General features: G+C 39.9%; 1 protein-coding gene and 1 long non-coding RNA gene across 2 annotated transcripts; one reads left to right on the top strand and one right to left on the bottom strand.

The window, feature by feature from the left end:
* The first annotated feature begins 6930 nt into the window (after positions 1-6930).
* On the top strand, positions 6931-8521 carry LOC309476955. Its single transcript, XR_014198433.1, has 4 exons — positions 6931-6987; positions 7071-7119; positions 7240-7390; positions 8005-8521. It is a non-coding gene; the product is annotated as an uncharacterized lncRNA (long non-coding RNA).
* A 2334-nt stretch (positions 8522-10855) lies between these two features.
* gabrb4 (gamma-aminobutyric acid type A receptor subunit beta4) lies at positions 10856-112594 on the bottom strand. The gene is made up of 10 exons (XM_082141334.1): positions 111342-112594; positions 109011-109105; positions 62786-62853; positions 42673-42893; positions 31090-31172; positions 23338-23475; positions 20159-20311; positions 19288-19544; positions 18542-18631; positions 10856-18225 (listed from the first exon to the last, which is right to left on the bottom strand). The coding sequence occupies exons 1-10, from the start codon at positions 111419-111421 to the stop codon at positions 17872-17874; spliced, it is 1539 nt and encodes a 512-aa protein (XP_081997460.1). The 5' UTR covers positions 111422-112594; the 3' UTR covers positions 10856-17871.
* Between the last annotated feature and the right edge of the window lie 31585 nt (positions 112595-144179).

Here is a 144179-nt window from a genome sequence, read left to right on the forward strand (position 1 = left end):
TATACTGTACATGGTATTGGTTATAGCAGTTTGGAATCATACAAAAAAAAAATATTGTTGCAGTGTTTTGCTAGTATGTAGTAAATAGCGTAATTTTTTTTCCAACAATTAGTATTAATGATTTTAATACATGATTTTTTTCCATTATTTAATTACATGAATTATTGTTCATTAGTTACATTTACAGGTAAACAACTTAAAATATATAAAGATAACATCTTCATGATTTCTTAACATTTGCTTTTGGAAAATTGCATCCTTTGTTTTGACTTTACTTAAAGCCTACCTTTAAGAAACATTTTTAAAGTCAACATGAAAACAAAATGTATATGTTTTTTTTTGCAATGTTGCAGTGTTTATTATAAATTATTTATCCATGCACATCTTTTTTTTTATTTTATTTTTTATACATGTGCACTCGAAATCAACAATTAACTACTATCCAGTCAATTCCTGAGGACGAAATCCAGTCACGCCCTACATTCATTCCAGAAGCCATTTCACTTGGAAATACGCCACAATACGCCAGAAAAGACCATCACAACTTCCGTTTCATGCCGACTTCAACATATGTATTCAGAGAATATCTTTAAATCAACCCATGCTTATTAGGAAAAACTTGCATGTGGCAATATTTCTGCAAAATGTTGTTAACTGCACGTAAAGAAAAAAAAAAAACTGCATTCTGATTCATAAGATTTATACGTTTGCCAGAGCAATGGAAGATAGGAACAGTTTGGGGAAAATGTGTTTGAAAACTATTGCAATCTTTGCAATTCCGTTTCATGCTGGGAATAGTACATTCATTTTTAAGAAAACACAAAATTTGATTATTGTTCAAAATTTGATTATTTGAATAATTTATTGTTTATTTATCAAGCATCCATCTATATTAATGCTACCAATAAAAACAAATAAATTAAAATGAAACAGTATTTCTACTTATTTTGACATACCAAACCTGACAGACCTCTGCTTTTTAAGATGGAGAAAACTGTCCACAATTCACAGAAACCAGCAGTCGAGCGAATATGGCATCTTCCACCTCTTTTTACTGTTTTCATCTGACTTTTTACCCCTCACCGGAGCAGCCATCAATTTCTGGCCCATGTTAATGCACCTTCTCAATATTTGATGTTTTTTTATGGAGTGCTGACAATAGAACAAGGAAATGGCCAGCACATTTCGCTGATCTAGTTCAGTGCTCTGCTTCCATCTTCCCAACAGATCTCTGTACTTCCAGCCCCATAAGTGCCTCTCCTCCGCTGGGAACATTTTCAAAGTTTACTAAGGCAAGATGGAGCACAAAAAAACAACAACTCTGTATTTCCCTCAAGGTTCTATACAGTATCTTTCTTTTGCTCTGTCTTGCACCCCATCCCTCCCTCCCTTTAATGGTTAACTACATGGACATGAAAAGAAGATAGCTACATTTAAGAAACAAAGTCTCGAGAAAAAGTTGTGTATTCTTATGTGTGTATTCTTGTGTATTGGTATACATGACCGATGTGCAAAGCATAAGGCTATCCCTGAAGAACACCGCATTCAAGAAAGATGTATAACAAGATTGGGAGAAACCATGTTCTGCTCAGGGGCAGAATTGCAAATGTTTTATTTTATTTTATTTTATTTTATTTTATTTTATTTTATTTTATTTTATTTTATTTTATTTTATTTTATTTTATTTTATTTTATTTTATTTTATTTTATTTTATTTTATTTTATTTTATTTTATTTTATTTTATTTTATTATTTTATTTTACCAGGAAGTCCCACTGAGATAAATAAATAAATAAAATAAATAAAATAGACTCTTTTACAAGAGAGACCTGGCCAAGTGTGGGATTCCAAATCTCTGCATGTACAGTATTCAGTGTCTGTGAGGTGAAATCGTACTGACACGCATAACGTTTAAGAGATTCTCTAGTAATGTCAACTGCCCTGTCAATGAATAGGCTTTACAATAATGCCTCAAACAGCCCTTGAAAGGAGGTGCTTAACCTTGATGAGCTTTTGTATTGTTTTAATTTGTTTTAAATTAGGACCCTGTTACCAAAAATTGGATTCAAAAACACTTTTAAACAACTATTTTGTTTTGTTCTAGATATACATATAATTTGTGTAAACGAATGACAGAATGGAACATCAGTTTTAAGGATTTTTTTTTTTTCGTAACACTTTATAATAAGTATACAGAAATAAAGTATTTATAAATAATTAACAAATTATTAGTTTATAGTTTATTTATAGTTAATATATTGTAGTCACTACATTGTTATTGATAGGCCACATTGATGAAATTGATATACAAAAAGCGAGTTATTCATTCATTGTCACTGTAATTAACTAAATTATTATTGTTTAATTAGTTTATATTTAATCAGCTGTTTTTTAATGCTTGTTAACAACTCATTTACCATATAAATAATGTACAGAATTGTGGCAAGCAGGATGAGACCGAGTGCCGTGAAAGAATGGCGCAGATTTCTGATGAGCGACGCACCGGTCTCGTATCTCTCAGGGAGGAGCGGAAGCATAAAAGGAGGAGCGATGACAGTGAAGAGCGAGAGAGGCCAGTGCGTCGCGCAGGTGTCGCTCATCATCAATCACACCACCAGCCTCGTGCCGTTCTCTCACGGCCCTCGGCCTCGTCCTGTTCGCCACAAGTATTTTAAACCAGTAGTAAAGAAATTGTTAATTGGTTATCAGGAGTAAATAATTCTAGGTTTAGATTAGGTCACAGAAAATGGGAAAATGTCATTATGTGCTTTAAACCAACCTTTTTCGGAAATGAATTGCATTCATATTCAGTGTTCCTTAAAATGTTTACAAATACATTAAACACACTCGCACGCACAGGTTTCCATGTTTAATGGGGACTGATGTAATTATTCTACCACAGGTGCATTTACTTAAATTTGCATAGACACAAAAACATATAGTATTGGCATATTAATTGGTTAGGGTTAGGGTTAATTGGTTATAATAAAGGTTGGTTTAAAGCACTTGCAGTTTTTTTTTTTTTTAATTGCTTAAGCACAATTTTGAAAACAGGGCCCGGTTTTTCAAACCCCTTCACACAATTAGCACAACACTACACCAACGTATAGCAAAACACCTCAGATCCATTGCAAAATGGAACACTTTTGTCAAAACTATACAATGTCTTATATTGTATTCTGATTCTGTTTGAATCAGTTAAACACTCCTGTGCTCAACCTAAAACACTTAGCATTTACACAGAGAAAGTGTAAAAATAAATTCAAACACCACATGACACCATTTGTGCAGACTAATGAAAATATTTATTTCTTTTCATGTACTCAAGTCAGTCAATACTGAACATTTCAACAAAACATTTTCCAGTTTTAATACAGTATTACTGAACGTGCCATTGTACTGTAAGCTTACAGTAATACTGTCACATAAATTACATATCCAGTTCAGTACAGAATAAAAACTACCTAACAAAAACGAAACATCTCTCCGCCTAGCTGGATCTGGCCACAGGGCCTCGTCAACATCACAGGCTATATTTTCATTTGCAAGGCAACGTGGGAAGAATCTTTTGGAGTGACGAATCCACCCTTGTATGGATGCTGCTTCAATTTGATCACATGCTTCCTCCATAGCTTGAATGAGGGGCATCTGGACATAGGGCCAGAGATCACTGTCCCAGACGACAATGTATTGCATCTGGTCCCTTTGGTTTGCTGCTGTGATAATATTGTGTAATCTGTCTAAAAATGTAAGAATGAGGTCAGTGTTGTAAGGACCCAAGTTGGCATGGCGGTGGAGGACCCCATTCTGTGTAATGGCAGCACAAAGGGTAATGTTACCCCCACGTTGCCCTGGTACACTGACAATAGACTTGTGGCCAATGATGTTTCTTCCCCTTCTTCTCACTGTTGTCAGGTTAAATCCAGCCTCATCAATGTATATAAACTTATGTGGGACTTCCTCCGCATCCATTTGCAGAACTCTCTGAAATACAGCAAAAGATCACATTGTGTAGATCAATATACTGTAGGTCTGCTACACAGTAAAATTACATGTACAGTAAAAACGTTATGTGTGCAGTACACAATACTACAGTCAGTGAACAAAACGTACCACCACATATTCACGCCACAGGACTTTCACCCTGTCTGGATTTCTTTCAAATGGCACTTTATACAGTTGTTTCATCAGAACTTGATGTTTAAGGATACGGGTTATTGTTGACAGAGAGACCTGTTGGACATTATTGAAAATTGGGTGATCATTGACAATCGCCAAAACTGTCGATATAGTACATGCAGTAAGCTATGGATTTTCTGTTGACAGAAGATACTGTCGTGGAAATTTTTAACTGTATATTAAACTAACCATGTTTCTAACATCTAACCTTATTTAACATCTAACATTTGAACAGGATGTACTGTACGAAACCAATGGAAAACTTGTGACTTTGAGTGTGTGCGTGTGTGTGTTTACTGTTTTTTTTTCAATTGCTAAGAACCGTTTGCCAATTCTTAAACTAATTTGTCTAAACTCTTAACACAGCAACACACCTACATCACACAATTAGCCAAATAGTAAATTCTGGGCAAAACCACATTTTCTTAAATAAAAACAAACTCTACATTTCAAAATGCAAAAAAACTTTTTCAGTATAGGCTACTCTATCAAAACACTGCAAACCCGTTTCAAAATCGAATAATTCGGCCAAAACTCTAGCACTCGTTTTCTATGCAACATGAACACATAGTCAATCATAGCACAATGACTGTCAAAATACTAACAGTTGGTGGCATTACAAAAACTGCATTACTTGTCATGTTTCAGTTCTATCTGTATAGAACAGACAGTTTTTTTTTTATTCATTCAGCTGTCTGTGTGTGAATTCATGGTGCATTAGATACTATGTGTACAACATAATATCTGTGAAGGAGTCATCGATACTTTATAGTATTTACAAAAAAAAACAAAAAAAAAAACACAGTAAGTGACAGAATTGCTGCAGTAAAGGCTTTATTAGCAATATGAATTACAATACTTTGTTACTGTAATACAGTAAATAGCAACTGCATTGGTAGCCCTCATGAAATGCATGAATTACCTGTTGGTTTGTTGAAAAATCCGGATAATGGAAGCAACGGTTGACAATCTGAGATTAGGCTGGACTCTTTCACCAGCCTCTCTCAATGATATACCATGGTTTATCACATGCTCTATGAGGGTGGCTCTTATTTCATCCGTGACAACAGCTCTTACTCTCCTTTGAACAGCAGCACACATTCTTACTCCTCTCCCCCTACCTCTCCTTCTCCCTTGTCCTGGTCCAACTAGTCCTCTCCCTAGTCCCACTAGTCCTCTCCGTGGTCCAACTAGTCCTCTCCCTCAACCATCTAGTCCTCTCCCTCGTCCAGACATTTTCTTTCTTTTTCTGCTCCTCTGTGTTGTTCTGTGTTGCTTTGAACAAAATTAATCCAAAGAGTGCCTTTTTATTGTGTATGTCCATGTAATGGAAAGTCTGTTTGAATTTATATATATATATATATATATATATATATATATATATATAACAAATGAAGTCATCATTAAAACAGAGTTTGCTTGTGCCAGTGACAGAGGAAAAAGGTTGGGGCTTTTGAACCAATTGAACCAATCATATTGAAGGTGACATTGTTTTCTCGATTCTATAAAAACTGTTGTATCCGTGTTTTCTGGTGGGATTCTCAATGGAATTTGTCTGAGATCCTCCGGCCTTGCTTCTTGGGAGAGATTCCCTGAGAACTGCTCGGGAAGATCTCCTGGCCGTGATTAAAGCATTTAAAGGAAATTTGCTGAGTTATTACTGCACTCAAAAAACTCAACTAGCCACTTGCTTGATTTGCTAAATAAAAATATGTCTGATTAATAAGAATATAACGAGTTTACTTGTGTTAAATGATTCATTCTTGTTAGTTGGAACTAAATTAAGAAATAATTGAATGAATTAGATCTGCACTTGTTGATTCAATGAGATTGAGGCACTTCATATCAACAATTCTCTCTGGTGAGTCACACTGCGCATGCTCAGTACTGCGGCGGGAAGTTCGGGGACACGCGGGCTCAAATGTACTGTGGAGAAGGCTGAAATTCCTGACGTTTTGTGAGCGGTCTAATCGTTCTGCATCCTTGATATTGAGGGTAAGTACCTGATATATGTACCTATTTGTAATTATTACTGTGGGATAAAACTAAGTTATTAGACACTGTTGCGATGTTTCTAAGCAGGCTTATTTTCCCAGACTTGAAGCACATGTGTTGGGTTCAATTCTGTGTCTTTGTCGATACGAGTTTCACCTTAACGTTAAAGGGGAATATGGCAACTCTAGCCATTTTTTCGCTGATTTTCAGCAAATATACCCCAACAATGGGAGGGTAAAACAGGAGATAAATTGAATGCAGACGTCAGAGTCGAAAACGTCATACACCCGCTTTTTTCCCGTTTTTTTTTCTGTTTGTAAGTTAATGTAACGTTAGCTAACGTTAACGTTAGCGTAATGTGCCATTTTTTTGTTGGCCTGGCCTTCATGTATGTATATCAGCAAAATATTAATTTAAACGTTCTGTATCTAGCCATTTCTGTCTTTTCAAACATGTTACTTAATGCTACCCAGCTTATTGATTACAGTGTGCAAAAATTGTCAAGTAAAATCTATGATGCAGTCGACCATATTTGAAGTGTCCTAACAAATGGCAGTTAAAGTTATGATTGAATAGGTATACATGTTTTATTTATGGAATATACTTATTAATATAAGTAAAACTTTATATTTAGTAACAGCAGCCAGTAGTGGTATTTTCTTTGGCCCATTTTTTGAAGTCAGTCTTACTTTTTTTCTTTACTTTTTTTACAGCGAAAATTATTCTTTTCTTCATACAAAAGATGAAATAGCCTACATCACAATATAAAGCTGTCCCCATGCTCTTCTGGTGTGAACCTCACCTTTATTACATGTAAGTAGTTTTTCTTAACACTCACATATAATGTATAACTAACTATCCTTGATTACTGACCTTTCCTTTTCTTTCTCTTTCAGTGACGTGTATGTGGCAGTGCAGGCAGTGTGTTACAAAGGAGAGTTGTAGGTACAAATTGCTTAAGCATTATAAACTACACCATTGTTTTGGAAACGACAATCATTATGTTTGTGTATATTTAAATTGTGTATATTTAATAGTCATTCTCAATGCATTTTCTTCCCAAAGAGTACTCTTAAGCTGTGCCGCCACTGAAGTTTGAGTTAATCTTGTCCCCACCCCACAGAATGACACTATACATACCCGAAGAGCCTGTGTCATCAAGTCTCTGTGCACCTACTTGAATGAAGACCCTGAAAAACTAGTGAAGGCATATTTGGTGAGTTGATAAGAAAATACAGTTTTAAAAGCCCATTGAATCTGTACTTGGGCCGTGTTTTCCCCTATTTGCTACAACAAACATGTGACTTGAGAGAACACATAACTTTGTCAAATAACTGAGCTGGACAAATTGTTTATTTATAGGAAACTGATGGTACACAGTTCTTATGTGAATTGGTTGATGCACGAAAACAAATATTTTTTTATTCAAATCGGTTGAGCTCTCAAGGGGCCTAATTTGCATTAAAAAAAAATGGCATCAGAAACTGTACATGTATGCTTTTGTTTTATTGCAGTGCATTATATTCCAAAGTGGTTCTAATGTTTTAGCCACCTAATTTATTTTAAATATGGTGGCCAAATAAATTATTACAATCTTATAATATAATGCACCACATTATACTCCAGCACCCAATTATCACCTTTCTGACAGTTTCATCTTAAAAACTGAATAATTATAACCTTGTAAATGTAGGATTCACAGCAGAGCTCCTGTATTGGATTGAAGTTTCCTTTACAGGTTTACCTAATAAAGTGGCCAGTGAGTGTTTAAGTGTGCATTTCTTGTAATAAATATTTGAGCTAATTTTTGCTTGTGCTCTTATCCCACAGGATTCAGAATTTGAGTCACAAAGTACCATGGAGCAAACTGTGATAGGAGTGTATGTCATACTGAAGGAGGGAGCGCTGCCTAACGATGACCCAGCAGACATTGGTGTCCTTGAAGGTGTGGAAGTGCTCAGTGACTTGAATAGTCAGGCTTGTGCTCTGTTATTTGGACTGATATACTGTTTGAACCTGAGCTACCCACCAGAGCTCAAATGCACTTTTGAAGTCTTGCAGAAGATCTTTCTAAATCTAAATGGACAGATGTTGTCATCCAAGGCACAGTTCCTCAAAAACAAGCTTTTGGAGTAAGTGAGCTTGAAAAAGATGGACTGAGACTACGACAGTGTTTTACCAAAGGGACAACTGACTGGAGCAGTTGTTACACACTTGCTATAAATTCATGTTTGTTCAAATTTTACTTTTTTTGTGTGTGTGTGTCAAGGCCAAGGTTTACACTTACAAATTCCCAAAATGGGTATTATTAAAATGGCTTAATTTTTAAGATGTGAAGGAACATAAGCTACACTGGTAATTTGCTGTTTCATCACAGCAAGCTGCTGTAAGGTTTTTATTTATTTAAGGTATGTATTTATTTATTTTTATGTTTTATATATACACCAGTATTTCATCAGACATTCTTTTTTTATTATTATTTTACAGCTCATATTGTTACTCACAATTGTTTGTTAAATTCATGTTTATTTTCAAATGTAAAATGTTTCTGTATCAGGCCATGGTTTACCTGACAAATTCCCAAAAAGGAAAGTGTTAAAATTGCTTAATTTTTAGAAGTGTTAAGAAAAAAGGGGCGTTAAAGTCCTGCAAGCGTTTCTTGGGGATCAGTTTTCTCAAGAGCCAAGATTTTGTTAGCTAAATGTTTCTTATACATCCTGTTACTAACACTCAGATGAATGGGATACTTAAAGTGAAGAAAGCAGTTCAGACTTAACTGGTGCATGTTAAAGCCCAATTAAAAAAAAAAAAAATTTTTAATTGTTTGCATGTTTTCTGTGTTTTTTTTGTACACTCAAAGTAATCTCACTAAATTAACTAAGAATGAACATGTAACTCAAAAAATATTAAAATGAGTTTAATGGAAATGTTAATATCATGTTTAACGAACACATCTATTTTGTGTTCAAATAATATGATAAAGGTTGGTTGACTTAACTTGGTTTGTTTAGATGGAATATAGGTGGCATGATAAAATCATGTTCATCCAATGAATAATTTTTTTGAGTGATGCTGCGCTGCAGGTCAGTTTAGGGAAGCAAGTAAGTTAGAGTAAGAGACTCGGCCAGTTGTCGACGGAAGACGCAGAGAGCTAGAGTATAAAAGTTATTAAGTGTCGATTGGAAGACGCTATGGGTGTCGATTTGAAGACGCCAGATTTATTTATTAAGTGTCGATTTGCAGACGCTAGATAGTCAGGTTTAGGAAAAAATCCACTACAATACGTTTCTCACCTGTGCTCTTGACAAAATGTCCAAACTATTGATGCCACCGTGAACCTGCTTAGGTTAGGCTGTACCCTAAGTCCAGCCTCCCTCAGTCTTGGTCCGTGGTTTATTACATGGTCCACAATTGTAGCACGAATTTCGTTACACAGATTTGGTTGTCTTCTTCTTTGTGCATGTCCTACCCCTCTTTGAGGTCTTCCTCTCCCTCTTCCTCTCTCTCTTCCTCTACCTTGGCCTCTTCCTCCACCTTGTTCTCTCCGGATTCCCCCTCTCATCCACACTCTCCCTCTTCCTCTGACACCGTCCATTTTTGTTGAAGACAGGTGAACTTACCTGTTGCCTTTTTATAGTGCTTACACCTGATTGGTGTTGTCTACAATTAAGCACCAGTGTGTGTGGGCACCTGGTGGCTGTGTTTAACTAATTGGTTCATGCCAAGGCCTTTGCTTTGAAATTGCAATTAAATTACATCTTGATACATTTCTGTAAAATGCATACAAGTGTGTTTAGTGTTTTGCAAATTACTGTGTGTAATGTTTTGCAAAAAAGTGTGAAGCTGACCATGTGCTTACAGTTGTGCAAATCTAGGCCAGTGTTTTGCTCCTTGAGTGTAAGGTTTTGCTAATTGTGGAAAAGTTTTAATTTTAGTGTGTAAGCAATTGAAAATTAATGTCAATTTTACGATTCTCCGTGACCTAATCTAAAGTGAGAACTATTTAAGTTAACAAAGCATAAAAAAAACATTTTCTAACTCTTTACATATGAGCTAATTAAATAATAACAATTTAGTCAATTACAGTGATAATGAATTAAGAACTCACTATATAGACTATTAATATATTAACAATGTAGAGTGCTAAAATAGTAAAGAGGAACTTCAAAAATCAATGCAGATTTCACAAAGAATGGAGGAGTGAAATAAAAGGACAGTCTTTGTTCACTGCATTGCAGATGGCTACTTCCTGAATTTATGCTGTCTTTCATTGTGTTTTGTCTCCCAGTTTCTACAAAGTGATGCAACTGTTTTAGTTTCTCATCAATGCAAGTTAGACTGCTCTTTATGGCAGATGGGAGCCCTAATGTATTTCTTTTCTTTTGATTCTCTTACAGAATTTTGGTAAATATGAGAATCCAGACTAATGTTGTTATGGGGCAAAGATTACACTCTTCCAGCTGGGGTTCTGATGGTACTTTATTCAAGACCAAGTGTTTTGGCGCGAGGTGTATGTTTAGTAATGTAATCATGATTATAATCAAATTTAAAGTGATTATATAAGACATTACTATGGTCTTCACTATATATATATATATATATATATATATATATATATATATATATATATATATATATATATATATATATATATATTCTCCTCTGCAGCCCTTAAAAAAATAAAAAAATAGAAAGGAAAGAAAATGACAATGTGAAGACCTGCAATACTTTTGTTATAATACTTTGAATGTCTCTACTTACATCATGTTCTAAAAACATACATGATTTACCATTTGGGGACTAATTAGTTTAGACCAACAGCCAAAAGAAAATAAATGCAACCGTTAGTCCACAAATGGCAAATGAAAAAGACTTCTGCGTTGTCGTTCTTTACTGTATAAGCCTTTATTTGTAAAAAGTCAGTTGGTTACTTATAACCCTTTTTTGTACCACATACTGTAACATCTTGTATTAGTAAAAAACACATTTTGCTCAAACACCTAGAAAAGCTGACCGACACCATTACATTAATTGGCACTGACAAAAAGAAAATAAAGAAAAGGGGGGAAAAAAAAGAAGAAAATACAACCTTTTACTTTACAAATGTTGATTTCATGAAGACAAATCATACCCCCAAATGGATCGTCATAAATCATCACACCTCAATAGTTCAACAGAATCAAACCAAGAGCTTAATGAGAACAAAACCAGTACAACACAAAAACAGAATGCATTTTACTTTCAGGGCAGGATGTAAAGTAGAAATATATTTCCTTTCTATGAGAAAACATCAACAATAAGAGTTAACCATTCATTTAAATAATACAACAAATACAGGCAACTAGAAATGAAACAAAACAGTATAAATAGCGACTGAACTCTCAAATTAGGTATGAAGTGGTTGCCCTAGATATTTGCCAATTTGTATTTATTTAAATTTTTTGAGGATTTTCACTTTAGGTTAGTACTTAACTTGTGTGTGCTGTGTTTATGTGTTATAATTCGCTTTATCGGTAACGCTATCCTGGTGCAAAGAAAATCAGCACAGCAAAGTTACTGGCCTATACATTTTAACAAACTCTGAGAATTTGCTTTGCCAGTCGTGCATTCTCATGGCATGAGACTTTAACTTGCTGTTTTGTTCAACAAGATGTAAGCAGGTCTAGTCTACTTTGAACTAATGGCTTAATAGGTGTGTCTATCTACTCTCAATTCTATGTGATATATATATATTTTAAAAAAGCAAGAGAGGATGAAAATGTGCATATTCTTCGCATATGTTTTATGATGAATTCCATGAATCATTTTCTCCGTAATTCTCCTTTCCTAATATAGATAGTATTTGTCTTTTTTATTTTCTATATTTAATTTAAGATTTACAGTGTTTGGTTCGATCTCTGTGTACAAGAAGAAGCAAAAAGCTTCCTTCCCTTGTATGTGAGGGTGATATGAATCGCCAATTTTAGAATAGAAAAGAAATTATGAAAATAAACCTTTCTGAAAACGTAAGACATGCAAAACAAAACCGGTATCTTTTTGTGAGTTTTTCTCCTCTTCTTTTTCTTTTTCTTTTTTTTTCAGAGATAGGTTTTGTTTGCAGAAGTTATGCCGGTGCTGCAAAAGCTGTCCATGCCAGTAGCATTGAGGCTAGCTGTTATTACCAACTGCCCTGTTTTGTTCATGCATTAAGAAATATAAGTGAAAGATATCATATTTACAATACAATTCACATGTAATTACACATATACACAAGAGGCAAGAAAAATTCACATTAAAATCAGTTCAACAGTTTTTGTACTTCCTTTTCTCCTGCTTCATGGATGGATGTAGCAAAAGACAAAAACAATGTACTCGAGTAAAAGCTATTCGATGATTTGTTGAGTTATGTTAATGGAATGAAAATGTGGAAGTGAGCATATGGGGTGATTTGTGTGAAGTGCGTAGATAATTATGTCCTCCATTGTCATCAGAACACATTAGCACCCCCCCCCCCCCCCCCCCCTTTTTAAAAAAGAACAATAAACAATAACAGACAATATATTTGTCTAAAACTGAAGCAAAGTGCAAGGCAAAAGGAAAATGCGTCCCCTGTCCCTTAACCAGATATCAAATTACACTCAAGAAATCATTAGTATTACGATGAGTCACATTCTCCAAAAAAGGCCAACAATCCCATCCGTGCTCAAGAGTATGCTACCTTTACACAATTCTGATCAAAAATCTCTTGGTTGTCCTAAATTTCCATTATATAACGTCCATCTTAATAGATGGAGTCTTGTCGTTTTTGTGTGTCATAACAGTGTATCTATGTCTGAGCCACTATTCTTCAGAGAGTGTGTTACAAATATAGACATGAAGGGCCCATTTCTTTTCAAACACAGTTTTAAGGTGGCAAATAATGGCCAAATGCTATAAATTATGCATGCATCTTAAAATGGTCCCAACTGAACCCTGTTTCGCTCTTCACTCGCTAAAAGAGGTAATTAGCAGCAATTTCTGTCACAAATTTAAACCCATTCGACACATTCTTCGATAGACCAATTCATATCATACAAAACAAATACACAACAAAAAAACACAGCAAAAGTTGTATGAATAAAAAATAACTACCCATGCAGATTCAGTCTGCATGTGATTTTGATATTAAGTTTACAAAACCTAAATTATTTTAATAAGATAAAAAATAAGATAAAAAAAAATAAAAAAAAGCAAATTCAACATGGACGGCCATGAATACTATCACCATCTCTAACCTAGTGCTGCTACATTTATCTGAGTATTTTTGCCAAATGACCCTTGTAAACTGGCAAATTGGTTTTTAACAACAATTAATCTATCCTAGCACTATGATGAAACAGTAAACTTTCAAATAAAATCTAAAATGCTAGAATGATTTGTTGCATGCACCAACTACCTCAGATAGTGAAACATAAGTGAGAGTGTAGTTACCCAGCTAAGAATGCATTTTCAGAACAGCAACTTGTGCAATTATAAATATATATATATAAAAAAAATCCGATACAGCTGTTAGTGTGTTTATACAGCAGTAGGTTGCAGACTTAGCAAATTGGTCAAGCAGGCTAACTATAACTAAATTAGCAGTTAGGCTGTGTCCAGTTTCTAGGAAAATGTTGTTCTGCTACTTGCCATTCTGATGTGAACTACTACACTAGCCATGTTTCCACTCACAAAACACAGAACCACATTTCTTGGATAAAATGCTTAAATAACTTGCGTTGCATAAGTGTATGGGAGAGACATTGAGATGCAATTACAAGAAATAAAGCTGCAATTATGGAAATTAGTCTTTGATTGCCCAGTTAGGCTACAAGAAGTAATATCATAATTTTGAGACATAGTTGCAATTATGATAAATAAAGACAAAATTACAGAAAATAAAGTTGAAATGGTAAGATAAAAGTAGCAATTACTCTAAATTATAAATGATGTTAGATATACATGTGTAATTAAGAGAATAAAAAGATTTATATCTAGGTGTACATTTAAAAGTGAGAAAAAAAGATGCAATTACGAGGAATAAAGCCACAATTACCTTATTTTATTTTATTACTCTGAGGTCTGACAAATGAAAAGACAATGTAATCCTAAACCAGGAAATATTTGGTTCTACACTTTGTGGTTCTGAGGTTAAGCAGTGGAAACATAGCCAAAGTACCTGGGTGAGACATTTGAGGGAACTAATTTGTCACTAAATTATCCTTTAAGGTTCTAGAACTGATAACTGAATTGTACCCCAAATGTCCAATGATCAAATTATAATGATCTTTAACCATGTTTAAGGCTTGAATTGGGTTGAAAGAGAATCACTCTCTCATGAACTTTGTTGTAGTTGCATTCTATTGCTCATTAATATTTCATGAAAATGCTTAGTGATCTTGTTAAGGCAAATCTTGCAGGGACAAATGCCCACAAACCAGAATCTTTCCAAAAAGCTGTTTTAGCCGTAAGCTCACTGTGAATAAACAGAGTGCTGGTGCTACAAGAACATGTTGATGATCAACACAATATCCACTTGAACAAATTAAACATCCAGCATGTCTCAGTGGCACAGTATGGCTGCATTAGCATGTTGCTAATCCCCTCTCTATTGAAATATTCAACCCATGCCTATCGTGATTGGTCAGGACGCATGGACCAATAGTGATTCAGGTTACCCATGTGGAACAATAAACTGATCATTAGTAAGAAAGACTGCATAGTGCCAGCAAGTCTACTAGAAATGTATGAAGCTATGTAGTAAATGGGCGCTAACTTATGTGCATTGTACTAACTACTTCTAAGAATTTCTAATTATTCTCATGAATAAAATACCTAACCACAGGTTATGATTATGATATACTGTATGCATTTTTTTGCTCTATTATTAGTCGCTCAAAGGGAAAAATTAGAGCGCCTATTAACACCGATTGATAACTTAGAGCAGTAATATCTAATACAAAAATATATCAACATCATTTAAATTGTACAGTTCTACCAGTTAATAGTGGTTGGCGCTCAAATGAAACAATGTACTGTATATCCCACCTTTTCCAATGTGTCAAAGGCAGCGCAAAAATCTTCCTTCTAACTGATCTGGTTCCCTTGAATACAATAAGAGAAATGTTGGCTAATGGTGGAGCTGGCATTTTCAACTTATCGCTAAACTTGTCTACAACACTGCACTAGTAACGGTGGATTTATATTGTAGCTTAAATGGTCTGGTCTACATTGTAAATTCATATCTAAACAGTATAGATTAAATGAGTATACTAACGATACCAAATCAGTAACTAAATACTCTGCCTTTGAACCTTCATTTGGCAAAGCATTGCAGCATCTTGAATGCCAACTGAGAGTTGTAATTGGCCAAGGCACCCCCATAACACTCATGGTAACTAGAGTTACTCATGAAAAGCACTCTGACCTCCATCCTCTTTTAGTGCAGATTTGCGCTTAACTTAATTGCTACACTGTGCATGCATCTGTGCATGTCTCGCTTTGCACTTGAGAGTACTGGCTCCCTTGCACAGGTGTTATGGTCGTGCTCACAATAACAAATAATAACACAATAAGTTGAAATCCCTCAAACATGCTTCTATGTAACATAGGACTTTGCAAGTACATTGAGGTACAGCCTCCTATTTCCCCTTATTCCATTGTTTCTCCATGGAATGAGTGATCTTTTGGTGATCTGGTGGTTGGTTCACACCTATAAGACTGTTGAGAGGTCTGGTGTGGGATTGAGCCAAGGGACTTTGTTAAGCCCTGAGGTCTGAGGCCTGCTCAGAATATCCTCATCAAGAAACTCAAGCAAGTCTAGGGCTCTCGCGTTCCCAAGGCACCACCGGACCCTCCTCACTTTTAAATGTCCCCTTGCCCAGTTATTCAGCAGTTCAGTTCTCATCCACATCTTCAAGAACTGATCCAACATTGCTTTGAGAAGCATTTGTTGGGATGCTTCTACTCATCGATCTACTCTGAGACTAGAGACTACCAGAAATAAGATTTGAATGAATATGGATGGTAGATGAATTGACATATGAATCTGAGTTTGTGGTCACCTGGAGATGGAGAAAGATCAATGAAGCTGATGTGAATCATAATGAGGCAAAACCCAAAAGAACTGGTGGTGGGTGAATCAGAGGTAAATGGTAAAAAGAGAAATGGATTATAGGCCTTTTTGGTTGTCACTTCAGTTCATGGCTTTTATCGTACATGTCATTTTGCCCCGAAAAGACTCAGAAGCATTTTTTTTTCCTGATTATGCTGATGTCATTCATCTTTGAGATTCAATCCCAAGATGCAAAACGTCAGAGCTGTGGGTGGGTCTGCAGTGCTTAAAGTGAAAGGTCAAAGATCAAGGGTCATCTGGCCCTCTTTCACTGATTGATGAACTGAGGACACATCCTTCAGGTTTCAGACAGGCACATTTTAGAGAAACTAAAAACATCAGAGTATATCATTCTTGGGATGGTTCACTACAATGACTGAATATATACAATATCAGGTCACACTATGGTCAGAGTGGTTGACTTAAACATGAAACAGATAAAAACATGGTCACATCCCCTGTTGAATACACAATAATCTTTTCTTTTCTTTCCTTATTTTTTACATTTTTCACATAGTTGATGGACTAACTTCAAATCCAAGTTCTAAAGAAACGTCACAGCTCACTGAGGGTTTCCCTCCATTCCAAACAACACAAAGCTCTACAAGATGTTCATGAATACTGTATCAATAGAACAGATGAAACGCACTAGGAACAAGAGTAAAGAAAGAACACCAATACTACCTGACCATGGCAATAAGGCTACTGAATGAATGAATGTACTCTCTCTTTTTTTTCATTTTCTTAAATTCTTGATGAATGAAGCATACTAGTGGCTTATTATCTATTAATGAACTACCTCTAGAACATGTTTAGGTGTCGCCCTCCAAAAATATATGATTATAGCCCAAAAATGAAAGAAAAGATGATCTGCAAAAAAGAGAAGAGAGAAAATGAAATGTACTGACACTGGGCAGGATGCACTGGTTTAAACTCAAGATGGCCGTCCAGTGTAAACCATTGACCAGAGCTGAGGTCCGATAAAGAGAATGCTTGTCACTTGCAAAATCAAGGAATGACACATAATTGCAAAAGAGGTTGCTGTACAGTGTAGAAACGGACAATTCCGTGAGGATGGGGAAAGAAGTGGATCGGGTCTGGGGTCCTGCTCAGTTGACTCTCCCCGAAATGCTCAAGCCACTTCTGATTTCATGAGCTGCGGTTACGAGAGGCTGATTACAGTATCAATAAAAAGCCGATGAGACGTTCAGATGTGTCCTTTTTCTCTTGCGATCTTTTCTTTTAGGGAAAATATCATGCAGTCTTTAGTTCCGTACCCTCGAACAAGGGACTGATGCTTGTTATTTGTTTGTTTCAGAAGGAAAAGAAATTCAAATACTTGAAATGTTTCTCTTGTATTATTCTTAAACATTCAAGTCAATCTATATAATAGTTTTTTTTTTTTTTTTTTACACAAGAAAAGTCCTTTAGATTTTACACACGCATGTGTATATAGAAATATAATATATAGAAATATGCATATACATATGTATCAACTTTATATGTGTACACATATTTTCCAATTGTATCAAAGCCAATTCAATGTGCTCTCAAAATATGGCCCATGTTTCCTAGGGGAACGCATATCAATTCACATAATACAACCAATAGATAAGGTTGAAGAATCCAAAAGTGATAGGAAAAATGACCCGGGACCACTTGTCAATGGTGCTAACATCCGTCAAGTTGGGGATTTTGAGCTTCAGCTTGGACGAGCGCCTCCTTAGCCGGCAGTTGGCACGACTGCGCATGGCGCTGCGGTCCAACGAGTGGTGGCTGAACCCGTCCCGCGAAGCCATGGGCTTGCGGAACTGCACTCCGGAGCTGTCAAAAGACATGACGGAGTTCCGTGAGTCACTGACGCTGCTGCCTACGTCGGATGGCATCACTTCATTGTTCATCTCCAAAGTGGTGAGAAGAATGTTTCCGTAAGCATCCACCTTGAGGCAATAAAAGACAGAGAGGGGTGGTCATGAGCAGCCACAGGAACCGGATAGCCCTAAACTGTTTCAAATAGCATTTACTTCCATTCAACCTTTCATGCAGATGCAACGATGATGTGATGTGACAGTTATAACAAACTTCAATTGGGAAGATTACAAGACGTCATTCAAAAGGCGATGGCTGACACACACACACGCACACACGCACGCACATGAGCACACGCACACGCACAGTAGTTAATGACAATATTTCATCAACTCCTCATTCTAAATTTCCACTGTTTCAGCTGATATGATTTCTAAATGCATGTACCCCGACTTTTCTTTGTTCCTCGAGATACAGATTTCTTCGCTGTGTATATGACCTGAGGGTGTTGCTTTGAAACGGCGCTGAAATGGAGTCCTTGCAATGTGAAAGAAAAAAAAAATTAAGAGAACGTTAAAACGCTCATATAAACTCTGACAATCAAGCAACAATTTTTCGAAGAATACAAAAGTGCATAAATATAAGGGTGAAAAAGAAAGAGCCTGCATAAAAGACACAGACACAAATGCCTAAATTCAGTAAAACTATTTTAGTAACTGAGCTTAGAACACAGTTGTTAAGTATGAAAATGGCTGACACATTTTGAGGAGGGAAAAATGAATCTAAGTCTATCTCTTGATACATCACGGTACTTCTATTGAAAGAGAAGCCTGTGGCAATAAAGCAGACTAGAATCTGATAACATAATGACAATGTAATTTGTAACTTTCCAAGCAAGAGGAACCTCTCTTAATAATGAAATGCAACTTCAATCAAATTAAATACGTCACTGATTAAGTAAAGTGATGGTTAATGGGCTATTGAATGTTTGTTTTTAGCAGTGATGTGATTCATTCAGGCAATAGTTATTTTGATGAGTAAAGTTGTTCTGCTTACAAACTAGGTAAATCCGTATTGATTTAGACATGCATGAACATTGTCAATGCTTATTAAATTCAATTAAATTAGGTTTTAATTAGAACAAAAATTAACTGTGTAACCGTTAGAAATGGTTTACAAGAGATCCTGCATACCTGTTCCCTTAGACGCTTCTCCTCATAGCGGGGACGCTCGTTGTTGGCTTTGTTCAGCTTTTCGTTGATCTTTTTCTGCTGCTGGGGTCCCCGTCCAAAGAACACATAGTTTACAAAGGCATATTCGAGCAGGGCCAGGAAAACAAAGACGAAGCAGCCCATGAGGTAGACATCGATGGCTTTCACATAGGGGATCTTTGGGAGGGTCTCCCTCAAGTGGGTGTTGATGGTTGTCATAGTGAGCACCGTAGTTACACCTGCCAGGAAGATTGTTAGTCATGTGAATAAACAGTGTCACGTTCACACTTGCGTCATAGAAGAGTTCAATTCTCTCTCTCTCTCTCTCTATCTCTATCTCTATCTCTATCTCTATCTCTATCTCTATCTCTATCTCTATCTCTCTCTCTCTATATATATATATATATATATATATATATATCAAAAGGGTTCTTTGCCAGCTACGCAAATGTCAGTGAGATGAATTGGAATTGGACAGTTCTCTCATTTTAGAAATACTTGATCTGCATACATATAAGATCAGTCTATCCATCTTGTTTTAATTTCAGTACCTGCATCACCCATATAATGATACTTAATGCATTTTTGGGGGAAATGGAGTCAAAGTTGAACTTTGTACAAAGTGAATTTTGAGCATCACGCAAGCTTAAAGCTTTGCTCAAGTTTATTGCATTGGGGAACCCATATGAAAGGGTATCTCCTTTAATCATGGTCGACAGGAAGTTGTATATAAGTATATTTGGAGTAAACAAAATTCAAAATGATTGATATGGTTTTATACAGACAAGAAAAATTCTATGGGATTCACATCCTGTAAAAACAGGGTGCTTTTTAAACAAAATCTGAAGGTTACCCAGGGCCACACGAGCAGCAGAGGCATCATAGTTAATCCAGAAGGAGACCCAGGACAAGATTGTGATCAGGATGGAGGGCATGTAAGTCTGCAGGATAAAATAGCCAATGTTTCTTTTGATGCGGAAACTCAACGACAGCCGAGGGTATGAACCTGGGGAGACACAAGTACATAGCAGAAGCCGAAAAAAGATATGTCAACATGTAAGCGGGAACACAAAAGAGCAAGCACAGGAAAAATAGATCTACAATTTGCAATTGTCAAAGTCTGCACTTTGACAACAGATAGTCATTTTCCCATTTGTTCAGATGGAGCATTTAATTTCCCCAAAGCAATGGATTCCTTCCCAGGGACTAGTTCCATTCCAATTAAACATGGCAGAAAGTCGCAAACATGGCAGATTTTTCTGAAACCCCCTTCTCAGCAGCCAACGTCTACGTCCCTTTGAGAATTGTCACAAAACCTGCAGTGTCTTTTTTTTTTTTTCATTTAGCCCTGTAACACAGGGATTTTGAGTAAAAAGGGGGGAAAACAATACGTAACTTAGGAGCTTGTCCAGTAAATGTGTAAAATCTGGTGAGCGGTTTAGGGAAACTGTTAGCAGCATGTTTCAAGACGCCTTTCCAAGATTAGCCTGTATGTGCCCGTTTAAAAACTATGCAGCTAAATGTAATGTGTGGTATGATTTATTGACTTATTCAATGTACTGATTATTCAAATTGTTGCAATGGCTATTTTTTGATGTGAAACAAATATACGTGTTATTTCCCTGCGGTTCCAATTCCCTGCATTTGGGCCTAAATGAAACATTTTCAGATAAAGATGCAATGGAACAAATTCCTTTGGAAGCCTTTCAGGTGCAGTTGTATCAAAGAGTAAGGGAAATAACTTCAGGCTGTAACTTAAATAGCATTCGAATATGAGTGGCACCCTACGCATATCACAGCTTGCAAAAAACTGATGAATCAACAATAGCACTTTTTTTTTTCACACTTGTTTGGACACCTCACCATGGATTTCTCCATGAAATAAACAAGAGCACACAAGGGCAAATGCACTTAACATGATATAAGCATTTTTTTTTAATTAATTTAAGCTGTGCAATGCATTGCGATATCCTTAAATCTTTAGTATAACTTATTCACTGCATTTTTGCCCAGGCCGTGGATTTAGTGCTGGTATTAACCCAATGTGGGGTGCAATATTAAAGTAGCAAAACTCAACTACATTTTAGCTATGTAACAGCAGTTCAATTGTTTTCAGTACTACTGTATTTTACAACAATTAGTTTTGTAAAGGTGCGGTCACAGGCAAAAAAGATCCAATGTTTACTGTTAATAGAGAGATGTATAAATAACAGCTCACACAGATATCATGTGACCAACTTGAATTTGAGCAAAATCCTTCTCGGAACTCCACATCGCACAAATTCCTTTTGGAATGACTGATTTCGTTCATGAAATTGTGTCATGCAGCGGTAAATGTGACCGTTCCTTAACCCAAAAAAATTATACGGCACTTTGTGTGAACTGCTTGATTTACATGAACTGTCAGAATGCAACGATTCATTAAAATGAAACACACATTAAAAGCCAAAAATTTAATTAAACATTGTTCATCAATGTTTTTGACTTACATAGAACTTACATAGAGCTATAGAACTATAGTGTCACAAAATGGTTGCATACACGCTCAAAGACGAAGGAGATTACTTAAAGAATACTTAATGTCTTTAATGACAAAACTCTGGCGATCAAACAGGAAACTAACACAAAAACAACTTAATATTGACGAGAACGAAAAGAGAATGAGGGAGAACACAGGGTTCTGTGTTACATAGAGCAAACAAAGGGAACTAATGAGATAATTGATGAAGCGACAGGTGAAATACTGACTAATTAACCAGACAGCTAAACTAGGTCACAGGGAACACAGAACACAGCATAAATGTTACAAATAGTTTGATCAGTTTATTTTTTATTTATTGTAAATGTAATGATCTCCCTGCAATTGAGATCCACATTGTTGAATTGTTGAAAATACATTGTGTCATCTAATATGGTCTTTTCATACAGAGATTCTGAAAAAGTTCCAGTCATTGTTCTGGAAATTGCATGATTTTGTTCAAACAGCCAGATCTTCCCTTGTTCTCTGCTTTCACACACATTCCAAACAGTCCCATAAAGACAAATAACATCTAATGTAATTGCCAAGAAGCCCTGCTTAATTTTTTTCTGTCCTTTTGTAAATAATTCCATCACCAGCTATTTTTTTCTGTTCTGAACTCATGTTCTTTTTTGCATCTTTGTCTGTATACTGTCTTTATCCTCCTCCTTCCCCCAGGCAAACAGTCACATGATAAATAATGTGACATCACAATTTTTGTTCACATATAACGCTTTCTGAGATCAATGAACCCCCTGTGAATCATTCATCCATTCATTTTCTAAACCGCTGGTCCAATGTGGCTAAAGCAATAATATCATACAGGTATAAATGTATTTTTAATTGATTAAATTGTTTAATTAAGGTTTATATGCTAGTTTCCATGACAGAGTTCAAGATAAATCTTTCCATTACTACTTGGAGCTGCCAGTTTTTCTAAGTTTCAAATGATTATTAAACAGCAATAATCTGCAGCCCTTCTGGCACACCCAGTGTCCGAATTCACTCACTCGTTTTCATTCACTTCAAGTGGACTATATTAGTGAATAGTGAATGAGGGTACTGTATTGGGGGCCATTTCAAACATAGCCAAATTTTTCCAGCATTTAAGCTCCAAGCTGTGTTCACATAGGAGGCTCTCAGGAGAAAAAAGAAATCTCAGTGTGAACATCAGCTGAGCTAGAGAAACCCCAACTGCTAACACAGATCATTAACATTATTGTTCATTATTTGAAATATAGCATGTATATATAGCATTACCCATAAGTTATCTCTAAAATCAAAGGGAAATGATAGGTGAATAACACTGATTGATTGATTGGAATGTTGTTCCAGGATCAACAAAGATGTTGTACATGGTGAAATCACGTTTACCATAGCATGACACTAGCAATGGGATAAATTCCTAGGTAATAGACAGACTGATAAAATGTATACCTTGATTGCAATGTAAGTTGCTTTGAAAGTGTCATGAAGTATTTGGGCTGTTTTGCACATAAGTGAATCATCCATACCTGTGGTAAACCTCACTTCCCTGGACACAAGACGTAGCTCCACAATGGAGAACTGAGGCAATTCCAGTTTGTCCACACCAGTTACAGCATTGTCCCCTCCTTGCCAGAAGAACACGATGTCATCTGTGGTGTACCCATCTGTAGAGATGGTAGACAGTGTAATGAATGTTTACATAGTATATAATGTATAGATACAACCATTGCACTGGACAACAGCAATTTTACATCTAGCAAGCATGCCGATTTGTGAAGTGATACTGCCCAACCTATCAGAAGGTGCTGAACAAATTAGTTAATTTGCTTGATCAATGGAGACAAAAATGTGATTTGTGTTTTAGTGATGTGTAAATTGGTCTGCGTTGTGTCGTTATCAGCACTTTTAATTGCAAAAGTAAATGGTTCTGCTGTTCGTTATCTAGTGGGTCGCTGCGCTCAGTTTCATCACACATTTGTGTTTGATGAGTGTTTAGTGTGCTTCCTTTTTCCTCTTTGACAAGCTGTCACATTATTATGTTTCCATCCACCTATTTTTATGCACATTTTGGGATACCATTATTGTGTTTCGTTTGCATGCTCTGAGGTGCAAGTAATTTATTATATACTGTAGCAAATTACATTTAGTAATATTCAGCGCTAGTTCATCAGGAAGTGATGATGTTGTTTATTTCGTATGCGTGTATGAAAACAGTGCTTTATTCGTGAATGTTTTATGCAATTTTCAGTTTTGCGCATAACTTAAACCTTGCGCATAAATCGCAACTTTGGATAAAAAACATAGCTAATGAGGAGATATTACTGCAAGAAATAGTTTGTCGTAAAATAGTGAACTTCAAAATTGCACTTGCTGCCACTTCTGGGAGCAAGATGGTGCCAGTGTGTTCATCGGCAGGCCGTCGCTCTATGTGTGTGCAGTGTGTCCCGCTGTTTCTGTTCGTAACTGTGTTGTTTATGTGCCTGTCAGCACATAATGCTACATCTTTAATTACATATGATCGCCAATTTCTTCTTGACATTCATACTTTGGCTGTGGATTACTGCCGTAAGGGTTATGATGAACGAGAACGCGGATCTTCTAATCCTCTGTTCCTAGCCCGACTTCCATTGGACATTTTTCGAGTGTCAGGCTGTTCTTTGCACAGAAGGAAACGGGCGAGAAGACGCGGGAAGCCTGGCGGCACTATGGTGCGGTTAAAGATGAACTGAACTGAAAATTTGAGTAAAGGTGATATAACAGATGTATTTTATTTATTCTCATTGGTACAATTATTAAAATAGCAGAATTTGTTAAAAGGGATAAAATGGTACGTTGAAAATGTTGTTGTTGTTACACGGGCGCCGCCATGTTGGATTTCAGCATTCCACTACGTCACTGGCATGGTAAGCTACTCTGTTGCTAACCAACACAAGCAGAGCAGCCATAGCATGTACATAGTCTGAGGCTAGCTGACATGGCTGAGGAAACAGAAACCAACAGGTCTAGGGGGGGTTCATACTGTATTGCCCCTGGCTGTAGTAATGAATGGTATAGGGCTAAGGCAGCTGGGGTTACTATACATTTTCACAGGCTACCTTTGACAAGGAAACCAGGCTTTATAGACAAAACTGTTCAACAAAACTGAGACTGACACACTCGGCATTCATTGAAATTGAGTCCCAAAACCAAGCTAGATACCAAACAATCCAACCTAGGTAAAGGGCTAGCAGCTAAACACGTTGGAAGCACTTTTGTCAAACTCCACAAGCTAGCCACCACTCCGACCATATAAACTGTATAAATAAATCATGAATCCGACGATATCACAGATCGATAACAATGCATTTACTAGCAGCTAACTAAACCGCAGCAGGTCTGTAAACAGAATCCAAGGTCCCTCTCTACTCACCCTGAAGCTAGCTGATGTTCATCGTGTCAGGAAACATTGTTGATGCAGGGAGTTCAACTCGCAGAACTAACGTTAGCATAGTAAGAGGTATCTGTGTAGTAACCGGCCATACAGTATTTTGATTTTAACATTTTGCATCCAGCTAACTTAACAAGCGATCCCATTGGATGAATTCATCCAATCACATTTGCCATTTATCTGCCTCGACTTTCTAAAACGCACAGTACCTCAACCATGTTTTAGTAATTTTCTCTAAATGCACACGACATATATAAGCAGTCTCTATTTAATAAAATGCATTATGTGCTTGTATACAATAAATGAGAGTGCATGACAGGCTACAGCCCTCCACCTCCCACCACATTTCCCTCTTATAACACCATGAACCACTATTGCTCCATTAATAATTGACTATGTACACTGCAAATACAATCTGGATCATACCTGCATTACTTTTATTTCGTGTAATTTACAACGTAACGGCATTGCATGCTTGTAGTTTCTTTTGCACTTGATCAGTGAGGCGATACAGCGCACGCCGCTGCATTTGCGTGTGCAATTGAGTGTGCGCTACGAGAACAGGATAGCGGCTGACATGACAAGAAAGTCCGTTTTTCTGAGGTGAAAAACTTTATTTCAGCACACACTTATGTCACTGCCTGGTAGTTCCTATTGTGCTGGGTTTTCTGAAGTAGTCATGATTCGCCTCTCATAACATAACATGCTCTAAACACGCACGCAGAGTGCAAAAGGAGGAGCGGGGGCGCGGGGAGCAAGGATCACAAATTTGAACTATATCGATATATGCGAAATGGTCTAATTCCATATCGCATTTCAAAAATAAATGTTCCAGGTTGACCTCTCTGCAACAGATCGATTCCGGTGCAGTGTCCATGCTCCGGCAGCGCCCGCACCCACACCAGTCACTTCCCCCCAAACGATCCTGTACTGTAGGTGGAGCCTGAAACTGATCATCCTCCTTGTGGTGGTAGTCAGGTACTACTGGCCTGTACCTCACAGGCTCAAACGCGTAACCAAAATGACTCATTTTCGTGTGTATAGGACCTGCAGCTGCAGCTGCCATATACCTTCGCAGGTCCTACCATTCCAGTGACGTCATCAGAATTGCCAGCGTTCTTCTACTAACAAACGCAATTTTTGTGTTGCTTAAAAAAAAGCTATATTGATATTTTATTTTTTATTTTTTGGTGTAATTTACTTTTAATTGTCATAAACAACACGTTATCAATGTTGATTTTTTCAGTTCAGTTCATCTTTAAGGAGAGTTTGTCGCAGTCGTGTTGAACCATTGGAATCTCTCTCTGCTACCTCTCTCGCCTACGTCTCTAACGATGGATTACTTTTTTATTTTAATACATCTGAGTTAAGACCTTCATGCCTCGTACCTCTCTGGCCACATTTGGATATGGTGTACAGATTGTTACCGGATCTAGCTTTTTTAAGATCAAGCCCCCAGGCTGGGGTACACTTCAGCAACCTCAGAACTCTTGATCACGCTCCTTCACAGATGTTGAGCATTGATCAGTGCATTGAGCATTGAGCACAGATGTTCAGCATCACTGACTCAATCTACAGAACCAACGACTGTAAAGATGGCTCTGTTGAACGTAAGATCGATTTAAAAAATATATATATATATATATTAATGACTTCTTTTCAACACGTGATATGGATTTTGTGTTTATAACTAAAACTTGGCTAAATTGTGATGAACTTGGCCCTCTTTGCTGAAGCGGCACCTGATTACTGTAATTTAGTCAGTTCTCCTTGGACATCGGGTCGCGGTGGGGGGGTTGCTACAATTTATAAGAACAGTTTTAAGTGTTGTTTATTATCAGTGGACAATTTAGCAGTTTTGAAGTTCAAGTACTTAAGATAAGTCCAGAGAATGCCCTTCTCTGTGCCTTGATTTATCGACCTCCCTATTATAATAAGATGTTTCTGCTCTGGTACCTTATTATGACAAACTATTAATTCTAGGTGATTTTAATATACATGTGTGTTGTCCCTCTCATCCTTTGGTTAATTAATTTCTTCAAATTATTGACTCTTTTAATCTCACTTTGTCTGTCACATAGTCTACGCTTAAACAAGGCCATACTCTTGATTTGGTCATTTCAGTAGGTCTTACTGTCAGTAATAAAGAGAATGATGAAATCAGATCATAAGCCAGTATTGTTTAACACTGTACTCAATACTTCAAAGGTTAATGTCAAGTCCCGTGGTCGTCCAATCCGGTCTGTTAATTCTGTTACATCTAAACAGTTCGAAGATGCTTTTGTTAGGGATGTTTGCCCTACTGTGTCTTCCTTCTCAGATATGTCTGTTGATGATCAACTTTATTATTTTAACACTCTGTGTGGCAATGTTTTGGACTCAGTTGCTCCATTTAAAATTAAGAATCCTAAATTAAAGATGCAACCTTGGCTTAACAAGGATACTCGTGCCTCCAGACAGGAGTGGAGGAAAGCTGAAAGAAAGTGGAAGAAAGATAAGCTCCAAGTATCCTATGAAATCATGAAAGATTGCATGGTGAGCTACCAGCACTCTATTAAGGCTGCTAGAGAAAAATATTTGTCTAACTTGATAGCAAAGCATGCTCACAGCCCAAAGACTCTGTTTAATACAATATATAATCCCAATTTGCTCTCATTTCCTGATGCTACACCTGCAATCTGTGATAATTTAAGTTTTAAAAATAAAGTTTTTTGTTGATAAAATTAATACTATTATTTCTTGTATCCCCAAGTTTGATTTGAGCTCATCTGTTAATGACTCATGTTCGGCCTGCTAAACTGATGAAACTGTTCAACCACTAATATGTACTATAATGTGGCAGCTCAGTATCATATAGTAAAAAAAGAAAAAGAAAAAAAAAAAAGGATTCAGTGTAAATATTTTCCACAAACATTCTTAAATTATTTAAGAATCATTTTACAGAAAATGTACACCGGCATTTCTTCTGTTAAGTACAACATTTAGGCACTGGATGGGGGCTAAAAGGTTTTCTGAACAGTATTTTTGTATTAAACGAGACAATTTACATAAGAAAAGTTTTATGTTTAAATAATTAAAGCAACAATTTACATAAGAATGGTTTTACAAACAATTTATGCATTGACAAACACTTTCTATATTGATTGTGTAAATTTATATAGGAATGGTATTATGAATGTTTACAAAAGTGTTTCATGAATGAGGCCCACAGTCTGTTTAGCAACTGACGCATTGATCTGCTCAAGTGATAAACAGTAAGCATGAAACAATGTACATGGCGTAATCACTGTAGCTCCTCTGATGTACCCGTGATGGACAGGGCACAACATCCTGGTACGACTGACTGATCGATAGTGCAGGGCACCTCATTGATAAACCAGCAAACACTTTCAATCTTACCTACTTCTGTCAATTGTGCCATGAGCCCTCAGTGTCAAACCCCTCCAAGACCATTTATCACTACTGACACCTAAAGACAGAGTGGGCAGGACGGCAGATATGGATGATTGCTCTAAATGGCCTTAATGATTATGTTTGCTTACATTAGGTATCTGTGGAGTGTGACAGAGATAAGAAGCAAAAGTGAAATTGATGAGCTGGACGAGTTCACGATTTTTCTTCAAGGTGATGTGGTCAGAATGTGAGTAAGAGTTGGCATTTGTGCAGTGTAGGGGAACTTGTTACTTTTGAAGATTGGATTATTATACTAGTATTATTCATTGCTGAAATTTTTTTCTTTTAACCTGTTAATCAATAGCTACAATAGGTATAGCTACAAATATAAGATAATGTGCTTGCAAATGTTTGCTAATTAACTTATTGACTTACTTTATATCTACAAATGATTTTAACAAATGTTATACACTAATTAACAGCTTGTTTATTAATGTGTATTTGAATGATTACAAAGTAAGCAATAGTTGACGGCGGGCTGTTGAATTATTAGAAAAATAATGCACACCTGATGTGGTAATGCGGCCACAACACGAAGTGGAGTATTATTTGAAGCATTATTTTTGTAATAATTCAATGGCCAGGAGTCAATTATTCCTCTTATACTAAGGTTACCACACCTCAAAACATTGTTCAGATTATGCATTTCAAGAAATTTGTCAGGTTTTGTCCCTAAAACGCTCTTTTGTGTAGAACTAATTTCTTACACATCTAATCCCAAGCCTCCGTTGCTAATTCCAAAACGTTGTTTTAGAGCTAATAACAGAGGCTTGAGCCACTGATAGCAGACTGACACAGTTATTAATGCAGTTATTAGAAGAGAGAGAGAGAGAGAGAGAGAGAGAGAGAGAGAGAGAGAGAGAGAGAGAGAGAGAGAGAGAGAGTGAGAGAGAGTTAGTTATCAAGCGTGAATGAATTATCTGAGTATGTGTGTCTCTCAACAGTGTTCGGCTCCAGCGTTTCTTTTAATAATAGTATAAACTATAAACTATAGTGAAACTGTATGTGTATCTGCTCCAAGAACAGTGCCATTATTACATTGCTAGTGAGAAATGTCATTTAGCTTTTAAGTTGTTAAACTATTTTACAGCTAAAATCGTCAGAGCAGCGCTGATAACACATTTCTGTGCTAGTGTATGTCCGTACTGTATGTATGTGCGTCTGAGTGGGAGAGAGAGCGGGAGAAAGAGAGTAGGTGCCTTTCTATAATAAATAATAAATACATAATAAAACTAAATTTAGTGGCAACTAAAACATGGAAATCATTTTTTATCTTATTGTATACTATATTTATTTGCTTGGTCAGTGTCGTTGTGGGTTTTCATTCTTTTGCTGAAATTATTGAAATTATTTGGCGAAGTGATATTGAACTGTAATGCAGTCAAGACCTGCATGGAACTACTTTACCTGTGCGTTTCCCTGAAAATAATTGGACACCTTAGAACAATTGATCAGATTCAAGCATTCAACTGCCCATAGTATAAATGTCATTACATGAATGATCATATTTGAATTGAGGTTAAATATGTAAGTATCATTACTGTTGTTATGATTATTCATGAGATGACACAACACATTATAAGGTTGTTTATAAGGCATTATGCATGCATTATAATGCACTAAGAATACCCTTATGATGCATTATAAATGCAGGCTTCATCTGGGGTTATAATGCATTGTTCTCTAAAAAAAAAAAAAAAGTTTTTTTAAAAACTAATTTAGTTAAAATGCTTTCAAATGTTTACAAACAACCTTATAATATGTTGTACCATCTGATACATAATCATAACAGCAGTTACAATACATTATAATACTACCTGTTTGTGTTTATAACTTTTAAAATCAAGATCATCAGTTAACATTTAAAAGCACATTATCTCATATTGTAGCTATTTGAATATATATTAACTAATGATCTGTTAAACATTATATAATGTTTGTTAATGCTTTATTAATGAAAGCTTTTACAAAGTGTTACCAGTCTTGGTACTATGCGCATAATTGTAGTCTCATTTGAAAGAAGGCACTTGGAAGTTTGTTGTCCTCCAGTCAGAATTACATACTGTCATAACAAAATAGTGAAGGTATATTAAGGTATAAAGCTTAAATGTATTGTAAAGTTATTTGAAATTTATTTCCATTAAAAATGTTATGACAAAAAAAAAAGGAAATTGACCTTGGTTCTGTTTAGAAACGCAATGGAGCTAAAGACACGTCTTACCATGTTGTATTTATATCTTAGTATATCTCTAAAACTCTGAGTTTCATTTAATATTTTTGTGATTTTATTTAGAGAAGACTCTAAAATATTAGTTCAGCAAAAAAACTGCGTGCGTGCGTGCGTGCGTGCGTGCGTGTGTGTGTGTGTGTGTGTGTGTTCACGTTTCCTTTCACTTACAGCTCTCAATTTCCAGGGTGCAGTTCTGTTCGTCGAGGGGGTACCGTCTCAGGTCCATCATGCAGGCTGCTGTAGTGGTTATTCTGGAAAAAGAACAGCAAGAAAACAGGGAAAGGAGAATAGAAAAAAAGAGTGGAGAAAGAATGAGAGACACCGTTATCTTGGTAACCTTTAGGAAATCATAGCTTAGCCTTGACTGTGCTATGTGAATATCTGAGTCATGAGTAATGTTTGCCATCTATTCTCTTATTCTAAGAGAAAAGGAAAAAGGGGGGAAATGCAATCATTATAGGCAAATGGTTTTTGAAGTCTCTTGTTTTTGTTATTTCCCCCACTTGGACTTAGATATATTGCTTGTTTTTAATATTCTTGTAATGTCCTGTAAAAATATGATAAAAGAAAATGATATATAAAAAAAAAAAAAGATGCTTGCTGTATATCTTATTATGAAATGTTAAAGTACCCTGTAGTCAATTATTTTATCTTTTAAAACTCACCTTTGATCACCAAAATGACATTTTTAAGCTTTTTTTCCTTGAAAAAGAAAAAAAATCTTCATGCCTTAAAATAGCTTGAATGTAACCCTAGCCTCATTTAGTATACGCGGTTCTATGCATATGCAAATCAGGCCTTCCTCCACTAACACACTATCACACATTGACCAGGGGTGCATTTCCAAAAAGCATCATTAGCCAACTATGGTCGCAAGTTCCGTCGTTATCATCTTAGTTTAACAAGTCGGTGTTTCCCGAAACCATAGTTCTAACGAACATTCACAAACAGCATCGCAAAGTTGTGTGGTTGGAACGACAGCTATTGAGCTGTGGTTAGAAGCATAGTTTCTAGATTGCATGACATGTGGACTTAATAAATTTGTATCTTGAGCAAAATAAGCAAGCTGGCATTCACTACAACATGTGTCTTTTATTTAGAATACATACAAATATCATTTACGTCTTTTAGTTCATCAAGAGATTTTAAGCACCATTTTTGAAACAGGAAACAGTCGTGACTAGCAAGCTGATTACTTCAACGATGCATAGTACTTTCATAGTGAAGCATCGAGTTACCTCGTTGTATGGGAAACGCACCCCTGATTGGTTACAAGGTAGTTTGTGGTGTCAGAAACACCAGCGATTTCAAATCGCGTTTTTGAGACTTTGATTCTTTCAAAGACTTTGTCTTTGGTTCACTGCACTTTTTTTGTCTTAAAACACATTAAAACACCACATAGACATATAAACAACATTAAAAGATTGATTTTCACCACAGGGGGACTTTAACTATTTCAGAGCTAAAGAACCTCTTGGTTCTTAAGAAATTAATAATGATTATGACTGTGTTGAATAATACACATTATGAAACAGATGGTTCTACTGTAGTCCTGGATCCTAATTGGCTATTACAGTGTTCAGAGGCATCCTGCACTTAGTATATTTGAAGGGGCACCACTTGGTAGTCTACTTTTGATTTATCGAAGCAAGAACATACAGTACATAAACACATTTACTGTCGCTATTCCTGAATATTAAGAATATCACGCCCCCCATCATTCAGTCCCCCATCATTCAGTCTTCCACGTATTTTGTTGCTCATAGAAACAAAAACATTAAAGGTCCCATGACATGAAATTTTCACTTTCTGAGGTTTTTTAACATTAATATGAGTTCCCCTAGCCTGTATATGGTCCCCAAGTTTCAAAAAATTTCAATCGGTGTAAATCGAGCTTTTGCTATCTTTCTCTGCCTTTGAGAAAATGGAGGCTCATACGCGCTGATCTTGAATCTCCTCCTTATGACGTCATAAGGAGGAAATGTTACCTCCCCTGTCTCTGCTTTGCCCGCCCAGAGAATATTTTCCGCCCATGAGAAAATGCGCTAGGAAGTAGGAACGCGCGCGCGCGATTTTAGTTTGTCCACGAGAGATATCATGGCTTTTGAGCGAGCGAAGCATAACAATTGCTCAATAATTGGATGTACAAATGAACACCGAAGGGTCAATACAGAGCTGGGCTTGCTGAACGTCTGAAACTAAAGTCTGGATCACTCTCTTTGGCTCAGTTACACACCTCGGACAAGTAAGTCAACTAATGATATATAAGTGTGTTGCTTTACTGTTTATGGTTACCTAGATTTTACACGTAGAATGTGGCTGTAACATTAGCTATGCAGAGTGTTGTACACGTCTTTGTTATTTGGATAACCGTTTTCCTGTTGGTTATATGGCGCGCGCGATATCCGCATTTCAAGATCGCAGAGCTTGATGTAATTGTAATAAGATAAATACAGACGTTACAGATCTCTCGTGAAAAGGCAACAGTAGGTTCGCGTTAGCTACATGATAATAACTGTAAACCATCCGAATAAAGTACCGTATCCAGACATAATATTTTAAACTAACCATTCGGAAACGTCCTGCTGGAGCCGCTGAGTTGCAACTTCTTCATCCGTTGCTTCTCCATCTGGATCAGATTCTGGGTCAAACTGAAATGCTTGAAAGACTGCGTGTCTTCGTGCCATTGCTATATCCAACGTAAACATGCACGCCACGTTACCGTTGCGCAAGATGGTCAAGGCCACACCCACCCTCCACCTTGCGCTGCCTTTCTCCTCCTTATTAGTATTTAAAGCTACAGACACCGAAACGGCCTGTCTGAAGGAAGCTCATTCTGGGACTGGCTTGTAGTGGCTATAATTCTGCACTGAGGCTGAATTTTTGGAAAGAGATTTCAGATACAGTACTAGGGACCACTAATGACTATATTAAAGCCTACAAAAAGTAGCATGTCATGGGACCTTTAAAGCATATAAGCATGACACAGCAAAGAAAACAAATAGTTCTGTAACGCATAAAACCAGGGATGTCACTAGAAGCTGAAATAAGTAGACAACAACTGTGTTATTTTGGCCATGGTATGCATGCAAACTCGCTAGAGAAATCAGTAATGTTGGGGATGGTCAGTGGAACCAGAAGGAGGGGATGGCAAAGAACTCACTGGCTTAAAACAATCAAAACAGACACCAATATGAAAACTAAACCGTTGAAAGAAGCACTGCTCGACACGACAGCTTGGAGAATATTTGCCCATAAGGTTGCCAAAAGTCGGACATGACTGAATGGACAGATCAGCACCAGCAATAAGTGCACCACAGACATGTCACCCTGTAGCTCGAGACTGGTTGCCCACTGCAGCTAAGCAGGGTTGACCCTGGTCATTACCTGGGGTGCGTTTCCCAAAAGCATCGTTAGCCAACTATGTTTGCAAGTTCCGGCGTTATCAGCATTGTTCAACGAGTCTGTGTTTCCCGAAAACGTAGTTCTAACGAACATTCGCAAACAGCATCGCAAAGTTCTGTGGTTGGAATGACAGCTCTCGACCTGTGGTTAGAAGCATAGTTTCTTGTTTGCATGACATGTGGACACAATAAATCCTTATCTTGAGCAAAAAAAAGGGGTTTCCCAACAATGTGAATGTCTCAGCAGTGCATTATTTGTTTGTATTTGGTGCATTTCACTGTGGATTATTTGGTAAATTTTGGTGCAGGCTTTGCTAACAGACTTTTACGACATGGATCTGCCACAAACATGTAAGTAGTCATGTTTATTCTAATGCCTAATCTGTGATCAGTGATTTCTGATGTAATTATTCAAGTTCAGACAGATCATCTTTCAAAATATCATTCAATACTGTTTTTGCATCAGTAAATCAAGCCAGTGACTAAACAATCAACTTCACGTCGTTTCTCTTAGTAGGATGAAAATAATCGTATTTAAACTGTGATTAAATTACATAAAGAAAGTGATCAAAGAACGCTCCCTTTCCAATTGCCCAAGCTGTCAATCAAACAGCGTGAGTTTATCTGGACACTTGCCAAAACTCGTTGAAATCAATCATCACAAAATCATGATGCTGTTACAATGTACAGTACAACAAAGCTCTTACTGTATTTATATTGTGTTTGCATTGTTATTTGGTGAAAGCCAGAGGTGTAAAGTCCAGGTTCAGAAAGTTAGGCTGCTTTCACACTGGGCTCGTTTGCTGTGGTCCGAGCGCATTTGTTCCTGGTGCCCCCCGCAGCGTTGGTCTGGTTTCACACTCAACTTCATTCTATCGAACCCTGGTGCGTTTGCGTGTATCTTACGTCATCACAAAAGTGCACGGTGCATGTTAGAAAACAGAACGCGAGTCAATATATTGTATTTTTTTATTAATTTGGTGCTATTATGCAGAGCTGAGTGAACAACACAGATTTACTGTGTGTGTGTGTGTGTGTGTGTGTGTGTGTGTGTGTGCGTGTGTTTGATTGACGCATAAGGTGGTTTTCTGCTGCTTGCAAATGAACTCTTTTGAGGAGACAGTGGATTTCCATTAATTTGTTGTCCTGATTCCACGCGCTATGCGTGAATACACTGCAGGCTCACTCTCGCTCGTATTCAAGGTAAATAATCAACACTATCATCCCTTACATGAGTTTTATTTAACTAAATACATCATAATCAGCTGAAACGCATGCGCAGGTCACTTTACTTCCTGATCAAGTGCGCACCCGAGTCCGTGTTGCTTTCACATTCAATACTGAACCACGGCACGGTTCGGGAGCAACTAAACTCAGACCAGCTCCTCCAGGTAGTCTCGGGTTCGGTACCCCAGTGCGCACCCGGGTCTGCATGATAGCGTTCACATTAGCGATTTTTCATGCGAACCGTGCCCCGTTCCGAACTAAACTGCCAGTGTGAAAGCACTCTAAAAGTCCTCCTCAGTAGCTATTGTTCCAATCACCTGGATTTGCTAATTAGCACCATTTTTCAGCCAGGAGATAGAACTAATTAGTGAAATCAGCTGGCTGAGCTCCTGGGTGGAATAAATATATGGCAGGACTTTTACTTTCTGACCCCTGGACTTTACACCTCTGGTGAAAGCATTTGTGAGAGTGCCGAAATTGTGTTGCAATGATAAGATCTTTTCATACGCGATCAACAGACTGTCTGTCATCTGCTCAATGCTCATCACTGCAACCTTTCATGTGATGGGAATAGATCATTATGAACAATACTTTTCACGGTTCCTTAATCTTGATAGCTGTAATAGTAAAAACGCAGTAAAAGTTTTAGAGAGAGTTCCACATGTGATACTAGCTATTTCATATGCAAACATGTCAGCCAATCACAGCAGTGGGCGCTTACACTGAAGTCTCACAGCAGACACGCCCCTTAAAACAGATTGTTCAAATCAGAGGCTAAAATCAGGCTTGGAAAAATGCCTTTTATTTATAAATTAGGACCATTTTTGATGTTAAAATCTTACTAACATTATAAGGGCACCCCAGGAAACATTATAAAATAATAAAATAATCCAGTCCATGACCCCTTTAAAGCACCGTTTTTGAAGAGTGCGCATATGTGATCTAGTGCATAAGAACGAGCCTATGATTGAATCTGTAAATAAAGCAAAATAACTGAGAAAAGTGAGAAATAGTCCTCAGATGTCATGTCTGTTATTATTACTCCAAGTGCGTGAAGTCATAAACCAACATGGTTGAACGACCACTTTGCGACAATATGGTTTCGGTAAACAGTCATGACTAGCAAGTTGATTTCTTCAACGATGCATCATACTATTGTAGTTAAGCAGTGAGAAACGTAGTTGTACAGGAAACACATCCCTGGATTGGAGACCTACTGGGAAAACTAGGTTGCTGCTGGAAGAGGTGTAAGTGAGGCCAGTAGGGGGTGCTCACCCTGTGGTCTGTGTGGGTCCTAACGCCCCGGTATAGTAATGGGGACACAATACTGAAAAAAAGCACCGCCCTTCAGATGAGACGTTAAACTGAGGATCTGACTCTCTTTGGTTATTAAAAATCCCATGGCACTTCTAATAAAGAGTAGGGGTGTAACCCCAGTGTCCTGGCCAAGATTACCTCCATTGGCCTACATTAATCATGGCTTCCTAATAATACCCATTCTTTTGAATTGCTCTATCACTCTCTCTCCTCCCAAACCTATAGCTGGTGTATGTAGAGCGCACTGGCGCCGATGTTATGAGGCTGCCGTTGCATCGTCCAGGTGGATGCTGTACATCGGTTGAGGTTGAGGAGAGACCCTCTGATATGATTGTAAAGTGCTTTGTGTTTTTAGTAGTACATAGTAAAGTGCTATATAAAAAAATGCTTCGCTTCACTCACATTCTGTGTCCTACCTATATGTAATTTGTATGTGTTTATCAAAGGCCTTCTGTCAGGGTATGCACAACATTCAATTTTCATCAATCCAACGTGGCGCAGTAAAATGTCTTGCATTACAAATGAGTTGAGTGTGTTGCAGCACATTTTCGTAATTACATTTACGATGTTAAATCTTAGCGACCTTGTGTAGATGAAATAAAGGCTGCAATGTGTGTAAGGGTAGGCCAAAAAGAAACAAGGACGACAATGATTGAGTGTTCACATGTTGTAAGTATAATGAATGACAGAGCAGTCAACTCTATAGAGCAGTTCCCATAATGAAGCAACAAAGAGCATTGGTTGATAGTTTCCACTCTATGAACTAGATTTATAAGATGATGACTGACTGGCAGATGCCTTAACCACTTATTGACCAGCATAAAAAAACATCCCTCCATTAATTCTCCAAATTGTCCATCTTGTCCTAAGTGCGACCGCTGGGATGCTAGGGCTGTAGGAAGGGAAACAAGCTGGATGGATGACCAGTCCATTACATGGCTAGCAAGACTACAGCTAGACTTATGAAATCAGATGATGACTATTAGTGATAACTGAACATTACAAAAAATTTACACTGAAATGTATATGCAAGTGATTTTGTGACTCAAATGGACAAATATCTACAGTATATCTGTCTTTAACAGTATACAGTATTTTCAAAGGAATTAGTTTATCAGTAATGTTAAATAATTCTGCATATGGTAAATAAAAATAATATTGGTCAAAGCTCTTATAAATATTATAAGATTCGGCAGTTCTTACAATCATAGGCTACACAATGTTGTCGCGTTTTCAATGATTCACTACGCTTACGGTTGAAATGCGAATATTTATTTTTAAATGAGTTGAGGAACAGAGAGAAAACGTGAGCTTTAGGACACGTCTCTGCTCAACTCTACTTATGGGAATCGTGTCACATTTGCTTCAAAAGAAGTACTGAACAAGCCAGTGACAAGGGATGGGGAAAGTCAAGTTTTCGTCTGCTGAGAACATTTATTTCACTCTTTTCCACTCATCATCAAATTTCTTCCTCTGGTTTCTGAATGCAAAACATTCAGTCACCATATGGCAAATATAAACCTGCCACAACCATTATATTATGCTTGATGTAAACACAGAACAACTTATGACACCACACATTTCTAAACTTTGAATAATTAAAAGATGTTCTGAGTTCAAAAAGTTCAATGTTTAAAAACTATGTAGATTTTCACAAAATTATTTAGACTCATCCTTGAGTTTGTAAAGACAAACAAATTTTAAAAAGTTGATATCCTTTCTAACCTGTATCATATGCTAATGCATATAAAATAATAATAAAAAAAATAATAAAATCAATATATAACAGCTTGATAGAAATCGCCTCGGTTATGACTGTAACCTCGGTTCCCTGAAGAGGGAACGAGACGCTGCGTCGATTGACGCTAAGGGCACCCTTCGCGTGATGACATCTTGAAGCACATGTAAAATCAGTCCAATGGAGTGACGGAATGTCAGAGGGGGGTGACGTCATGAACCAGGAAACTATAAAGCCTGCCCAAAACAGAGCCGCGCTAGCTTCATAAAAGTCTGAAGTAGTTGCTGACAGGCACGTAGGAGATATGGAAAGGTGATACTGGGGTGCTACTGGGAAATAGTAAAGCACTTTTTTGTTGTTAGGACAACACCACTGCTGTATATGGTAATAAAATTTGGCCGAAGGTGCAGAGGCTGCTGAATTTATTTATTTATTTCTGTAATTGAGAGTATACTGTATTGTGTTGCATACCGCGTTCATATTCAATTAGTTGGTATTTGAACTTTTCTTTTCACTTTTCATCTACTGTAAGATCACTTTACAGTTATGTAACTAAAATTTATTTTCCCTAAAGCACATTGTTGTATTTTACGGTATCTGCATTCATTCATTAATGTTGTATAATGTAATAGACAGTAAGCTGCAAAATGATTCCTGAATAAGAGGTTTTTGTAATGAATTGATCTCACTAGTGTTCACTGGGCAGGAAAGTAGTCTGTTTATTTGTTTTTGTGTGTCATCTGAAGCCAAAGTTTAATTCGGACAAAAGACAATATATTTTTGACTAAAATATTTGATTTTGATGTGACAATTTGAGGTTTGTGCAAGTTTATGTGTAGTTATGAGATTGTGTTTATAGTTGTGAGAAAATGGTGAATTGTTTCATGAATTGTGTATTAGCAATCGAGCAAAACTGTATGTCTATATCATATATTTTGCAATAACAGCTGCTTGTTTGTGTTCTTCATTTCATGTCATTCTTTTTTCCTCATTATTTCACCATGCTTTCTTTGAAATGTAGAGTAAACAGTCAGCTATACCTGCCATATATTCTCCATGTCTTGTCAGGACTTTTGTTGTGTTTCCTGTCCTAGTGCCATGTTTTGTAGTCCTTTGTAGTTTTTCTTGTTGATTAGTTCCTGATTGTTCCCCCTGTTCACCCCTTGTATACACCCCAGTGTTTCTCATGTTCTTTGTCTGGTGTTGTCCTACATGGATGTTATGTGTGCTCTTTTGTTTTTTTTTGTTTTAATAAAATAGTCACTGCATTTAGATCATCCTATCTGTCCTTTCTAAACTGCCTCGTAACAATACCTTAGATGCTCAGTGTTAAAATTCTATACAATTCTTTCCTTTCAACACACTTCTTAAATCTCTTCAATATGAGCATTAGCATTCTCCTTCAAATCCCCATAAAGCACAAACCTCTGCATATTTGCAAATCTATGCGTTTGTGGGTCATATGGAGGATGTTTTGCATACATACTGTAGCTCTACTAAAGCTGACTAAGGCACATTCATTCGAAATCCCTTTTTAGACACGACAGGGCATGATATGATAATTAAACATTAACAACAGCCCAGACTCATTAATAATTTACAGCCAGCAAAGGTCCATCTTAAAACATTATAAAAAAGTGGACATATCGATACTGCAAACATCCAAGCTGGAGTTCACCTTATTTAAATTCTCCACAGCGGTGCATGTTTGAGAGACCCTCTGGGGGAAAAAAGCAACCAACCTGTGGCCTCACTGCTTATTCCTCGATTCCACCTGTGCCAGAGCGTCTTGGAAGAGGAAACAGTTTGTCATCTTTCATTATTGATAGTTTGATTGAGAGGAGCACGAAGAGTGTACTCTCTGCCTTGCCGGATCAGCTCTGGGTTAATGCATAGCAGAGTCAGGAGGGAGAGTGTTTATTTTTATACCCGTGCCTTTGTTTGTCCAAAAGAGGACGCCATCTGAGACAACAGTTTGTAGACGTTCCATCTTATGTGTAACCATTTAGAGGAGATTTGGGGGTGAGTTATGACTATTTCACTAGACGTCCAGAAACCAAGCTAGATTATTATTATTATTTTTAGTCTCTGTAGTTGATATTTTATCTGTGATAGCTTTTGGCCATTGCGTCACGTTTTGCATTTAAAGGGAATGGGAGATGAGACTCTGATTGGTTTACTGCACATTACGCTCAAAACACACCCGCTACTTATTAAGAGAATAAGAACACACCAATAACGAGCAAAAGTTGATTTGGACACGCCCTAAGTGCACTTGCGCCGTGCGCTTTAGACCATGCGCTTAAGACCATGCGCTTAGATCATTAAAATAGGGCCCTGTGTGTTGAACTGACAATAGTCAAACCTTCAAAACTTGTCTCAGTTTGTTCCATTGTGCTCCATCTAGCTGAAAAGTTCAGAGAATTTTTTTTGTTGTTGTTGTTGATTTAATCAATTTACAGAATTTTAGAATATTACACTGCGTCTACAATGGACGTGAGCTGCACAATATGGTGCATCAAAAGCAAACAGAACCCATTAAAATGCTGTCTACACTGGATGGTGCGAAGAGTAGGTGACGGTTTTATGTGTGCTTGTGCTACACATCCAACAGGACAAATGGATTTGGAAGGTTTGCTTTGATGTGTCCAGCATGTATATTTAACGTATCTCTATTTACATAATGCATGTAAACATGATTTAAAATAAATAAAATTAATGGCTTTGTTGTTTTGTGTAAATTAACTATAAAAATCAAACTATAAACAAAAAATTCAGTTTTTTGATCATTTTCACAAAAATGTATATGGTCCCCAGAATATTTTGTTGTATGAATATCTGAACATGCAAAATGTCAAAAGAACAGTCCCTCTGTTTTTAAACAACAACAAACAAATAAATCATTCATGCATTATTTTTTAATCAAAACTTGAATGTGAGTAAGATTCATTAAAAAAGCAACATTTTGAGCAAAAAGCTGAGAAATTCACATTTTTGTCAAAGACTACATCAGGATCGGATTCAGAACGATGATTAAAACATAGATGGAGTAGATCGAGTCCATCAACACTAAGGTTGCATAGTCCTACAGCTCGTCCTGGGTCGACATTTCATTCAGTAACATTGGGCAGTTTTGATTTATAAGCTGTTTGATGTTGATGGTCGCGTAATTTTACATATGCATATGATTACATATTATATAGCTTGTTTCCGCATCTTCGTCATATGTGTTTTTTGCTAATGAGATTCAGTACTTTTTCAGAAGATTTGTGATAGCGCCCCCTACCGTATAACAGTGAAAACACGGAAAGCCGGAAAATTCCGTCAATGGCTTTCTCACAAATGATGGACATTCATATATTGCAAGGTGCCACCATGTTACAGTTTCAGGAAACAGTCGTGACTAATTTTCTATATGCAGTTTTATGTTTTCTGAAAGTAAGGGACCACCTTACTTTGGCCAAATCAATAACGAAGTTTGAAGTGGGGCTGTAAATCAAAAGCTTCTTCACACTTTCCACCCAATATCATTAGCGCCTTCATTTTCAACACAGTCTGTCAGTGCTGTGAACCATTAACACATATCTTTCACACACCCCAAATAGAAGCTTTCCCATAGCTAACCTTGTCCTCACTGTGACAGCAAGTGTGACATAAAGTTGAACTTTTAATTAAAGTTAAACTAAGAACTTTGATACTGATATCAACAATAAATACAAGAATGATGTAAGACAAAATGGCTTCAAAGTTCAGGCTAAATGACTGTGAATCAGGCAATTATTGAGCATGGACTGAGTGAATGAAACCTATTCATTACTTTCAGCTGATTACAATCATCTTAAAGTCTGTGTGAACTGAGAGTTGTGACAGACTTAACATCAGTATTGTGACAAATGTAATTGTCATGGATTAATTGTTCACCACAGGACTAGTAATGTGTGCTAAGGGTCATTTCTGATTTCATGTGGACTTTAAGACTGTGATTTGCAGTGTTATTGGAAAATCTGACATTATACAGCACAATACACATAGGTAGCAGTGATGTTACAGAGCAGTGGCATTTACCTCAGTCCATAAAGAACAGTGCCATCTGGGTGGAGCCGAATCATTCGGTTCTTCACCGTCACACCGTGCAGGAAAGACTTCTTGTCATTCAGGAAGTAGGTATCTGGGAGCCATAACTGATCAGCCACACGGTTGTCCAAAGTGAGATTCAAAGCCATCTCAGCATAGGCCAACCGTTTGTCCCTCCAGCTTTGTTGGAAATACATGGTGATGGTGTAGTCCTGCAAAGAGCACAGAAAGAGTCTGAGATTGAGAATTAAGGTGTATTCGAAGTATTTATTAATATTATTATTTTCAGTCAGATATTTCCTTTCAAAGAAAATGTACTTTAAATGTAGTCAACATTTTGTCATGTCATTGATTTTAATCCAATTTACTCTGACTGTATTTACTCTTACACGATAATTATATATTTTGATTTCATAACACCACCCCTAATTGAGTATTATGTTTCAAATTAATTTTAGGATAATAAATAAGAAACTTTATGCCTCAATATTTGTTTGATCTGGTTTGACAGCATTGTAACATCTAGGACGGCAAACTCATAATATTTTTTTTTTTATTGAATGAGAAGGTAATGCAAACATTATAAAATGGATTAAGATGTTTACCAATTTTGATATTAATTAAGCAACAAAAATATACTGCTTTGATAGGATTAGGTCCATTTGAGCAGTGACTTTTGGATGTAGGGCAAATATGATTGGCTAAGGAGGCCACTCTAAAGATCCACTGATATGACTCATCACTGCTTCAACACTACCTGAAAACTGGAACGGCATCTGTAATAATACAGCATTCTGCACAGAAACTAGTATAATGTAATAAGCCTACATTTAAGGAAATGGTTAGCAAAGAGTTTGACTTCATATTCATCCACATGGCAAGGCCCCTGTTTACAAAATGTAGTAGAAGCAATCAAATATTTCATAGGGAAATGTCATATATTTTGTACAGTTGATGACTGATAAATAAATAATCATAAACAAATTATGAAACACATAACAGTTTCAATAAATAAGATAAAGCAACCCTAAAAAGTAAAAGTATTGTATTTACTTGGAAAAGTGATACCCAACTTAATAATGTACAGCTGTGTACAACTATTTTACTTGGAAGAAATATATGAATGATACAAGCTCATAGCTATTGGCAACAATATTTCATTTATAATTATTATATTATTACAGGCTTAAATTAAAATATTCTGACAGTGAGACTGACTTGGTAACCATAGGTAAAACCATACTTACTACCACTGTCAAATGATATGATATTGTGAATCTATATGTAAAAAAATTAAATAAAAATAAAATAGATAAATAAAAACAGTAACCTAAACACAGGTAAAAACGTCTTGGTTACATATGGTAACCCATGTTCCCTGAAAGAGGGAACGGAGACGTTCGTCGGAGAGATCTGACTTGAATGGGATCTTCACAGAGAGACCAATCTACTTCGAGAGAAAGTAAATGAGCGCGGGTGTATTATGAGCAGCAGGTGCAACGCATCTTTGGTTTTCGCTGAGGAGCCGAGCCAGTGACCCGGCCGTCTGCAGCGATGGTACAACAACATGGCGATGGGACGAATGTGTCCGTTCCCTCTTTCAGGGAACGTGGGTTACCATTCGTAACCGAGACGTTCCCTTTCATGTCTGTCATATCTGTCAGCAAGGCGCCTTCAGCCAACGCCCAGGAGGAAGCAACACTTCTAGTTGAGTGTGCTCGCAACCTGAATGGGCAAGGCACGTCTTGGGATTGATACGACAAGACAATTACATCCACTATCCAGTGGGCTAACCTCTGCTTGGAGACAACCTTTCCCTTCTGCTGGCCTCCGTAACAGACAAAGAGCTGGTCTGAGGTCCTAAAGCTTTGGGTTCTGTCCACATTCAAGGGCAGCGCTTGCAGGTTCACTACCTGGTCTCTACAGGGCGTGGTAGGAACCTTTGGCACATATCCGGGCCGGGGTCTCAGGACAACGTGAGAGTCAGCCGGTCCGAATTCAAGGCACGATTCGTCGACCGAAAATGCTTGCAGGTCCCCTACACTCTTGATAGAAGCCAGCGCCATCAGGAGCACTGTCTTTAGTAACAGGATCTTTAGCACTGCTGATGGCAGCGGTTTGAAGGGAGGTCTCTGCAGTGCGCTTAGCACCAGAGACAGGTCCTAAGAGGGTATACAGGGGGGATGAGGCGATTTAGTCTCCTTGCCCCCCTCAGGAACCTGACGATCCGGTCATGCTTTCCCAATGGCTTACCTTCAACTGCATCGTGATGCGAGGCAATAGCGGCGACATACACTTTGAAGGTGGAGGGAGACAGTTTTTGCTCCAACCCATCTTGCAGGAAAGAAAGCACAACTCTGATCGGCATCTTCGGGGGTCTTCCCGTCGGGAAGAACACCACTCAACGAATAGGTTCCACTTCAATGCATAGAGGCGCCTCGTAGAGGGTGCTCTAGCGGAAGTGATGGTGTCTACCACTGCCTGGGGTTGGTCACCTAGAACTTCTGTGTCTCATCCAGGGACCAGACATGGAGTATCCAGAGGCCTGGATGCGGGTGCCATAAGGTGCCCGTCTCTGAGAAAGCAGGTCCTTCCTCAGAGGAATGGGCCAGGGAGGGACTGTCGCGAGGAGTCTTGGGACCCGGCCTTGAAGCCAGCGTTGAAGCAGCCTCAAATGAAGCAACCCGAGCAGCGTTACTGCGGCTGCGGATGCCATGTGCCCCAGGAGCCTCAGTGGAAAGTTTCAGTGGGACCGCTGTCCTGTGTTTGAACGAATTCAAGCAGTTAAACACCGACTGGACGCGCTCCTCGGTGAGGCGCGCTGTCTGGTTGACCGAGTCTAGCTCCATACCGAGATAAGAGAGTTTGCTCTTGTCCCAGTTAACCCGAAGCCCCAACAGACTGAGGTGCCCACAACCATCGAAAGCAAAGCGCAGGAAGTGCCTGTGTCGAGGAAGAATTGAGACGTGAAAGAACGTCTGAAAGAACAAACCAATCTTGGGGACGGATGCATTCGAAAATGCATTTCTGCGTGAGCATTTTGAATGGGAGCTTGTGCAGGGCCTGATTCAAAACTTGCAGGTCCAAAATTGGCCGTAACCCACCGCCTTTCTTGGGTACAATGAAGTAGGGGCTGTAGAACCCTGACTTCATATCGGCTGGAGGGACCGGCTTGATCGCATCCTTCGCCAGTAGCACCAGTGGCAATCACTGTGGTGAACCGGATGCCCCTGAACTTGGGAGGGCGCCGGGCGTACTGAATCGCATAGCTGAGTCTGATGGTGCGGATGAGCCAACGGGACGGTCTGGGGAGCGCTAACTAGGTTCCGAGCGGGTCCAACGTATTAGCCAAAGTAACCATTTTCTGGTGGCAACCAGAAGAGGAACTAGATCGGGGAAAAGGCAAAGGGACTCGACTGCGCATCTAGAGCGCTGCACGACGCGCTGGGTTGCCGTAACAACACGCGCTATCAGGCGGCAGTTCGACGGCACACGGCGCGTTGAACGCTCAAGCCCTTGCGAGAAAGGGAAGACGAACAACGTGCTGACGTGGTCATGCATAGTCGATTTATGTTATGCTCACTATGTTTGTGAATATTCACAGCCTAGGGAGGCAGGCATTCCCACAGCATGCCGTAATGGATATTGGTTCCCCATAGCATCAATACCAAGACACAGCATCAAAGTTCCACTTCGAAAGGAAACATCTCAGGTTTAGACTGTAACCCTGGTTGCCTGAGAAGGGGGATGATATGCTATGTCTCATTGCCATACCTTGGGCCTGCCTGCGCATCTCCCTCAGACAAAAGTGTTGATGATATATAACTCAGACACCCTTTTATACTCACGGGCATTTCGCATGTGACACAAGGACTGCTGTCTCTCAATGATTATTGCTGTTTGTTTACACTTGCATCTGGTCACGTTGATGGCATTCCCCAAAGCATCAATACCAAGATGCAGTGCCTTGTTCCCCTTCTAAGGGAACCAGGTTTACAGTAACCTGAGACAAGGGGAAATTCACCCTTTTTATTCATATTCTTCATACATGTTATTGTGAATAATTCATCTGTGCATATCATGTGTAATTTTTTCAAAAGTTTTTGACCTTGTAATGTTTAATCAAACTGGACATTATGCTGAAAACTTCTCTCTGTTTACATAGAGTATGGAGGGCTTCTCCAATCATTTGGTCTACTTGCCCCTTCAAGCTCGCTTTCATCTGCCTCCACTTTTTTTTCTAGAGCAACGGCCACATCTCAAAATTCAATCAAAAATGAATGCATAGAACCAAGAACGACACCCTACATATTTTCTTTGTCAGTAATACGTTACTCTCAGATGTACATCACATGAATGTGGAAAAAAGTAAAGGAGAATGTGGAAAAAGTCAAGGAAAACAACCTCATACTTGAGTGAATACTTTGAACAATAAAAATAAAAATATTCTGCCTGGAAAAGGATGGAAATTCTCCAGTGGCCCCATATGGAGGTATTGCAGTTGGAAGAAAACATAGCATCAGATCTCTGTGTCCTTCTCCACATTCTCTCTTGAATTTTGTCTCTGATATCTATCATTTTATGGCTCTCTTTTTCTAATAGCTCGTTAAAGGGCACCTATTATGACCCTTTTCACAAGATGTAAAATAAGTCTCTGATGTCCCCAGAGTATGTATGTGAAGTTTTAGCTCAAAATACCCAACAGATATTTTTCTACAGCATGTTTAAACTGTCATTTTTTGGGGCTCAGAAAAACGCGCTGTTTTAGTGTGTATCCCTTTAAATGCAAATTAACTGCTGCTGCCGGCCCAGGGGGCGGAGCCTCACGAGCTCGCGCTTCAGTCAGGATAATCTCATCTGATAATATCAAAACAGAAACTCTCAGTAACGTGTTCATTTTGGCTCGGAGTCGGACAATAATGCCCACAGCGCCAGAGAATATATACTGTATGGAGATTAAACAGGTATAGTTTAGCTTAATTATGGTTATAACTTATTTGTCATCTGCTTTTATCCACTATTAATACAAGCCTGCTGTAGCAGACCTCGTCCGAATGATGACCAAAATATACTGATGAGTTCAATTAAGTTTATTGTACATCACACAAAAGATGAAGCGTTAGTTTTACTCCAGTGAATCACTGTAAGAACAGCTAAATAAACACAGTATAAGATGTGAGCATTAAAGTCTTATCCATAAACTCTCTCTCTCTCCCTTTCATTATCATGGAACATACACAGCGAAGTACACAAAACACTTGTTACAACTAACAGCAAACAAATATATACACACCTTTTCAGTCTGTGCTTAATAAACTGGTACACTGTAAATCCGTAAAACTATTCGATGAGCTGTCATAAAGAGCGCGCTCTCACTTTCATTTCTGCCGTGGTCAGTAACGTTAGTCCTGTCGCTCCGGAGAGTGTAATCTGGATCACGAACAGTTGGTACAGATCCATCCTCGAGTAAGAACGAGAGTAAATGAAGACTGATATGTTCATTCTGACATCCAACAACAAAACACCTCAATCACTTAGGAGACATTCTTGTCTACAGCTGCTCAAGCGTCGAACAATGGCGGACTGTGTCCAGCTCACTCAGGGCGGGTCTATGCTCAAACTGAAGTGTCACTCAACAGTCGTGGGAGGGGCCTGCGCAATTCTACGTCACATTGCGCTGAATCTGAGAACAGCTCATTCTGAGACAGTGCTTATGATTTATTGAGATTGTAAAAAAAACACTGGGTGGATTTTTATCATTCTAGGGTGGTTTTGCTCACATACTGCCAACACACATTTATGTTCAAACACCATGTAAAAGTGAATTTTGCATAATAGGTGCCCTTTAAATAAAAGACACTTTCCACAAACAAGGTACCAAATAGAGCCTGAAAATATACTCCGCAAAAAAGAAACATCCTCTAGTTTCTTTTTATGTTATATCATATACAAATATTTATCAACTGAGACATAAACTGAAGAAGTTTCAATTACATTTGACAAACAGAAATGGAATAATGATTCTGTGATTAAAGTGCATCTCATTCTCATCGTCTGCACCAGATTTGCCAGTTCCTGTTGTAAGATGTTACCCCACTCTTCTACCAAGGCACTTGAAAGTTCTCGAACACATCTGGGGGGACATATAGTTACACATGGTTTGGCACTGCAAGGACAGTCAGCTAACTATCCTGTCTACCTTAGCACTGTAGTCTTACATTATGAACATTGCATTGCTCTGGCCATATCTGCAGGCCTCATGCCTCCTTGCAGCAGGACTATTGCATGTTCACATAGGTGATTAGGGATCCTGGCCATCATTCTTCTGGTGTATTTTAGAGTTCTTTCTGCGCAAACTTTCAAAAACGCGAACCCGTGAGAACGCTGATGGCGTGCACGTGTATTACGAGTTCAGTCTATAGGTATGCGTGTTTGAATATATGTGCGCAGGCGTGTAGTCCTTCCCTACAAACCTACCCTCAACAAACTACTTGTCTGGCCTTAAAATTTATAATACAGAATTTGTATCGCTTCCGCGTAGCCACGCGAAACGGAAGTAAGTAATCAGCAATATTTTAACATGTATACGATGTTTAACCCTCTGGAGTCTGAGCGTTTTTTTGGGCCCTGGGGGTGTTCTGACATGCTCTGACATTTGTGCTTTTTTCAGTTGCTTATAAACATATTAATGGCAAAGGTGTAAATTCACTCTATATAGCACAAACAGGACTACAATAATATGTGAGCCACATGTATGTACATGTTTTCATTTTTGAGAGAATAATGTTTATGCGTGGTTATCGAAAAAACTAAAAATTAAAATTTTTGAAATAAGACCACAAAACACATACTAAATATGTGGCAATAAGACTTTTGACTTATGGATGTCGTCGCCTATAGTTTTTTCTTCAAAATTACGTGAAAATAGTCTTGCTTTATCGTTCACATAAAACCATACATTGATTTAAATTGATGTAAAACAGGTTTTGCTTGGAAAGCCAATATGCGAGGGGGCGTGAACGAGGAGTGGTTTACACCTTAGAATACACCCACTCTGCATAATGATGAGCCATTCACTCAGGTGTGACACTGACTGAGCCACAATGCAAGGACAATAGATATATTTAGAAGAAGACTTATATTGACCATTTAAGATTTTGCTTACATCTATCTTGTAAATATGTTTTGCTATTTTATTAAAATGGTTACAATTACAACAATAATTACAATTTCAACAATATTTCAAGTGTACTCTTTCTTGGTAAAAAAAAATGATTATAGGGGACATTCTACCAGAAACGTACATTTCCACTTTAAAAAATCTTGGGGAAAAAAATATATTTTTCTTAAATCTGAACGTTGAGACATATGGAGGACATGTTAAACTATGAGAAACACATATCATCCCATCTCAGCATGTTTTTATGATTAAATAAAATACATTTTTATACGCATTTCACCCCTAAAATGTCAGGCCCTGTCACAGACAAATTTGTATATGTTAGAATGGTTTCCTAATGAATTTCTTTGATACAGATAGCATTTTCTTATTGATCACATGTCCCTGATTGTATCTAACATGGTTTTATAATTCCTTTAAGAAATATAAGTAACTTTTCGGTCAACTGTAGTACACAAAATCACAGAATACCCGCAGGCACTCATATAGTTGTAAAATAACTACCTTTACATAGGAGATTTTTATAAAAACATAGTAGTGGATATATACCCCCACCTTCATCTACACAGTTAAAGAGATTAATTAATTAATATTTCCTCAAATAGTACACTTTTATCATAATTTCCTGTGTGACAGGACTGACCATGGCGTGACAGGACTGACGGTACTGTGACAGGACTGACTTTATGGATTTTGATGATGCAGAAAAAGTTATGTTTTGTGTTCTTTATTTAAGTTTTGATTGGCATTTCTTTTTTAAATTATTATTATAATTTTAATGTTAAAGTAATATTAGACTATGGTAAAATTCAGCCAAGGACATACATAATATTGCCAAAAGTATTGGGACAGCCCTCCAAATAATTGAATTTAGGTGTTTAAATCACTTCCATGGCCACAGTTGTATAAAAATCAAGCACCTTGGCCTTCATTTTACTATTGCATGCGTTAAATACATAACATATGCAATAAATGTAATAAAAAAGAACAATAACATTCATTTGTAAGGCCGTGTCACACAGGAATGTGACAGGGCCTGATGTGACAGGGCCTGACGGTTGGCCATTGTAAACTGCCATTACTCAGCCTGCTAGCATGCTAGCATAAAAACTGTTAACATGCAAGCAAGGAATTTCAATAACCTTTTTAGACATGTTTTGGATTTAAAACATTTTCATTATTTTCTGGAATGTTTAACCGTGACAGGGCCTGACCCTTTAGCTCGTCTTCCTAAAAAAAACATACAAAAACAAGCTTAAAATCATACAATTCAATGAAACAATTCAGCCTTAATCAATGTAAGCTTCACCTGGGTCAAATGATGTCACTTCCTCTGAGTGATACCCTTAAAGGTGTATTTCACACATTTTATGTAGAGTTTTATGTAAACGTGACAGGACTGACCAAAACATGGGGACAGTTGTAAAATAGAATTTATTTGTAGAATTTATATATAATTTTATGTTTTTGATCAGTTGATGTGAATGATAACAGCTTAAACTTGTTATTGATGAGTTTTTTTTTTTTAAATAACAGTTTGTAGCATAACAAAACTATGAAAGCTGTAGCTCCAATTTGGCTGAGGACAAGGGCATGGACAGGATTTGTAATTTTCAAAAGTGTTTTTAATAAAGAAAAAAATATCTGAGAACCTAATGAATGACATATTCCTTTACAGAACAACTCACAGAAATCAACTATGAGCCAGTTTTAGAAATTTTTGGATGAAATACTTTTTTATTCACTGTAACAATTCAAGGACAGATAATGTACGTTTCTGGTAGAATGTCCCATAGGCCCTACATTTTATCTATGTATTCATTAGTTTGAATATAACCAACATTGGAACAGCTAACATCTTAGTTGATGACTTTATTTTTGACAAAAATAGTATTTTATATATAGAAATGGCTAAACAAAAGCTTATTTGATGTGGCAGTATATTCTACAGTAAAAACTGTACCCAAATCTGGTCAACAAAATGTTGTCTTTCATATTTCGTCTGACTGTAACGTTGTTTTCATGAAATATTAGGGCATATTGTTAATTTGCAGTTTAATACGTTGCTTATACAAATAGCCTACATTTTATTTCAACATTCAGTCGATGTTTACTTATCTCAGTATAGCAATACAGTTTGCTAAAACATCATCATTCATTCACACACGCGATTTAAATTTAAACTGTCTTTGCCAGCTGTGGTAAACAGCGCGCATTCATGCCGTTTATTCATTCATAAACAGAAACCCACGTGAAGAAATTCACGTGAGAAGGAAAAAACTTACTTGTATTCCTCAGCTCGCTCCTCGATATACCCGCACTTCTGAGGGACATTTTCCATTAGTATTATTCCTCACAGCGCTGCAAGACGGTGTAAACAAGTAATGATCTAAATAAACTTGTGTGTTTTCTCGAGCTGATGTGGGCGTTCACAGGATTGCCTCAGCCATTTGCGTTTGAATAGCGCGCGCTCTCCGTGGGCGTGGCCGATTATAACGTAATGAGATGAGATGAGCTCGACTGGAATCGCTCTCTTTTAATACAGATTTCACAAGATGAGAATAATTGTTTTTTTATATAAATTACTTCATTTAAAAGAAGAGAATTCAAGCTTCATGCCTGTCTGTCTGTATGTCTGTTTGACTGAGTATTCGCTGAGTTATTGTTAATTTTCGGACGCGTTTCAGAATGGACTTCACTGGCAGAGAGAAGGCAGAACTCGCTTCGTGTTTATTTTTCTTTATTTGGCAAAAAGCACAACACTTTGTTTTTATTGTGAGTATACACAAAAATAATACACATTTAACAGAATCGATTGATGTATGAAACTCCTATGGAAAATCAAAGTCAACAGAGTATTTATGAGTTTCTTTTACACTAATAAAAAAAAAGTGAGCTGGTATCGCCGGCGATACCGTAGACCTCAGGGGGTTTTAATAGGGAGCCAATGCAGTGTTGACAGAACAGGGCTAAGATGGTCATACTTAATGGTTCTGGTAAGAACTCGAGCTGCTGCGTTATGGACCAGCTGTAATTTGTTTATTAAGTGTGCAGGGCAACCACTCATAAGAGCATTACAATAATCTAGCCTTGAAGTCATGAATGCATTAACTAATTGTTCCGCATTTGTCAATGAGAGCATATGACGTAATTTAGATATATTTTTAAGATGGAAAAATGCGGTTTTACAGATACTAGACACGTGACTTTGAAATGAAAGATTGGTATCAAAGAGCACACCCAGGTTCCTAACCGATGACGAAGATTTGACAGAGCAGCCATCAATTGTTAGAGAGTATTCTGGGTTATTATGTGAGGACGTTTTTTGTCCAATAATTAGAATTTTTCAGAATTAAGTTGTAGGAAATTACTAGTCATCCAATTTTTTATATCAACTATGCATTCCATTAATTATGTGAATTGGTAAGTTTCGTCCTATATAGAAATATAGAGCTGAGTATCATCAGCATAACAGAGAAAACGTCTCAGGTTACGTATGTAACCCTGGTTCCCTGATAGGGAATGAGGCGCTGCGTTTGAGATGCGGTGGGAACGCCCTGCGTGATTGCGTCGTGAAGCACGTGTATAATCAGTCCAATGGAAAGACGAGACGTCATAGGCGGGTGACGTCATCGACCAGGAAACTATAAGGCAGCCCCGCTGACACAGATCGCGTTAGCTTCTGAAAAGCCTGAAGCAAGTCGGTCAGGGCATGCAGGAAGTATGGCAGGCGAACGAAGCATCTCGTTCCCTATCAGGGAACCAGGGTTACATACGTAACCTGAGACGTTACCTTTCAAGGGAACTCGAGCTGCGTTTGAGACGCGGTGGGAACCCCATACCCCATACCCACTACGCCATAATGCCAAATGCTCGTTCTGTGTGAAGTCCTTGCGCACACTAAGAAGCAAGCAACCTAGCCCCAGGAGTGGAGAGGTCTAGATCATAAAATCTGACAAATGTATGTGGTGAGGACCAGCCCGCCGCATTACAAATATCTTGAAGAGAAACTCCTGAAATTAAAGCCTTAGAGGCAGCCATACTCCTCGTGGAATGGGCCCGAACAGCCAAAGGTGAAGGCTGTCCGGCCGCTTCATAAGCCAGTGAAATAGCCTCAACTACTCACTTGCTCATCTGTTTAGATGCAGGGCAACCTATCTAGGTAACCCGAAGCAGACAAATAACTGCTCTTATATATACGCCACAGGGCAGCTCTGTGGACATAAGCATCCAAAGCCCGGACAGGGCATAACAGATTAAGTTTTTCCTGATCTGGAGGTGGATGACAGAAGGCATGCAGCACAAATGACCTGCAAATTTAGTAGGGACCTAGGAATACAACCCGGCAAGGGGTGAAGAAAGACTATCACCATACCAGGTGTAATCCAAGTACGTGCAGGCCTCAGCCTCATGTACCACGGAGAAGACAAAATAAGAATCTCTCCTCAGAGATAACCCAGCAAAGAAACATTCATTGCAGAAATCAAGCACTGTACCATAGGGCAGATAGCAAGATTCAGAAGGCGTTCTCCGCACCAGGCAGAGAACAGTTTCCATTTCAATGCATATTCAGTCTTCTCGTGGAGGGAGCTCTAGACTGGAGTATGGTCCCCACGACCTCAGTCGAGAGACCTGAATCTATGAGCTGGGTCCCCTCAGAGGCCGAGCCCATAGTATCCATAACTCCGGATGAGAGTAACTCCCGGGAGCAAATATATCGGGAAATGCGTACAGGTGTAGCCTCAACCACACCTAATACGTTGCATCCAGTTCAAGCAGAGCTGGATGCGTCAGTGAGAACCACATAGGGCAATGCGTTGTATAAAACAATGCAAAAGGTAGACTTGTTTTTCCTTTTAGTTTTGACCGAAGTTCTCCCAAAGGAGCTCCACCACCTCGGGGTGAAGTCTCCATTTTCCGGGCCTCAGCCCCTGCCTCTTTTCTTTTAACAGGATATCTGCTCTGATATACGAGACCATCAGTGTGTTGTCCGGAAGGACAAGCACATGGTGACCTCTCAGGTCTGGCAGGAAGTATTTGACAGCTCAAAATACCGCCATCATTTCTAGCCGATTTATGTGCCAAGAACGTTGATGGTCCTGCCAAAGACCTTTCGCCGAGCGGCCACTCATGACCGCCCCCCATCCCGTGAGGGAAGCATCCGTCGAAAGTGTTACGCGTCGACACTGGGCCCTGGGCGAGGAACCAAGGTTTCTTCCACATGACCAAGGCACGAAGGCAACGCCGCGTGACCTTGATCATGCGAAATGGATTTCCCCTCGGAGAAAACCCCTTGATCCTGAGCCACCACTGCAAAGGTCTCATGTACAAAAGGCCAAAAGTGATTACGTTGGACGCAGCTGCCATGAGCCCCAACAGTCTCTGAAACTGTTTCACAGTGAGTGACTGGCCTAGTTTTACCCCCTTTACGGCTGTGAGAATCGCAGAAATACATGCAGGAGACAGACGTGCTTGCATTATTGTCGAATCCCATAAAACACCCAGAAAAGTGGTCCTCTGAGCTGGGAGGAGCACACTCTTCTTGGCGTTGAGCCACAACCCCAATCTCTTTATGTGAGACAGAACGACATCTCGATGCCGAACTGCCATCTGCTCGGACTGAGCTAAAATCAACCAATCGTCGAGATAATTTAATACGCGAATGCCCTGGAGTCTCAGAGGAGCCAGAGCTGCATCCACGCATTTTGTAAAGTCAAGTCAAGTCAAGTCAAGTTTATTTGTATAGCGCTTTTCACAATACAGATTGTATCAAAGCAGCTTCACAGTATTAAATTAAAATAATACAACAAAGTTTGTTTCAAGAGGAATTTATTGATTGATAAAATTAAATTAAATATCCCCAAAATATCCCCAAAGGTGTGGGAGATAAACCTAGGCCGAAGGGAATAACCCAATACTGGTATGCTTCGCCCCCGAAAGCAAACCTCAGGAAATGAAGCTAGCGTAAGTTCTGCCAGGAAGACTCAATCGTTCACGTCATGTATTACCTTCTCATCTATCCAATCATATCCTAATAGCCAGTATAAAAGGGTGGTACTTACACATGTCTGAGTTCGCAGATGCTGTCGCTTCAACCACCTCCATCCTCCCCATCCACCACCAAGACGGGACTTTTCCATCATCTCCCTAACATTTCTATGCTGGGTCCTCCCCTCCATCCTCCCCATCACCTCCAGACGGGCTCTCCCCTCTACCCCGAAGACGCCAGGATGTCCTCTCCTCCTTCCACCCCACCACCACCAGATGGCCCCCTTCCTTACTTCGCAGGGGGTGAGCTGCGCCCCTGCCTTCGTCTTCAGGCAGGATATGCAGATTCCGTACCCTCGGAATGCGAGTTACGGACGGGGCCTACGCCAAAGAATTTGATTGTTTGCTGAGCTCTTAAATAAATGTTCATTGTCACAGTATTAATTCTCCAGAGTCTTTCTGGTAGAACTTCCTGTGATGAGGATGGATAGATACATGGAAGTACGCGTCCTTCAAGTCTATTTTGACAAACCAGTCCTCGGACTGAATCTGTTACACAATCATATTAGCGTAAGAATACTTTGAACTTGAGATTCTGAAACCTGCTGTTTAATTGACGCAGGTCTAGAATAGGACGCAACCCCTCACCCTCTTTCGGAACAATGAAGTTACGGGTGTAAAACCCTGACTGTCTGCTGGGAGGAGGAACCCCTTCTGTAGCTCCTTTTGCAGAAGTATCAGTACTTCCTGCTCCATAACCAGAGCCTGCTCGGGGTCCACCACTGTGGGGAGGACCCCTAGAAATCTGGGCGGACGAGAACCGAACTGAATTCTGAACCCCTTTCTATAGTGTGCAGGACCCACTGAGAAATATATGGCAGTAGTTTCCACGCTGCCAGAAATTCTACTAGGAGAACCAGTCTCTCGAGACTGGCCTCTGGATTTGGTTGAACAGTCACTTTGGTGCCCTGAAGCGGCGAACCGGCAGGGAACAACCGAACTGACCGTTCAACGCCCCTCCTCGGAGGATCGTATGGGGACGCTGACACCTCGGTGCCCAAAGATGAATTAATAATATTAAGAAGAGGTTACATGACCTCTGTAACCATCTCTTTCAGTAGCTTAGTCGGTATAGGGTCTAACATACATACGTCGATTTAGATGATTTATCGAGTTTAGTGAATTATTCATCTTCTATAGCAATGAATGAATCGAATTTTTCCGTAGGGAGACTACAATGCACTGCCTGATGCGATACTGTAGTAGACGGTTGCATGGGTATAATTTTCTCCCTGATATTATCAATCTTATAAGTGAAGAAGTTCATAAAGTCATTATTGCTATGCTGGTTGGAAACTTCTGGGCTTGAAGCTTTATTTTTCGTTAGTTTAGCCACTGTTTCAAATAAATACCTAGGGTTTTGTTTATTTTTTCTTCTAATAGGGTTGAAAAATAAGCAGATCTAGCAGCTTTTAAGGCCTCTCTGTATGCAATCGAGCTCTGTTTCCATGAAATGTGAAATACCTCTAGTTTTGTTTTCTTCCAGTTGTGCTAAATTTTTCTGGCTGCTCTCTTAAGGGCCCGAGTGTGCTCGTTGTACCACGGCGTTGGACTATTTTCTTTAATCTTCTTTAAGCGCAACGGATGAACTGTGTCTAAAGTGCTGGGAAAGAGAGAGTTAAAAGTTTCTGTCGCAATATCGAGTTCTTCTAAGCTATCTGGGATGCTGAGATGATGAAACTGATCAGGAAGATTATTAATAAAGCAATCTTTAGTGGCAGAAGTGATAGTGAAGTGAAGTTTACACGAGACTAGATAATGATCTGAGATGTCATCGCTCTACTGCAGAATTTCAACAGCCTCAACATTGATTCCGTGTGATAATATTAGATCTAGAGTATGATTACGACAATGAGTAGGTACTGACACATGTTGTCTAACAATAGAGTTAAGAATGTCTTTAAATGCCAATCCCAATGCATCTTTTTCGTCATCTACATGTATATTAAAATCACCAACAATTAGGCCTTTATCTGCAGCCAGTACTAACTCTGATAGAAAATCAGCAAATTCTTTGATAAAGTCTGTATGGTGCCCTGGTGGCCTGTATACAGTAGCCAGCACAAATCTCAAATGTGATTTATCATTTACACTGCATTAAGCACCGACACTTCAAAATAATTATATTTGAAACTAGACTTCTTGGTTATTCTGAAAATATTACTATAAATTACAGCAACACCTCCCCCTTTACCTTTCAGACGAGGTTCATTTTTATAACAGTAATCTTGCGGGGTGGATTTATTTAAGCTCATGTGCAAGGTAAAAGTGTGCAAGCAGACCATCTACGGGACAAGCCGGATTCCACCATATCTTTAAGTACACAATAATAATCTTTTACATTGTAATCCTTTTAATTTTATTATTTGGCATGCTTGTGTGCTGCTGTGCGTCCCTGTGTGTTTAATAAGCAGAATGTACGCGCATTGTGGACCCGCCTATAGGCGCACATTACTAACGCGCTCTTTAAATAACCAAAAAATATTGTGCCATTGACTTTAGACCAGGTTTCAGTTGGTCAATGGCGCAGTCTATTTCTGTTGCCTTAAAATAGCAACGAGCCAACAATGCGCCAGAACACACCTCGTTTTAAGACCAGCGCCATGGGCGCACAAATGGGCGCAAATGCATTTGCTATTTAAACAACGTGGCGCAGGATGTGAAAATGATAACTGCATTGGACTGAAACTAGCAAAAAACACTTGCGTCGCGCTTGGCGCTGCATTGCGCCGGGTGTAAGATAGGGCCCTTAGTGTCTTAAGGACTTTTCCAAGTGCATGTGCAACAATTGTTTATGGTTCATTAAAAATCCATAAAAAATCATTATTTAAACCCTTTCCAATAAAGATCTGTAAAACTGATTTGAAGTTATCTTTAAAATACAGTATCCTGAAAAAGGGACATTTCTTTTCTTTTTTTTCTTCTTTTTTTTCTTTTTTTGTTGAGTAAAGAAAAAAATGTTGTACAAATTGTACATTTGTACAATGTACAACATTGTTGTACAATGTTGTACATTTTTGTTGTTGTACAAATGTAGAAAAAAAAATTACTGTAAGTAAGAGATTCATTAAGCAATGTAGACATCTTCATTGATTATTTTGTACTTTGTGAAATACCAATAAATTGAGATGAGCGACAGCTTTTTAGTAATTATAATGGGAGCACTCTTTGCATGCTTACAAGTCTATATAATCTATTGAATACAAATTTGTATGCTGCTTAGAAGACCAACAGCCAGTTACACACTGCGTAACGTTTCGGAAGTGAAATCCACATATGAACACGGGATTCGCTCTCGAAATTACAATGACTGACATAGCATAATAACCATAGCACGGGACAATAATATGGCATGTCAAAATAGATACACATTAATCAATGTAAATGCAGACTAACAGATTAATAGCAAAAATATTTGGTAACACTTTAGATTAGGGAACACTATTCACTTTTAACTAGTTGCTTATTAGCATGCATATTACTAGCATATTGACTGTTTATTAGTACTTATAAAGCACATATTAATGCCTTGTTCTGCATGACCATTTTCTTGATCCCTAAACCCTACCCCATACCTAAACATATCCACTACAACAACTACCTCACTAACTATCAAGCGGGTTTTCCCTATGACACTGAGTACATGTTCTTGTAGTGTCATCCGTTAATCAGCATTTTCCTGACATCATCAGAGAAGGCATCTTTTTCTCTTCATTTTGATGTACTAACGCTAAAAAAGAACTGCCTGAAGTGAAAAATAAAATTATATATATATATATATATATATATATATATATATATATATATATTATATATATATATATATATATATATATATATATATATATATATATATATATGCCCAAAATCACTCAAACACACATCACAGCATAATAACGAGTTCTAGGGACTTCCTAGGAACACTTGAATAAAGCATATATTTAACCAGTAGACAATATTCAAATTCCTTTTGAACGTCTCATCAACCGTTTTTTCTCAGAGGCAAAACTGGACAGTGAGAAATGTCAGAGCTGTAAAATGATCTCGCTTAATACTCTTGAAAGTACCCATTTGAAAGAACCATTTAGTAACGACTTATTCTGGGGGGGAAAAAATTGAAATTGTTTCTGAAAAACAAGGAGCTAATGTATTCTGAGCACAGTGTCTTCTGTTCACACATCTGCTAGAATGGGTTTATTTTAGTCAGGTGAAGACTGCTGCCTGTGATGACTGTATGCCTCAGGGGCCACAAGTTCAGCCATCTAGTTTACACAGGTCTTAAGGTTACGAACCACACACAAGTCCACCCATAGAGTTGATGTGGCCTTGGGTTTCCCTCTTAATAATTGCTACATTATGACAGAAAAATGCTATGTATGATGTCTAATTTACTTTCCCATTAGTCACACTTACTATATAGCAAATTTCTCATTGCTGCTGGTCTCTTAAAGGGGACATCGGATGAAATATTCACTTTTTTTAAGCTTTTTTGCATTTAGTTAGGTTTCTGGTGTGTCAGCCAGCTCAGAAAAGCTGAAAATAAAATATGCTGCCAGTTTGTTATGGGCTGTCATAGTCTGAAACTGTGTCATCCAGCAAGCTGTTACAATTTGCATCCGGTTTTTACGTAGATAGCTAGAGCAACTCTGATGGACTCTGCCGCATAGACCCCACCCTGAGCGAGTTGTACATTGTCCACCATTTTCTCCAGGCCGGAGCAGCTGTAGCGACATGAATGTCTTGTAAGCAACTCAGGTGTTTTGTTGTTGGATGTAAGAGTAACAGTCTTCGTGTACTCCCGACATCAGAGCCGTAGAAGACGCAGTGGATTAGTTTTATTTTTGAAGGTAATACAATATAAAGTTTACCAGTTTATTAAGCACCCCCTGAAAAGGCATAATGTCTTTATATATTTTTACTGTTAGTTGTAACAAGTGTTTTTGAGTAATTCACTGTTTATGCTGATGATAATGAAAGGGAGAGAGAGAGTTTATGGATGAGACTAATGCGCACTTCTTCTTCTGTGTTTTATTCAGCTCTTACGGTGATTTCTGGAGTAAAAACAGTTGCTTCATCTTTTTTGTGATGTACAATAAAGTTCATAAAACTCATCAGTAAAGTTTTGGCCATAATTCGGACGGGGTCCTCTACAACAGGCTTGTACTAATAGTGGATAAAAACAAGATGACAACACAAGTTATAACCGTAATTAAACTAAACTATACCTTTTCTATCTCCATGCAGCTTATATTCTTTGGCTCTGTTGGCATCATTTTCCAACTCCCAAAAATGGGCAATTTCAACATGCTATAAAAATGATCTGTGGGGTATTTTGAGCTAAAACTTCACATACACACTCTGGCGACATCAGAAACTTATTTAACATCTTGTAAAAAGTGACACAATAGGGCCCCTTTAAAAAAAATTAAATAAAAAATAAACATTCGGAAAGCAGCTGGCATTTTTTGCATCAGTGCCAGACTGTATACAGTTCTGGTGGTAAATCCAAAGGGACAAATACTTCAACAGCACTTTGCAGAGTTGTTACATAGCTACAGTAGTAAACAGCTGTTGCTACACTGGAAAACATTTAAATCAGTGGTGTTTATGTACACATGGGCATCAAACAATCCAAACATAGACATGATTGCTTGTTCTGACAGAGGAACTGTTCACTGATGACATCAACCTGCCTTCAGATCGCTGAGTTTCCACACAATCAGGAAGTTTTTATTTTTCATTTGTATTTTGGTGTGTTTAGTAATTCTGAAAGGATCTAAATGGAGTGTTCTCTGTGGTCTTGTTTGGTATGACAGGTTGACTTGTGCTTATTTGTTTAGCTGTAGTAAGTGCAGAGCAGCAGAGTGAGTACATTTGAGTTGTAAAGAATGTCTGCAGTGACATTTTTACGAAGTATGTTTGCAAAAAAAGAAGGTTCTGTCTTAAATTAATTTAGGACTTGAACTCTGCTTAGGACCAAAAAGCAGTTGTTAAGACCAAGCAAGCAAGTTTTTTTTTTGAAATCTAATCTAGGATCATATTTCCTGCTGTCAAACCATTATTATCCGACAGTAACCCGAGGGAAACGGTTCCAGGTCCAGCACTTCTTCTCTGGGGTACTTTATGGATTCAGGCCGCAGTCATTGAAGCCGAGACACTAATAAAACCAAAGTCCCTGACTCTGCATGAAGAAATGATGAATGCAGTAAGTCTGCATGGGGACTCCACAGTAAGTATGTATAGGGAGTTGTCAGCAGAAATTTAGATGACTGCTCTTTAAGTAAACTGCTTTTTAAGGGCTCCAGGTTGGTGTTTAACTTGAGGTGATGGTCCAAAGCCAAAAGGTCTACTGGTGCTACATAATTGGTCATGACCGCAGTTATACATAATCATGCATACTGATCATTTCCTTACTGAACACCATGAAGACTCAATAGAACGGCTTTTAAACACAGTGTGTTTCTCAGGAACCAAAGCTAAACTATTCATAATAGGCAAACTTTGGATGGTAAACGTGTTAATTAATTATTCAAAAAATACTATATATACTAGAAATATACTTTATAAAAACAGGAAAATGCAAGAAACAAAGCAACATGTTTTTGTTTTTTCCAAACAATATACTGACTTAATTAGAGTAATACATACTCTGTCTATTTAGTGTTTTACTTGTCAGCCCCAATAATTCTTTAAATTATCTTAATTTGGATGTTTTTCCTAATATACATTTTCTAAGAATTTAAGATAATTGATTGATTAGCCATACTAATTAAAATATTACTGATCAATTCATGATGTTCAGCTTTTTGAGAGTCTAACAACAATCAGCAACATTAACATTAATAATCAAATTAATGCCAAATTAGTGTTACTAACCATGTTGACTTCTGAAATGGAGTCAATACTGGCAATATTTATACTCATTCCCACGATGACCGGAGGACCTACAGAAAAGACAAAGAGAGAGAAAAAAGTTCAGTTAATTACAACATCATTGTACCACAACATCATCAGAGGTTTATCTATGATGCCTATTTGAGGAAAAAAACAAAAAAATGTATGTAAAAACTGGAGACTTTTTCACAGACATACACTTCTATATCTAAAAAATCTTCCAACAAATCTCTGGGTACATTTGAACCCGGCGAACTTTATCAAATCCACTGATTATTTCATGATATATTCATTGTATAAAACCGGACACTTGTAAACACAAAGAATCTTTGTTTCCAGACAGACCTAATCCTTTGCCTTTACTACGGGAAGTTCTGTAAAGCTCACCAATCAGAGTAAAGCTTGGTAGATCAATGAAACAAAACAAAAAAAGCCCCAAAAAAACTTTGCAATATGCATCAGACGGTCAGTGAACAGACTGTGGGTGTGCTGTCTGAGACTGAGACATTTATGAGAAAAACAACCTTGTAAACATTGGCGAATTTGCAAGTGAGAACGCCTTGTGTTACATAAGCACCACAAACTGGATAAAGCCTATACCAAATAGCTACAAAGAGGAAATACATGAAAATAGCTCATGAAATTCATTATTTAGCCAAAGCATTTCCCCCCAAATAAAATCACTATTTTAAGTGCCTTCCTTTACTAAATTCATATAGAAGTTGTGAATTGTTTATTATTAATTGTGCTCAGTAATCTGAGGTTTTACGTTTTAAACTTCTACTAAAAGTACAAGTACAAGTACTTGCTGACTAAATTACCAAGTATGGCATTTGCCTTGTGGGTGAGGAGTTAGTCAGATAACTTCACTTGTTTGCTGCTTTAGAAATAATTTACAATTAGTACAAAATTTAGATTAAAATTAACTTAAGGTTTCATTTCTAGTCAACAAAAACACTTGTCAGGTACTAAGTGAAGAAGCTATAAGCGGATGGAAACCATAAATCATTTTTAAAAAATCAATGAAATCACTTTTATGATATAATATCTTATTCAGACGCAGACTCAAGTGTGCATAATAATACTTCTCTTTTAATCAATCAACTCAAAATGTTAATATTTAACCATTTGCAATAAATATGGAAAAGCATACCAACTTAAATTTAATAATATAGTATTTTAAAATATATATTTTCTATAGCAGAGCGAGTTTGTTTCAGCCACTGTACTGTGCTAGCTACGATTTTCAGAGACAAACATTTACACCATGACACTCTAAATTGGCTGCTGTTGCAGTGCATGTCAATATTTCTTTAGTTCCATAAAAAATACAGAAACGTGGTTATGAGCAGAACATACCAGGTGTGACATTTGGTATTCTTAGCCATGAGGGCCAAGAAAACTCCTGAATGAGAGCTGGTTAACGTTATCCAAAAGTCAACAACAACAAAAAAAAAGTGTCAAAATCAGCGGAAAAGAAGAATCATTTCAGAGAAAGAGCAAGTTATACAAAGTCAAAAAAGTATATATTTGGATCAATAAATCATGCACTGTAAAACCAAGAAAATCCCAACACAACACAAAACAATTTGACATCCACACACACTCCCAAATTCTCCTAGACACACAGTTCTTGAGAGAAACGGAATGTCTGATTCATAAGGGAATCAGTTAATTCAGTTCACAAAAATTGTCTATTTACCTCAATTCATTATGACTTCAATTTTGTTCTGCTATCGTACATTTTTCTGTCCCTTAAACTGTCCCTTTACGATTATTTTACACGGTGCCTTCTGACATTTCCTTTGTTTGGCATCCATCTTCTGTGCTGTCTTAAAATATCTCTTAGATGCCATCCAGACCCACAAAAAAACAAAACAAAAAAAACATCATTCTTTTGACTGCAGTTTTGAAATATTTACTAACTGAGCACTTGACTGAGAGTGCAGTCTTCCATCTCGCTGTGTATCATCTCCATCTTCTTTGTGCAGTGGAACTTTTTTCACCCCCATCTTTTCACTGCTGACATGTTTGCATGTCATTCCGCCTCACTCCTTAAATGCCTGCAGTTCCGTTAATCTCTCACCCCACCTCATAAAAACCAAAGAGCGAGAGAAACGCCGCTCGTGGAGAAAAGGGAAAATGGAGCCATTTTCCTGTGCGCTTTTTGAAGGCAACCAGCAAGAATATTCCCAGGAGATGTCAAAGTACATTCATTGGCTAGTTGTAAAACGTCTCAGGTTACGTATGTAACCCTGGTTCCCTGAGAGGGAACGAGACGCTGCGTCGAGACGCGGTGGGAACGCCCTGCGTGATTGCGTCGTGAAGCACGTGTATAATCAGTCCAATGGAAAGACGAGACGTCATAGGCGGGTGACGTCATCGACCAGGAAACTATAAGGCAGCCCCGCTGACACAGATCGCGTTAGCTTCTGAAAAGCCGAAGCAAGTCGATCACAGGCATGCAGGGAGTATGGCAAGGCGACGCAGCGTCTCGTTCCCTCTCAGGGAACCAGGGTTACATACGTAACCCTTTCAAGGGAACTCGAGCTGCGTCGAGACGCGGTGGGAACCCTATACCCACGACGCCATATGACAAATGCCTGTTCTGTATGAAGACCGTGCGCATACTAGGAAACAAGCACCCTAGACCTTGGAGTGGAGCCTAGGTCCAAGTCATAAAATCTAACAAATGTATGCGGTGAGGACCTGCCTGCCGCATTACAAATGTCATAGAGTGAAACTCCTGATAATAAAGCCTTAGAGGCAGCCATACTCCTGGTAGAATGGGCTGGGACAGCCAAAGGTGAAGGCTGTCCCGCCGCTTCATAAGCAAGTGAGATAGCCTCAACCACTCACTTGCTCATTATCTGTTTAGATGCAGGGCAACCTATCTTAGGTAACCCGAAGCAGACAAATAACTGCTCTTATATATACGCCACAGGGCAGCTCTGTGGACATAAGCATCCAAAGCCCGGACAGGGCATAACAGATTACGTTTTTCCTGATCTGGAGGTGGAGGACAGAAGGCCTGCAGCACAAATGACCCTCAAATTTAGTAGGGACCTAGGAATACAACCCGGCAAGGGGTGAAGAAAGACTATCACCATACCAGGTGCAAATCCAAGTACGTGCAGGCCTCAGCCTCATGTACCACGGAGAAGACGAAATAAGAATCTCTCCTCAGAGATAACCCAGCAAAGAAACAGTCATTGCAGAAATCAAGTACTGTACCATAGGGCAGATAGCAAGATTCAGATATTCAGTCTTCTCGTGGAGGGAGCTCTAGACTGGAGTATGGTCTCCACGACCTCAGTCGAGAGACCTGAATCTAGGAGCTGGGCCCCCTCAGAGGCCGAGCCCATAGTATCCGTAACTCCGGATGAGAGTAACTCCCGGGAGAAAAGATATCGGGAAATGCGTACAGGTGTAGCCTCAACCACACCTAATACGTAGCATCCAGTTCAAGCAGAGCTGGATGTGTCAGGGAGAACCACATAGGGCAATGCGTTGTATAAAACGATGTGAAAGGTAGACTTGAGTTTTGACCGAAGTTCTCCCAAAGGAGCTCCACCACCTTGGGGTGAAGTCTCCATTCCCCGGGCCTCAGCCCCTGTCTCAACAGGATATCTGCTCTGATATACGAGACCATCAGTGTGTTGTCCGGAAGGACAAGCACATGGTGACCTCTCAGGTCTGGCAGGAAGTATTTGAGAGCTCGAAATACCGCCATCATTTCTAGCCGATTTATGTGCCAAGAACGTTGATGGTCCTGCAAAAGACCTTTCGCCGAGCGGCCACTCATGACCGCCCCCCATCCCGTGAGGGAAGCATCCGACGAAAGCGTTACACGTCGACAAGAAGCCCCCAGCACTGGGCTTCTGTAGTTTCTTCCACATGACCAAGGCACGAAGGCATCGCCGCGTGACCTTGATCGTGCGAAATGGATTTCCCCTCGGAGAAAACCCCTTGATCCTGAGCCACCACTGCAAAGGTCTCATGTACAAAAGGCCAAAAGTGATTACGTTGGATGCAGCTGCCATGAGGCCCAACAGTCTCTGAAACTGTTTCACAGTGAGTGACTGGCCCTAGTTTTACCCCCTTTACGTGCAGGAGACGTGCTTGCATTATTGTCGAATCCCATAAAACACCCAGAAAAGTGGTCCTCTGAGCTGGGAGGAGCACACTCTTTTTGGCGTTGAGCCACAACCCCAACCTCTTTATGTGAGACAGAACGACATCTCGATGCCGAACTGCCAACTGCTCGGACTGAGCTAAAATCAACCAATCGTCGAGATAATTTGATACGCGAATGCCCTGGAGTCTCAGAGGAGCCAGAGCTGCATCCACGCATCCACGCATTTTGTAAAGATGCGGGGTGATAAACCTAGGCCGAAGGGAAGAACCCAATACTGGTATGCTTCGCCCCCGAAAGCAAACCTCAGGAACTTCCTGTGATGAGGATGGATAGATCCTCATCACATCACTGGAAGTACGCGTCCTTCAAGTCTATTGTGACAAACCAGTCCTCGGACTGAATCTGTTGCACAATCATATTAGCGTAAGCATACTTTGAACTTGAGATTCTGAAACCTGCTGTTTAATTGACGCAGGTCTAGAATAGGACGCAACCCCTCACCCTCTTTCGGAACAATGAAGTAACGGCTGTAAAACCCTGACTGTCTGCTGGGAGGAGGAACCCCTTCTATAGCTCCTTTTGCAGAAGTATCAGTACTTCCTGCTCCATAACCAGAGCCTGCTCGGGGTCCACCACTGTGGGGAGGACCCCTAGAAATCTGGGCGGACGAGAACCAAACTGAATTCTGAACCCTTTTCCATAGTGTGCAGGACCCACTGAGAAATATATGGCAGTAGTTTCCACGCTGCCAGAAATTCTACTAGGAGAACCAGTCTCTCGAGACTGGCCTCTGGATTTGGTTGAACAGTCACTTTGGTGCCCTGAAGCGGCGAACCGGCAGGGAACAACCAAACTGACCGTTCTACGCCCCTCCTCGGAGGATCGTATGGGGATGCTGACACCTCGGTGCCCTGAACGGAGAACCGGCAGGGAACAACCGAACTGGCAGCGCTGCGACCATCCTCAGAGAGTCGCACCCCAGAGGGTGCCGAGGAGAAACGATTTCTCAAAACCGTCCCTGCCCCGGAGGAACCTTCAGAAGCCTGATAGCCTCAGCGTCAGGACTTCTTGTCTAAGTTTTAATAGAGATAACGACAGTCCTCAGATCTTGCCTACCTCTAACTAGCTTTGTTCCTACGGCCCTCCTCAGAGGATCGCTGGAAAAAAGCAGGCACCTCGGCGCCCTGAAACGGCGAACCGGCAGGGAAACCGAAATGACTGCTCTACGACCCTCCTCGGAGGATCGTTTGGGGACGCTGACACCTCGGTGTCCTGAAACGGCAAACCGGCAGAAAAACCGAACTGGCAGCGTTGCGACCCTCCTCAGAGAGTCGCACCCCAGAGGGCACCGAGGAGAAACGATTTCTCAAAACCATCCCTACCCCGGAGGGGACCACCCTCAGAAGCCTGCAGCCTCGGTGTCAGGGCTTCTTCATCCAAGCTATTTTAGAGATAAAAAAGTCCTCAGATCTTGCATATCTCTAACTGGCTAGACTGCGACCGCCACCCAGGTCCCCCTCGATTGTGGAGGAGCCCGAATGGCGACGCTCTGTTTTGCTGCATTTTATTTATGCTGCGAGGAGCTTTAGTAGGCTGAGACTGCTATCGCCCAGCAGTCTCAGGAACATTAGATCGGTGAGGAAGAAACTTCTGGAATGCCTCTGAATAATTTATTCTTCGTTTTATTGAAAGCAGAGCGTCCAGAAGAAAAGACATATTTTATCTTTATTTATCTTTACATCAGAAAAACGATATATATATATATATATATATATATATATCACTCTGTGGCCACCAGCAGGAAAACAACCGAACTGGCAGCGCTGCGACCCTCCTCAGAGAGTCGCCCCCCAGAGGACGCCGAGGAGAAATGATTTCTCGAAACCGTCCCTCCCCGGTATAGTTATCTGTTGCGCGATGCAATTCTCGAATAGCGTCAGTGCTGACATCCTCACATTCATCCATGTCCTTATATACTTTACCCACCAGCGCTGCCTTTTTTTAAATTTTATTTATGATGGCTGGTGGGTAACGTCGGGGTTATGATGACGCCGACTCGGGAGAGAGATAGCTCACAAGCGTCTCTTAAACTCGAGGCACTGTCATACCATGATACTTAATACCCACAACATTACTATAGTAGAAGTTTGGGAATTAAACACATAAATAGAAACCGGTTTATTCCACGATCTCGACACCTCAGTGTGGAGATAGGGAAAAAACGGCATTCCCTGACGAGGAGGCTGAGATATAGAGTTTTCCTTATATTTTCACTCTCATAATAACCGGCTGGCCAGTAATTTTTAACTTAGCAACAGCACTAGATAAAACCTCCTTTTAAAAGTTTATTTTCTTTTTCTCCTCTTTATTCAACAGAGTTATGAGCTGACTTATTTATTTATTGAAAACTCATACATCTGCTTTATTCTTTATATTTTTTATTGTTTTGTTCTCTTAACAAGAACACTAACGATACCAATTCCTCGGAACTGGAAATCGCAGCATGAGTGCCTCATCCCGGGGAGGAGAAACCGCAGAGCGTGCTTTTCCCCGAGATAAGGCACTGGATCTAACAGGTGAAGGCAGAGATAGGGCGGGGCCCGTCTCAAACCCCGCTGTTCGATCCATTCGCGATCCCCAAGATGCGCGTCGACGCCGTGCCTCGGCAGCAGCGGGACCCGCGCCTCGGGGAGCGCGCACCGAACCGTCCTCCTCGAAGAACGGCCGGCGGGAGCGGAGCGTCCTCACGGACAGCTTCTCGCAATGCTCACAGTCAGCCCCCTCGAGAACTGACTGTTGGCATGCTCCACTCCCAAACAAGCAACACAAAGCTGAAGTGTGTGTCCCCACCCGTGATATAACGTGGGCAGGGAACAACACAACGCTTGCTTGCTCTCTTTTGCCATAATATATATATATTGCAACTTGACAGACAACAATAAATATGACAAGGACAGAATACACAGATCGCTTGCTGAAGGCACAGAAGCTAACGCGATCTGTGTCAGCGGGGCTGCCTTATAGTTTCCTGGTCGATGACGTCACCCGCCTATGACGTCTCGTCTTTCCATTGGACTGATTATACACGTGCTTCACGACGCAATCACGCAGGGCGTTCCCACCGCGTCTCGACGCAGCTCGAGTTCCCTTGAAAGGGAACAGCGAAGCCTGAAATCACCCGCACGCTCCTGCCGTTACATATTTTTAACCCGGGATTCCATGAAACTAAGGAACATTGGAGAAAGGTGCCCCGGATACTCTCTCCCTCAGCTTCAATGCCACAGCTCAAAATAAAACCACTTCTACCAGAAAGACTCGGGAGATAGAATGATGTAACAAAGCATTAATTTATTGACAGCCCAGCAAGCAATTATTTATAAAGTTCTTTGGCGTAGTGTCCATAGTGCATAATCCGAGAGGTAGCGGATCTGCATTTCCTGCCTGAAGACGAAGGCAGGGACGCAGCCAACCCCGGGAGGTATGGACAGGACCATCCTGGTGGTGGTGGGGAGGGTGGAGGTAATTGCGTCAGCGTCTGCGAACTCAAACAGATGTAAGTACCGATCTTTTATACAGCAAGTATTAGGACATGATTGGATAGATGTGAAGGTAATAAGTGACGTAGTAATTGAGTCTTCCTGGCAGAACTTATGCTAAAGCTTTCATTTACCTGTGTCCGAGACTCTTAGAGTGAAAGTGTGTTTCAGCCTGCTCTCCTACTACTCTGATCATTAGAAAGTGCTGTACATGTTAGCCATCTTCCTTATGAACACTTGTGCTCCCACAGCTTAAAGGGATACTTCACCGTTTTTTCATATTAAACTATGTTATTCCCTTAACTAAGACGAGTTGATACATACCTCTATCGTCTCAGTGCGTGCACTAAATCCCTCTGTCTTGCGGCGAAACTTTGTTAGCCCAGTTCATTTAATATGGGCCAAGCAGAGAAGATACCAAACACCTCCACGTTTTCCCTATTTAAATACAGTTACTCGCGAAGTGTAACTCGACCTAGGACGGTGACACAAAACAAAACGTTGCGCTTTTCTAAGCGTGTAAAATGGATAACTATTTTGTATGGCGGAATACCATAGCAAGTGCTTGTAAGCACTTCGACTTGGCGCAGTAATATCTTCACTCGTGAAAAATCCTCTCACCGGCCCCCGCTCCCTCTAGTGAAGATATTACTGCGCCAAGTCGAAGTGCTTACAAGCACTTGCTATGGTATTCCGCCATACAAAATAGTTATCCATTTTACACGCTTAGAAAAGCGCAACGTTTTGTTTTGTGTCACCGTCCTAGATCGAGTTACACTTCGCGAGTAACTGTATTTAAATAGGGAAAACGTGGAGGTGTTTGGTATCTTCTCTGCTTGGCCCATATTAAATGAACTGGGCTAACAAAGTTTCGCCGCAAGACAGAGGGATTTAGTGCACGCACTGAGACGATAGAGGTATGTATCAACTCGTCTTAGTTAAGGGAATAACATAGTTTAATATGAAAAAACTGTGAAGTATCCCTTTAAAAGAAAGTTCCGGTGTGGTATCTAATTCCGACTCCCCGTGAGATTCCGACTCCCCTGCATTTTCCTATGAGAGTAGGATTAGGTTTAGGTGTGGGCGGTGGACTTTAGAGATAGGGACCACTCAGGGGGCAGCCTCCCAACCGAATGAACCAATCAGAAGCAGTGGAGTCAAAATTTGGGGAGGAAGTGCTCGAAGGAGGCCGGTATGCACTGGTACGCAGTACCAGCACTTCTAAACTTTAATCTATAGCGTACTGCAAGCCCTCACTTTTCCTTACTTCTCACATGTCGCCAGTACTCTGACTGCCCCGCTCCTGGAATGCGATTTCAATCGAGGTGGATACTGGTAATACTGGTTTTGCATGCTCATGAGAGGAGTTACTGCTCATTTATAAGGTGTAGAGAGTTAAATAAAGTTAATGTAGGATTTACCTTTGCATATCTTAATTGAACACGTTTCATAATTGATGAACTGCAACATTGACACAGTTATTGAACTAAACTGAATCAACACTGAACTGACTTGTGCTGAAAAATGACAGTATTGCTTTCTGTAGAGCTGTTTTACAGCTAAAAGTGAATTTGTTTCATGATGAATTTTGCACCATCAACACTTGTTTTCCTGTTTATTACTGTGAAGCTGCTTTATTGTATAAAGTGCTATATAAATAAATGTGACTTGACATGACATTTAGAAGGTTAGTAGGCAATATTTATATGGAAGCCTGTTCCTGCTTCAGAGTAAAACATAAAATAAATAAAAAGTAATAGTAAATGTAATATCTAAAAACTGGGTCTTTGTATCTCATAATTGCAACTCTTAAAGGACAAGTTCGGTATTTTACACTCCATTGACTTGTATTGGATGAAAAACTACGATAAAACCTGTTGGAAAGCATCTTTTGCAGCAATTTTTGTGTGAGCATATCAGTGAACACCCCTGACCACTCGGTGAGTTTCACGTCTTTGTAAACGAAAGTTTAATGCGTTTTAGGAAGAATTATTCCAGTGCACCTATGCAACCATTGTGGAGGTGGGGGGGGTGCTACCACAGAAACCGAAAATTCTCGGGCCAGCAGCATTTGTCCAAATTTCAATCTTAACCATTGAATTTCATCAGAAACGATCTGAAAACAGGGCTTTAAGTGTAAAATCCCGAACTTGTCCTTTAAATATCTCTCAGTTAACTTTTTACTATAAGGTGGAAGCAGGCATTGATTGTTTTACATTAGTCTTATGCCCCGTCCACACTACTGCGTTTTCGTTTAAAAACGGAGACCTTTTGCTACGTTTGCACCTCCCGTCCACACTAAAACGGCAAAAACGGAGACCCAAAACGGAGAATTTTAGAAACGCTGCCGACCCGTTTTTCGTTTTGAATCTCCAGAGGGCGTGAAATGCTATTTCATGCATACTGAGCATTTTACACTGTTAAAGAGTTGGATTCCCATGCTAAACATGGACAAAGTTTCAAAAATTAAGTTGTACGTTTGATGGAGTTTTTCTGTGCCAAAAATACTCCTTCCGGTTTGTCACAAGTTTCGGAAAGTTTTTTTTCGAGTATGGGCGTGTGTGACGTCAGATGGGGCGGAATTTTCTTATACGGGTCCTAAGGGCACTTCTCCCGGAAGGGCGCGCGCGCACCCGTAGACCAGAGCGAGAGAGCGAAAGCAGTACGCCCATCAAAGCGCTGTGCTCGGCTTTAGGTAAGTCATCAACGGAGTTATGCAAGTGTTCTTGGTTGTTCCCTGCATTTCGACGATGATTGTTTTATAAACAAGGCCCAGTTCGACGCCGGATTTGCAGATCGTCTAATGCTTAAGGATGGAGCAGTCCCAACGATAAAGGTTCATGGCCGTGCGTTGGAACCGCAGGCGGTGAGTAAAACTGCTTCAAATGTCTGTGTGTTGTTAGCTATCGGCGCGTAAGCACAGCAAGTAAACAACATGATCACGTATAGTTAATGTATCTATGGAGCATGCGATGTATGGTGTGTGTGTGTGATTCGCGCTCGTGATTCTTTAGCTCCGCCCACACGGCACGCCTCCAGCCGCTCGTTTTTTTCCGGAAAGACTCGGTACAGCCTATCTTTTTTTTATAAATATAATAAAACTAAAGACTTTTTGGAGATATGAAGGATGCAATACTAGCTCTATGCCCTTTCCAGGGTGCTGGAGGGTTCACGGGAGTTTGCCCAACCAATCCACATGTGCTTTGTGGATTTGGAGAAGGCATTCGACTGTGTCCCTCGCGACATCCTGTGGAGGGTGCTCTGGGAGTATGGGGTCTGGGGACCTCTGCTAAGGGATTTCCGGTCCCTGTTTGACCGGAGCAGTAGCTTGGTTCGCATTGCCGGCAGTAAGTCAGACTCCCGGTGCATGTTGGACTCCGGCAGGGATGCCCTTTGTCACCGGTTCCATTCATAATTTTTATGGACAGAATTTCTAGGCGCAGCCAGGGGCCGGAGAGTGTCCAGTTTGGGGACCACACAATTTCGTCTCTGCTTTTTGCGGATGATGTTGTCGTGTTGTCCTCATCAGACCAGGACCTCCAGCGTGCACTGGGGCGGTTTGCAGCCGAGTGTGAAGTGGCTGGGATGAGAATCAGCACCTCCAAGTCCGAGGCCATGGTTCTCAGTCGGCAGAGGGTGGTTTGCCCACTTCAGGTTGGTGGAGAGTTCCTGTCTCAAGTGGAGGAGTTCAAGTATCTGGGGATCTTGTTCATGAGTGAGGGAAGGATGGAACGACAGACGGATCGGTGCAGCTTCTGCAGTAATGTGGACGATGTACCGGTCTGTCGTGGTGAAGAAGGAGCTGTGCTGCAACGTGAAGCTCTTGATTTACCGGTCGATCTACGTTCCTACTATCACCTATGGTCATGAGCTGTGGGTCATGACCGAAAGGACAAGATCCCGGATACAGGCGGTCGAAATGAGCTTTCTCCGCAGGGTGGCTGGGCGCTGCTTTAGAGATAGGGTGAGGAGCTCGGTCATTCGGGAGGAGCTCAGAGTAGTGCTGCTGCTCCTCCACATTGAGAGGAGCCAGCTGAGGTGGCTCGGGCATCTGTTCCGGATGCCTCCTGGACGCCTTCCCGGGGAGGTGTTCCAGGCACGTCCCACCGGGAAGAGACCTCGAGGAAGACCTAGGACACGCTGGAGGGATCATGTCTCCTGGCTGGCCTGGGAACGCCTCGGTATTCCACTGGAAGAGCTGGAGGAAGTGTCTAGGGAGAGGGAAGTCTGGGCGTCTCTGCTTAGACTGCTGCCCCCGCGACCCGGCCCCGGATAAGCAGAAGAAGATGGATGGATGGATGGATGGATGGATGGATGGATGGATGGATGGATGGATAGTTTTGTTTAAGTTGTGTTAAATTCTGTTTTTAGTTGTGAAAACAAAGTTAAAAAAATGGATGGTAGTTTTGACAGGAAATATTATTAAGCCTTTGTTCACACTAAAATCATGTTTATATGCATACTGTTTAAGTCAGGTTGGTATAATACTAAAACAGTGAGTATTTGAATAGCCACTTTCACTTTTGTTGTAAGTGCCCAGATTTTACTTTTTTTACTCTTTCCCCGCCAATTTTTCTGAAAAACAAGAATTGATTTCATCTGTTTTTGAAATTGCCGTTATTATTATACTATGTAAAATATCAATTAAAAGGAAGAAAAAACAGGCGATAGCATATGTAAGCAGATGCATATGTAAATCAACATTAAACAGCATATAAATCAAAACTGCCTAATGTTACTGAATGAAATGTCACCCAGGATGAGGTATAGGACTGTGAATCTTTGAGGGTGTTGATGGACTCGATCTACTCCATTTATGTTTGGATCATCGTTTTGAATAAGATCCAGATGTAGTCTTTGACAAAAACACGTTTTTCTCAGCTGTTTGATTAAAATATTGCTTTTTATTAATGAAACTTACCCACATTCAAGTGTTGATAAAAAAAGAATGCATTAAGCTAGAATATATATTAAATATTTTAAATTATGCCACACATTCTTTCGGTTTTGTACAAACTCGTACTCATCCGATTTCACAATAAAAAGAAACAAGGCCACTCATAAGGATTTTTTTTTCTACTGCATATTCTGACACTTGCGTCTTGCACAAGGCAAAGGATGCTGCTTTTCTAAAGAAACACACAAAGCACAAAATGGCAGATCATTTCAATTAGTAGCTGTCAATTGTTCAATATGGCTCTTTGTGCCATTGCTCCTTTAGAATACCCTGTCATTTAGAATTCATTTGCGCTTTTCATTGAATTCATCCCCCTTCCTAAAACCCACCACCAACCACTTCAAGAATTTAGTGTGTTTCCACCCATTTTTTCCTCTCTGACTGCACTAGCAGATGGCACAATCATCTGTGTACATATTTAAATGACAAATGTAAGGCAGGTGGCATCTCTCGAGACGCTTACTCCATTCAGAGGACCACTTTGCTCCTCCAATGCCTTTGTTTTGCAAAACTGTGGGCAGATCACAAGGAGCCTGTGCCCGACACAGCAAAAAAAACAAAAACAAAAAAAAAAAACAGTAGAAAACAGCAAAAATAGCAGTTCTGACGGAACACAAGTGCCAAGGATACTGCGTCCCGGGATGAATTCTCGTGGGCCACCGCTTTTTCCCTAAGCAGGTTTTCACTGACACAGCAATGTATCTCTCCTGCAGGTAATGATGACGGTAATGCCTTGTGTTTGTGTTGAACCTCTTTCCTTAGGAGAGAGCTGAAAGTGCTTACTAGTGGGGGGTGAAGGAAACTCATAGCAGTCGATCCGGATGATGTATAGCTGCAAGTCTTCGGCAAAACAGTGGATTGCCAAGGATTTATTGCCCCAATTAGCTTAGAAGTTGATGAGCTTTCACGGCATAACAGAGCATAATATAACTACATCTCAGTTTGAGCTAAACAAATACATACACACAGGTCAGGAGTCCTGTACCGAAGGTGTGATTATGTGAGGTGCCCTAGAGCTCCCTCTACTGACACTACAGGTTCCTGCAGGGCTATTTCATCTTCTGCATTTGCTGTGAAGCATTCTGTTTTATTCTAAAGACAAGACATCAGTGCATCAGGAGTGTAGTAGAATATATGTTATCTATTGATCATTTCCTGTATAATTTTTGGGTGTTCTGGGCAAATATCAATTAAATGCTATATTGATGAAGCTAAAAGCATTTGTATAAGTGCATGGTTGCTTAATCCATGGTGGAAAAAAAGCAATTGCATTTAAATTAGAGTAAGGACAGGCCCACATGTCTTTCATCAACACAGTCACGCACAGCACCATACATGGAGAAACAGAGTGGCGAAGAAAATACCACTCTTCCTCCTGATTCAAAATTCTAATCATCAACTCATTGCTTAGCAACAGAGGGGTTCCATAGCAACAAGGCAGCATTGTCACTCTAACATCGCAACGAGAGACACGGTGCTTTTCATACATTGTATTCAATATGCTTCATTTTTCCCTCTCATGAATGGCCAAACGTTGGCATCGTGTCCCTTTCTCAGATGAGGAACATATACGGCGACTCTGTTAAATCATTTGAGATGGATGGAACACTGAGGAGTGGATAAACATATAAATAGATGTTTAAGCCACATGTTTAAAACATGAAGCGTTCCATGTGCCAGAATGAAAGGAGAATATTTATATGTTGCTCTACCTGACATTTGTAGTTATTAACACAGCGTTGACATTTAAAAAAGTCTCTGGATGTGGTGAGTCAGAACTAACAACTTATTTATTAATAAGCTGAAATAGTCATTTGGAAACTCCTACACTAAAAAAAGAACACTAACACTAAATAGTGGACACCCGGTATGAGATTTATATTAATTAGATTAATAATCAAAAGATAATAAGACCAATTTCCATATTTATAAAATAAATAGATTAATTTATCTACTGTAGTTATCCAATACCTGACACTTTCCATGGATTTTTGGAACTCTCCATAATATTACCAACATTTTAAAGAACTGTGTGCATTTTTTGTTATAATTATGATAATTATGTTAGAAATAACATAAAATTAACCTAACATTAAAAGCAGCTAGTTTTAAACACATCAAATGTCAAGCAATACCGTAACTTGTTTAAAGTATGAAAAAAAAAATATATAATAATGTAATATTTTTGTTCCACATTTTCTGCTGAACCCTGACAGCTTAATTATTTTTCTTATTTGAATTTAATTGAATGAATATTGGTAGAACCAAGTCACACAAATCAGTTTTAAACTATGGACTAATATTTTAGTAATCTTGTTAAAAATGGATGGACAATAAAACAGCTCCAATCATTTCAGGCCCTATTTTGTACCTTATTCATAGAAAGTGTCACCTGCATCGATATAAGGGTTTAAAATTGCAGTTATTAATGTATGCATCATGCAAAGATTCTTACTGTTAATTAATCATTGCTGTGACACTGTTTGTCAAGCTGTATATGAGAATAATCAAAATAGTTAAAATTATTTTCTTTAATTAATAGTACTTCAACATTAACACACATTTGGTGTGGGTAATTTGTGTGTCCGTGGCTAACAAAAGAGCCTTGTGACACTGACAGTCTTTGATGAATTAAAGCGCTCTTCAAACTCAGAGGCCAGAACAAAGAGATGAATGTGTACAGTTCTGCAAGTTTTAGGAAACTCAGCAAGCAGCCATATGGCACATTTGCAGAAATACACATCAGCAAGAAGAAACACCTAGCTGAACTGCGTCAGCCTACAGTACAACTTCAGGTTTTTTTTCTGGGTTATATATATATATATATATATATATATATATATATATATATATATATATATATATATATATATATATATAACCCAGAAAAAAGAAAAAAAAAACTTCACCAACTAAAGCACAATGCAGTTCATGATAACTGCTTACATTTATTATTCTATGACTTTCAGCCAATGTTGCTGTGTAGGGACACATACGGTAAATATACAGAGTCGCAGTGCCACAGTGTTACACTTTTTGTGAAAATATGAATATCTGCATATCAAGCTGGGATCAGAGATAGTGTCAGTATTCAGTAACGTGGCCATTTCCAACACCGATAAGGAGAACACTTTGTAGGATTCAGTGAAGCTAGGATAAAAACTGAAAAATAATTCCAAACCTATAAGCATTAAGGAGCAACATTTGCCCCCTTAAATTGATTTCCAAGGGCATTTTTAAGGCCAGCTTTCAAACCTTGCATTCCCTTTCTTAAAAATTCTTAAATCCTTATTCGTTTTCAGTTAGAATTATAAGACACTATATGGCTGTTACCAATCAAATCAGTCTCAGTAAAATCCATCTTTGCACTGGAGAGGTGACACAGAAGCTGCAGGTGCAGTGGCATTTAGATGTATTTACACATGCTGTTTTATGCAGCTCAGAGATGCCATGAATGCATTTACAGTGCAGTGCAAATACTTTATATATGAAACTAAAACCACCAGTAGGTGGCGGCAAGTCACTATCTTAATGAGTGAGTTATTGGTTGATTCATTTCACCAACTGTGTACAATGGCTGATTGATTAAGGAATGAAGAAAGTGGCTGTCTTTATAAATAGCTCAGAATCATTGATATGATCAGATTCGTTCAAAACAACTGAATCATTGAGGAACGAAACACCATGATGGCAGCAATTTCCTACTCTCTGAATAGGCACTTCTTTTGAAGAAATCACTTCACCACAGTCTAAAAGTACATCCATAGTAAGTATGTATATAGTATTAATGTGTGTAGTATAAATATAAAATGCGGACATACTACAGCCATCATGTGTCATAGTCATGTGACATGTCCAGAGCTAATTTGAGCCGAATCCTTCCGGATCCTGCTCCGGAAAATTTCAGATTTTGGATTTTTGCATTCCGGCATTTGTTTTTAAACTATTCGCCACTAGCAAATGCCATTTACAAATCTGTAATGCAAGATTTTACAGACGTACATAGCCACCGCGTTATGGAGGATGTTCAGATATTTATTTTAAATTTGTTATTAACTTGTGTTTACTTTGCTCAAATAGTGCACTTGGCCAGCTACAGAGAAACTGATAGCTAGGCAATAGACAATTGACCAATCCTGAGTGGCAACGTCACTACATGCAATAGAATAGAATTCCAGCGCGAGAATGGTTTGTAATCGTGCCGTGCTGAACCAAGCTCAAATGTAAATATAAATGGAACTGTTTCTTATCATTCTAAGTGGCTATTGATTCATCCGAATTTATTTTAATGTTCCCCCAACAGACACTTACGTATGTAACCCTCGTTCCATGAGGAGAGAACGGAGATGTTACGTCAGTGAATGACGAAATGGGGGTTTCGCATAGAAGCCTATCACCTTTGAGTTTTAGAAAACGAGCCAATGACATGAAAATGCCTTGGGTCTGGCATGCCGCGACTCCGCCCCACCGTGTGGGTATAAAAGGAGGAGCGGTGGCAATCTCGCATTATGTTTCCTCTCTGAGGAGCTGAGACTGAACTCCCAATTCCAGCGGTACAGCGGTTGTGGCAGAGGGACGTAATGTCTCCGTCCCCTCCTCAGGGAACGAGGGTTACATACGTAACCGAGACATTCCCTTTCGTTCAGTCACTACGAGTTACGTCAGTGAATGACAAAATGGGGATCCCAATTCAGTCACCCCACATTGGCTGTCTTCCAGTGCCCTGCGCAAGACTGAGCTCCTTGCCATGAGACAAGCACGGATGAAGGGCTAGGCTTAACGCAAGAATACCAAGGTACACTGGGTAACATATCCCAGGAGGAACATGTAAAACAATGCCTACCCGTAGGGTCTTAGAATACACATATGACCTGAGTATGGGATGCATATGGAAGACTCAGAGGTATCCAGTCCATGGAGTGGAATGGCGCAGCAAGCGATGACACCGAGCGGGCCTAATACCGGCCACTGGTGGCGAGTACATGAGAGGACACTGGCTCCACTCAGAGATTATAGAATCTTGCGAATGTGTTGGGTGTCGCCCAGCCTGCAGCTCTGCAGATGTCTGTCAGCGAGGCGCCATGCGCTAGAGCCCAAGAGCTCTGTGTTCTGTCTACGTAAGCACGGAGGGCGCATACCGGACAGAGCAGTGCCAAGGCTGGGTCTGCCTCCTCCGAGGGCAGCGCTTGCAGGTTCACCACCTGATCTCTGAACGGAGTGGTGGGAACCTTGGGCACGTATCCAGGCCGGGGTCTCAGGATCACGTGAGAGTTGGCGATAGTGGCAACATACACTTTGAGGGTGGAGGGAGACAGCCTTCACTCCAACCCATCTTGCAGGAAGGAAAGCACAACACTGATCGGGCATTTTCTGTGGTCTTCTCGGCGAGAAGAGCACCAGGTGACGAAGAGGTTCCACATCAACGCATAGGCGTTTCGTGTGGACAAGGCTCTAGCAGAAGTGATGGTAGCCACCACCGGAGGTGCCAGAGGGTGCCCCGTCTCTGGGAAAGGAGGTCCTTCCTCAGAGAAATTGGCCAGGGAGGTTCGGTCGCGAGGAGTACAAGTTCGGAGAACCAGGTCCAGGTGGGCCAATGAGGCGCAAGCAAGAAGGCTCACTGGGGGAAACGCATACTTGCGGAGGCCCCGTGGCCAGATGTGCGCCAGAGTATCTGTGCCGAGTGTGCCCTTGGTCAGGTAGTAAAACAGGCTGCAATGGGAAGAGTCGTGGGAGGCAAACATATCTACCTCTGCGTCGCCGAACTGTTCCCAAATCAGCTGAACCGTCTGGGGATGGAGTCTCCATTCTCCAGGAAGTGGCTGAAACTGTGAGAGCTCGTCGGCTGCACGGATCAACTCTCCCGGGATGTGAATGGCTCGAAGCAACCTCAGATGCTTCTGACTGGTGGGCGAGTTGCGACATACGGCAAGAGCACAGACCACCTTGTCGGTTGATGTACAGATGGTGGACAACCAGAATGCCTATTACCGCCGCGCCTGCTGCCGCGGCGAAATCACCGCGGCAAAAATAAACCAGCCGCATTTCAAAGTCATTCCCGAAATGACCGCCAGGTGGCGCAAAGGGGGCATTGTGCAAAACAGCAGCAATTGCCGTATTTTAAAATGTAAGTGGGTTAAATATAAAACCCTAAGCCTAATAGGCATATTGTTCATATATATATAAATAGAACCAAAGATAGAATCAATTTTAGAACTGAAAAAATAGAATCAAAAGTTAAAAATAGAGACAATATTAGGAGCAATGACGCTGAATATTTTTACTATTCTATTGAGGAATTAGATAAATGAAGAGCTCTCGTGAGCGATACAATTGCATAGTAATTTATAGTGATTTCAAAAGCAGTCCTTAAAAAAAAATAATACATGGAGTAGTGTGGCATAATTTTTGAGAGATTACGCGGAACGCGTTTTAGTTAAGATCCTGGTTTCAATGCCCTTATATAGGCTAGGCTACTGCTTAAAAAAATGTCACAACGCGTTTTGAGATTGTTTTGAATTAAAAATTGAAGTTTAAAATGTAGTGTTTTGGCACACCAGGTCGAGTGGCGTTACGCATTGTTCAAAAATCTGGTTTTATTCTGGCATGTTGAATTGGCGTTAGAATTGTTTTTAGATTTTAGATTTCGTTCGATTTTTTTTCTCATAACAGCTAAAATAACTTAATATATGCCTTGTCTTAATATGACCTACTTAATATAGGCAATAGGCATATAATAGCCTATATAATAAATTAGCAAAACTTGGCAACTAAATATTTAATTTTCAATTATTTTAATTATCACAATTAAAGTTTTAATTTTATTAAATTGAACAAGCAGCATTTTAATCAAATATTCTAAAAGATGTATTATTAATAATAATGTTATTTCAACATAATATTTCGTTTTTTCGACATAATATGTGCGTGCAACAAGCAAGATGTGTATTTGTAAATCCGGTGATGCGTGCATTGATTTTTATCAATAAACTAGTGTTTTCTGACAGTGTCGACTGCAAAGATGAAGTTGACGATCGCCATATTTGTAGTGAACGCACCTAGAGAGAAATGCACGTAAAGACATAATCAGAGAGTAGCCTTTTTCTTTTCGTTTTGAATTATTTCGTTTGAAGACATTTCAAGCTTTGTGTATTTGATGTATTTATCATGTCTGTGTGAGGCATACGCTGAGTTTCGTTAAGTGAGGATGAGATGCGCTCCAGCTGACGTGCAATGCAAGTGACCGCGCGGGCGCCTCCATGATTAGTGTCTGTTATATTTGCTTCACTTACTTATCTCTTAAATCCAGCAATTGGTTGATGAAAAATTTATTAAAATTAAGATACAATTTATAGAAAACGAAATTCACTTTAAAGAAAGGTTTTCTACGAAACAAAACTTAATGAAGTGGTCAAAATCATGTCTGACCCACTCCATATCCATCTCTCGATATAATGCATCCTATCTTACTCGTGCTGTTCACTTTTCATATTCAACATAGATGGAAAAAAATAACATTAGAATATTTTAACAAAAATGATACTAAATGAGATTATTTAATGGCTACAACAGTATAGTAGGCCTATAGACTCTATTTGTACAAATTGCTGCACATTAATTTAATTAAATGAAACCTTGTAACGAATTCACTCTGTAGGGTAGACTGTGTACAGTTGAGACACCTTAAATAACTTGCGTTCGCAGCAAGCACAAGTTGTGATTTTTGCTGTGCACTTGCATATTAGTGTCAGCTGGGAAGGAAATATAGAGACCAGGGGCCTCATTTATAAAACTTTGCGTAGGATTTGCGTCAGAAGTGGCGTACGGATGAAACATAGGACGTGCGTACACACAGAAATATTCGGATTTATAAAACCGTGCGCACGCACATCCTACGCAGTTTTCCCATAATAAATCACAATCAATTCTAAATGTAGCGCAGCTTTTGCGGCTTCATGTCACGCCCGTAGATGCCCATAAATAGTCCGTGAAACGCCCACAAGTTAATATTCATTGATTGCGAAATCATGGCAAACACAGAGAGGAAATAAAAAAAAAACGTAACTTCACTCAATGTGAAGTAGAAGATCGTTGGCGAGGTGGAAAAGAGGAGTAAAATGTTGTTTGGAGGGCACAGTGGGCATTACTAATGCCAAAAAGGCACTTGAGTGGCAAAAGGTTGCAGACGGCGTAAATGCTGCAGCCTCACAACCTCGACCGTGGCCGAAATAAAGAAGAAATGGTCGGACATCAAAGTTGAGGCAAAAAAGCATCTAGTGCATCGCCAGAGTTGAGACATACGTCATACGTTATTTTATCAAAAATAAAACAAACTAAAGGCATATGCATGAATACCATGATTCCGTAGCTGATGAAGAAATGTTTTACTATGAAAACAACTTTCCCCAGTGGACAATTAATACATCTATCTATTTATCTATCTATATATCTCCCTAATTATCTATCTATCTATCTATCTATCTATCTAATTGCATCTATCTGCTCCGCCAGATGGACACATTGACGAGAATATCAGTTTTGTACATTATTTCGTTCTGTTTACTATATTATTTATTTATGAGGATGAATTGCACAACATGCCAATATTATTGCAGAACATATTTCACTTTTCTTTTTGCAAATATGTGTTAATTAGCATTTCTGTTGTAATTTTCGTTTGATTTTGTTTGTTTTACACTTTGATCGATCAAACGGGTGTTCGTGTAGGCTGTTAATTGTAAGACTTGCTTTGTAAAGTCTTCATGTTATTTATGAGAGGCAGTATTGTCATTTTTTTTACACAACGGTCTAAAGTTTCACACACTTTCACACACTTTCACGTGTTTCTTCCGTCTGCCGACGGTGTCGCCATTTCTCATTTCACCCGTTTTTGTGCGTACGCCTGGGTCAGAGTTTGCGTGAAGGACCGCACATTTTCCCGTCAAGTTTGCTTTTTATAAATACCAATTATTGCGTAGAGAGCGGCGTACGCCTTCTTTTGTGCGTACGCAACGTTTATAAATGAGGCCCCTGACTTCTTGGAACTTTAATTGAATACATAGCGTTGGTAAAGCATACTGAAATTACATCCCTACAAATGTATTAGGCCCTACTGAAAATAAATGTATCGAATTTAAGCAAAGTAGCCTAAATGTTAAGACTGTAAGCCCTTTGCTTTTTTCGTAGCCTATAAAGGATTCTTATAGCCGACTTTGTGTTAATTTAATCTGTAGAGGATTTTTTTAACTCAAACATTAACACTGAAATTAAATGAAACTAAAGTATTGTAAATTTTTTGGCACACCACGACGAGTGGCGCTATGCATTGTTCTAAAGCCAGGTTTTATTCTAGCATGTTGAATTAGTGTTCGACAAACGCGGCGGCGCGTTCATTTGAATGAAGAGCGCTTCTCGCTCGTGTGAGCGAACACACACTGGAACATCGTGGCAGAGTGGTTGAACTTGCGTTACGATCATTTAGATGACACGGGTTCGAAACCCGAACTAACTTAGACAACTAATATTTTTAAATTAGCCTATTAATGCATTGTATAGTCTATTGTTGATGCAGAGAGATTTGTCTATAGTTCTAAAACATAGTTTTTTGCTTATAGCCTATTTACAAAATAAAATCACCATGCATTTCCATTTTACACCAAGGAACAAATATTATACAATGACTTTACTTCTGTAACCTATAATAATTCCAATCGTAATTTCAAAAGCAGTTCTGTTATATATATATATATATATATATATATATATATATATATATATGACGTTTAAACGACAAACAATAAAATCAGAACCAGTATTCTGTTGCGTTCATGGTTCCAGTGGCAGTAATGCATCCACGGCTTTTCAAAATGTCACAAAGCGTTTTGAGATTGTTTTGAATGAAATATTGAAGTTTATAATTAAGTGTTTTGGCACACCACGAGGAGTGGCAAACTCTTTGTTTTGTTTTGCAAACTCAGATAGCCTGTGGGGGGTTTGGAGAAGGCAATAGTTGCTTTATCGTGGGGGTGCAGGAGAGAGGTGTTAATGTTCCGTCTTTCATATGGAGAGTGTCGGAGCCAGCCTGATGAGCAGGCAAAGGCAAAATTCTAAGGATTAATCTCAAAATCTCCAAAAGTCCATAGCCTATGTACAGTAGGCCCTATATCTTATTAAATTTTATATTGTAGTTTTATTGATTGTATTTAAAGGTTTTCCACAAACAATTTCAATTTAGCAGCTCTTTAATTCGCGACCCACCTCGTTTTATTGTAAGGTGAATTCAGCAAGGCATGTTGTATCTTTGAAGGAACAAAAGCTATTTGTTACAGTTTTTTCTTCGTGATTTGTGTGGATGACACACAGCGACATATAGGCTACAGTATTATCAGCTGTATGGTGTTTTTTTTTACGCTGAAATGCTTAATTTCGAGAAAGACCCGCCGCGCGCAGTGAGGGAGACCAAACTTATAAAAAATATCCAGCGCGAGAGAGGCAAAGAAAAACGCCGGTTCTTAATTTATGTTGCTTTGAACTTTTTTCGTTTTGTACCGTTTTAATTTTTTAATTTAGCTGCAATTTCTTTGACAATCGAAATTTAAAATGTTGCAAAAATAAGATTCTGTGTTTCTTATTTTGCATCACAAAGGGAATAAACTATCGATGCAACCCTGTTTAAATAAATAAACTGTCCCGACACTTTATTCATACCTTGTAATGTGCGATGGGTTTTCAAACTTAATTAATTTTCTTTTACATTTTCATTGTTTATTTTTTAATTGAAAGCAATACTGTATTGAAAGTATTTTTCTGATTTGTTCGATCTGTTTTGAAAAATGTCTTCCGTTGCTATGGCCGGGTATAACTGTCAGTCATCTCAATCTCGTGAATGATTCACACACACACAAAAACATAATTTAGCAGATTTATATTTACATATTCAATCAGTCTCATTTTTGTTCAAATAATGAAATTATATATATATATATATATATATATATATATATATATATATATATATATATATATATATTATAAACAGATAGGAGACTTACCTTTTAAAATGCCGCAGTTGCTGCTGTTTTGCCCTGTCACTTGCGCCACCCGGTATAGTCATTTCGCGAACGACATTGAAATTCGACTGGTTTATTTTTGCTGCGGCAGTAATAGGCATTGTGGTTGATTATTTATTAAAGAATTCAATTGATAATCATAACAACAAGTAAGCCTATTTAATTCTGAATATAACAAAGAATGCTTAAACCGACTAACATCGGTTAGTAGCCTAACTGCAAGTCCTGAAAATGTTTTAATTTTACGGTAAATTATTTTAATTTATTTCACTGTTATGTTTCAGTTAATAAATCTACAAACACATTAAAATAACACGAAGTAAATGACAAGTAACCTATTGACATAGCCTTTCTAAATTATAGAAAAACTGGCCACACAATGTTAACGTGTGTCTACTTTTTTTTTATTTAATGAATTTGAATTCGTTTAACCACAAGATTTATCTTGAATTTATCTGTGACCTCAGCTCAGATTACTGCCGCGGCAGATTACGTCATAAAGAGAATAAACTGACACTTTTCAAAGTCTGTGATTACAGCGCCACTCAGCAGTAAAAGGCAGCAAATACACATCCCAATTTTGCCGCCGCGGGAACGGCGGCGGTAAAAGTCTCATTCTGGTTGTCCACCATCTGTACGCTACTGTCGCAGTATTGTTTGAACGGACTAGTACGTGTTGATCCTTGAGCAATGCACGGAAGCGGTGCAAAGCCAAACGTACCGCCAGCAACTCGAGGCAATTGACATGCCAAAGGCGCTGAGGTCCTATCCAGGAGCCCGCAGCAGCATGCCCATTGCACATGGCACCCCAGCCCATGGTGGAGGCATCTACTGACACAAAAACATGACTGGAAACTCGTTCTAAGGGCACACCGGCCCATAGAAAGCTGATGGTCTGACAGCAGGCCGGAGTCTCAGGCAAGTCAGCAGTGACTACGCACGCTCGCTCGTAAGCTGTGCGCACATGGCGACCGAGTCGATTTCCATACCGAAAAAAGAGATCCTTTGTACTGGGGAGAGTTTGCTCTTTTCCCAGTTGACCCGAAGGCCCAGATGGGCAAGGTGCCGGAGCACCAGGTACCTGTGTTCGCAAACCTGGTCTCAAGAGTGAGCTAGAATCAGCAAGTCGTCGAGATAGTTCAGGATGTGAACCCCGTGTTGCTGGAGTGGCACAACGGCTGCCTTGACGACTTTGTTGAAGACGCGAGGAGACAGGGCTAAGCCGAATGGGAGAACCGTGTACTGGTATGCCTGCCCCTCGAAAGCAAACCGTAGAAACGGTCTGTGTCAAGGAAGAATGAAAGAGACATGAAAATACGCGTCCTTCAGGTCGATCGCTGCAAACCAGTCCAAGGGACAAACGCATTCTAAAATGTGTTTTGCTGTCAACATCTTGAACGGAAGCCTGTGAAGGGATTGGTTCAAGACGCGCAGGTCCAGGATTGGCCGTAACCCACTGGTCTTCTTGGGTACAATGAAGTAGGGGCTGTAGAAGCCGGACTTCATTTCGGCTGGAGGGACAGTCTCGATCGCAACCTTCGCCAGTAGGGTGGCAACCTCCGCACGCATGACAGGGACATTGCCACCGACCATGGTGTAATGGATACCCCGGAAGCAGGGAGGAGACCGTGCAAATTGAATCGCGTAGCCGAGCCTGATAGTTCTCGCAACCCAGCGGGACAGGTTGGGAAGCTCTAACCCAGCTCGCAAGAACTGAACCAGCGGGTTTATGCAAACCACAGACGATGGGGCAGCGAGACGGAATAACCGGCCTAGACATGGGAGGCATAGCGTCCTGGTGTGGGGGCGCGGTCATTTGCTGCGTCCTGACAGAGAAGGCCAGGGAAGGACCAGTTTTCCACGGGGGCCTGCTCTGCCAGGGCTTTGACGACAGAGGGAGACGAGAGTGGCTAGGCTCGAGAGTGGCGAGGCTCGAGAGTGGCGAGGCTCGTGAGCGGCGTGCACAGTCATCCGAGACCTCTGGGGGCTCAGAGATGGGTGTGTCAGTTCTTTTTTTAACCACAATAAGGTGCAGCCCGCCGAGGGGCGAGCAGCGGTGAGTAGAGAACAAAAGATCCTTCCAAAATAGGAAGGAGTGGTCCTGCTACCATCTCTTGAAAATAACTGATTGCCATCACTGAGCAGCCCGTCTCAGCCGCGCCGTCTAGGGCGCCTTCCTGCGGCCACCTCCATGGTGCGGCGCGGGTAGAGGCTGCTGCTGGGACCGGGCGAGAGAGCGCCCTCGGCGGCGAGTATTGACTGAACGAAAGGGAATTTTGCAACTACATGTCAACTTATTCTACTTACCCGAACCCTAACCTATAGTCTACAGACAATCTACTACTTTAATTACTGGTATTTGACATGTAGTTGCAAAGTTACTTATAGTTAAAGTGTATAAAGGGGACCATCAAAATAAAGTGTAACCTATTATTTATTTATTAATCATATACCATTGGATAATGTATAAAATGGTGATGATCTTAAAAGGAGGACAAATGAGGATCCAGCTCAAAGCTGAGCTGGTAGGCACACGTTATTTCAAAACTGGACTGTCCGACCTAAAACCGGATGGATGGCCACCCTAGTGTACATTTAGTGTCATCGGTGTGTCAGTTGTTCTAAATGCACCCGGAAGGTCAATGGTTCCCAAAGGCTCTGTAGAGGTATAATAATGAAATGGGTTTTTAAACATGCTTCCTGGCCACTGAGCCAGACGCATCCATCTCAGGCCCTGCGGTAAATGACATGTCTTTCACTGTGTATTTATCTGAAACGATCACAGGGCCGTATCCTGTCCTTGACTGATCCCTTCTGATTCCCAAGGACTAGTCTTCCCCATCCATCACCGGGGGTGCGAACAGGGTCCCGTGGGGATGAGTGTTATTGTGATGCGCCTACACCTGCAACGAGTCTCGTCAAACATGCAGTTTGTTGGTGAACAATGAAGTGTGCTTTCTGGTGTTACGTGCCTGCTAATAGGTCTCCTTATTCTCTTTTCAAGCATAACTGCCTAACACACACACATAGCATGTTCATCTAGTAAAAAGAGGACTGCAGCATGAGATAAAGCAAAAGGAACAGCCTCCTCAAGCATTTTCTCTTCGACCGGCTCTTTCCCCCATAAATCAGAAGACATTCTCTGCTCATCGGGATAGAGATCATTCGTGCTCTGCTCGTCCATTTATCGCCCAGCTCTGACAATGCCGCACTTTTGTGCTGAATGCGCGCTACTTTTGCATCCAGCGTTGATGCTCTTTCAGCCCACACACACCTAAAAAGCTCCTTTTCTTTAAAGTGTCGGGACATGGGAGAGAAACCGTGTGGCTGCTTGCAGGAGTCAAGTTAATTAATAGGGAAACTAGCTGAAGCATTGTAGGTGTATTCATTATTAATTAAGAGACTTTATGCCAGCTGGGAAAGATGTCAGCAATTAGGGGAGATTTTGCGGTGAGCAGTTGTCCTTGGATATGGGAGTGTGTCCCCTGTGAGGCACAGTGTGGTCGCAGAACACTTTGAGTCATGCGGGTTTATCAAACTCATAGCTTAACTGTTGGGGGGTCGTTGCATTTTATTAATTGTATCTCTTTTCCCAGGATGCGCTGACTTTCTCATGTAATATACCCGAACCACATGGGCATAATGTGGACTCAAATACTACTACTACTACTACTACTAATACTACTACTAATAATAATAATGATAATAATAATAATCATAATAATCATAATAATAGGGTTATTCTTACAAAAAAACTTTCCCAGACATATTTCTCCCCCAAATTAAAAATAAATACATAAAATAAATATGTAAATTAAAATGAATGAGACACTTGGTTGGTTGGTTGGTTGGTTGATTGATTGATTGATTGATTGTCAAATAAAAATTTCTGTCATTCACTCTATAAATTGTTTATCATTTACTTTCTACAAGACAACAGATTCCAATAGGTGTCTCCTGTATGAACACTGTGAATGAGAGCACATGCCAACCAATCTTTCAAAAATAGTAACATTATTTATTTAATAACTGGTGACTGCATTTATTAATCAGGTGATTGGCCACTGCAGTTTTACTGATCCTACCAGAGGCAGTTGTTCAGAACAATACTGAATGACATTTAGCACAGAATTTTAAAATAATTAATCGCAGACATTAATGGCCGGTTACCAACCACCAATTTTCACACAAAAATGTTCTAACTGAGCCCCCAGAGTGTGCTTTTTTAAGGTGAACCTAATTTTAAAATGTATCACCTCATTATTTCCATGTCAACACAAAAAAAGCTGGTCATGTGCCAAACCACAAGTACAATAGCACTGAACGTTCTAATCACACCAGTGTGCTTGTAGGCACCAAAGGGTTAAGACTTCCACCTAATCTTATTTTGAAGACTTTCCATCTAAAACTGCAGCCTCTCTTGCCATCTGACTCTAGTCTGACCTCATGAAGGCAAGTGTCTGCAAGATGGCAGTGTGTTAGCAGTTAGTGCAAACTATTTAGAGAATGCACTGGTGTCCATGACAACCTAAACCATAGGTGGGAGCGAACCCACTGCAGCAACATGATGTAATGTTCAACATATCAGAGTGTTTCAACTTTTCTTTCTGCACTGTGTTGTTTTTATGCTACTGCTACAGTCGGTGATTGCTTAGTGGCTTAAATCAAAAAGCCCATCCCAAATATCTATGACATGCTGGTCTATTGTGTCTCTCCTTCAGATTAGGTCAGTGAAATTGTTTTGCTAGACTTAGAGTACATTTACACGACAACAATGTACTAAAAACGGAAAAGTTTTTCCTTTGCATGTTTCGCGTAAAGAAGAAAACATTGTAAAAACTATCCCCATTCACAGGGATTAAAACGCTGTATTATACTATACATGCCAGGCCAGTAAGTTGGCGATGTCACTTTAAAGAAACACTTTGCACCTATAGACTGAACACGTAATGCCCATGCTCATGTTTTCACAAATTATTATATTTATTTTTTTCACAGAGACAAAAACGGTACTGTTTTCAAAACTTTGCACGAAATCCGTTTTCAAAACTTTGCATTTTCCGGCCCCCATAACGCTATTGTCGTGTAACTGAACGACCAAAAACATTTTGAAAAAATCTGTTTTTAGTTGAAAATTATGTTGCGAAAATGGCCCTTATTGTCCACCAGTAGGGTTCGGTACCGAAACCGGTACCAATATGGAACCGGTACCCAAGTAACGAGTATGTAACCAGACTGAATCAAAATGCAGATTTCGGTGCATCATTTCGGTGCCACTTAAATGCCTCAGCTGTCGGTTGAAATATTTGCCCTCTGGTTCTCCAAAATGGACGTAAGAAGCATCGTTACCGCATGTGATCGCTAGTGTACCCTTTAACGCGTACGATTGATCACACCGGTGTGATTAGAACGTTCAGTGCATTGCATGATCATCAACTGCTAAATTCAAATCTACGTTCGCGCGTTGGTTGGCGCTGAGCCAGAGACAGACGTGCTCAGCGCTGTCATATATCACAACTATTCAGTGTTTTCAACCACATAAGGTTTATTTTAGGTTTCAGACTTTTAAATACACAGAAGTACCAGCAAAACAATACATGTATAGTTTGTAAAATACACACAGATGTCAATGGAATCGTCAATGACAATCCTTTCAATTATAAACTGATGACGTGTTTAGATACACATTGTAGGTACTAGGTAACTTTAAAATGTACTCTGTTCTTCTCACATTTCACCGGTCACTTACTTTTATGTATTTCGGGAGAAGTGGATGAATTGTCGTTTTGTAGGCTAAATCTGACAGATACAATACTCTGAACTGCGGTGCGTACTTACATGGCGAACATTGTGCGTTAGATCAACTATCATATATCATGATCATTATAAAGATTTCTTAAATGACAAAATACATTCACTTACATGTAAGAATAAAAAATATCAGCCAAGGACTGACTGACATGTAACGCAACCAATCACAGTTCGTTTTGTTCCGAGTCATGTTTAGTGTGAAAATGTGAAGTCGATGTCCCTAAAATAACAGACCTGCGTACATCTTATAAATTATTGTGCAAGTTTACTGCAACAATAGAGCCGCAAACTTCACATCCAGCATTCAGTTGATCCTGATGAGCGCTCATTGTCGCGGTTGTAAACATGACGGCGTTTTCTTCCACGAGGGGTTTTGAGTCACGGCATTTAAGGTGATGCGTTCTAAAATAACGTTCACCTTGTGCAGGACATGCAATAAGTCTGGAGAGGTGTCGTATTTTGCCAGAGAAGGCAAAAATGTGGTCAAATTTCTGCAAAAGAATTGCTGAAAATGTAAAGCTGGTTTGTAGCATTCCAAGAATACAGACCACTTTGCTGTTATTACTGTAACTGTTATTTAGTGTTAAATTATTGTAACTGGGTTAGGTGGCTTAGGTTTTATTGTTAATTCATGTAAATGTGTTGTGTTTTACTTATATTTATATATTTAATCCTACTTTAAAATTGTAATATATTGTTCACTTTAAGGGCCCTATTTTAACGATCTGAAACGCAAGTATCAAGCACAAAACGCAAGTAACTTTGTGGGCGGGTCTTGGGCGCTGTTGCTATTATACCGGCGGGATAAATGACTCTTGCGCCCGACGCAAATCTAAAATGGGTTGGTCTGAAGTAGCTTCATTATTCATAGGTGTGGTTTGGGCGTAACGTGAAATAAACCAATCAGAGCGTCATCTCACATTCCATTTAAGAGCAGGCGGGCTTGTTCTATAGCGGATTCCTACTATAACGGCGGATTTGCCAGGCGCGCGCCAGGAGCGGTTCACAGCCGAGGAGACCGACATTCTCGTCAGGGATGTTGGGGATGGAGAAACACACCCAAATTAACTTCGGTTAAACAGGCGTATGATAATTTGGGTAAATGTGTAAGCTAAATCGCTTTTATAATAAACTGTATATCTATCTATCTATCTATCTATTGTAATAATGTATGATTTGCAAAAATGATAACTGCTGCGTCTGTGTAGATGAAAGAATAAAAGTGTATGCACGTTGTGCACACGCTACATTGATTATGGCCCTTAAAATAGCATATGAATAACATGCGCAATGCGCCACTGACTTTAAACTGTTTTTTTTTCGGTCATTGGCGGAATTGTTTACTAAACCTGCAAAATAGCATGAGGGAACGTTTCCGCCGGAACACGCCTCCTCTTTGCGCTGAACCGCCCCGGGGAGCGCAAGTGTATTTCTTAGTTAACCGACGTGCGTCTGTGGGGGGAAAAATCCGCTTTGCGCAGGTGCAAAATAGGAATGATACATGCGTCGCTGTACAAAGTCAATTGCGCTGGGTGCAAGATAGGGCCCTAAGATTTTTTTTTTATATATATAAAAAGCCGTTCATTCGTGTCATTCACGTGTCATTTTAAGGCTTTTTTTGTTTTTGTTTTACCAAAACGATACCCAACCCTATCCACCAGGCAGAAATAAGTCAGATATCCAACGAGCCGCATGGTTTGAGGTATCATTCATATTCTTTTTCCCTCATTAAATCATTACTAAAAATAATATTTTTTAAGAACATATTTACACTCAGGAGAGACTCCAGTCAAATCAGTAGCCTATTAAAGATGTTTTTATTCTACATGGAGCAGCTGGTTTCTTATTAAAGGGATTCATGGAGTCTTCATGTCATTTCAAACCTGTATGACTTTCTTTCATCTCTGGAACACAAAAGGAGATGTTTTGAAGAATGTGTCTCAAAATATCTTCTTTTGTGTTCCATGTGAGAAAGAACGGCATCCCAGTCGCAATTGGAAAAACATGTCCATGCTTCATGACACCTTCAAAGTTAAAGTGAGTGGCATTAAAAGTGTGTTCAGTTCAGTCAGAAACAGATGATCATGAATCTGGCAATGTTTTTTGTTGTTGTATAATATGTTCATTTTATATAGCACCTTTCTGCCAACTCAAGGACATTTCACAATACAACAATGGAAAAAATACAGCAATAAAGTAGAAGAGAACAAGCGAATAATCAATCCAGCAATACGCCATTACACACAAAATCATCCACAAAATCAAGAATAGCATTTAAGGAAGAGATGGGTTTTCAGTTCTCTCTTAAAGTCTGAGATATTGCAGATGAAATGTCCGGTGAGTGGTGCCAAGTTAATTCTATATCATGTGTGAAAATAATGTACCAAATACACTAAATCCTACCCAAAGCCTAACCGAGTGTTTCAAAAATGCATAAATGAGATAAAAAATGCATTTGCTGAAGCAGCCATGCCATTTTCAACCCGATCTTACAGGTGTTACTATTTTACGAGGTGGCATTTTCATATGGACTCGTACGATGTGAATTCATACAAAAATTTACCTATACGATTATTAGGGGGAAAAGTAAGCCCCGAAACAAACAGTCACTTGGGTACAAGCAGATTGTACAAAAACATATGAAAGAGATCCTACAAATTCCTATGTTTTAGCCACCAATTCACCAAAAATAGTTATGAATTGACATTACTTTGTGTTGCCATTATAGATTGCTTCTACAATTCTTTGAGCTCTTTTATTGTGAGACCAGTTTTACGCAACTCATACCAAAGCACTCCGCAAGTGCAATGCTGTATTACACTACTGAGCAATACTACATCAGAAAAGCCATACTTATGGAGCTGGTTATGCAAAGCAATAATCAATGCATCTTTAAAGGGATAGTTCACTTTGAAATAAATTTTTGGTATGTTTTAGCTTACCTCAAGGGCATCCAAGATGTAGGTGTCTTTTTTTCCGCAGTAGTTTCAATTTTGATATTTTTAGGTCAAACTGTTCTTGTCTGTCAATCATATAATGCAGGTCTATGGTCATTATCTCAAAACACAAGCACAGAGTCCAAATTAAAACAATTCCCCGTCGTCCAAATTAAACAATTCCCCATCGTAAGTACACATTGATGGCCTAAGACACGAAACGAGCGGTTTGTGTGAGAAAACGAACAGTATTTATATCGTTTTTACCACTTATACACAGCCATGTCCGAGTGATCTGATCTGACGTGTGCGCAGACTGGTGCATAGATATATACACACTAGATGTCGCCTTGTCTACGGCAGTTCATTGGAACGAATGTCTTTAAGGCGACATCTAGTGTATATATCTATGCACCAGTCTGCGTACACGTACTGCGTACACGCGTGCACCAGTCTGCGTACACAGATCAGATCACTTCGACATGGCTGCGTATAAGAGGTAAAAACGATATAAATACTGTTCGTTTTCTCACACAAACCGCTCGTTTCGTGTCTTAGGCCATCAATGTGTACTTACGATGGGGAATTGTTTTAATTTGGACTCTGTGCTTGTGTTTTGAGATAATGACCATAGACCTGCATTATATGACTGACAGACAAGAACGGTTTGACCTAAAAATATCAAAATTGAAACTACTGCGGAAAAAAAGACACCTACATCTTGGATGCCCTTGAGGTAAGCTAAAACATACCAAAAATGTATTTCAAAGTGAACTATCCCTTTAAGGTTTGAGGTTTATTCAGATTACTAACCCTAAGAATGAGCAATAACAGTAAGTGATGCTTGTCTTAGAAAACATCACTAAAAATATAAAAGTTTGCCTGCAGAGAACAGAATTGCGTCTATGTGGTAACTCTAGCCTGGTTTAATATCAAGACACGAGGAAAAACGTCTTGGTTCCGAATGTACCCCTGGTTCCCTGAGAAGGGGAACGAGACATGTGTCTGACAAGAAGCTGCAGCGTTCCCCATAGCATATTTTTCAGATGCAGTGCGAATTCACATTCGAAAGGGAACCAAAGGCCTAGAGTAGACTCAATCTTAAGGGAAAAGAGTAAATGTTCGCAGCTTTACGAATGTGTCGCCACCATTTCAAGCTTTGTTAACGGTGGGATCTGAGACCATAAAACCCATTTCAGAGGCGATGACAGCCAGATTTACTGTAAAGTGCTGTCTCCAGGGTGAGGGGCTCAAACTGGATGGGTGGGAGAGAGTCGGTGGCCAGGTTTTCTCATTTGCACATCTTGTACAAAATCCCTTCAGAGCGGTTCCCCTTCATAAGGTTGGTGGGGCTTTGCTACTGGCCAGTGACTCTTTGAACCTTCCTTCCATGCCCAAATCAAACACAGCAGGCACGTTTGTCCATTTTCCTGGCATTTCAATGGAGCCCCTTGAATATGCTGTGACACATTCCTGATGCCCCACCCCCAGAATAACCTCTGTTTGACTAGCACTACATACTCCATTTTTTTTTAAGCTTGTACACATGTGAGAGATAGTAAATGGAAAAAGTAGAGAAATCATTGTATTGCTCAGTAACCACAACCTGGTGAAATTGCATCTGACATCATATCGCAGACCAGCTTTACATGGTTTTCTGAGATAAGTCCCTCAGAAAATGGTACATCACAGTAACATACTGTCCAGCGTTAAGACAGCGTACAGACATATACATCCTCCCAAGTTAAGATTTATCTAAAGCACCTTGTCCATGACAGTTGCATGTAATGCACAGCAATACATTAAGCTTGAAGGAGAAGTGTCAGCTTGTACGTTCCATCAGAGTGAATACATATCATCAAACACACACACATACACAGTGGTCTAAGGCCAGGGACAGTAAATCACACTGCTAACGAGATGGTCTGCCCTCTGGCTACTCTGCACTGCTATTTGTCTAAGACTTGGCAACCATTTGGATTATATATCGGCCCTGTGATGTAAATGTACTTATGAGATGTGGTGACACTTGAGTTAGGAACCCTATATGTTTGCTTCTAAAGGTTGACACATTATTGAGCACTTCAACAGAATATGCCCTGTTAATCTAATCAAAATATATATATATATATATATATATATATATATATATATATATATATATATATATATATATATATATATATATATATATATTTTTTTTTATGGTTGTGATTCAGTTTTGGTTAAGGAGAAAGCTGGAGTTGCTTAAAATGGCTATTTACTCAGCATTATGATACCGAATAGCTATAAATGCTTTAGAAATGTTTTCTACTACATGTTTATTATATAGTTACAGCACATCTGATATATTTTCAAGACATTTCTTTAAATTCCAATGTAATTTACAAAGTGTTGATCTGAAAGCTTTTAAAACATTGCCCACAGTACTAAAGTTGAAGGAGATGCCGATAACCCAGCACAGGAAAAACACTTACTGCTACAATTTACAGGCCACTGATTTTTATTAGATTTCCTGCAGTCCATGGGGGCCACTTACATCTTGGGAAAAATGGTGAGGTCCTCAAAGATAATGTAATTAGTGGCCTTTTGTTCATAGTTTTGTTTCAGTGGTCTCTCTCTTAGACTATAGGCCTTATTCTTCAGGGAGCAGGACACCCCTCTTGTTCATACAAAGCTTCAGTACCAGGACGACAGAGAGAGGTAATCCAGTATAGTGTGAAAAACAGTAATCTGATGTGGGTTCTATATCGTATATATACACATATTAACACTGGTGCACTGTGATCAGTCATGAGAAAAAACATATATGAATATACGTAAATGTAAATTAAATTTGAGAGCTGCGGTAGAAGGCAAGATTTTTATGACATAATTTCAGTTTTTGTCTCTTCATCAGACAAAGATATTGTATGGCTTTTGAAGACTTGGGACATAGTGTAGCACAAATCATGTGGACTGCTTTTACGATACATTTATGGTGCTTGAGCATCCTTTTGAATATTGAAAGTCTCAAAGCAACCAGTTTACAATTCTTTAAAATTGTAAATCGTTTCACGAAGAAAAAAAAATCATATGGTTAGAAATAAAAATGAGAGTCAAGTCACCTTTATTTATATAGCACTCTTTACAGTACAGATATTTTCAAAGCAGCTTTACAATGATAACAGGAAAATAATGCAACAAAGTTTGTTTCTGCTGTACAGCAGATCTAGAAGAAAATAGTGTCATAGTCCAGCTTAAGTATAGTTCTGTGATGGTTCATTTCTATTGTAAGTTATGTATTAATAAGTATAATATTATTTATTATATGTAAGTTAAGTTATTAATTTAGTTAATTTATGTATATATAGCCATTCTGGTGAACAGTGATTGTCATCGTCCAACTTAGTTCAGTTCTCATGTAATGGTGTCAATGCAGGCAGATCAATAATATTGTTGAATATTAAGTGTCCCCAACTAAGCAAGCCAAAGGCCAAAGGCCAAAGGCCAAAGGCGACAGTGGCAAGGAGTGAGTAAATGATCACAGAATTAACATTTTTGGGTGAACTATCCTTTGTGAAGAAAAAAACAACAACTGTATTGACAAATTATATTAAATGTGCACTTTTAGTGTACTTCAAATCTTAAAAGTATAAATAAATAAAACTATACTCACATATATTAAAATATTAATGAAATAAAAGGCCATTTAAGTGTACTTAAAGGAGAGTACATTCATGACTGTTTCTTAACACACTCAAGTACACTTTTGAAGTATCATTTTATCTGTAGTGTTATTTGATATTACATTGTTATTTGATACACATGGCAACCTCATCATTACAAATGTCCTAATATATCTGAATACATGACATGCAAGTTTCAATAGAAATGAAAATGAAATTATATATTTAAATTTATTATAAATGCTTATCAGTACATTCAACAGCACACTTTGACCATTTTTTCATGGACAATAGATGTGAATATGAAATTACATACTGAGATGAGGGCTACTTAAGTGCTACATAAATGTGTCAAAAAGCAAACATGTAAGTTCAAATAATTGCATTTAATTGCAATTAACATGCAATTAAGTGTCCTGAGAACATTACATTTAGTTTGCATGCTAAGCATATTCTTTTGAAGTATATTATTTCCGTAATAAGTACTCTTTTTAAAAGTATCATTTTCATCAAGGTTTGTTTGTTGCAAACAATTCCTCCAGTGTTTGTTTGCAGCACAGCATTGCTGTTGGCATTAGTAGTGTCCACGTCACCAAATCAGTACAGAGAGAGAAATGCGGTTAATTGATACTTTCACACACTTTCAATTGGAAACTTTCAATACAGGCAGATTGTGATAGGAATTTTAGTCAAACCATCCTCTGATACAGACCGATAGAAGGGAGGCTGTTCTGTCAGAATGCCCTGTGTGTGTGTGTGTGTGTGTGTGTGTGTGTGTGTGTGTGTGTGTGTGTGTGTGTGTGTGTGTGTGTGTGTGTGTGTGTGTGTGTGTGTGTGTGTGTGTGTGTGTGTGTGTGTGTGTGTGTGTGTGTGTGTGTGTGTGTGTGTGTGTGTGTGTGTGTGTGTGTGGGTGGATGTATGTCTGGAGGGGTGCCGGAAAACATGAACTGCTTATGTAATGTAAACACACACAGGTAAATATTTTGTTTGTGCTCACACATATTTAAGGATGAGAGAAGTGTGACCCTGGTATGTGAATGTAATTGTTTCATTTTCACACATAAATATGTGTTACAGAGCTACACAGCCAAGTGGGTTCACCTTACTAGTTCACCCAAAAATGAAAATGTTGTTCACCCTCAAGTTGTTCTAAACATGTATGGGTTTATTTCTTCTGTTCAACACAAACAAAGATATTTTAAATATTTTAATATATAAAATTAAAATCTTTTAACATTTAAAAGGGGGTTTACAGTGAAATATTTAGTTAAATGCTGCTGTTCTGAACACAGTTAATAAATTATGATGTTTTATGATGTAATATATCTGTATAAGTTTAATGGTTGTCAACCTATTGGAGATTGTTCATTCATTCAAAAACTAGAGATATTGCCCCCATTGTAGCTTTTAAATTATGTAAATAATGAGTAGCTTGTATCTTGGCAAGCTACAGTTTCAAAGTATCTTTTTTTATGTTAATAATTATCTTAACATTATAATGAGGATCCCTAGGAAGATCAGTTTTTGAGTAATTTTATTTCCATACTGTGAATATTAATAATAATAATTATAAATATTAAAAAAAGAAGACTTTCTGTTGCAAAAAAACAAAACAAAAACAAAAAACATGTAGTTGATTTATGGCCTCGGGTGTGACATGTTGCGTATCTAGGCAACTGTATTCATGTTCCATTCTGTTGATTAAACTTTCAGCATGTTTTTTATGGGCAGCACATAAACAGGCCCCGGCAACATATCCAGACTCAACCAGACCTGGGAACATGAAGGTATCCTTTGTTAGAGAGGATGACTTGAAATGAGAAACAGCAATCTCGTAAATTCAAGGTCTTCAGAGACCTTCAGAGGCTGCCCTGATTATTGAGGTTGTAAATAAGGCCAGCACAGGCTGTAATTAATCCTGTGTCTTCCTCTTCTAGACAATGGGGAATTCGGTTTCATTTGAATGAAGCAAAATGATCATTTTCCATCGTCATTTTTCCACTGGGATATTTACACTCTTAGCAGGTTTATACATAAGAGATCATGTGTAGCCGGCTGGTCACGATCGCGAAATTAACCCAGACAGGGTGATCGGGATTTGCAACAGGTTCGTTATAACCCTGAAGTTTAATTTGAGTTACATTCAATGACCAACTGGTTGTACATTATCTCACTTATTATACGGCTTCTTATCTAATAAATAAATACATGGAAATACATTTAATATTGTTCTGAATTGAAAATATTTGATGTTACTAGCATAAAGCTTTCACTAAGAAAAATAGTCCATTACTATGCAGAAAGCAAGTGGAATGGAAACAAGACCGTGTGCAACAAGGTTACAATATTAATTTATATACTGTATTATATGTCCAACTATGGACCAGTTATTCAACATATTTGTAATGTTTCTGTCTTCCACTATTTAAAGTTTTCATTTATCCAAGTCTTTTTATCTCTCACTAAGCCTAGAAATCTAGACGCACCCTAGCGGCAGCAAAAATGATTTTGCAGCCAGGGTAGTCTAGCAACTCTCCATTGACTTTCGTGCTGGAAAAACCTAAATTGGGTCAGGCCAATCACATCGTGTATAGAGTAGGCGGGGCGGGCTTAACATATTGACGACAGAGTTGTGACGGTTCCCTGCTACTTGAAATCAAAGAAGAGCTGCTGCTGGAGAACAGTCTTTCGAATCGGCTTTGGCCGCGACTCTGGAGGACTTGGAGTTAAGTTTTTCTTTGAGAAAAGAGCAAAGAACGGCACTTAAGTCATTCTTAAAAAAGGAAGATGTGTTCATAGTTTTGCCGGCCAGATTCAAAAGTTGAATCTATCAACTAACGTTAGCTCCGCTGTTGGGAAAACGCTCTGGTTGGTTGAAGCGCTGTCCTATTGCGTGCAGAGGGAATTTGAAAGACAGCCGTTTATCCCGCCCCTCGGATTGAGGGGAGTTTATCCCGCCAACTCACTATGGTGAGTTGCCAGACCTAACATCTGGATGTAGGTCTGGCTTGCCAGGCTATCTCTCACTGGTTTATTGTTAAATAAATACATAAATAGCCCGTCTTGTTGGCAGAGGCATCTTATTACACTAACTCCGCCCACTACTGTCTATTTAAGCCAGACAAAATGACAAAAGACAAACTTTTTATGCAACGACTCGAGTTTGAATCCACCATTTTCCGATTCCCATTCTTCTCCCTTTTCATGGCCCCCAGAATATTTTGTTGTATGAATTCCTGGACATGCAACATATCAAAATAAAGAACATACCCTCAGCTTTTAAACAAAAATAAAATAAAAATCTGTTTTATTCTAGCTTCATGCATTCTTTTTTAATCAACAATTGAATGTTGGTAAGTTTCATAAAAAAGCTACATTTTAAGCAAAAAGCTGAGAAAATCTAGTTTTTAACAAAGGCTATTCAGAATGATGATCAAAATGGAGTAGATTGAATCCATCAACACCCCTAATGCATGCAGAGATCTCACTTGTTTCTGCATCTTCTTCAGATTCAGTACTCTTTCAGAAGATTCGTGATAGCGCCCCCTAGCGTATAACAGTGAAAACATGGAAAGCCTGAAAAATCTGTCAATGCGTTTTCTCACAAATGACGGACATTTTCGTCAATGGCGGGGAACGAGTTAAGCAAAAATGAAGGAAACATTTGAAAAGTGGATATAAAGTTCATTACAGATTTTAATAGGCCTATAGTTGAAACTGGATGTGGTGTCCTGATGTTGACTGGATGGGCTGACACATTGACCGCAATGTGTGCAACTCATATGTTACTACAAACCTGGACCTGCGAGGACACCTTTACCGATCAGAATTTGCAATATGGTTAGGGGTATATGTAGGGATAGCGATGTAAGATCCTATTAAGTCAGCATCAATTTATGATTTTAATAAATATAATAATATACCGTGAATGTTATTACATACATTTTTATAATGTACTATAACAAATGAAGAGCAAATAGTATCTGCCACTATTTGCAATCAGTATGAATAGCAACTATACTATTGACACTTGCAAAGAAAATACTGTGAAATGAGTTGATATAAATTCAGATTATAAACAGATACATTTAAATAGTTAAATCGTTTTTTCATTAACAAATGTACAGATTTTTTTTTGTGTTTGAAAGTGGACTATGTCACATAAGATTTGTCTGCACCATGTATTATGTTGACAGTGTAAAAGAATCATGTCTTTGTTTAGCAAACATTGCTTTGGCAATATGCTAATTTTATACTGACTTCAATTGTGAGTCACAAGTATTTTACGCTTCACTGCATTGCTGCCTATAACGAGTTTCAAATCAAGTATTAGTAAAATTTCAGTCAGGACTCAGGCTATTGCCTAAGAAACAAGGCAGTAGACAGCAAAGCAGCAGGGTTTTGTATTCCACTCAAGCTGAGTCCGATTTGAGTTCTGCTCAGACAGGTTGCTTTCTCAGACCGTACAGTACACCCATGGGCTACTTGTTGAGAGCTGGAGCCAAAGCCAATAACTATAACGCTAACATGAAGGGCAACAAAGTCGAGTGTAAAGCAAGGCTGAATAAAATGACTCATCATCTACTGCTGCTGAGACAATGAACCCTAACAGGGTGAGAATGGCTACAATAGGAAGAATATGGATGGATGGGGGTGGGTCTGCTAGAATACATTCACATGATTTAAAGGGATAGTATGAAAATGAATCCCAAAAATGAAAATGTTGTCATCATTTACTCGCCCTCATGTCATTACAAACCCGTATGAGTTTCTTTCCTCTGTTGAACAAAAAAAATAAAAAAAATAAAAAATTATATATATATATATATATATATATATATATATATATATATATATTAGTGGTGGGCCGTTATCGGCGTTAACGTGCTGCGTTAACGCGAGACTCTTATCGCGCAATAAAAAAAATATCGCCGTTAATCTATTCTCCAAGTTGGGTTGGGAGATGGCTCTATACTACACAAGCTATGATGACGCAATCTACCCGCGGCCGCGAGGTAAACCCGGCTGCAACGCATATTCGTCGTCATCTTAAGTAAACACGGCTGAAAGTGAAAGCTGGTGAAAAAGATCGGTGCAACATCCATTATTTGGACTTGGTTCGGGTTTAAGCCGTCAGACGAGCAGCAGCAAACTATATACAGAGTGTGTGGGGTAACAGTTCGGTAAGTTAACACACGACTAATCCGTTCTACCACCTCAAATTCAAAACGAAACATGATATCACTGAATACCAGCGCGCGCGTATTATTCCCATTCCAATATATCTTAGTGGTGTAGCACATAATCTCGATTTTAAGAATCGTTGTTGTGTTTCTTTTTAACTGAAAAGACATCAGTTAGACAATATTCTAATTTTAAATTTGGGGTTTCATAAGCTCCAAGCCATAATAAACATTAGACCTACTTAAGTCTCTGCAGCTAGTGTACTTAAATTTTATTTATCTGCAAAATTATGTTGTATACTTACAGTTTTGCACAATATATGTTCTCAAAACTACATACACCCTTTAAAAAAAAAATACATTTAGCAGTTGTTTAGCATGGGTCTGTGTAATCTGTTCTGAAATGGTTTTATTATAATATACTGTATATCGTTATCGCAAGAGGCTGCAATGTATATCACAATATAGATTTTAGGCCATATCGCCCATCCCTAATTGATAGCCTATAGTAGTTGATAATAACATAGGCCTACCTAATGTTGCCTACGGACGGTAACAGTACAGTAGTAACCTTTTACAGTCTATGAGTAGAACAGCTTTCTCAAGCAGTTTGTGATGCATTTTGGAAACAGGAGATGAGCCCCTGGTCTAATGCGCCACCTGGCTTGAGAAACCCGTTCTCAAAGACTTACTTTTATAGTCATTATTTGGGTAGCACACATATTCTGAATGCCTTCGGCAGAATTCAAATGAGCCATTTTAATCTAGATTAATCTAGATTAAAAAAATTAATCTATGCCGACCTCTAATATATATATATATATATATATATATATATATATATATATATATATATATATATATATATTAAAGAATGTTGGTAATCAAACAGTTGACGGTAGCCATTAACTCCCATAGTAGGAAAAATTACGCTGAAAGTCAATGGCTACAGTCAACTGTTTGGTCACCAACATTCTTTAAAATATCTTCTTTTTTGTTCAACAGAAAGAAACTCAAACAGGTTTGGACTGAGTAATTGGTTTGTAATTGATGACAACATTTTCATTTTTGGGTGAACTATCCCTTTAAAGTAAAAAATAAAATAAAGAAAACACACACTATTTGGTACTATACAGATACAATGTATAGTATGAGAAAATACAGTTTTTTCTCAGTCGCTTTGGTTAATTTCCTCGTATCATCCTTAACTATGCAAACCAGTCACCACACAATGGATTACCTAAAAGCCTGTAACAAATCCATAGTTCATCAATTTATATCAATGAACATTATCAGTGCCATCAGAATAAGTCCTTGTGTCATTGTTCACAAACAAGATAGTCAAAATGCTTAGCCATGTTGTTAATAACAGTGAATACTCTGACAGTATTTCCTGACGATGGTTTTGATGACTAACTGAAAATGCACAAGGCGGCACTTTTTGTGTAAGGCAAAGTTTAATTTCAACTGTACAAATTTAGCGTATATAAGATATTGATAGCAAGAGACTGGTCTGTTTCGCTTTTACAGTTTCTCTGACAACAAATTACAGTAAAATGTCAAAGAAAGAGACAAGACATGTATGTATCTCTATAATACTTGTATCTGTATAAGTATATTTACTGTATACTGTAAAATGTGAGTGGACTACTGTAACAAAGCATTAGAGCATTACAGTAAGTACACAGTATTACAAAAGAGTGCACATTGTTGGATTACATACCTGTTCTGTTCTGTCTAAGGAACGTTTGAATGATTGAGGACACGGTTGTTCTCTCAACATTTGGCTGCCCCGCTCGACCAGCCTCTGCCATTGAAACGCCATGATTGAGAACATAGTACACAATAGTGGCCTTTATTTTATCGGAAATGTGCCTACAGTACAGTACGTCATTGGCCTTTTCTAACTCTTCAACTGTTTTGCCTCTCTACCCTTCCTCCAAGCATCCTTATACTCCTCTTCTTCTTCCCGGCTGTTGACCCTGTTCATTTCTCTGTTGTTCTTCTATTATAAGAATTTGTACCAGTGTTGTTCTCTGTCTACCAGCGATGCACCTCTGAGCTGGTTGATCTAATGTGTTACATTCCCCTTTATTAGTTCAATTCAAGATTCATCTGTGCAGTTCATCAATTCAGGACACATTAAAACAAATAAAAATCTAATAGAAATGTATAGAAAATATGCTTGACAGATTATGACAACTAGTTCAACCATTTTGCATTTAATGACTTGCGCAATTAACTAATGCCTAGATGTTTTGAGGGATAATAATATTCAACAGAGAACCAGTATAATGTATTATGATCAACATGACATAAGGAATTGATAATGTAGGAAACAGCAGACAATTGTACATAATCAATTGCATGAACATACCAAAGCACTGGAAGTTTGTTCAAAAGAATGATAAATTGCTTTTATGATGTGCACAAGTGACTATATGATGTGGAGTTTGAACAAGTAGTTTTGAGAATTTCAACTGTGATCTGAGCAATGAAAAAAAACATATATGCACTTTAATAATAGTCAGTTTTGTTTGAGGCACATGGAAGTCAACTAGATATCCAAACTGTATAACCATTTAATAATCAGTACCTTTATGATATTTAAACAAATGAAAATTTTGAGCACCAAATCTACATATCAAGCCTGCTAAATGGAATTGAAATTTGGCATTTGCAGTGTTAATTTTGTCAGCAAATTGAAAGGTGCAATCGATAATAAGACATTTGCACAAAAAAGAATGACAATGCCTTTAAAAAACGCAATGTGCAACGCAATTTCAGTACGTTTAAAGGTTCATTAAACTTGCTTGTGGATATTTTGTTAATGGCGTTTTTATTTTATTTATTTTTTTTTGCAGCAATACTGTTGCGCAACTGTTTTTGTGTGAATTCATGTGTGTGTAGGCAGGCTTTGCCTTCATGTGTGTTGTGATGTGACTTGGGATGCACACACACACAAATACACCACGGCCAAACCCCGCGGCTATCCCTCTAGCCGGCCAGAGAGATGAAGCTCTTTTAGGGCAGCCTGGTTTCCCGACAACCTAACTGGCCTCTTTCTTTCTCTCCATCTCTCTCCTCTCTGCCCTCTTCACCCCCCTCCCCCTCTCCCCCTCCCCCTCCCCCTCTCCCCCTGCCCCTCCCCCTCTCCCCCTCTCCCCCTCCCCCTCCCCCTCTCTCTCTTTGGCTAGCGTAGCTGCGGTCTGGGTCCAATTAAAATGCACGGTGCTCCAAAGCTGAAGTTGGTCAGCAGTTGTGTCAGGAGACTTGGGCTCTGACTGATGATAGAATTATCAGTATGTGATAGACTACAGTTCCCTGGCCTGCATCAGAGCAGATGCTGCTCCCAATACAAACGTGCAGCGCTGTATCAGTTCTCTGTGGAGGGGCCATCACTCCTGGTGAAACGATTCAAAAATCCTTTGTGTGGTGTAAAAATGGTGTTGAAGAGAATAGAAAACATGTAAATGATCTCCAATTGACCCTTCGCAGGGAGTTTGATTGACAGGCGATCTGACCAATCATAATCTGCCATCCGCCGAATCCGCCATTTTTGTCTGACAAAGCAGTCAGGAGAGTTAGTTAACGCCGGAGGATTTGAACTTGAAAAACGGTGTGTACTGACATCTTTCCGTGGTTAAAACAACGTTCCTTCCTATGTTCATTCATGTTTATTTGATGCTATAAATTAACTAGAAGGAAGAGATGATCAGTTCACGAGCAACTTTAACTGAGGCTCTACAGCGATCAGTCAGACACATTAAAGAACCACAAACCGGTATTTATTGTTTAAATTTCTTTAAAAAAACTGACCAAATTTGAAAGGTGAGACTTTGTTTCATATCAAAAGTAACCTGGTCTGTCCTGTCTGTCAGCGCGTTGTCAGTGCGTTGTTAGTGTCCTCTCTGCTCCGCGATGTATTTTTCACTGCATGAGAACATGGTGTGGCGTGAGAGCGGCGTGGTTTGTCGGACATAGAAACAGTAACTAAATTGGGCGGGTCTTTGCAAACGGTCAATTGGTCAATGTGTCCTGAAATACAGCAAATCAGAGGAATTCTATATCGGACTTGTCATCTCTACCAGCAAATTCCAAAAGGCCAAAAAGGCAAATCTATGGTAAAAACATGAATACAGTTTGAGGGAATCTATCAAATATTGACAAAAAACATAAATAATACACATATGATATTTAAATAGTGGCAAACATTGACATACAAGTAGATAGATGAAGGGGAGCTGCAAAGCTGAATTGAAAAGTACAGTCTCTTTGCATTATCAGGGTCAAACAGAATGCTTGTGATGAATAGCCAGACAAGCCAACTTCTAGTTGTGGATGAAACAAAATTTTCCCCCGACTTTGTGGTTCGAAAAGCATCTCGTTGTCCTTCAACAATGTGAACGTGTGCAGAAATATGGACCATGAGCTGCAACCTAAAACTGTGTGCTCAGCCTTTGTGAAAACTGTACCGACACAACTTTTTATAGGAAAGGAGGGGTCCGGGGGGAAATAAATAAATAAATAAATACGGGATACAAGAGTACAAAGTGCCTTTCCATCCCAAACAGCTCCTTGTTTTCTTTGCCTAACCTTGAAATTGATGCTATTAAACCATGAGATGTTTCAGCAATTTCTTGAAAATGTCTGCCTTCATACAGTCACTTTATATTCCGTCTTTACATGAGATCATGAGCAACAAACCAGCAAGTTTTCAAAACCTTCCTACACAGGAGATTTATGATCAGATGTGCAATGCGGAAAACATAGCACTATATTTTCTATACACATACAGTACTGCATTTGCCAATGATAATGTTTATCACTAGACTCCAGATAAGTGATTTCTCTGATAGCGACTGACTGGTGAGAGTATAGGAATACGTTTTTAAGAAAGGATCATGTGTACCTCCGAAGTCTGGCCGGAGACGGATGTCATACCCCTTCAGCAATTTGTCCACTGTCGTCTTGGCCACAGATATTCCGGTATTTCCGGTGGAGGTGCTGCAAGAGAGAGAATTGAGAGTGCTTTTTGTCAAAATTCAGCTAAAACAAATATACAGCTTATAGCAAATTTGTTCATTCATATGATGTAATTGAATCATATATCCTTGATTGTTTATTAGCAATGCATTTTGTTTTCATTCAGACAGACTGATAATGTTTGGCGTAATTGCCAAACCGAAGAGGCTTATCTTTAGATCAATATAACCACCACATAATCATTAACATAAATCTATGTGATTGAATAATTTATTGTTTTACAGAACATAAAGTGTTACTGAAAGCGCAATTGGATCTTAAACAGAAACATCTAATAATGACTGTGCACGACTGTGTCCTGTTGCTGAAACTACAACAAAAACACTCAAACATCATACTGTCATATGGGGGTGGTCAGGTCAACATGTAACTTTGACAACTGGCATGACTGGGTTTATCTGGTTCAAACATGCAGTCCAGAGCCAGGGTTTTTTAACTCGGGGTCCTTGGGCCCCTGAGGCTCTGTCAACAGATGGGTAGTTGACGCATAACATATTCCTTTTTTTAATCAACATCAAGATTTTAGGATAAAATGTATATGAATGTTTAAAATACATTTTTAAATGTAGGTTCACATTTTTACAATTTGGCCTTCACTAGTTCATTGTAGATAATATTGTGGTATGACAGACACATTTTGAAAAGAGCAAATATTCTACACAGTCTCAACTAATATGTGGTCATTAAGCTGTATGCATAATAATTTATAAATAAAATAGTTTTCGATGTAGTATAACGTTACACGTTATGGACATGTCTGCTTACGAAAAATATGTAGTGTTACCTTTAAAAATGAAGAAAAAATGTATCTACATTATGAATTGTTGTCTCAATGTGTGTGATGATGTTTGATAATGTTAATATTATTCATGAAAATTAATATACATTGAAAGTGTTGGGAGTCCCTTGTTGAACCTGTAGGTCTATAAAGGTTCAAAACCCCTGTTTAGAGGCATATGTTAGTGTTTGACAACTAATAATTTGCACATGAAAAAGCCCTTGTGGCTTCAAACTAATGCATTTGAAAATTCCATACCTCAGCCATGCACACTGCACTTGAAATGAAAATAATAGAACGTCAAAATGGAATACATTGGGTGCTGATTTCAATTAGATTTAGTGAAAATCATAACAATCACGACATGCGATGAGTAAAGACAGCAGTGTTTAACATATAATAAGGCTTGTCATTTGTCTTACAGGTGTTTACGCATACACAGTATGAGATGGAGAAAAGATATACAGTATGTGTCTTCGGCCTCAGAGGCTTCAAAGCCACGTCGCATCTCAATGATCACCAGTGAACACATGTCATTAACCATTATTGACTAATAGGCGTCGTCGTTTTTATTCTTATTGGCTGAGTGATGATGGATCTCTTCTAACGCCAGTGACATGGTGGTATGGGTGGGGGTGGATCAGAAGAAAAGCACTGATCATTTGTAAATGTACATTTCACTCAGTGGATCATTGCATAAAGATATATATATATATATATATATATATATATATATATATATATATATATATATATATATATATATATTGTTACAGATGAAACCGAATGTTGCTACAACATTTTGCTTAATGCGATTCAAAACATAGCTCTGTCATGCCCTGATTTTAATTGATGCCAGAATACCGAGATGTCACTGTTAAATCACTGGGCCAAGTGGATGGAGAATGCAGTATGAGTATTTAGAAATATATATATATATATATATATATTCAAATAGTTAATAATTAAATCATTTACTGTTTAACTGGACAGGGAAATTATTAGTATTAGTTTTAGTTTTATTTTCAAAGGAGAATAATATATAATTGACAAACAAAAGACATGACATATTCTAAAGAAAAATTGTTGGTTTTCAATAACAGGCCTATATGCGCTGCAGAATTGAAATAACCATGTTTCTCACACATTGCCTATGATTCTCTCTCCCCCCCCCCCCCCCTCCCCCTCTCTCTCTCTCTCTCTCTCTCTCTCTCTCTCTATTAGACACTGCACACACACAATTCGACAGTTTATGCAGGTAAAAAAAAAAGAAGAAACAAATTGGCATAGGAAATTAAACATTTTGTAAGCTATATCCCTATCAGTGAATCATGTGAGTGTCTGTTGGGATTTGACCAATCAGTGGGCTCCTTCATCCAATCCAATAGTCATAATTTCCAATATTTATCATTTTCTTACCTTTGTACAAAGCAGACAAAGGACAAAGCCGCCAGAGCAGAAACAATTCCACATAATTTGTCTTCTTGAGGACCCAACATTTCCACAAATCCGTTTATTCAGTTTCAGTAATCCAACCGCCTGTGCTCCAAACTGATGTAAAACAAACAAACAAACAAACAAACAAACAAACAAACAAAAAAGCAAAGCAAAACAAAAACAAACAAACAAACAACCCCCCCAAAAAAAATTAATAATCCAAAAGAATCCAACAGAAGGGGATGGGAGGGGGAAAAAAAGGCCAAATGAATGACAGAGATCAAAGCACCAATGCACACATATGTGATGGCCCCGCAAAATAAAATATAAATAAATAAATAAATAAATAATAAGTAAAAAAAAAAATACAGAAAATATTGAATGGGTCCAAGTTGTTTTTTTCTTCAGCTATGGAAATCCATGCAGGTCAGAGACCCCCTCGATCAAAACCAGAAGATCAGACATCTCTCTCAGCTTCGACTGGACTTCTGGGAAAGTGCTGGAAAGTCTTCTTCAACCAAAACATGGAGAAAAATAAATAAAGATAAGATGATAAAAAAAAAATAAAGAAAAATGGAAGAGAATCAATCTTCTTCTACACCTGTCGTCGCAATTTCCAGGTCCAAAGCTGTGGGCAAGCCATGGCTCCAGAGATGCTCCTTCAAAGAGGGGGGTGCTCCACAGTAAGTGATATTTTTATTTATTTCCCCCCTCAGCTATAAAGGTTGGAGGCGAAGAAAAAAAATAAAAAAAATAAAATCTGCATCCCCTACTGCTGATGGTCGAGATATTCCTCTCAAAGTCACTGGGGAGAAAAGATGCACATTTAAAGAAATGCAGCAGAGAATATCTGATGCAGACGTCAGAGCTTGTAGTCCATAGTACAACCTTATATGAAGCAGAAGCGGGGTGAAAAAAACGTATGTATCTCAATAAAACGCTTGCAAATGTCCAAGCTTTGTCTAGCCTACTGGAAAACCCCCTTATCTCTCGATTGAATCCCCGAGCATGTTCCTGCTCTTGTTCAGAGCAAATGATGACACACTTCAATTGCAATAACACCTCCAGGAATCGTAATAAATAATCAAGACTGGAACAGAAATCTCCGTCGTACACGCTTGGATTTCAAAAGAAGAGTAAAAGACATGGTCCCTCTTTGAATGTGCTGAATGAAATGCCGGTGTTTGTTGAAAAAATAAAAGCGAAAGCGAACTAAAGAGGAAAGGCAGTCTGTCCACGCGCTTGTCTCGCGGAGGAATGATGTCTGTACTTGTCGGCTCGCGCGCTGCAACCTATTAAAATGCTGCGAGAGTATCCCGGCGCATTTTTATGCATTTCTTCCACATTCTTCAGCTCAACACACCCTCAAAAACACAAACACAAACTAAGAAAAAAAAAAAAAAAAAAAAAGAAGTAAATAATGACGGACAAATAAGATTTTGAAATCAGTGCCACTTTTTTGCACACGCCAACATGCGGATTGCGATGTTATATCAAGATTAAGGTACAAATGAAATTATTAAAAAATAATTTTGCATATTGCACAAATATATAAGTGGTGTGATTTTTCCCATGTATTTTTACTCGTAGTAGATGAGGGATGCAGGCATCTGCTGCTGTCTAGTTGCTAGGCAACCATGCTAGCAGTGATGCAGAGCAGTGGTGTTTCGGTGGCACATTTAAAGGAGCTTCTCTGTTGCATCTCCTGGACAGGAGGGCCCCAATGGTGATGTGGACATCCTCAATCCCCATTTAGCGCTTTTACGGTCCCCGCTGAAACGTGAGGAACATTGATGTGAAGGGCAGAGACCCACGGCCGTCAGCACTATCTGCAGCAGTTCAGCTGTGCTTTACAAGATTAGCTTAATGAGGCATTACAAGCCATATCAGTAACACCCTCTGACTTTACATCATATGTTTACTGGGTGTAATGTGGAGTGGATTCAGATGTGTGCTTGGTTGTGGTCAAGGCGGTGACTTGGGTATATGGTATCCTAATGAACTGTCGTTTCTGAGAATATTAAAACCTTAGTGTTCTTTCATGTATCACAATAAATATAAATCGAACTAAGTTTATACTGCTTGACAGCTCATTATTGTCTTCGTTGAAAGGAAGCTCCATCAGATGCACATTTGCTGAGGGCTATGACTGAAGAGTAAGTTTAGGACCATGGACAGTATCATGTTTGCTCAGCTGAGGAAGTGTGGCTTCAGGACCATAGACAAGGTCCTATGTAGCAATTTTACAGTACATGCAGCAATTGTTGTTAAATACAATTTTTATGATACTTTTTTTTTTCATCATTACAGCAGAACATCATAATACTGTACCTAAAAACTGAAAGTTAAATCTGGTTTGTTTTCATTTTGGAACAGTCCCCAGTGATCATATAGAAAAAGTAAAAGACCAAAATATATATGCGACCTGATCTGGACACATTTTACAAGCGTCTTTTGTCTTTTAAAACCAGTTATGTTCCATGTCATTCACTTGGGCTGTCCATTGTTGTTGTGCTTAATGTTCTGGAGAGGAAATTCCAGTGGAGAAGAGTGGGAAAACGAGTGAAACAACCTTAAGCTTCTTTTCATTTCACCCGCCATGACAAACATCCTTCTGTTTTAGGTTTTAGCAATTCACTTGGACAACTTGGCATTATTAAAAAATAGATTTCTTGCCTAAATTGTCACGTTAAGGTAAGGGTGAGCAGTAGAATGGATTAGCAGTCTTTTAATCAAATGAAACACAATAATCCAGAACTCACACGAATAACCAAGGGCAGCATAAGACAAGACATTACCGGACCAAGAACAAAACCAAACTCTGGACTTAAATACACAGGGGAAGCTAATCAAGAGAAACTGAAACAGGTGCGTAACATGAAAACAAGAAAACTTGTGAATACAGATGGGCAGACAGATAGGGCAAACCAAACTAAAACACAAACAAATTTAAAATAAACCTGACAAACTGTTTAATTTAGTTATTTCAAATTTTATTTTATTATTTATTTATTAGCTTGCTCTAATGCTATTTCACCTCTTATTTCAACTGAATTAATAATAATAATAATAATAATAATTCATTACATTTATATAGCGATTCCCTTTCAAGGGAACTCGCGTTGCGTCGAAATTGACGCTATGGGGAACGCTTTGCGTGATGACGTCTTGAAGCACATGTAAAATCTGTCCAATGGTGTGGCGGAACGTCAGAGGCGGGTGACGTCACGTACCAGGAAGCTATAAAAGCCAGCCCGAAACAGAAAACGAAAGCTTTCTGAGTCTTCAGTTGCGCTCTGTGTGAAATCTGTCCTTGTTATTTGGTGTTGTCTGTCTATATTGTATTATATATATATATATAATACAATATATATATATAATACAATATCGTCATATACTCGAACTATGGCGAGTAAGCAGCAGCAGTTTAGAGTGTGTGTTCACCCCTGCCCGCGTTATTTAACGAGTGGGGATACTCACACTCTTTGTGTTGTCTGTTTGGGTGAAGAGCATGCCCAGTCAGCACTCGAGGGTGCTGGCTGTGAGCATTGTGATGCGCTTCCTATGCGTACGCTCAGATCCCGCCTGGCTTTATTTAACCAGGATCGCGTTCCCCAGGGCTCTGGTCCCGCCGCTGCCGAGGCACGGCGTCGATCACAGACCTGGGGTTCGCAAATGGATCTATCAGTGGATGTTGAGACGGGCTCTGCCTTATCTCAGCCTCTTTCTGATAGATCCAGTGCCTCTCATCGGGGTGTGGAAGCACGCGTTGCGGTTTCTTCCCCCCCGATGAAGGCACCAATACTGCAATTGTCCAGCTCTGAGGAGTTGGACGTTGTTAGTATTGACGCTGAGTCTGAGGATTCGCCACCTCAGTCTCATGCGTTTGAGGAATTGGTTGATGTTGTTACAAGAGCTGTCGAGCGATTATCTGTTGAGTGGCCAGAAGATAGGCAGGGCGTTCGTTCGAAAAGCAAGCTCGACGAACGTTTCCTGCCATCTCGTGCACAGCCTCAGTGCAGAAGCCTTCCGTTCTTCCCCGATCTCCACACCGAGGTGTCAAGATCGTGGGGGAAACCAGTGTCATACAGAGTATATACTGCACAAACATCCCACTACTCTTCTATACACAATTATAAAGAACATGGTTATGGGGAGATGCCGAGGGTGGAAGAGACGCTTGCGAGCTATCTCTCTCCAGCAACGGCATCTTCTCTGAAGGCTCCTGCATTACCATCCAAACCAGTAAAATTCACTTCTTCCCTGGTTCATAAAGCTTATGCCGCCGCCGGCCAAGCTGCAGCATGTTTGCACACTATGTCATTAATGCAAGCATACCAGGCAGAATTATTGGGTGATTGTGAGGAGGGCGGGGTTATTGGTCCCGATACTGTGTCCGAACTGCGTAGAGCCACAGATTTATCTCTCAGGGCCACCAAGGAGACGGCCAAATCCATCGGCCGCTCTATGGCAGCCCTGGTGGCCACTGAGAGACATCTGTGGCTCAATCTAAGTGATATAAAGGACAAAGAAAAACATGTTCTTTTGGATGCACCGGTTTCCACTGAAGGTTTATTTGGAGACGCAGTTAATAGTGCTGTAGCGAAGTCACAAGAAGCTTCAAAACAGGCAGCTGCACTTCAGAAACTTCTCCCCCGCCGTTCTTTCTATGAGGCTGCTGAGCGGGAGCAGCCTCACTCCTCTAAAAAGAGCGCTGAGCACCGTGCCACTCAGAAACAGAGCGTTTCCTCCCGTGCTCCCCCACAAAAATCTCGGGGACACGGAGGGCGCTCTCAAACCCAGCAGTCTTCGAGGGGTAAAACGGATCTGCGGACCGTTATTACCGCCAAGAAGGCTGCTGGGAAAAAGTCCTGATGTCTGAGGGCTCAGGACAAATGAGGGTAGTCCCCCCCGAAGCAGAGCGGCCAACACCTCTTTTTACGGTGCCCGTCTCTCTTCGGTGCCCTCAGGGGACCGGTCTGCCAACCCTGCCGCCTCCGGTGTTTCAGGGCGCAGCGGTCTCCGGCGAGCACATATCTCAAGGACCACCCGGAAACGTAGTGGCCTCGGGATGCCCGCCTCCTCTGAGGAGGGTGTTAGAGCAGTCTGTTCAGTCGTTCCCTGCCGGTGCGCCGTTACAGGGCGACGAACCGACTACTCAACAGCAACACAATCCAGAAACCAGTCTCGAGAGGCTGGTACCTCTAGTAGAATCTTTGACAGCGTGGAAGCTACTGTCAAATGTTTCTCGTTGGGTCCTGCAGACCGTGGAAAAAGGGTATCAGATACAATTCTAGAAACGCCCACCTCGGTTTATGGGGGTCCTGCCCACAGTGGTGGGCCCCGAGCAGGTTCTGGTTATGGAACAGGAAGTAAACACTCTGTTAGAGAAAGGGGCCATAGAATATGTACCTCCCTCCAACAGGGAAACCGGGTTTTACAGCCGGTACTTCATAGTTCCAAAGAAGGACGGGAGATTGCGTCCCATTTTAGATCTTCGAGTTCTGAATGAGTCAGTCATGCAGCTCAAGTTCAAAATGTTAACATTGAGACAATCGTGCCACAGATCAGGTCTGAGGACTGGTTTGTCACGATAGACCTCAAGGACGCATATTTCCATCCGTCCGTGTCATTGGAAGTTCCTGAGGTTTGCTTTCGGGGGCAAAGCATACCAATATCGAGTTCTTCCATTCGGCCTGGCTTTATCACCCCGCACTTTCACCAAATGCGTGGATGCAGCTCTGGCGCCTCTGCGCCTCCGGGGTATTCGCATCACGAACTACATCGACGATTGGTTGATTTTAGCTCAGTCGCATCAGATTGCGGTTCAACATCGAGATGTTGTTCTCGCCCATATGAAAGAGTTGGGGTTACGGCTGAACGCCAAGAAGAGTGTGCTTTCTCCATTTTAGAGGACCACTTTTTTAGGCGTGGTTTGGGATTCAGTGTCGATGCAGGCGCGCCTGTCACCGCCACGCATAGATTCCATCCTGGCAGCTGTAAAAAGTGTAAAGCTAGGCCAGCTACTCACTGTCAAACAGTTCCAGAGACTGTTGGGTCTCATGGCAGCAGCTTCCAACGGGATACCTTTTGGACTGTTGCATATGAGGCCCCTGCAGTGGTGGCTCAGGACCAGAGGGTTTTCCCCGAGGGGCAACCCATTTCTCGCAATCAAGGTCACGCGGTGATGCCTACGTGGCTTGGTTATGTGGAAGAAACCTTGGTTCCTGTCCCAGGGCCCAGTGCTGGGAGCTCCTTGTCGTCGCAAACTGCTAACGACGGATGCTTCCCTCACGGGTTGGGGAGCGATCCTAGAGGGTCGCTCATCTCAAGGTCTGTGGGAAGACCATCATCGTTCCTGGCATATCTATCGCCTAGAGATGTTAGCTGTCTTCCGGGCTCTGAGGAGCCTTATCACAGGTCTCAGGGGACACCATGTGTTAGTGCATACGGACAACACATCGGTAGTCGCCTATATCAACCACCAAGGGGGTTTGCGCTCGCGCCCATTATCCAATCTGGCACGCCATATCCTCTTGTGGTCCCAGGGGAAGTTGCTGTCACTCAGGGCAGCCTACATCCCCGGGGTCCAGAATATAGGAGCAGACACTCTGTCGAGACAGGGGCCGAGGCCCGGGGAATGGAGGCTCCACCCCCGAGGTGGTGGAGCTGATATGGACGGAGTTTGGCCAAGCATAAGTGGATCTGTTTGCGTCTCGAGAGACGTCTCACTGTCCACTTTGGTTCTCCCTCACGCATCCAGCTCCTCTGGGACTGGATGCTATGGTACAGACGTGGCCGAGGCTACGTCTGTACGCCTTTCCCCCAGTTGCTCTGCTCCCGGGAGTTCTGGAGAGAGTTCGCAGGGACCGGGTTTGCCTGTTTCTTATAGCCCCGCGCTGGCCGGGCAGAGTATGGTTTCCCGATCTTGTGTCCCTCCTCGACGGGCCTCCTCTGGAGCTACCCGTCAGGAGGGACCTTCTGTCCCAAGCAGGGGGGCTCGATTTTTCACCCCCGACCGGAACTGAGGAACCTGTGGGCTTGGCCTCTGAGGGGGCCCAGCTCATAGAGTCAGGTCTCTCAACTGAGGTTGTTGAGACCATTCTACAGTCCAGAGCTCCCTCCACGAGGAAACTTTATGCCCTGAACTGGAGAGTATTCACCTCTTTGTGTAGTGACCGTCGGTTGGATCCAGTCAACTGCCCAATTGGTACAGTTCTGGAGTTCCTGCAGGACCGGTTCACTGCAGGTCTGACCCCGTCCACTTTAAAGGTTTATGTGGCGGCCGTAGGTGCTTACCACAGTCCTTTGGGTGGAATGTCTGTGGGGAAAGACCCTTTGGTATCTCGTTTCCCTCGTGGCACTTGGAGGCCTTCTGTCCTCCTCCCTTTCGAAATCGGACCAGGAGGCGAATAATTTGCTTTGCCCTGTTCGGGCGTTAGACGCGTATGTCCACAGAGCTGCCCTGTGGCGTAAAAGTGATCAATTGTTTGTATGCTTTGGGTCCCCTAACAAGGGAGGTCCAGTGTCTAAGCAAAGGATGAGCAAGTGGGTGGTTGAGACTATCTCACTTGCTTATGAGGCGGCTGGGCAGCCTTCTCCTTGGGCTGTCCGGTCGCACTCTACTAGGAGTATGGCGGCCTCTAAGGCCCTTATATCAGGAGTATCTTTGCAGGACGTTTGTGATGCGGCAGGCTGGTCCTCACCGCACACCTTCGTCAGGTGCTACTCTTTAGACCTAGACTCTACTCCAGGGTCTCAGGTTTTGTCTTCCTAGTGCTGCTCACTTGATTTCACACAGGACAGACATTTGTAGCTATGGTGGCGTTGGTATAGACGTTCCCCATAGCGTCAATTTCGACGCAACGCGAGTTCCCTTGAAAGGGAACGCCTCGGTTACGACTGTAACCTCGGTTCCCTGAAGAGGGAACGAGCGTTGCGTCGCCTTGCCATATCTCCTTCATGCCTGTCAGCACGACTTCAGACTCTACGAAGCTTTCGTTTTCTGTTTCGGGCTGGCTTTTATAGCTTCCTGGTACGTGACGTCACCCGCCTCTGACGTTCCGCCACACCATTGGACTGATTTTACATGTGCTTCAAGACGTCATCACGCAAAGCGTTCCCCATCAGTGTTGGGCAAGTTACTTAAAAAAGTAATTAGTTATAGTTACTAGTTACTTCTCACAAAAAGTAACTGCGTTAGTAACTGAATTACATCATTACAAAAGTAACTAATTACCAGGGAAAGTAACTATTGCGTTACTTAAAAAAAAAAAAAAAGTTTAAATATAAGAAATTTCTTGGATACCCCCAATATGAAATGTTAAATGAATGAAATTGACACTAAATAGAACATCTTATTATTATAAAACATTGTACACTAATCTACACTATTTTAATGTTGCTGTGGGACAATGTGAGAGACACCTATTAACTTAAATATTAAAATATTATCATTACTATAGTGCAACAATAAAACAATAGATGGTTTAGAACTTTTAATATTTATTGCACAGACCACAACTGGCCAACAATTAAGTCTAAAAATAAATTATGCTTCTTAAGAAATGTACCAAAAATAAATAAATAGTAGCCTAATAAAAATATACATACACATACACTAGTGCATATAATTAAAATGATAAAACTCACACACCTTAACAACTGGTAGACATTCTGTATAGCCTACTTGAAGTATTTTCTTCCTCACAATAGTAAGTTTAACAAAAAGTGTTTTCAATATAATACTGAACAATGTATCAACATAAATAATAATCATACAATATAATCTTTTGGGGGTTTATTTTCATAATCTACAGAGAACGTCATCATCAGAGGTTATTTTAGCCAAATTCTAGTCGTGTTTGCCGCACGTGTTCACAACCGTCAAACAAATATGTTTGAACGTTCCCTGCAGGTTATTTTGGAGTTTATGTTATATAAACTAATTAAAACATTGCATATGATACCAATATGCTACAGAGATTATTCAAATGCTGATATGTGTCATTTATTTAAAATAAAGTATTTATGCTCGGACACATTCGGTCTCTGTCGCGGTCGAGCGCGTTCTCGGACACACTCGGACTCGGTCTCTCTCGCGCACTGTCAAGCGCGTTCTCGGACACACTCAGTCTCTCTCGCGCACTGTCGAGCGCGTTCTCGGACACACTCGGTCTCTCTCGCGCACTGTCGAGCACGCTCGCGGCATTCGCCTCGCTTTTGTCGAGTCCCGCGCCTCATAAACACTCACACACCAGAGAAAAAACTTTGCAGCTCCTATGGCTGAGAGAGAGCCTACTCGGATGAAAACCGCTTCAGTGAGCTCAATTATAGTAACGCCGCATTTTTATTGACAGTAACGGTAACGGCGTTGTAATGGAGGAAGCAGTAATTAGTTAGATTACTCGTTACTGAAAAAAATAACGCCGTTAGTAACGCCGTTTATTTATAACGCCGTTATTCCCATCACTGTTCCCCATAGCGTCAATTTTGACGCAACGCTCGTTCCCTCTTCAGGGAACCGAGGTTACAGTCGTAACCGAGGCGTTTTCTCAGCACTCAAAGCGCTTGAAGGGGGGAATCTCCTCAACAACCCACCACACACCAGCTTATTGGTGTAGAGGATACAGAGTGATGAAGCCAATCATATATGGGGATGATTAGGAGGCCATGATGGATGGGGGCCAATGGGCAAATTTGGCCAGAATGCCTGGGTTAAACCCCTACTCTTTTTTAATGACTCCTAGATTTTTAATGACCACAGAGAGTCAGGACCTCGGTTTAACGTCTCACCCAAAGGACGGATGAGTTGTATGTTATATTGTTGTTATAACAAATACTTTTTTATGATTTCATGGCTGAGTTCATTCACTTATTTCCAGTGTTGGGGGTAACGCATAACAAGTAACGCGAGTTGCTTAAACAGATTACTTTTTCAAGTAACGAGTCAAGTAACGCATTACTTTTAAATGAACATCCCCCCCAAAAAAAAATCAAAAAAGCAACGCAAATTATTTTGTTTTCCCATTTATTGATTGACAGCTCTCATGTCCTCTTGTGGAGAGAAATTGGGAGTGAGGTGTGTGCTGTGTAAGTATGATGGTTGTTGTAGTCATAGACATATAAAATACACAGATGCCCCATTGGCATCTTTGGACTGTTGCTGCAATATATCAACGAGTCGGTCATGTTGGGCCATGCAAGACAAAACCGGGAGCTGCGTTTTTTTCACAACAAAAAACACAATAACGCTTACATTTCTCAACCAATTTCAACGGTTTATGATCTGTGTGGAGTACGAAAGAAGTTCTGTCTCAAATTACGATTTCGGACGCACCGTAGCTTTCCTCTCCTGCATCCTATTCTTCTGCAATCCAGAATGGCAGCACAGCTAAAAGGTTTGTTTGACCTGTGCCCTCTACTGTACAGGACTGAATGGGTATGTCCTTCTCCCTGAGGCTTATTCATTTCCCTTTTGGTGTGAAAGGACCTTTATATTTGCCAAAATTAGAACTTTTTATTTTGTTTTTATTATGAACCAAACAAGCAAACCCAGCTCAGGTGAGAAAAAGTAACGCAAAAGTAACCCAAGCAGCATTACTAGTTACTTTGGTAACACTTCACTTTAGCCTTTATGTATAATGCATTATAAAAGTAGTTTTAATACATTAATTATGCACCTTATAATGCATTATATAGTCTCATGGATACCTGTAACTACAGGTATAATACATTATAATACTTTTTCTAATAACTGAACACACCTTTATAAAGTATAATACATTAAACACATGATAAACAACCAATTTCAGAATCTGCAAATATTGTAATGCATTAATAATGCATTTTAACTTTGGTTGCAATTATTTATGAAAAAAATATAACACAAAAGTAACTTTAAAAGTATTTTTAACTGCATCATTTTTAACTGCAACTAACTGCATCAGGAAAATCAAGTCACTGACAACTAACTTATAGTTGTCTCTTAATTTTAAACTGAGATCTAGGAACAAGTATTCTAACATAAAATGCTTTAAATGAGCACACATTAAATGAGCAGATTATGAAATTCTAAATTATGGCAATTACAATGTGATAATGCCCTCAAAATGGTCGTTTTAGGTCTAGGTATCATCACCCAAATGCACGTGTTTCATGATAAATATGCATTAGTCAGCCTCTGCATTTGAAAGTTAAGGAGCAAATTTATCATATGATTAGCTAATGGAGGCATGTTTGTACAAGTAAATCCTGCTATTCCCATTGACCCAAGGGTCGAATGAGCCTACTCTAGTATAAGTGCTTTCTCTGGTAAAATGGTGCAAAACTTGACAGACCTCTTTCAAGTGAATGTAGAGAGTAAGAAGGTCATTGAGACAAATTTCCTAGTTACTTCTAAGCTTCACCCTCTATCCAACCTCGAGTTGGATGCAAGACATCTTTGCAGTCATCTCATTAAAGTAAGGTACTTTAGAGAGAGCTCCAGGCTGTCCGAACGCCATTAGATGCTTTAATGAATTAGAATGACAGCTATGATATTAAAGACCACTGGGATAATGACAATGGAAATGACAGTGCTCCTTTGACACCACTGTATGCGTAGTTATTTGAATCTAAATTGCTCTATATCAAGCAATAGAAGAAACATGGCTGCAGGCACAAGAGACCAGATTTTCTGATGGCTTCTTTTTTATTTGTAAATGCAACTGAAATCAGTTTCAGCAGACTGATGATCATCACCATCATCATCTTCTCCAAATTCTTCAGCAGCATGAAGTATATAGTGTCGTTTTCTTCCCCTTTAAACGCTTTTATGTCACAGAGATTGATAAAAAAAAAACTAGATAGATAAATTACTTGTAGTCAAAGACTATCGAAATAAAGTGTCAGCAGATATTAAAGGATTAGTTCACCCAAAAATTTTAATTTCGGTCATTAAATACTCACCCTCATGTTCTTCCAAAACATAAGGCCATTCATTTACAGGACAACAGTGTTCAAAAGTGCACGTTTTTTTCCAAAACAGTGGACCATCGAAATAAAATGTTAGCCTTTTTTTTTTCTACCATATCATCATAATTTATTTTGAAAGATTTCTTTTTTTTTTTACCCTTGCCCCAACAAAACATTCAATCGCCAAACTTCAGTCCTATACAATTACTTTCAAGGGGTCTTTTTAAATAGTTTATCAAAAAAAAAAAAAAAAAAAAAAAGACATTTCCACTACAGAATATTATCAAGCATATTACATAATTTCAGATGTTGTCCGTGCATTTCATACCAATTGTTGGCCATTGTTAGTAGACAAACTGTACTAGTTTATTTTCTAAAATCCACAAATCCACTATAACCCTTCTTCACACCGTATAGTGAGGCTATTTAATGTTGGGTAGCCATAATCACCTATCATTAGTCATAGATTTTTTATGCACTTTACTTTTTGTTGCATGTTGTCTCAGGGGAGGCTATGAAAATAAAACGTGTATCTGTCTCAGTTTAAATATCTCGAAACTTAAAGGCAATCATGAGGTAAATTCGAATAGCTACAGCAATTTCACCAGTGCTGACTCATTCAAAAATGCGCTTTGGAAAGCATACTTGAACGCATGCACTTTGGAAGTGCTACAACACTTGAATTTGTTTGTTGCAAATTCTCTTATTAAAAATGTCACTCAGTTGTGTTGTGGAAGGCTAATTAAGTCCCCCCACCCCACCCCCCCACCCCTCTCTGTGAGGTTTACATCATGATGTATTGCTTTATCTGTAGGAATACAGTCCTGAAATGGCTTAGATAGACATTCTTTCTGTTTCCGTTGCTGAATTCAAAAAATGCGCTATTGAGCACTTTATTTGTGCTTACACCAATTATTTCAAACTTTGCTTGAGTGTGACACAGTTCAGTGTGAATGTTTAAAGTCTGCAGAACACAAAAGGACACTGCATAATTCCTTCACACTTAGAGGTGCAAAATGTGCAAATAAAAAAGATTTGATTGAAAAACAGACCAGAAATGCAGGTCATGAAACTCTGTATAATGTAAGGGATGTCTAAAACTTTCTTACATCAAATGTTCCTACATCAAAATCACTGCGAACTGCTAAATGCAACCACTATCACAATTTGATGCATTTCATAGTTTATTAGGACATGACTTTATCCATCTGGAATTGATTAGATCATGAAAAGTGTGTATTACATACCAGCATAAAGCCAGACCTAAATGTACGTTTTCTCAGACAAGGTCTAAATATGTAACTTCATTTACAAAGTCACATTTGCAGAAAATAATTACGAAATAAATATATTAGAGTCGTTTCTGACTTCATTTAACAGAACTGACTCTATTATTTGATTATATTAATTGTATTAATACTGTAAAAACATAATTTTTATACTGTATATGTACATGGCCATTTCATAAATAAATGGTGCATTAAAATTAGTAAAATATCAATTAGTGTGATATTCCAAAATTGCTAAATTTCATATTGCCAGCAATAATTTTATTTAGTTACTATTCAAAATACACTACTTTTCAAAAGTTTGGGGTCAGTAGGATTTTTTGGTAAAAATTTAATAAAATAGATAAAAATAAAAAAAATAGAAAGGACAGTAAAAACCTTTACATACTACTATACACACATGTCTTATGCAGCATGTGTGTGTGTGTGTATAAATAAGTGCCTGGGCACATGTTGGGACTCAACATAAATACATATTATTCTCAAATTCTAAATGCCTCTACCTATATGCTGTTCTTTTGATCTTTCTATTCATCAAAGATACAGAAAATACAGAAAAAGTATCACGGTTTCCAAAACTCATGAGAAATGTTACTTGAGCACCAAATCAGCATATTAGAATGATTTCTGAAGGATGTGATGTGTGTGTGACACAAGACTGGAGTAATGATGCTAAGTAATCAGGACTGATTCCAGTAGACAGTCCATCCCCTCTCTATGTTCATCTAGAAACATTGGATTCTTGAGGTGCAATGTACTCTTAAGGTAAAATCATTTTATTTCCCAACACGTGCATGTATTTATACACACACATGTTGCATAAAACATGCAAGTTACTAGGTCAGTCTCACTTCTTCGATATAAATAATATCACATGCTTAATGCATTGCTGCCTTCAAGCCACTTGCCTGCTCTTTTTATATACACTGTTCATTGCTCACAAAGATTTGTGTCTAAATAAGAATACAGAAGTGCAAAAGTTCCAATAAAATGTGTTTTATTGTTATTAATAAACCAGGGTTTCATGTGCTGCCACACAACCAAGACAATACCAAGTGTTGGCATAATATACAGGTGGTTGCTGTACAGATTCATATTTCCTTAAAGATTTTACAACTGTTAAAGATCAATTAAGCTATTGATTAGAAAACCAGGTTACCTGTAAGTCAGGTGTTTGTTAGCCATGTAAATCAGTATTTCCTTAGTTTATCAGTAAATCAAGCAAATAAGACTTTTCACCAGGGCTGGATTATAGACTGGGCCAGTGGGACCAGTGCCCTGGGGCCTTGGACTGCCACGGGCCCCTAGAGCCTCAGGACACACAGACTGCCAAAGGAAGCTGAAAACCAATTTACAAAAAGCTGCGAAAAATACAAAAAGTTGTGGAAGAATACTTATAATATCAAAGGTCAGAGTAAAAAGAGTGTTCAATTTCTTTCGGTAACACTTTACATTAAGGTTTACAATGCTGTAAAATATATTGCTCATTATCAGTTAATACATTAACTAATGCCAACAAATGAGACCTTACTGTAAAATAATGAATTTTCTTTGGACACCATTGGACATTGGTGTTACATTGTTTAATGTTTGTTGTAGGGCAGGACCTCCCCTCATCTGGAATTGATTGGATAATTTGCTAATTGCTGTAATCTCATCTGAGTAATATCATTGCAAGGGGAGTGGAGTTATTTTTATTTTTTTTATTAAATTTCACAAAATGTAAATCATCTACAGTAAACATTGCAGTAGGCTATTCCAAACAAATATGAATTGTCAATTTTGACTTCATGGTGACTAAGAGTTCTAACTTCTAACCAAATCTTGGGTAATTATTATTATTTTTTTTTTAATATATATATCCCCCGTCATATACTGCACATATAAAAAAAATATACAGTATTTGGTTACCATTGACCGCTATAGTATGGACAAAACATAACAAAACTTTTACTTTGCACAGAAGAAGTTGTACTGGTTTGAAACGATGTGTGTGAATAATTGATGACACAATTTAAATTTTTAAGGGTGGATAATCCCTTTAAGACTGTTGTCTATGCATACCAAAACATACACTTCTTAATGTTTTTGACAAAATTTCTCTTGTTGTTAAACAGAACAAGGTAGTGACTGACTAAGGATAGAATTTCCCTTATTTTGTGGCTTAAAGTTAAGTTAGCTGTAGGGTTCTCCAATTTGTAGCCAATTAAAAAATCAAATCTGTAAACTCATCCTCATTAACATTTTAGGTGTTTTTTTTTTTTTTTTACAGCAGGCAAAACTGCTCTTAATATAACATTTTTAATTGTTTCCCCTCTTGCCTCAAGAAGGAACAGAGCGTTCCCAGACCACAGCAAAGTCACAAGGTTGAAAAATACATCCCGATATAAGAGTCTCACCTTGATGGGAAGCGTCACAGCAGGAGAGCTTGCGGCATGTGAAAATCAATGGTTGTAAAACTGATGAATGTTCGAGACGTTACTCTCGTATCATCTCGCTGACGACTTTCTGCAAGGATTTCATTCATCTGTTTTCTAGGGCCAATCCCATAACCCTCTTCCCTTCGTACATGATGGGATATGGGTGGTCGTAAGATGAAGTGTTCCTACTGCAGTCGTCATGTTCAATTTCAGTGGCCTTGTGAATATCATCAAGGGTCATTTTACCTCAAAATATTTTTTTTTGGTCAATGATCATCACTCATGAGACACGCAAATTCCAATGTTTTTTGACGTCGTTGATACATTTCAGCCAATTCCTGACCTAAAGATATTGGGTTCACTTTATTTTGATGGTCCCTCTAACACATTCTGTTGACTATAAGTAATGTTGCACCTGTAGTTGACATGTAGTTGCAAAGTTACTTATAGTCAGTAGAATAGTTATAGTCAGTAGAATGTGTGTTGGAGGATCATCACAATAAAGAGTTGGCAGATATTAAGTAGACAGTCTACTATTACTCTAATGAGAGTTAGTTGACATGTAGTTGCAAAGTTATAGTCAACAGAATGTTCAAAAGGGACCATCAAAATAAAGTGTTAACAAGATATTATATGGATTTAGAAGAATTAGAATATAGAGAAGTCAAATTGAATAATTTCTGTTTTAGCTCATATAGTAAGATAATTAGTCACTCATCTTTGTGGAAAACATCACACAACAATCATTCATTCATTTTTCAGAACCTGTAAGTCCATATGAAAGAAAAAACATGCACATGTTGTCTGGGTCCTGCCCTGGCAGTCTTGTCTGTTTTGTCTTTGTTTAATGTTATGATGTTTTATTAACAAAGTTTGGGAGGAGCACGTTCAGATAATTAAACTGATTAACATGAGAGGAGCGCATTCAGTCAATCAACTCAATTAACGACAGCAGACTTACCTCAGTTCGTTGACAGTTTATTAGCATCCCTCCAGCGCCCCATCTCCTCACTTGCAGTCCTAGCTATTCTTATCACAACCGTGATAAGTACACTGGGTTCGGGCCAAAATGCAGCGTTCGGAGCCCTCCCTCTGGACAGCACAACAAATACGCATAACTCTTACTCTACTTCATTATGTAAGTGTGAACTCATGAATCTTTGTTTGTCTTGTGCCTAAGCAAGCACATGGCTCAGTCTTTGTTTGTCTTGGCCATGTGCTACTTCGCCCGCCTCCTTGTTCAGTCCTTGGTTGAATCCGAAATCGCCCCCTAAACGTTCAATCACTATTCCCAACGTTAGTCCACTAATACGGTTCACTTGAAGAGTGAATGAAAACGACTGAGTGAATTCAGACTACCGTTGAGTGCACATTGGCTATACACTCGTTGTTGTGGTGCAATGTGGTATAGAATGAGTTCACTCGATAACGTCCACTATGGTTTCAGACACCACTACAAATGGCTGTCCTCTCAAATAATGACCTATTTGAGGGTACAGGGATTCAGCCCGTGGGTGTGTTCAACATCACTCTGGAGAAGCTGCGCAGAATGAATCAGCCAGCTGCTCTCAAATCGCTCTCGCAGTATTTTGATGGCATACGTCAAAGTCACGTGGCGTTGGCGCTGTCTCAAGTCGGACACAATTTCTAACCAGTATGCACTGCTTCGGTCTGCACAGCGCGGTATGAAGTCGAACAAGCCTCTTGTCTAGTCCTCATTTGCTTGATTGTGTCCACCTGATCCTCATGTGCTCTGCTCCCCTTATATCGTGCTCCTTTCCCTCATGTCTTTGCTGGTTTGTTGTGTGTGTTCATTGTGTGCATGCATTGCTTGCAGATCTTGTCAGTCAGTGCTAGATTTACTTTTCCTTGTTTGATCATTTTCTTTTGAAAATTAAATAGTTAATTTGTATTTTCCCTAGTCACAGTTGTCACAGTTTGGCCAGTTTTTATTTTACTCTTGTTTCTGTTTGTTATCTCTTGTTGTCTTGTCTTGTGTGTTGTCTTGTGTTGATTCCTGCCCTGTATCCTGTTCTACCCCTGGTCATTGACTCTCCCGGCCTGGCAGCTAGTCTGGTGCTATGTCTAGTCTCATCACCAACTGTCAAGCCCCTGGTTCTCTGAGCGGCTGCCTTGTCTCCATCATTGGCTGTCACATCTTTGCTGTCTCAACCCTGACCAGCCAGTTCTCCCATTGTGTCCTGCCCCTATTGTTTGGACTTTGTTCCCGCCTCACTATTCTTGTGCTGTGTCTTTTATTGTTAATATCACCACCCGCTCATTCTGCATCTGGGTCCTCCATTTCAGAATCGTGACACATGTATGAAACATGCACATTATGAAAATGTGAGCCTGTTTTTACAGTATCTGTTCAATGTAGACACATTTGTGTTTATATTTCTGCTTCCTTCACAACCAATAGCCCAATGTATATCATACATCTAAATTGTTATTATCTGACCAGAAAATTCTCTTTTAATTGTGATCACTCTGTATATTTCTTGCCTGTGAAACAATATTTGTCTACACAGTTCTTAATAGGTAGCATAGGTCACAATCCCCCAAAAAAGGGTGAAACTCTGTTTTGAGAGGGTTACAGTTAAAGGGAAAATGTGCATGTGCAATATTGATGATATTGAAAATCATCAATATTGTGTGCATATCCATTCATCACTTGATTAAAATAAGACAGATACCGTGCCTTCATCCTCAAAAATCATATACAAAACAAAAACACAGTAAATGTGACCCAGACAACACTACAAGCATGTTTGCACGCAAAAAAAAAAGGTTTGTGTCAACCATAATATGTTTTGTATGTGGTGAATTAGTGACTACTGAGAGCATGAAACCACAGAAATTAAGGTTTTAATAAATTAGTGAATAAATAAATTTGGTAATTTTAATAATTTTGTTTATTTCTGAGCTTAAGCTGTCCATAGTAACATCAGTTCATTTCTTTTTTTTTTCTTTTTTTCTTCTTTTTTTTTTCTTTTGCTTTTAAGAACAGTTTTGGTACAATCTGAGTCCTGAAGCACAACCATTTGAGACCCACTAATCTAAAAAAACATTTTACATTTTTTCTTGTATCTTTTTCAGCTGGTAGCATTAAAATTTGTAGCCATTTCTAATTGATTTCCTCCACACAATAAGGCTGAGAAAAAAAAGAAGAAAAAAAACTCTTTTTGAGCAGCAATGGCTTTCTCTCCCCCCACTCCAAATCTCATTTTCTTCAATAACATTCAGTGTATTCAGTAAACATGGTGGAGTTCTGCAACAATGGAAACCCTACCACATATTTTCACACAAATGAAATGTGTGCACAAAGTGTTTCATTTGTATACAGAAACACATGAAGAAAACACATGAAGAAGATGACATATGTGTGTCTGTAATGTAACACAGCCTGTTGTAAATAGCAGCGCCCCTGCTTTGGCCATAGACAGTGTGAGCTCTCGGCGAGGAATGCCTGTGAGAGAGGGTTAATGAATCTTTCTTGCAGATAGATATTGCCATGGAAACAGCTGCGTGACTGCTTGCAGCTTGTATTCAGTACACACAGGCAAGGGTGGGGGTGGGGGGTTTGCTGAGAATGAGGCAGAGGCAGAACAATAGCGCCAGAAGTATTGTACAATTCTGAAAGCTCTGACATTCAAAGCACACTTAGATTGTATTTAAGAATTAAGAAGGGTGGAGTTGATTAAAAAGGAAAACAGAAAAGGAAACTCAGTACCGCCCAATCCCCCCTTCCTATACTCAGCGTTTCTATGCAGTGTGATTCAAAGGAAAACATAACATGCAAGAAGGATTGCGCGGCATTGGATGCAGTCATAGTTTGACACTACACTTCCTGTTGATGCAATTCAGGAAATGCAAGACGAAACCATAAATAAAGGAATTAACTGCCAGAGTGCAATACCTTAGGCAGTGCAGTTGAGCGAATCGAGAGAGAGAAAGAGGGGAGCAAGCGAGAGAAGAAAGCCGTGATGACGTAGAAAAGGGGGCACACAGAGAATCCCCCTACCCTCCTCTTCTGTTTTCCCCTCCATCTTATTCATCTCCTTCTCCTCTGAGTGCTGGCTGAGCAGTGCTGCGTTTGACTTAATCACTGGAGCAGCGCTCTGGAAACATTTAGAATCCCTTTTCACTGCCCGAGGCAACTGGGAGAATGCATTAAAGACCATGGAAAGGCCTTTATTGTAAACACTGTTGGTACAGCACTCTCTATCTGTCAGACACTCTATGTGAAAGAACGGCTTTATCTAGAGAGGTTCTATATCACAACAGATCACTGAGTGCAATTCTAGAATCAGCACAACCCAGTCACTACTTTGTTTCTTCTTTTTTTTTTGCAACAGCGCTGTTTGAAGTATTGACATGTTTAACAAATACAACTTTGGTTTTGAGGTATTGTATTATATGTTTGGTTTACACTTGAATCACATTGTTTCAAGCTGGTATTTCATAATGAATCATTTATGATAGTACTTTAACTCTTATGAACTCTTTCACGAGTTCACACTTACATATAATTTGAAGGGGTAAGGTTTAATGCGTATTTGGCGTGCTGTCCGGAGGGAGGGCTCCGAGCTCGGAGTTCGGCCCGAACCCAGAGTACCCCCCCCGTATGTAAGTGTTTAGGACTAGAAGCGTGGAGAAGGGGTGGTGGAGGGATGCTGCAAAACTGTCAATGGAATGAGGTGAGACTGCTGAGTATATATACACCTCTTAGCATTGATTGCTGAGTGCTCTCCACTTGTGTTAATTATCTGAACGTGCTCCTCCCGAACCTTGTTAATAAAACATCATTTAGTGTCCTTTCTCCGACAGAACAAGTAATAACAAATACCTCAAACACATGCTTTTCTATTAATTTTAATGTAAATGATTTCATGAACAAATTAACACATGTCATACATACTGTATTATGAGGTTCATTTAAAGGCTTTAGTCTACTTGCATTAATGGTGCATGGGTTTCTCTGTAGCTGGCCAAGCATGCTATTTGAGCGAAGTAAAAACAAGTTAATTATAAAATGAATGGAAATATCTGATCATCCTCCATAATGTGGCCGCTATTTACAACTCATACCGTCTGTAAACTCTTGTATTACTAAGGCAATGACTGATGAATTTACATTCCAACAAGCTCTGTTATCAGCCCCACAGTGAAAAATGTAACCATTTCCCTACAGCCTGGGCACAGAATGGAATGGTTAAGCAACAAGAACGGTTTGGCCTGATGGTGGAAAAGTGGCTAATATTTAGCTATATGTAGTGGCTAGTGTTTCCATTCCATTTGACTAATATAATCAACGGAGCTACAACATTTGATATAACTCTGTTTAATAATGCAAAACAAAGAAACAAAACATTAATTATTTTTTAAATGTTGATCAGAATCAAATCAGAATTCTGATCTTATTCAATCAGAATAAGAAAGAAAAGTGCCATACTTTCACATATTTTTTTTTATAAAATATATATATTTTTTTTCATAAGTTCCCTGTACTTTCTGTATAACCCTGTTATGTTGTGACTTTTCCACGTAAAAAAAAATATATATATTTTTTCAGGCATTGTATATGATGGAGTGACATCATCATCATTTTTTATTATTATAAATTTTTTTTCATATGGTTCAAACAGAGGCAAGTTCTTCTTATAGTCAAGTGTTTACTCTTATATTGGCTCTGTCAAGTGATCCTTCTTTTCTTAGCACAAAACAAAGATGGCTGACTATAAATTATTTTGTGTGCTGCAATATTCTTCAACCCTTTATTTGAAATGTTGGGAAATGCTGTTCATACCTTGGTAAGTAAGAATCTGCTACAAATATAAACAAAATGTAAAATAGAGATTTGTTTTTTAAATCATAGAAATTTACGCAAGACTCATGTTCACAAAATTTTAACAAGGACACTCTATTGCAGTGCTCATTGCTCTTTCTCATAGCCAAGATTAAGAGAAACTCACTGTCACATAATGTTGGTAGATCTATCATCCAGTGGGGGTCTAACAGTTGTTGACTCACCAGTGTAAAGCTAGGGGTGTTCATATCAATCATGCATCATTGTGTGCCACTTGACAGGGTATTTGCTCCAATGGAACTCCAATTCCACATCCGCTGCGTGTTTAAGAAACCGTTTTGGATTCAGCCTGATAAGCATCCAATTGTCATGGGGTACTAAGTGAGTCAGTTGAGCGTTGAGCTTTCTTTTTTCTGAGAGGTCACCCATATTGATTGCAATCAGCCAAGAAATGTCACCACTTCGCTGAGGATGAGTCCATTCACGAATCCAGAGCCTAGGAGCAAGTGGTCCGTGAAATACCTCCTCCATGTCTATTTTAAGGCCTATCAGCTGAAGCTAATTGGATAGTATGTGTGTGTGAGTGTGTGTGTGTGTAGTACTGAATGATCTATATGCACACTAATGTACAAGGGTACAACTAGTATGATGACAGGCCTGGGGCACCTAAGGGGTTAATCACTGGCTATGCTCACTGTGCAATTACAGTGTTCTTGGGCATATTGTTAATTAGGCAGATGTCAATTGCTTCTCTTTTTAGTGATCACATAGTATCGCTCTAATGATGAGAACATAAGGATGAGACCAAAAAGATCACTCTACTGCTCATGTGTCTTTACATGCAAGGCAGATGGACTGTAATTCTTTTATTCTCATGTGACATATGGTGAAAAGACATTGAGATCTGATCATAACAAGAAAATTGGAATTCCAGGTGTAAAATTGGCATGGGAAATTCCTGTGACATTTAAAGGGATGTTCTGTGTTCAGAATACGTAAGTTAAAGTTCACCCAAAAAATCATGAGTTTGCAAGTACATGTATTCAGATCAGATCATATGATATTGAATGCATATTTGGCATGCGAGGGAAGGCTCCGAGCTTGGAATTTGGCCCGAACCCAGAGAACTCTCCCATCCTTTGACTAGATAGGAATCAGCCAAAAGTGAGGCGTTGGGGTGTTGGAGTGATTGGTTGGATGGGTTAAGGTTACATGAACATGCCACTATCGAACTTTAAATAAGTTTGCACGTACATATAATCAGATCAGATATGATAAAGTGTGCATATTACGCGTGCTGTCAGAGAGGAAGGCTCTGAGTACTCCCCAAAAAAGCTAAATGAACATCGGACAGCAGCCAGCCCAGACAGCAACATGTGTCAACAAGTTGTCGGCCCAGATCCGGACCACATCTGGTACATGTGGATTCCACGCGTACCAGATGTGGGCCGGATCTGGGCCAACACTATGTTGCTGTCTGGGAGAAAAAACCCAGCAAAATGTGAAATTAAGCATGAGACTGAGGGTTTGGAATAAACGGGATTAAGTAAATTAACTTATTGGACACTATCTTGCACCAGGCGCAATTGACTTTGTACACCGACGCATGAATCATTCTTATTTTGCACCTGACGCACAAAGGACTTCTCCTTCCACAGATGCACGTCGGTAAATTAGGGAATAAACTTGCGCTCCTGGGGTGGTTCAGCGAAAAGAGGAGGCGTGTTCCGGCGCAAACGTTCCCTGGTGCTATTTTGCAGTTCCAGAGAACAATTCCGCCACAGACCAGGAAAAACCTAGTCTAAAGTCAGTGGCGCGTTATTCAGGTGCTATTTTAAGGGCGCATGCTTGGCCATAATGTAATGTGTGCACAACGCACATACTATTTGCTTCTCTCATCTACACAGATGCAGCAGTTCACATTTTTGCAAACCATACATAATTACAAGGAAAAATATTCCACACGAGGGAAATCATTGTGGTGTCCATGAAGATGTGAAAAAATAGGCATAAACCTAGCTTACACATTTCCCCAAATTATAATACGCCTGTTAAACCGAAGCTAATTTGGGTGGGTTTCTCCAATCCCCATACAATGTCACTTCTCTGTCTTTTACGGCCCTGATGAGAACGTCGGTCTCCTCGGCTGTGAACCGCTCCTGGCGTGCGCCTGGCAAATCTGCCACTATAATAGCCATCCGCCATGGAACAAGCACGCCTGCTTTTAAAGGGAATGTGAGATGATGCTCTGATTGGTTTATTGCACGTTACGCCCAAACCACACCTATGAGTAATGTAGCTACTTCAGAACAACCCATTTTAGATTTGGAGAGATCCGCCCACAAAGTTACTTGCCCACAAAGTTTCGCGTTTGATACTTGCGTTTCAGATCGTTAAAATAGGGCCCATTAGGTTGTAGATATAACTTTGTATTTGTTACAACTTTCGATTTGTAACCGGGCAAGACATAATTAGAGAGCTTATTCACGAACAGGATGTGCTGGAGTGATCAACCGACCTACAGACTCTAGAAAAGATGTTACAGCAGCCCAGGAATCCCTATTGTTGAGGTCAGTGTCCAAAGCAGTGTACGAACACTGATTCCACTACCCGGATGATGCATTTTGTTGAAACAGCATGTGGTATGTGTAAAAATGGCTGTTGCCGTATGACAAAGCGAGCTACGCAATTGTAGTTACACTAGACGCTAAAGTTGGTGAGGAAACTTTGTTGGCTTGAGAAGCTTAAACCTTGAGCAGGACTCGAACTCAGGTCACCTGAAGCACTGCTGCGGCACATCATAGCCCTGCCCACAAGGCTATTGCTCTGACATATGAAGTTTCCCACCCCAACTCCTCACTCTTATCTGTTCTTATCCAAACCAAGGATACAGGGGAAGAACTCTGGGTTCACATTCCGAGCTTGTTCTGTGAATGATCTGTGCACGCGAACTGTATGTGCAAGTTATTGTTTGTAGAGTGTGAGCTACAAGGAAGCAGCGTGTTAGTTTAGAATGGTGATTTACTTACCTGTACAATAAACAAAAAAAAAACCTAAACAAAAAGTTTAGTGCTTGAAGTATTAACTCTTTCCCCACAAGCATTTTTTTTTTTAAGTGGCCTGCGACCACCAGCGTTTTTGATCATTTTCACAAAAATGTCATGGCCTCCAGAATATTTTGTTGTATGAATATCTGAACATGCAATCAGGGCTTGACATTAACTTTTTTGCTCACTAGCCAATGTGGCTAGTGGTTTTCCAAAGTTACTAGCCACACAGCATTTTTACTAGCCACATTTTGTTGTTGTGAAATTACCTGATAAAAGTTGACTATGGCGTGCTAAAATTTACTTGAACTAGATTTACAACCCTTTTAAATGTAAAACCACTGTACACACCCAAATCAAGACTACATAAATATATAACAATACAGGTCATTATCATTAGCTCTGATAAGGTTGTGTGTAAAGCTCTTTTTTTTTTTTTTTATAAAACCATGTATTATGTGTCGCCACATAGCTCCACCGGCATACGACGTAACTCCAGCAGGGCAGCTAGCTGTCTCTTCATTTCTGTGTTGTCGGTCACTAGCGCGCACGCGCAAGGCAACACTGTGTGCATGTAATATTCAGTAGGGCTGTCAAAATTGCTCAAAAATGACGTTCAAATATTCGCTCTAAAAAAACAACACATAAAACCCTGCGTCCCAATGTGCATAGGCCTACTATCCACCCTATCTGCCCTAAATAGTATTGACAATTACTAATGTCACACACTATTTAGCATGGATAGTATGCACATTGGGACGCAGGCATAGCCTATATTCGAGCTATTCGAACATCTGGTTGCGCATTTTGTCAATTACGCCCATTACGTCAATAACAGGACAAATTAATACAAAGAGTCATAACTACTTGTATAGGTAGTTTATTTAAGTGTAAACATATTTGACAACGTATTACCTACACAAAAACAAGTAAATCAACTAATGGCCAAGATCGCAGACCTCACTCTCACTCGCTCGCTCACTCGCAGGCACTCTTTCTCTCTCTCGCCCTCACCGTCACGCTGCGTTCACACCAAACGCGAATAGAGCGTCTGGCGCGAGTGATTTCAATGTTAAGTCAATGTAAAGACGCGTTTACGGGCGTCTGGAGGTCTTGCGCGCGAATGAGGCGTCACGCTCTCTGCGCATAACGGTTTGAATGAACAACAACAATAAGCAAATGTTGAGTGCTGATCAAGAGTTTTGTGCAAGCAATTTAAGGTCGCGACTCTTCTTCTAGCAGGCTTCATTCAGTGATTGAAACAAATATTATTAACATTAATTGAAGTTTTACAGTAGAACCGACATTGAACGCTCTGAGCGAGCTGTGCTGTGGTAAACGTAACTTTTCCTTCTCATGAAACGGTAAATAATCAAACCAGTGGAAGCCTGCAGTGCATGCCATGAAACTGCTGTATCTAACCTACCTTATTCATGCAATATCTATTCAGTCATTACAGTAGCCTACACTTTAGTAATGTTTCTGTTTAACGTTAAATAAAATGACCTGTCCCTGATCCCTCAGGCAGCGCGCACTCGCAAAGCAGACAGCCGCGCCTCTGCTACCGCGGGCGTTTTTCCACATTCGAATATTCATTTTCACCTTCGAAATTCAGTTTTTTAAAACTATTTGAATATATATTCGAATTTAGAATATTCGTTGACAGCCCTAATACTCATGGGAGTTGTAGTGTCACACTTATTTCAGATGCCTTTTGAAAAGACTACAATTATTCAACCCGCCAAAGTGGCTAGTTGGAGTGACTATGTTACCCGCCACGAGCAAAATCCACCCGCATTTGGCGGGTTGGCGGGTGTTAATGTCAAGCCCTGCATGCAATATATCAATAGAAATAACAGAGCTCTGCTTTTAAAACAAACAAACAAACAAACAAACAAACAAAAATCAGTTTTATTCTAGCTTAATGCATTTTTTTTATTTTTTTTATCAACACATTGGAAGTTTCATACATAAAAAAACAACATTTTGAGCAAAAAGCTGAGAAAATCATGTTCTAAAATCAAGACTACCTCCAGATCGGATTCAGAACAATGTTCAAAACATAGATGGAGTAGATTGAGTCCATCAATACCCCCAAAGTTTGCACAGTCCTATAGCTCGTCCTGGGTCAAAATTTCATTCCGTAACATTAGGCAGTTTTGATTTATATGCTGTTTAATGTTGGTGATCGCATTATTTTACATATGCTTATGATTAAACATGATATCACTTTTTTCTGCATCTTTCTCAAACATGTTTTGATCAGAAGATTCAGTACTCTTTCAGAAGATGTATAATAGCGCCCCCTACTGTATAACAGTGAAAACACGGAAAGCCAGGAAAATTCTGTCAAAAGACGGCCTGAATGTGGTCATGTGCAGGTTGTAACGCTCAAATCCACAGAAGTCGAAGATGATCATAAAGTAACATATGATTTATTACAAACTCAGAATGTCAAGCCAACATGCCAGACAGCATACTATACACGAACAACAACAAACAATGAACAGAGAAGAAAACGGAACTTAAGTACAGATACAAACAAGGTAATTAATCACACACAGCTGAACCAAACAAACTCATAATGACGGTGACCATGGTAACAAAGGAGGAGAGGGAAAATGAACATAGGAAAACAGGACCTGATGAAATACAAACTCAAAGTCCATGAACTCAAAGAAACTGAACATAATTGAAACAATACAGCCCCCTCCGGCAAGGCACGACCTTGCGGCGTAACAAAAAAATGGCAGAGGAAGGGATTGAGGGGGTTTAGGAGGTGGGCAAGGAGGTGGCGAAGGGGTGGTGACAGGAGATGATGACAGAGGAGGGATTACGTGAGGATTACGACTATCACCAGGCGGCGATGATGGGAACAGCACAATGGCACAGACCCAGAGCTCCCCAGTGCTAACCGTCCATGGCGGAGTAGAGGCCAAGAAGCCAAGATGGTGTAAAGGCTGACAACAACTGGGGGACGACCGACGTAGATGAGGCCGATGGATCCACAGGCACAGACGGAGAGCCGATGGAAACGAGCGACATCGCTGGCACTGGAGACCTCAGCGATGCCACGGCGAAAAGCGTCAGAGGCAAAGCCAGAGTACCCGAGGGCTGAGGTGGAGCCGGAGTGATGGAGGACAGGCGGGACGATCCAAGGCGAAGCTGACAGGACGACAGGCCAAGATGGAGCGAAGAGTACAGAGGCCGGAGGCTCAACGTCACAGGGACTCCCCGGAGACGACGGAGAGCTGTAGACATCCGGCGGGGCTGGAGGACTGGCTGAGCCTTTACACATTCTGAGCTTGTTCTGTGAATGATCTGTGCACGCGAACTGTACGTGATGTGCAAGTTATTGTTTGTAGAGTGTGAGCTACAAGGAAGCAGCGTGTTAGTTTAGAATGGTGATTTACTTACCTGTACAATAAACAAACAAAAAACAAACAAAACGTCACAGGGACTCCCCAGAGACGGCGGAGAGCTGTAGACATCCGGCGGGGCTGGAGGACTGGCTGAGTTTTGCGGAGCCACAAAACTTGACAGAACAACAGTAAGAATAACACAGTCTATGCAGATTGATGAAATGAAGTTATCATAGTTCATACAGTCATTAAGTCTTGGAAACGTTGCCGCAGTTGTTCTGGATTAGTTTATCTCAGTTTTTTCTGTTTCTGTGTGGTTCTGTTTTCCCTGTGTTGCCCAGTTTCCTAGCGTGTTCCAGTGTGGTCCCTTTCAGTCGAGAATGTCAGACGTAGTCGATGTCGACTGAATGGGGATCACGCCTAGTGAGCCTGTCTTCTTCGTACTACTATTTAATCAAGCCAATTCAACATTGGCGTGCATGATTACACGCTCCGCCCCGCCGTGAGGGTATAAACACGGACGTGGACGCACGCACCAGTTGCCTTTCACTTCGGAGCCGATCGGATGTCTCTGAAGTTACTACTGTTTACACAGCAAGCGAGTGTGTCTGTGTTCTGGCGGGAAGACCTCCCATTGTTGGTGTTTCTACAGCGTGAGTGCAGCGGTGATCACGAGCTTCTTGAGCTCTCAACTGCTGTTTTAACAGCAACAAATTTCTATTTGTTTGTGTGTTTGACGGTTGGTTAGAGGGCGAGAAGTGAGTGCTTCACTGTTTCAGTTCACTGCGGTCATTCCCTCTGTGCTCCGCCCATAAATAAATAATATAAAAAAAGAAAGAAAGAAAGAAAAAGATGTTTCTGATGTCTCTCTATAATGTTCACAATTGTTGCATCACATGTTTGGGCTTACAGCACGCTGAAGCAGCTTTTGTGGACAGTTCATGTTCTCATTGCGGGAATATGACTGTCGCGGTGTTGAGGTCGAGGCTCGCCTTTGTCCGCAAAGCGCAAGTCCCCATTACCACACCCCGCCTTCGAGTGCCACGTGGGGTGGGTGACAGGAGGATAGTGTTGGATGTCTCACCCGGTAACCATTCCCTGTGGGCTTCTCACTCCTCCCTTCCACCGCAGCCGGTGGAGTCCCCCGTGGAGCGTGCTGCTCCATCCGTAATGGGTGGACCGGCCGTTTCCCCCGGTGCTCCCCCAGAGGACAGGACGCCGATTGTAGCATCGGAGGGTGAGCTGGCCTCTGGAGATGATGACTCGACTGCGTTGTCTCCCTCTGGGAGTGTAACGTTGCTTGAGCCGGATCCAGAACGGTCAGCTATGCTGATTTGGGCCGCCGAGGCTGTCGGGCTCGAGTGGAACCCTCCACCGTGTCCCGCTCAGTCTCGGTTGGATGATTGTTATCTCAGGGCGTGCCGTGCTGGTTCTCAGCCCGCCTCCCCAGTGCCCTTCTTTCCCGAAGTGCATGGAGAGCTTACTAGGTCGTGGATGGCACCTTTTACTGCCGAAAACTGCCTGAGTGGTTCTTCCTCCCTCGCTACCCTTGAGGGGGGAGTGGTGAAGGGTTATGAGGCTATCCCTCCAGTGGAGCGGTCTGTTGCGACAACAGGTGCACCTGTGTCCAACGGCCGCTGCTTCTGGGGGATCCTTGTCTCCACTCACAGGCTTGTGAGCTCGCGTCAGGTTTGATGGTCAGAGCTTACAGAGCTTGCGGGCAAGCTGCCTCCTCTTTGCATGCCATGGCGTTGTTGCAGGTCAGGCCAAGACACTCATGGACATGCACAAGGGCAGTCTAGACCGTGCGCTCATGAGTGAGCTCTGCACTGCTGCTGACCTCACCCTCACGGGCACGAGCGTCGCAGCGTGCATAGTCGGTCTAGAGATGTCCACCCTAGTGGTCCAGGAGTGCCACCCAGGGATGGAGAAGTTGCTCTTGGAGTGGCCAACGATCCACTCCCTCCAGTCGGTGGAGGGCCGGTTGGAGTTTTTTGTTTTGTGTCGGTCTGTTCCGCCGTTGGTTCCTGTAAAAAATGGGGCCAGCGGTACCCACATTTTCAGAAAAAGAGCAAACTTCTCTATTCCTGGGTCCCAAGAGGGCCAGTCTGGCAGTGTGTGACCCTGAATAGCCTTGCACCCCTCAGCCCCCTCTTGGTCGCCAGCCGGCAGCTTGGTGCGGTTCGAGGACCCGGTCATCCGCCTTCTCATGCATCCCCTGCCTACCCTTCGAGTGCTCCATAGCCAGTTGGGTCTTCAGGTCAGCTGGAAGAGAGTAATCTATTTTCCAGTAAGGAGATGAACTTGATCCAACATGCCTCTTCAAGAAGACGGTGTGTCTGGTCGGTGCTACACAGAAGTGAGAAAGGGTCCCACTGAAAACATTTTCCTGGGGGCCTATGGTAGATGCAGCCACATGGATTCCTCCATATGGAGACCACTTCAGCACTGGCTTAAGGTCGAGTCCCGAGCTGACCGTGGCAGAGCCGCATACCCGGTGTGACAACAGATCGCCCCGGCCTGCAGTCAAACCCTCAGTCCGTGTTCAGTCCTTTTGTTTCTCCAGGTCACAGCCCCAAGAACGAGGTCCATTAACACCGACTGAGGGGCCACGTAGAAAGGGCATGCTTTAACGGAGGCCTGGGCGACCTCCGACTGCATTGGTATCCATTACCTCGAGTTGTTGCAGTTCACCTTGCGTTGAACCACCGCTGCTCAACGAGCTGGTACTGGTCTAAAAGACACATAGCGACCATTGCGCTGAGCTTCCCTCGCATGTCACAACTCACCCATCACCTCCTCCTTGGAGTCAGAAGCTTCTGAGGTTGCTTCATTCCACTATTTTTTTCAGCCTGTTCAATCGTGCCGCCCATGAGCCCCACGACAGCCTATGGCCAGGGATAGTGGAGACTCAGGAGGTCAGGAGTGGAACAGGTCTTGATAGTTGCCCCTTTTTTGGCCCAACCAGACCTAGTTCCTCTCGACAACCCTTTCTGACTTCCCCTGAATACATTTCAGGGTTCCTACCTCTCCCTAATAGGTGGGACCAGGTGGTGAACCTGCAAGCGCTGCCCCGGAAAAGGCGGCTTCTCTGTCAGTCCACTTCATTGTGGTTATACGTGCACAGAATGCAAGCCTTAGGACCTTAGACCAACTCTTGTCTGTTAAGGAAATCAGCAGAAAGGGAAGGCTGTTTCCAAGCGACGTTGGCCCACTGATAAAGGTGGCTGCCTTCATCTTGGTGTTAAATCCCAAATTGCACGTGTCTACTTACATGGTGAGCTCCTCTGAAGTGAGTGGTGCTCCCGCCTAGGCGTTGACACAGTGTGCTTCGCTGAGAGATATTCTAGAGTTGGGGGATGGGCGACACCTGTGTTCGAACGGCTGCTTCTCGTGGGCTCCCTTCTCATGAAGCCAGTTTCACTCGAGCCCGGTTCGAAGTGTCGGCTTGATGTGCCATTCCCCTCCTATGGACTGGATACGTGCGCCATTTTTGCTCCAGTTGAGTTCCCTTTAACCCAACCGTGTCGAGTTCCTCCATACCCTCCGGCGATGGACGCGGCAGAGCGTCCGAAGCCAGGCCTACCACACGTATGCACTAGTGGAACTAGGCTAGTGTCACAGGTCGGGGCGGACCAATCAGGCTGCACCCACCCCTGAGACCCGTACCACCCTTGGGGAGTCGGACAGAGGCCAGGCAAGGATGACAGACAACAAGACTTCAAGTAAACAGTATTTTATTGAGTATAAAAATGGATAAGAAGATTTAAAATGGCGAGTCTTCTGGGCAGGGTCGTTCCGTCCTGCGGACCCGCCGAAGGCCCACAGGGTGCAGTATAGGGGGTGCTCAGGTGAGTGGCTTCGCTGTCTTCCAATGGAAGGGACGAGTCGGGGCTCACGACTGGGAGGAGGCTGCTGCAGGACAGTTCAGGTGCGTATTTCGGGTGACGTACTCCCTTCTTCTTCCCAGGGGGAGGACGGGTCGTGACTTACGACCGGAGGAACTGTGGTGGAACAGTTGAGGTGCGTGCTTCGGGTACGTACTCCTCTTCTTCGCAGCGGGAAGCAGACAGAGGGGTACGACGAGAGGAATTCCTGCGAGCAGTCAGGTGGAAAGTCGGGTATGCAATCCCCTTCTTCGTCCGACGACAAACAGAGAACTTGGGGCTGGAGAGCTTCACTGCAGAGCAGTCAGGTGAGTGTACAGGCACGTAATCCTCTTCTTCTACAGGTGACAGACAGAGAACTTGCGGCTGGAGGGCTTCACTGCAGAGCAGTCGGTTAAGCGTACAGGCACGTCATCCCCTTCTTCTACAGATGACAGACAGAGAACTTGCGGCTGGAGGGCTTCACTGCAAAGCAGTCAGGTGAGTGTACAGGCACGTAATCCTCTTCTTCTACAGATGACAGACAGAGAACTCACGGCTGGAGGGCTTCACTGTAGAGCAGTCAGGTGAGTGTACAGGCACGCAATCCCCTTCTTCTACAGATGACAGACAGAGAACTTGCGGCTGGAGGGCTTCACTGTAGAGCAGTCAGGTGAGTGTTCAGGCACGTAATCCTCTTCTTCTACCGGTGACAGACAGAGAACTTACGGCTGGGGAGCTTCACTGCAAAGCAGTCAGGTGAGTATACAGGCACGTAATCCTCTTCTTCTACAAATGACAGACAGAGAATTTACAGCTGGGGAGCTTCACTGCAAAGCAGTCAGGTGAGTATACAGGCACGTAATCCTCTTCTTCTACAGATGACAGACAGAGATCTTACGGCTGGGGAGCTTCACTGCAAAGCAGTCAAGTGAGTATACAGGCACGTAATCCTCTTCTCCTACAGATGACAGACAGAGAACTTACGGCTGGAGGGCTTCACTGCAAAGCAGTCAGGTGAGTATACAGGCACGTAATCCTCTTCTTCTACAGATGACAGACAGAGAACTTA

The sequence above is a fragment of the Leuciscus leuciscus genome (assembly GCF_965113295.1).
Source record: "Leuciscus leuciscus genome assembly, chromosome: 16".
In the NCBI taxonomy this organism is placed as follows: Eukaryota; Metazoa; Chordata; class Actinopteri; order Cypriniformes; family Leuciscidae; genus Leuciscus; species Leuciscus leuciscus.

Bases quoted from the DNA above. Each gene is read 5' to 3' on its own strand.
- gabrb4 (XM_082141334.1), bottom strand. From the start codon at position 111,421: ATGTTGGGTCCTCAAGAAGACAAATTATGTGGAATTGTTTCTGCTCTG. The intron at 42,894-62,785 runs GTTAGTAACACT...TGCTCTTTGCAG, and splicing joins CCATTTCAGAAGTCAACATG to GACTACACCATCACCATGTA. The intron at 20,312-23,337 runs GTATGGATGATT...GTGTCTCCCCAG, and splicing joins GGAAGTGAGGTTTACCACAG to GTTCATACCCTCGGCTGTCG.